The 140333-nt window shown below is 45.0% G+C and overlaps 1 protein-coding gene across 1 annotated transcript; it reads right to left on the bottom strand.

The window, feature by feature from the left end:
• Positions 1–82205: 82205 nt before the first annotated feature.
• UPP1 (uridine phosphorylase 1) lies at positions 82206–117699 on the bottom strand. Its single transcript, XM_044295323.1, has 8 exons — positions 117547–117699; positions 115648–115708; positions 95718–95844; positions 94807–94965; positions 91012–91126; positions 87250–87459; positions 85191–85337; positions 82206–82729 (listed from the first exon to the last, which is right to left on the bottom strand). The coding sequence occupies exons 2-8, from the start codon at positions 115698–115700 to the stop codon at positions 82590–82592; spliced, it is 951 nt and encodes a 316-aa protein (XP_044151258.1). The 5' UTR covers positions 115701–115708; positions 117547–117699; the 3' UTR covers positions 82206–82589.
• Positions 117700–140333: the final 22634 nt, after the last annotated feature.

Raw genomic sequence — 140333 nt, 5'->3', positions numbered from 1 at the left:
CCAAACCCGCAGTTTTTGAAATTGGCAGCTTGGATCCTGAGTCCCAAACCCTGAAACTTCAGGGCCTGTCAGAAAGCCTCCAGAAAGAATATAACGTCAGGAATCTACCTTAAGATTTGGAAACATTTCTGTTCCTGGAGTGGGGACGAATCTCCACATTTGCATAAACCCAACATCCAAAGAATTCTTGATTTCCTACAGCAAGGTCTAGACCTGGGACTTAGACCCTCTACCCTGAAGGTCCAGATCTCAGCCTAAGTTGTTTATTTGACCAAGATATAGCCAGCCATCGTTGGATCAAAAGATTCATTAGGGCAGCGACGAGGCTCCGCCCAACGATCACCGCCCGTGTCCCTTCCTGGGATTTGAACATTGTTCTTACAGGCCTTACTCTACCACCCGACTGTCCAATAAAATTATTGTCCCTGAAGATGGCCTTCCTAATTGCAATAACTTCGGCCCGCAGAGTAGGAGAGTTGCAAGCTCTATCGATCAGGGAACCCTACCTCCGTATTCTAGATGATAGAATTATTCTCCATCTGGACCCTGGTTTTCTCCCCAAAGTTGTATCCAATTTTCTTCGGAGTCAGGAAGTTACCCTACCTTCTTTTTGTCAACACCCCTCTAATGACAAAGAATCCGCATTTCACTCTCTGAACGTTAGACGGGCAATCCTAAACTATATCGCTGTGACGGAAAAGTTTAGAAAATCCGACAACTTACTAGTTATTTTTGGAGGAAGATTTAAGGGCCAAAAAGCCTCCCGGTCCTCTATAGCTAGATGGCTCAAAGAAACCATTAGTCTGTGTTACCAAATACAAAATCTTACATGTCCAGTCAACATTAGGGCCCATTCCACTAGGGCCATGTCTTTCTCTCAGGCAGAGAGAGCTGGGGCTTCTCTGGAGGAAATCTGTCGTGCTGCCACTTGGTCCAGCATCCATACGTTTATAAAGCACTATCGCCTGGATCTTTCCAGATCATCTGATCTGTCCTTCGGGCGGAAAGTCCTCCAGGCTGTAGCCCCCCCTTAACTGATATATTTTTTTATATCTCCTTGTATGCCGTTGTGATGATGCTATGGAAAAAACGGAATTAGTCTTACCGGTAATTCTGTTTCCATGAGATCATCACGATGGCACGTTATTCCCTCCCTATGATTTAACATTTTTGACCTAGAGGGTCTCTAGAAGGTATGAAGTAATACCTTTTTTCACTGTTTGCCACCACCGGGTTACTCTGTGTGATTTTGGAAGCACTGGTGTTGGGAAGAGGGTATTTAACCTTTCTCTGTTCCTGCCCCTACAGAGGTCAGGGGTCAATCTCCTTGTATGCCGTCGTGATGATCTCATGGAAACAGAATTACTGGTAAGACTAATTGATTTTTTTGCACTTATCTATATACAAAGGATAAAGAACATAATACACAATTACATGAACACTTCACCTGGAGTCCTGACTACATCTAGGATTAAGGTACATACATCACTGATGGGGTTGTTTTATCATAGTCAATAGGATATGCCCCCATTGTCTTATAGGTGTGGATCCCACCGCTGGGACCCGCACCTACAGTGAGGAACAGAAGTATTTGAACACCCTGTAATTTTCTCCCACTTAGAAACCATGGAGGGGTCTGAAATTCACATTGTACAGTCGTGGCCAAAAGTTTTGAGAATGATACAAATATTAGTTTTCACAAAGTTTGCTGCTAAACTGCTTTTAGATCTTTGTTTCAGTTGTTTCTATGATGTAGTGAAATATAATTACACGCACGTCATACGTTTCAAAGGCTTTTATCAACAATTACATGACATTAATGCAAAGAGTCAGTATTTGCAGTGTTGGCCCTTCTTTTTCAGGACCTCTGCAATTGGACTGGGCATGCTCTCAATCAACTTCTGGGCCAATTCCTGACTGATAGCAACCCATTCTTTCATAATCACTTCTTGGAGTTTGTCAGAATTAGTGTGTTTTTGTTTGTCCACCTGCCTCTGGAGGATTCACCACAAGTTCTCAATGGGATTAAGATCTGGGGAGTTTCCAGGCCATGAACCCAAAATGTCAACGTTTTGGTCCCCGAGCCACTTTTGCCTTATGGCACGGTGCTCCGCCGTGCTGGAAAATGCATTGTTCTTCACCAAACTGTTGTTGGATTGTTGGAAGAAGTTGCTGTTGGAGGGTGTTTTGGTACCATTCTTTATTCATGGCTGTGTTTTTGGGCAAAATTGTGAGTGAGCCCACTCCCTTGGATAAGAAGCCATCCCACACATGAATGGTCTCAGGATGCTTTACTGTTGGCATGACACAGGACTAATGGTAGCGCTCGCCTTTTCTTCTCTGGACAAGCCTTTTTCCTGATGCCCCAAACAATCGGAAAGAGGCTTCATCGGAGAATATGACTTTTCCCCAGTCCTCAGCAGTCCATTCACCATATTTTCTGCAGAAGATCAATCTGTCCATGATGTTTTTTTTGGAGAGAAGTGGCTTCTTTGCTGCCCTTCTTGACACCAGGCCATCTTCCAAAAGTCTTCGCCTCACTGTGCGTGCAGATGCGCTCACACCTGCCTGCTGCCATTCCTGAGCAAGCTCTGCACTGGTGGCACTCCGATCCCGCAGCTTAATTCTCTTTAGGAGACGATCCTGGAGCTTGCTGGACTTTCTTGAACGCCCTGAAGCCTTCTTAACAAGAATTGAACCTCTTTTCTTGAAGTTCTTGATGATCCCATAATTTGTTGATTGAGGTGCAATCTTAGTAGCCACAATATGCTTGCCTGTGAAGCCATTTTTATGCAACGCAATGATGGCTGCATGGTTAACAATGGAAGAACAATGATTTCAAGCATCACCCTCCTTTTAACAGGTCAAGTCTGCCATTTTAACCCAATCAGCCTGACATAATGATCTCCAGCCTTGTGCTCGTCAACATTCTCACCTGAGTTAACAAGATGATTACTGAAATGATCTCAGCAGGTCCTTTAATTACAGCAATAAAATGCAGTGGAAAGTTTTTTGGGGGATTAAGTAAATTTTCATGGCAAAGAAGGACTATGCAATTCATCTGATCACTCTTCATAACATTCTGGAGAATAGGAGAATATGCAAATTGCTATTATAAAAACTTAAGCAGCAACTTTGCCAATTTCCAATATTTATGTAATTCTCAAAACTTTTGGCCACGACTGTAGGTGCATTCCCACTCTGAGAGACAGAATAAAAATAAAATCTCAGGAAATCACATTGTATGATTTTTAAAGAATTTTTGTCTTGCACTGCTGAACATAAGTATTTGAACACCTGAGAAAGTCACTCTTAATACTTCGTACAGAAGCCTTTGTTTGCGACAGGGATTTTGGCCCATTTCTCCACACAGATCTCCTCTAGATCTGTCAGGTTTCGGGGCTGTCGCTGAGCAACACAGAGTTTCAGCTCCCTCCAAAGATGTTCTATTGGATTTTGGTCTGGAGACTGGCTAGGCCATTCCAGAACCTTCTTAAGGAGCCACTCCTTGGTTATCCTGGCTATGTGCTTCGGGTCGTTGTCATGTTGGAAGACCCAGCCACGACCCATCTTTAATGCTCTGAGGGAAGGTGATTGTTGCTCAAAATCTCACAATAAATGGCCCCATTCATCATATATGGTGGTCTTGTGATTTGATTAAGCCTTGGTGGTCTAACATTGTCAAACTCAGCAATCAGATTTGCCAGACCTCCTTCCCTTGCACTCCTGAGATTTCATTACTCAGCCTTTGTATTGGAGCAACTAATTCTCGCAAATCATTACTTTTCTCTTTTATGATAGCAGCAGCCAGATTACTAATTCCTAAACTCTGGCTGTCACCTGATATCCCTAGTCTAGAACAATGGATTAACAGGCTTGATCAAATATATAGACTAGAAGAAATTTCCCATTGGGAACAACGTTCCAGACATATCTTCCTCCAGATTTGGACCCCTTGGAGGGAATATAGAAAATTTTCTTAGAAGGTTTGAGTTAACCCTTAATTTATAATCTCCAACCAAGTACTAGTTCATTTGCATACTTATAGAAATCTGATTCATGATTGATTGCATATCAGTACCCTTTAACACATATGTATCCTTCAGTATATATATATTCTTGTCATAATCGAAATGCATTTATGTAGACGTATCTTGAGCGTTGCTCTACCTATCTTTTTCGGACCATATTGGTCCCTTCATTGTTAATTTTATTTTATTTTCTGTATTTTGTTGTTTTATTATTATGAAGATTGAAATGTCTGGAAATCTGGCCCAGTATTATTGATTGCTTATGATTATTTGTGCAATTTATCTGGCCAATGATATATATATATATATATATGCAACAAGAAAAACAAGAAAAATTGTCAATATAAAAAAAAAAATGGCCCCATTCATCCTCTTCTTAATAATACAGTGGAGATGTCCTGTCCCCTTCGCAGAAAAGCACCATCTTTTTCCTCCAAACACGACAAGTGACGTTTAGACCAAAAAGTTCTACTTTGGTCTCATCTGATCACATGACTTTCTCCCATGCCTCCTCTGGATCATCCAGATGGTCATTGGCAAACTTTAGACGGGCCTGGACATGTGCATGGGAATCTTCAGTGCAATGCATAATTTGAGACCATGACAGCGTAATGTTCTACCCACAGTGACCTTTGAAACTGTGGTGCCAGCTCTCTTCATGTCATTGACCAGCTCCTCCCTTGTAGTTGTGGGCTGATTCCTCACCTTTCTTATCATCAGTGATACTCCACGAGGTGAGATCTTGCATGGAGCCCCAGTCCGAGGGAGATAGACAGTCATCTTTAGACTCTTCCATTTTCTAACAATTGCTCCAAAAGTCGATCTATTTTCACCAAGCTCCAGTTGCTCCACAGTATCACCTGAAACATACATAAAGATACAGGGACGGACCCAATCAGGAAACCGATCTTGCACAGCGTGCACTAGATAACAAGGGAGAAAAGGTACTTACAGTACTCCTGGAAGGGTGTATGGTGAATGTCCAGGGAAGTGGGCACGGGACATGGCCGTGTCCCACTATCAGGCACTAGTCTGACTGCGCTAATTACATTTAAAGGAAGGGGAAGGAGGCCGGCCCATGCGCGTGCGCACAGAGCGCCTCCGACCCACGTGACCACACTGCATCACGTGGTAAGGTCAATGAAGGTGTAGCGCAGGCACGCATAGCGCAAGTTCATAAGGCCGGGGGAGCGCCAGGACTGCCATCACTAGGCGCAGCCTCAGTGACGTACAGGTGTATCGGCGTCACTGGGGCATGCGCACTATCACCGGTCGGCAGTATCCAGATGGTGCACTGCAAGTAGAGGGGGTGGAGCTGATGGCCAATAAGGCCAATGCATTCAGCTGCTACACCTCCACTCTAGAACACACTGGGGGGATCAGTAAATAAACACCCACCAGTTCATGACAAAGAGGGGGGCATTAGAGGCAGGAATCAAAACCCACCTAGGGAGCACCCTAGAAAACAACCCACTAACAATGGCAGCGAGGGGACAGGCCATTGGGGTGGGAGGTGTTAAGTTTAAAAATCCACCAGCATTCTCTTTGGAGAATACGTTTATCCCAGCCCCCACCCCCAACCCCCTCGCTGCGATTTTTTGACACACTCAATGCCCATGAAGGTGATGGCTGAAATCCGGCCCCCATGTGCAATTTGAACGTGTCTCACTACTGTTGTGTCCGTGTCATTACATATGTTGCCGATGTGTTCGCCCATACTTGTACGTAGTTCCCTACGGGTTTTCCCCACATATCGCTTACTAGACTCACAGGTGAGGAGATAAATTACACCCTCGGTGCGGCAGTTAATAAAATTGCGTATAAAGTGAGTGTTACCCGTGGAATCTTGCGCAAAGGATTTACCGTGGACTAAACATCTACAAAAACTGCAATGGCCACATTTGTAGCAGCCTATGACCAGTCTGTCTAGCCACATCCGTTGTCTCTCAGGGGGGCTGAAGTGACTATGTACAAGTTGGTCTCTGAGGTTGGTACCTCTCCTAAAAGTCACTGAGGGTTGGGGACTAAGTACCTCGGCCAAATCTGGGTCCATCAAATTCCCAATTGCGGCCTAAAATGCCCCTTACTTTGGTTGCTGCCAAATCAAAGGTACCTATGACTCATATGATTTTCTGTGAGTCATTCTCAGGACCCGTCGTCGGGTGTAAAAGCGTAGTGCGTGTCTGTCCCACGACCCTCTGGTAGGGCTGACTCAGTGTCTTATCAGGATAGCTGTTCATGAAAACGTCTTTTCATTTCATCTGCCTGGGATGACAACTGCCCCACCTGAGCAGGGAGTTTGTAATTGTCAATTTCCGGTAGATGGTGGTCTGTATGCCACCGCTACCATCTCTGGAAATAGAGATATCCAAGAGAGAAAGATGGTTCCTCACAATCTAAAACCTGAGATTAAGGGTGTTGTGGTTGAGCTCATGAACCCACCTATTAAAATCCCCCTTAGACCCTCTCCACACAATGAAAATATTGATTGCCCTGATCAGGTATCCAGTTTAGCCTCTATAAAAATTCCCTGTAGTGCCTCATAGGGACCCTAGATCAGGGTGAGGTTCTGGACGGGGGCCACCCCTTGCGGGGCATGGACCCCGTATTAGGAGGTTACCAGGGCTTTATAGGTCAAGTAGGGTGCAACAGGCACAGATTTCTCTCCCTGAGGCTTCCCTACTGCCAAGACTGATGACCTGAGGGCTTGATGCCTGTACTATCCTCTTCCACTTGGACATCTGGTATCTAAAGCTCGCAAGCCCAAAGTGACTACTTTCTCTACTGACACTCCGTGCTTTGTGAATAGTGAGGTTTCTGTACCGAAACTGGTAAGACCATTACTTGTTTTGAAAAAGCGTACTGCTAGACCCAGTATTAGTTTACGGGATTCGGACGTAGGGACCTAACCTAGTGTGTGAACCTGCTTTACCACTGCAGAACACATTTCTGGATTATTGCATCTTGTCAGACCCAGCACTAGTTTTTGAGTCTCTTATGTTAGAACCTAATCTAATGTGTCGCTGCTTGACTGTCGCAGAGCACAATTTTTAGGTCCTGCACTTGTTCATCTGTCTATGTTTGTAAGGGGTTCCTTTCTCTTGGTTTATGGGATTTCTTACCTAGTGGAGGTAAGGTTTTAGTGGAGGTAAAAAACCTGAGATTAAGGGTGTTGTGGTTGAGCTTGTGAACCCACCTATTAAAATCCCCCTCAGACCCACTCCACAAAATGAAAATATTGATGTAGTGGGACCAGAGGGCGATGTATTCAGAGTACCAGCTGGGCGCATCCCCGAACACAACTGTCTCCTCCCACCAGCCCAGGAGCAAATTCGTATAGGACGGCGCACACGAGCTGCCCCTAGTGGTGCCCCTGAGCTGGTGGTATATCCGGCCATCAACTAATAAAAAATTGCTGGTCAGGACAAAATGCAGTAAATCGAGGACCAGGTTGTTATGTGCGGAGAACTGTTGGCCCCTATCTCTCAGAAAGTGTGCAGTCGCTTCAAGACCCTTATCATGGGGAATTGAAGAATAAAGTGCCTCAACATCGATTGAGGCTAAGAACTAATCTGGTTTGATACATAAATTCTCGAGTTTGGTCAATAAGTCCCCCGTGTCCCTAACATAAGAGGGCAGAGATTGTGCAAATGGATGAAGAATATGGTCCACATAGATACCACTGTTCTGTTAAAGGCTACCCACCCCTGAGATGATAGGACGTCCCTTGATGGGTAATGTGTCCCCCGGCCACATGTACTTGCGCTATGCGTGCCTGCGCTACACCGTCGTTGACCTTACCACGTAATGCAGTGCGGTCACGTGGGTCGGCGGTGCTCTGCGCGCATGTGCATGGGCCAGCCTCCTTCCCCTTCCTTTAAATGTAATTAGCGCGCCAAACAGGCAGACTAGTGCCTCATAGTGGGACACGGCCATGTCCCGTGCCCACTTCCCTGGACATTCGCCATACGCCCTTCCAGGAGTACTGTAAGTACCATTTCTCCCTTGTTATCTAGTGCACGCTGTGCAGGATTGGTTTCCTGATTGGGTCCGTCATTGTATCTTTATGTATGTTTCAGGTGATACTGCGGAGCAACGCCATACGCCTCGCTACAGTTAGAACCAGATCAGCTTTAATCTGCGGAGTTGTGCCATATGCCTCCCTCCAGCAGTCAGTAGCCAGTTCAATATTAAGCCCTGTGTCCCCTGGCAATTCATGAGGCTTTTCAGTGTAAGGATATTGTTCTCTTGATATGTTCAATTGATGAAATGCGTTGAGCTACGTGAATATATTGCGGCCAACATATTATTATTATTTACCATTGCCCTGATCAGGTATCCAGTTTAGCCTCTAGAAAAATTCCCTGTAGGGCCTCATAGGGAGCCTAGATCAGGGTGAGGTCCTGGACGGGGCCACCCCTTGTGGGGCATGGACCCTGTATTAGGAGGTTACTAGGGCTTGATAGGTCAAGTAGGGTGCAACAGGGACAGATTTCTCTCCCTGAGACTTCCTTACTGCCAAGACTGATGACCTGAGGGCTTGATGCCTGTACTATCCTCTTCCACCTGGACATCTGGTATCTCGGAAGCCTGAAGTGACCACTTTCTCTACTGCAGACACTGGCGCTTTGTGAATAGTGAGGTTTCTGTACCGTTCCTTGTTTTGAAAAAGTGTACTGCTAGACCCAGTATTAGTTTACGGGATTCGGACGTAGGGACCTAACCTAGTGTGTGACCCCTGCAGAACACATCTCTGGAGTATTGCATCTTGTCAGACCCAGCACTAGTTTTTGAGTCTCTTATGTTGGAACCTAATCTAATGTTTCGCTGCTTGACAATTTTTAGGTCCTGCACTTGTTTGTCTGTCTATGTTTGTAAGGGGTTCCTTTCTCTTGGTTTATGGGATTTCTTACCTAGTGGAGGTAAAAGGTTTTAGCGGAGGTAAAAAATTAATAGTTACGTTTTATTATGTTACTGCCCCCCTTTTTTGATCTTTTGTAAATTACACTTTTGAGCAGCACCCAGGGAGAGGTGTGAACGCACTATTCTCTCCTGGAGAGACAGCCCTTCCCCCTTTTTTCTATTATATAAGCCCCACAAAGTGACTTCAGACCTGAACTGGTCCTTAAAAATTGGGTTTTGGAAATTTTCTTAAAAATCTTAACATTTGCTTCTAAACTTCTAAGCCTTCTAACGTCCCAAAACATGAAGTAGACATATGGTAAATGTAAAGTAATAACTATTTTAGGAGGTATCACTATCTGTTTTAAAAGCAGAATATTTTTCAAAAGTTTTGGTAAATTTTGTATTTTTTTTATAAATAGAAATGAAATATTTTGACTCAAATTTACCACTGTCATGAAGTACAATATGTGACAAGAAAACAATCTCAGAATGGTTTGGATAAGTAAAGGCGTTTTAAAGGTATCACCACATAATGTGACACTGGTCAGATTTACAAAAAATGGCCTGGTCCTTAAGGTGAAATATGGCAGGGTCTTGAAGGGGTTAAAGACATATTTTGAAGGTTTGTTTGCCTTTTTCCATTTTGTTGCAGTTTTTATGGGTTTATTCAGTTACATCAACTCTTTTATTATAGCGGCTATCACAGCCTCCAGCACCTCTAACCATAGATCCCAGTCACTCCCCAGTCATACACACTATTTTATTTCCAACTACACCCTCATACATCTATTGCATCTGCTCGACTCGTTTCTATGCCTCTAAGATTATTACTGGCATGTCATCAGGAGCAGAGTTGCAAAGAGTCGAGATTTGTAAGCACTACACACCCATGTATTTAGCGTGTAATGGCGCTCAGGAACAACGCTGCAGTAAGGCAACTGCTTTAAGATGATTAGGCCTTGTGTATGGATGAACACTTGAGTCTCATGCACAAGATCGTATTTTTCAGCCATATATTTTGCAGATAGCCCACTCACCCAATAATTTCTATGGGGCCATGCACATATTCAAATTTTTTTGTGAATCCATGTTGCGTTCTGCAAATTATAGAACATGTCCTATTCTTGTCCATATTGCAGATGAGCATAATTATTTCTAATGATGGGACTGAGAAGAATGCAGAATACACAAGGAAGGTATCCTTATTTTGCAGATCCATGGTCTGAAGACCGAAATACAGATACAGTTGTGCAAAAAAAAGTCAGTGTTAACCACAGAAATGCATTTCTTCTTAAAACTATTTTGTGTTGCAATATGATCTTTCACCACAAGAGGATGGTATTGTATCAGCTTGCACTCTTTATCGACTGCTTTTTATTTCATTCATGTGTCTAGTTGTCAGTTTAGCTGTCTAGAACTAATTCTTCAAACACCCATCACCAGGCACCTTGTTAGAAATGTCCTGATTATATGACTGATGGTTAAATGGTCATTGATTTGAACCTTTTCTTTTATTTTGCTACATTTTCATTAATTCCAATTGAAAACAATGATGTATTTGTCTCCTGGACAAGAAACCCTAACTGGACTCAACATATTATACAATGAACCTGAATTAGTTACATTACCTGCACACCAAATCTTGGGACAATGTACAAACTGCATTCCCCCAACAGACCTATCTGTCACAGTCAACAGCTCCACTCTCACCTCTGTCCCACAAGTCTGCTGCCTTGAGGTATCCTTCAGTACTACCATGTCCTTCAAACCACACATCTAAGCCCTTTCTGCCTCATGCCACCTTCAGTTCAAAAATATCTCTTGGATCCTCAGATTCCTCAATCATGAGTCAAAAAAGGCTTCTTCATGCCCTCATCATCTCCTGCCTAGAATATGGCAATATACTCCTCTGTGGCCTTTCATCTGTTTTCCCCTCCAATCCATCCTCGGCTCTGCTGCTTGGCTAATTCATCTCCCCATAAACTCCTCTGCCTCTCCTCTCTGCCAATCCCTTCACTGGCTCCCCGTTGTCCAGAGAATCCAGTACAAAACATTAACTATCCTATGCAAGGGTGTCCACAATCTGTCCCGTCCATGCATCTGTGGTTTGATCTCCTGAAACTTTCCCACGCAAAATCACTGATCCTAAGATTTCCTTCTCTACTTATATGATGCAGTGAGAAGCTGGACAATATTTTCAAATAGGAATAATTGGAAAAAATTTGAGTCCATCACAGTTTTATGGTTTTTGTTTTTATGGTATTATCTACGCAGATAATATCTGATTGAGACTATTGGTGGAAACAGTCCCACTGATATTTCAAGGTTAACAAAGCTCTGAGTGGCCCACAATATAAGAATTGTGGGGAAATATCCTTATTTAAAAATTAGCTTTTATACGATATGCATTAAAATATACACCTAAGGATGTATCACAAAACAAAACATGTAATCAAGGGGTTCTATGGTGTCGACCCCACTGCTGGCAGAAAAGAAAAGGTACTCGTTTACACTGATGCACCTGTAAGTGCACTAAAGTGTTACCCAGCTAACACACACAAACGACAATGTATTGAGGTTCAATGGTAGGTACCCCACTTCTGGTTGAACAAGGATAAATGTTACTGCTGCGCCACTGTGGACGCAAGCAGTCTTACCTTACCCACCAGGTAACTAGGATCAGCGCAGCAAGGGACCAGGCCTGATGGAAGGGAGTGTAGACAGGAGATGTAGTCATGAAATTATCAATGCTGTGCCCTATAACACCCTATATTCTTGGTAGGAGTAGGGGCCTATTTTCATGCTACCTGTCTATACAGAGCACTCGCCCTAAGAAGGGCGACCCCGTCCGGATGCCTGTCCCTAGTTCGGACCTGAACCCTATAATACAAAACAAAACAAAAATAGATACTGTAGTGACTACAAGCCTCCCGACGTGGCACGTTTCTGTCGTGTCGACTCCTCAGGGGGATTTAGAACATGTAGAGACAAAAAAGCAAAGAACCGGGCTATGACCACAGGTAACAGGTGAGTATACACTGCGGTTATGCGGTTATATGAAATACTAGACTAACACAATATTGATAGAGGTAAAAGTCTAGGGGCAGGCATCCGTGGTGCTGGATCGCCATGCTGCAGAGGAATAGATGCTTCTCCGCTTCTTAGTGTGAGAGGATATGGTGGTCCTCAGTACGGTGGTGTCCCTGTCATTAAGGGGGTTCCTCAACCTATACCAGCCACCCTGACACATACCTTAGTGGGATTTAAATACATCCCCAGCGCGCCTCTTCTTGTGAGACCGCCCTGTCAGCACCTGCGTCGGCGTGTGACGTCACGCGCATGCGCCACGACGCACAGCACGCCGCTGCCTATGCCACATGATTGCGGCGGCCAATCAGATCCGGAGGCGGAGAGGGATGGCGGTTACCTTGGAGAGTATGTCAACAGGAAGTAACCTCACAGTACGTCCCCTGATGGAGGCGTCCGTGACAACGCTACGATATAAAGTCGCAGCAGAGTAAGACCGATATTTCTTGCACAATACCAGCGACATGAATACAATAAAGAGAACTGGACACGAAACCAAGCATTTTATAAGTATTTTGGAGTAGAAAGATGTCTCATATATTAACATATTATCCTAGAGGAGAGAATGCCATCAATAATGTAGGCACAGACTCCAGTAGAGGAGAATATAGATTGCCATCACCACTGTGGGCATAATCACTATTGTTGGAGAGATTACCCCACATATTTATATAAAGCACCCAAAATTCAGCCTTTCATCCAGCCTAAATAAAAGGCTGGATTTTGGGTGCTTTATATAAATATGTGGGGTAATCTCTCCAACAATAGTGATTATGCCCACAGTGGTGATGGCAATCTATATTCTCCTCTACTGGAGTCTGTGCCTACATTATTGATGGCATTCTCTCCTCTAGGATAATATGTTAATATATGAGACATCTTTCTACTCCAAAATACTTATAAAATGCTTGGTTTCGTGCCTCCATCAGGGGACGTACTGTGAGGTTACTTCCTGTTGACATACTCTCCTAGGTAACCGCCATCCCGTCTCCGCCTCCGGATCTGATTGGCCGCCGTAATCATGTGGCATAGGCAGCGGCGTGCTGTGCGTCGTGGCGCATGCGCGTGACGTCACACGCCGACGCAGGTGCTGACAGGGCGGTCTCACAAGAAGAGGCGCGCTGGGGATGTATTTAAATCCCACTAAGGTATGTGTCAGGGTGGCTGGTATAGGTTGAGGAACCCCCTTAATGACAGGGACACCACCGTACTGAGGACCACCATATCCTCTCACACTAAGAAGCGGAGAAGCATCTATTCCTCTGCAGCATGGCGATCCAGCACCACGGATGCCTGCCCTAGACTTTACCTCTATCATATTGTGTTAGTCTAGTATTTCATATAACCGCATAACCGCAGTGTATACTCACCTGTTACCTGTGGTCATAGCCCGGGTTCTTTGCTTTTTTGTCTCTACATGTTCTAAATCCCCTGAGGAGTCGACACGACAGAAACGTGCCACGTCGGGAGGCTTGTAGTCACTACAGTATCTATTTTTGTTTTGTTTTGTATTATAGGGTTCAGGTCCGAACTAGGGACAGGCATCCGGACGGGGTCGCCCTTCTTAGGGCGAGTGCTCTGTATAGACAGGTAGCATGAAAATAGGCCCCCTACTCCTACCAAGAATATAGGGTGTTATAGGGCACAGCATTGATATTTCATGACTACATCTCCTGTCTACACTCCCTTCCATCAGGCCTGGTCCATTGCTGCGCTGATCCTAGTTACCTGGTGGGTAAGGTAAGACTGCTTGCGTCCACTAGTGGCGCAGCAGTAACATTTATCCTTGTTCAACCAGAAGTGGGGTACCTACCATTGAACCTCAATACATTGTCGTTTGTGTGTGTTAGCTGGGTAACACTTTAGTGCACTTACAGGTGCATCAGTGTAAACGAGTACCTTTTCTTTTCTGCCAGCAGTGGGGTCGACACCATAGAACCCCTTGATTACATGTTTTGTTTTGTGATACATCCTTAGGTGTATATTTTAATGCATATCGTATAAAAGCTAATTTTTAAATAAGGATATTTCCCCACAATTCTTATATTGTGGGCCACTCAGAGCTTTGTTAACCTTGAAATATCAGTGGGACTGTTTCCACCAATAGTCTCAATCAGATATTATCTTTTCCTACTGATATGGCAGGATTCCTGGCGACGGGATTTGATGCAGAGAGCTGGTTGCACGAGGCCAAGGATATATTTTCAGATAAACAATTTACCCAAAAAAAGTATTTACCTTCTTTCCAAACCGCCTTTGCAGACCTTACTCAGGTCTACAAAGAACAGATTACGTCCTGGTGGGAAGTGCAAAGTTTAGACAACTATATTAAAAATAACATTGTCCCAAGGGGGCTGCGTATCTCTCTCCTCCCAGCGGCACGCTTACGACAACACCCTGGCTTTCTAACCAAATGGGAGCAAGAAGCCACTAGCAGTTCCCTTAGGTTGATGAGGCTTCTGTTGGATGAGGAGAGAGCTAACCTAGCCACCCTTAGTCAGAAACTCACAGAACACACAGAGGTAGTGCAGACTTTTTCACAAGAAGCGGAATTTCAGAACAAAGAAAAGCAGCTCCATCTCATTTTAGAAAAATACCAATACCACCTTAAAGAAAGGAAACATCGACAGTTTATTAGAGATCTCTCAGACTTCAAAGAAAACCGTATATATTCCTCTCTTGGTAACACCGGAAGAGACACTGTACCAAGTAATTCTGAGAGATCTTCTACTGAAACTGACTTATCCGACTCTGAGAGAGAAACTGCCCCTAAAACGAGTCAACACCCCAACAGGGGTAGGTATAGGAGGGGTAGAGGTCGGGGCGCCTATAGAGGCCAGGATAATCGTTTTTTAGGCCAGTTCAACCAGAACGTGGAATATCCGCTACGCAATCGCATACAGAAACCTCCGAATTAGTCTTGGGACCACAAATCCTAAATCTTTCCTCACGTGTCCTCAACACTGATGAGATTAAAGCCCTTGAATTAGGTCTGAGCTTCGTGCCCACCCCAAAATTCGATAGATTTTCGTCTGTCAAAGACGTCAATCTATTTATTCGCAAATTAAGGTGGCACAAACACTTTAGACTGATGGACCGTCGCCAATGCCTTGAGTTAGGGATCCCGATTGAATTACTTAGGGATGTAGAACTTCTGCAGTCCCTAGATTCCAATAGGGACAACCCTCAGGGTAACGGTCCCTTTACAAACTTAAAAGTAAAGAGTACAAAGATGCCACCCACTGCGAATGAACTTTCATGCTTAGATGTATTCCTTAATATGGTCACTAAGGACCTGGAGGATCTCCAGGTGTCCACACATCATTCCAACTGCGCCGAGTCTGTGACCACTGCTATTTCATCACTAGCCGACGACCACCAAATCGTCATCAAACCCGCTGATAAGGGGGGGAATGTCGTGGTCATGGACTCGGCACAGTATGTGAATATGTGTAGGAATATACTATCTGACTCAGGAACGTATGAAGTACTATATAGTGACCCCACTGAGGGTTATAGGCGTGAACTTAAAAATATTTTGGAAGAAGCGAAAGCCAATAATATCATTTCCGCTGAGGAATTTGCCTTTCTTTTCCCTCTGCATCCTCGGAAATCTACCTTCTATAGTCTCCCCAAGGTGCATAAGGGGGTTAGTCCCCTAAAGGGGAGACCCATTGTATCGGGGGTGGACAACCTTAACCAGAATCTGGGAATCTATATTGACCGGGTATTGGCACCGTTTGTCACGGCTCTCCCCTCCCATGTCAGAGATACCACTGATCTCCTCAAGCGTATTGAGGGGCTGACATTGGAGGAGACATGTCTTCTGTCCAGTATTGACGTTGAGGCCCTTTATTCATCTATACCACACAATTTGGGTCTCAACGCAGTTGAACACTTTCTCCGATCACGGGGCTGTCAGTATCGCGCCCACAGCCAATTTGTCCTGCGTCTACTTGAGTTCACGCTCACACGTAATTTTTTCACCTTCGATGGGAGGACCTACCACCAGCTCAGGGGTACAGCGATGGGGAGCCCTTGTGCCCCATCGTATGCTAACCTATTCCTGGGCTGGTGGGAGGAGACCATCGTATTTAAGGAGGATGAAGCTCTGGACACCTACGAGATTGGTCTGTGGGCGCGATACATCGACGATATTTTCATTCTCTGGAATGGTGATCGGGGGACTTTTGAAGCCTTTGTCCAGCATCTCAATCGTAACAATATCGGTATGTGCTTCACTAGTGAGTCCCACCCCACCACTCTACCATTCCTTGATATAAAAATCTCTAAGAACGGGAGGGGGGAGCTAGACACCTCTATTTACAGGAAGGCCACCTCTACGAATTCCCTCCTGAGATGGGAGAGCAACCACCCTCTCCCACTCAGGACAGGAATTCCTAGAGGCCAATACCTGCGTCTTAGACGAAATTGCTCTGACAAACGTGATTTTGTCATTCAAGCAGCGGATATGAGGAGTAGATTCTTGTCCAGGGGATACCCTGACCATGTTTTGAGATCGGCATATCAGACAGCCCTGTCCCGACCAAGAGGCCCATTGCTCACTCCTAATCGAACCTCTGTTCCACCAACTAGGGTCATGAGAATGATTGCCAATTTCGATAGGGGGTCCAAACAAGTGAGACAGATTTTAGGACGCCATTGGCAAATTCTCAAAATGGATCCTGACCTACAAGACGTCCTGGGTGACCAACCACAAATCACTTACCGTAGAGGATCGAACATACGCGATAAGTTAGTACATAGTCACTACGCACCGGGTCGCACCAAAACCACCTGGTTGCGATCTAGGAGTGTGGGATGCTATAGATGTGGAAACTGTATTGCATGCAAACGTATAGACGTCACCAAGTCGTTTGTGAGCAATGTCACCAACAAAACATATTCAATCCCACATTTCATTAATTGCAAATCCAGAGGGGTCATTTATCGGATCCGGTGTGAATGTGGGATTGAATATGTTGGTAAAACAATACGTGAATTCAGGAGGCGGATAGGGGAGCATTTGGGGGATATCTCTCATAAACGAGATACCCCAATCTCGAAACATGTACACACTGTACACAATGGTAAAGCCTCCTTGAAATTTCTGGGTTTTGACCTGGTCAAACCGCCTGTGAGAGGGGGCAATTGGGACAGGTGCCTGCTGCAACAAGAATCTCGATGGATTTTCCAACTCAAAACATCTGCACCCTTAGGCCTAAATGAAAGGCTGGATTTTGGGTGCTTTATATAAATGTGTGGAATAATCTCTCCAACAATAGTGATTATGCCCACAGTGGTGATGGCAATCTATATTCTCCTCTACTGGAGTCTGTGCCTACATTATTGATGGCATTTTCTCCCCTTGGATAATATGTTAATATATGAGACATCTTTCTACTCCAAAATACTTATAAAATGCTTGGTTTCGTGTCCAGTTCTCTGTATTGTATTCATGTCGCTGGTATTGTGCAAGAAATATCGGTCTTACTTTGTTGCGACTTTATATCGCAGCGCTGTCACGGACGCCTCCATCAGGGGACGTACTGTGAGGTTACTTCCTGTTGACATACTCTCCAAGGTAACCGCCATCCCTTTCCGCCTCCGGATCTGATTGGCCGCCGCAATCATGTGGCACAGGCAGCGGCGTGTTGTGCGGCGTGGCGCATGCGCGTGACGTCACACGCCGACGCAGGTGCTGACAGGGCGGTCTCACAAGAAGAGGCGCGCTGGGGATGTATTTAAATCCCACTAAGGTATGTGTCAGGGTGGCTGGTATAGGTTGAGGAACCCCCTTAATGACAGGGACACCACCGTACTGAGGACCACCATATCCTCTCACACTAAGAAGCGGAGAAGCATCTATTCCTCTGCAGCATGGCGATCCAGCACCACGGATGCCTGCCCCTAGACTTTGACCTCTATCAATATTGTGTTAGTCTAGTATTTCATATAACCGCATAACCGCAGTGTATACTCACCTGTTACCTGTGGTCATAGCCCGGTTCTTTGCTTTTTTGTCTCTACATGTTCTAAATCCCCCTGAGGAGTCGACACGACAGAAACGTGCCACGTCGGGAGGCTTGTAGTCACTACAGTATCTATTTTTTGTTTTGTTTTGTATTATAGGGTTCAGGTCCGAACTAGGGACAGGCATCCGGACGGGGTCGCCCTTCTTAGGGCGAGTGCTCTGTATAGACAGGTAGCATGAAAATAGGCCCCCACTCCTACCAAGAATATAGGGTGTTATAGGGCACAGAATTGATATTTTCATGACTACATCTCCTGTCTACACTCCCTTCCATCAGGCCTGGTCCATTGCTGCGCTGATCCTTGTTACCTGGTGGGTAAGGTAAGACTGCTTGCGTCCATAGTGGCGCAGCAGTAACATTTATCCTTGTTCAACCAGAAGTGGGGTACCTACCATTGAACCTCAATACATTGTCGTTTGTGTGTGTTAGCTGGGTAACACTTTAGTGCACTTACAGGTGCATCAGTGTAAACGAGTACCTTTTCTTTTCTGCCAGCAGTGGGGTCGACACCATAGAACCCCTTGATTACATTATCTACGCAGCAAAACTCACCAGTTCCTTTCATTCTCTGGTTTAGTACGATTACAGTAATACCATATGTATATAGTTTTTCTTGTGTTTAATACAGAATACAAATAAAAACATTAGAAAATTATTTTTTTCTTTGCATCACCATATATTCTGATCCAAATAGTTTTTTTTCCCATATTTATGTCTATGGAGCTGTGTGAGGACACATTTTTTGTGGGATAATCTGTGGTTTTCCGTAATACCATTTGTAGTGTGTGAGCCTTTTTGATCACTTTTTATGCAATTTATTTATTGGGAGGTGAAGTGGCATAAAAATGGCAAATTAGCCATTTTTATTTTTTTTATTTCCATTATGGTGTTTACTGTATATGATAAATACATTATTAAAATTTTAATAAAATTAAAATTATATTTTAATAGTTTGGGATGCAGCGGTGCAAATTATCTTTATTTATTTATTTATTATTTATTTGTATTATGAGGAAAAGGAGTGATTTGTCTTCTGTTATATTTTTAAAAATGTTTTTGTTGTTTTGGTTTGTTTACATATTTTAAGTCTCCTTAGAGGACAACAAATGATTGTTAGATTGCTTGCCCTGAAAGGTTGTCATACACGTACATGGACGAGCAAAAGCGTAATAATGTTTTGAACTTTTGACTTTCAGGCTTCAAACATGAGACTACCGTCATTTTATAGACAATCATCTTGGCTTTCTCATACATAAATTGGACTTGCAACTATTTAGTATACGATTAGTTATGCAGATTCTTGTGATGTAACTGCATTTTTTTTACTGTTTTGCTCTTAAAAATCTAAATTTAAATTTGTATTATTTTTTTAATCCACCTTTGGCTTTCAACACTGAATCCTTCTGGGCATGCTTTTGGTCGAATTCAAGCATGTCTTGTTCCCAGGTCTCTTCTACATGTTCCAAATGTTGATGCATACTGGTCGACTCAGTTACGAATACAGCTTTTTTTTCAACTGTACCCACAAGTGTTCAATTGGGTTGAGGTATGTCAATCCAGCACCTTTACTTCAGTGTCATTGAAACATTTATTTATCAATCCCGATGTATGCTTTGACTGTGAAAAAAAAAACATATCATCAGGCTTCCTCGACCAAACTTGAGAGTTCCTTCAATTTCTCAATCCACTAGACCCCTTTTCCCTTGTTTCTTCCAGACCCATTTGCACCCATCAGAGCCCAGTCTATTAACTTTTGTCTCATCGCTCCAAATCACCCAGTTTCCAATCTTTTACTGTCCATATAAACTCGAGCTGATGCTTCTTATGACTATATTGAAGTCGAGGCTTCTTCACCTTTTTTCGAGCCACCATTCTAGACTTGTGTAATGCTGTTGTTGATGCTGTTTTTCTTTTTTGGGGAAATATTCTTCATGGCTGCTCCTGGATTTGAACCAGTGACCTTTCGCTTGAGAATTAACTGTCACCACCAGACATCTGAGAAGCTCTGACAGACGTCCTTCAGAACCTCCTCCTTGAGGTTCCTTTTGTTTTGCTTTCATTTTCTCATCTCGTTAGCCTCTTTCAGCTGTCATGTAGTTGCACTGATTGCATCCCTTTAAATCCCTTCCCATACTGCATCACTTTGCGGTTTATACAACTTCCTGGAGTGTGTGCATGCTGATGCTACTACTGAGTCTTCTACAGAATACAGATAAGTTTTGTTCATTCATTTGTGTTTTCCTGTTTGCTGGATCCCAGGTGACCCTGACTCCCTCCGTATCAAGTGTAGGGAGCCGGTGGTCGTGTCCCCTCACTATTATAGGATGTTCAGGTGTTATACAGTCGAGGTACAAGGATATGCGATCATCTACCATTGAGATTTTTGCATAGGCTGAGCAGTTAGGGAGAGAGCCAGGTCTGTTGTCCCCTAAGGAGACTTAAACTTAAAATATGTGAAAAAAACTAAACAATTGTTACCCAGTTCAAAACATTGTTACCCTTTTGCTCATCACTGTAAGATTTTGGCAATTCTGACAGTTTGAGAAACTAACGTGAACAAGTGATTGCAGTCGCAAAATGTAATCTACCGCGCGCGAAAACTTCAGCTGTTCATCGACCGAAATTGCATGTTGATGGCATGATTGGCTGAATTCAGCCAATCACTCGCCATTGTGCTCAAGCACCAGGGAGTCTGTTTTTATTAAAAACTGACTCCCTAGTCAAGCAGATTAGTTGGTGGGATTGTTCATTATCTCAGCTGTAGGGCCCTTGCACACGACCGTATGCCCTCTGAGACATAAGGTCCGTGAGTGGGCCATATGTCCCGGAATGGCATTGATCATGTGCACGGGAGAACACATCATCATAGATTATAATGATGCCGTGCACGTCGGATCACCCGTGGGACTATTGTCCTGCACTCATAAGATCATATGAGTGCGGAACAATAGTCCCGCGAGCGGCCCAACGTGCACATAATCATTGTAATCTATGATGCTGTGTGCTCCCGTGCACACAATCAATTCCACTCTGGGACATATGGCCTGCTCACGGACCGTATGTCTCGAAGGGCATGCGGTCGTGTGCATGGGCCCTTAGACTGCAACGAATTACAATTGCTGCCTATGAGAGTTGCGCTATGTTCCTATAGAGACCTTGCACTTGCAGGCCTCCATAGGAACTACTGCTGTAATAGCCTCAGATCATTCAAATTGGCTAAAGCTACTACAGGGAACTAACAACTCCCCTGATCTCTGCGCAGGGGAGCCATTTAGGCCCAGGTGTCTATGTCATTCGGTCCGCTTTGGAGCGGGTGCTATCTTAAAAAGCCCAACATCCGCTTTACAGCAGATGTCAGGAATGGGTTAAAGTGTAACTGTCATTTTATTTTCTGATGTGTAGGGATTTTATTATGGAAATATGGTAATTTTTATTAGAAAACTGAATGAAAAGTCTCCCCTTAGCAACCTCAGAACTGAGGCTTGCAAAGAAGAATCCCTCTTCTGCATTCTACTGAACGCTAAAGGTGCAGGATAACTGTATGATACAGAAGCAGGCTTCTCAGTCTGACTCTGGTCTCCCTATCCCAGCCTCTGCTTCCTTACCCCAGCTCTGACTGCCTAAATGTGTAATAGAGCTGATGCTGAGTACTCCCCCCTACCTTTCCAGAACTTCTCTGGTTAGTGCTGGGAAGATTGGGAAAGGAATAAGACTGCTGCACCCTGCGCTGACAGTAAGAATACAGAAACATAGTTATTTACTGTCACCGCTGCACTCTGTAGCTCCAGTCCTCTTCCTATCTTCCCAGTCCTAACCAAGACACACTGACTCATAGACACACTCTAATCCTCAGTTAGAGGGATGGTAAGGGGACACTTTACATACAGTTTTCTAATAAAAAAATATATATTTCCTTAATGAAGAGACAACTCCTTGAAATGAATGGGGGCAGTGCTGCAGTTACAAACTCCTTCCACTACACTGGATTGAGCTGTGCAGTTCTGGCGCCAACTTCCAGCGTAGGAGCTACTGCAGAACAGCTGAGTGGGGATGCAGGGTTTCAGACCACCGCCGATCTTAAGGATAGGCCATCACTTGTATAATATCCCAGAGTTGGGGGTATTAATATTCTGTACTCTGTTTACTGTATTTTGCATATTTCTTATGCAATGTAATTGTAATGACATGTTGTGCACTTGGTTCACCAGCACATGGAGTATGGTTGGCAAAGTTTGGTAGTAAGAATAGAACTTACCATTCCATTTCTCACTCTCTTGGTAGGAGTGGGCTGATCCGACTTCCTGCCAAGTGTGGGGCTGAGCTATGGAGAGTCGGTCTAAGTATGTAAAGTGAAGAGTGAGGGGGAATGTGATCCATCTCCTGCTACTCTGGGCTATGAAGCTCCCAGAGGCAGCACATCTGACGGTGAGGACCATTACTCCATAGCGCCTGCAGGGCAAGAAGATTGGCAAGCTACAGTGTATTAGGCAGCAGAGTGATCAAGCATCTGAGCTATATCAAGACTCCGCTGCAAGGGGGGCGTGGCCGGAAGCTGACATGAGAGGACGCGGTTAGCAGGAGCTCCAGACCTCATACCCTAACTTTTCGTTAATCCTGAACCTAACAAACGCCAACATTTCCACACCGAGGGGCAAAAGGTCGGGTAGATCCCGTGTGCCAAAAATGTCACGAAACAGAGCTCTTACCGCCGCAGAAAAACTTAAAGAGTTCGCCCGCCTAGATGACCAAGATGGCAGCTGAGCGGGAGAGCAGTCACGCGCATCGTCGGCCTCTGGGGAATCGCTAATGGAAGCGGAGGAAGCGACCCAGAGTGAGCATTCACTCAAACAGGTGACGGAGCAATTATTACTAGCTATCACTACCTGCCGGTCTTCCTTATCCGGAAAGATGGAAGAAGTGAAGGTGGATATAGGCCTTCTACGGGCTGACATGCAGAACATGCGTGAGCGCATAAAAGAATCGGAGCGGAGGATCTCTGATGTGGAGGATAGAGTGCACCCAATACCTGCGCAAATATCCGAATTGGAAAAGAATGTTGAATATTGGCAGCAGAAATGCGATGATTACGAGAATCGCACACGGCGCAATAATTTGCGAATTGTGGGACTTCCAGAAAGAGCGGAAGGTACTGATCCTGGGACTTTTGTTACCACATGGCTGAAGTCTACCTTCCCTGATGCTACCTTTTCTAATGCATTCATCGTGGAGAGAGCTCATAGAGTTCCCGCCAAAGCACCACCACCAGGAGCCCCTCCGCGCCCGTTGCTGGCGCGACTGCTGAATTCCAATGATAGGGATCGCATCCTTCAATTGGCGAGGCGTAAGCAGAATATCTGTTTTGAAAACGCCACAGTCATGCTCTTCCCGGATTTCTCTGCAGAGCTACAAAAGCGCAGAGCTACAAAAGCGCAGAGCTACGTTCGTGGCGGTAAAAAAAACGGCTTCGAGAACTGGACATACCTTACTCTATGGCGTATCCAGCCCGTTTGAGGATTACTGCTGGAGAGAGGAGCAGATTTTTCAACTCGCCGGCGGAAGCTGTCGTCTGGTTGGAGAGCAGACCCTGTCCCGCCAGAGACCAAAGATAACTTTATTCTTGGGACATGTGCGGTAGATTTTTGTGCTAAGAAGGGGATGCGATAGGGCGTATGGTCTTAATACTGGGAATGCAAGTTATCTTCACCTATGCCTTGAGTTCGCAAGTATTAACCTATCAGAGGGAAATCTGTTCTTAAAAGTTAATGTTATATCTTATGCCATTCCTTGATGTGCTGTAGTGAAGTCTTGAGCTCTTGATCATTTTAGGATGTGAGAGGCGGGTGGGGAGGCATCTTTCCTCTAGATACGAATATGCATTGCTTTACTGCCCTGATTTATAATGGGATAAGTAGCCAGACATCGATGTGAATGCAATGGAGGGGAGATGCCTCACCGGAACCACGGCACTTTTATTGATGACACTATCGTATAAAGAAATATTCCAAGTTGCGCGTATATACATTCTTAATTTGAAAGTTAGGGTATGCGTTTATCCCTCATGTTATAGCTAATAACATCAGTGCGATTGGTAAAAATATACCATTAGTACTCCCCGTTTAAGCGTAGCCACGGGGGCCTTGACATTGTTTGGTTATTGCAGGACTGAAAAGTGTTTACATGGAATGAGTTTACATGGAATCTTGTTTATGATTAGTACAATTGTCTGTGTTATGTATGTGCACCGCTTATCATATGTACAGCGCTATGGAATGAATGGCGCTTAAATAATAAATAATAATAATAATAATAATAATGAGTCGTATTCCGAGTCTTGCTTCTATATTTTGTTCTATGGTTTATGTCTGTCTGTTCAATGATTTGTACTATGTCAGTATTGCGATATTAAGCTTGCCAAATCACGTGATTGCTAGGATGGCAGATGTGGGAGATGGGAGATACTGGTGTGGGCGACAGATCCGAATGATTTGAGTCTGATACAACAAAATATTCCACGACATGAGAGTAATGTTGTGGAATATTCCGAGTCTAGGGAGCGTTAAGAAAAGGGCCATTGTATTCTCTGAGATAAAGAAATTTAATCCACACATATTGTGTTTGCAGGAGACACATTTAACCGCAGAAACGGTTAGACGGCTGAGGAAGCCGTGGCAACAATGGGCACAGCATTCCTGCTATACAAATATGTCCCGAGGGGTATCCTTAATGATACATAAATTGTTGCGGTGGGAACTTGAGCAAATACAGATTGATCCTGCGGGTCGGTACATATTTGTAGCGGCGTACATTCAAGGCATCCTGTATGTCTTGATAGGGGTATATATACCTCCCCTGTCCTCTTTGCAAATACTCCATCGAGCTATTAGCTTTGCAGTTTCCTACCCATCAGCTAGGGTGTTGTGCATGGGCGACTATAACATGACTATGTCTAACACCTTAGATAGGTTCCATCCGAGGGGGACATTGGAGAGTGCTGACGAGTATGGTTCCTCCCTAGCTAAATTGATGACAGAGGTCCATTGGGCGGATATGTGGCGGCTTAAACATCCTAGCGATAGGACCTACTCTTGTCATTCTACTAGTCACAATAGTTTGTCCAGATTAGATTATGTTATGGGGAACTCTGATGTGTGCTCCGCTAATTATAGGATTGAGTATGGGGTGAGAGGGGTCTCCGACCATTCTTCGGTACTTCTAAAAGTTAATGTTATATCTTATGCCATTCCTTGATGTGCTGTAGTGAAGTCTTGAGCTCTCGATCATGTTAGGATGTGAGAGGTGGGTGGGGAGGCATCTTTCCTCTAGATACGAATATGCATTGCTTTACTGCCCTATGATTTATAATGGGATAAGTAGCCAGACATCGATGTGAATGCAATGTAGGGGAGATGCCTCACCGGAACCACGGCACTTTTATTGATGACACTATCGTATAAAGAAATATTCCAAGTTGCGCGTATATGCATTCTTAATTTGAAAGTTAGGGTATGCGTTTATCCCTCATGTTATAGCTAATAACATCAGTGCGATTGGTAAAAATATACCATTAGTACTCCCCGTTTAAGCGTAGCCACGGGGGCCTTGACATTGTTTGGTTATTGCAGGACTGAAAAGTGTTTACATGGAATGAGTCGTATTCCGAGTCTTGCTTCTATATTTTGTTCTATGGTTTATGTCTATCTGTTCAATGATTTGTACTATGTCAGTATTGCGATATTAAGCTTGCCAAATCACGTGATTGCTAGGATGGCAGATGTGGGAGATGGGAGATACTGGTGTGGGCGACGGATCCGAATGATTGAGTCTGATACAACAAAATATTCCACGACATGAGAGTAATGTCGTGGAATATCCGGAGTCTAGGGAGCGTTAAGAAAAGGGCCATGGTATTCTCTGAGATAAAGAAATTTAATCCACACATATTGTGTTTGCAGGAGACACATTTAACCGCAGAAACGGTTAGACGGCTGAGGAAGCCGTGGCAACAATGGGCACAGCATTCCTGCTATACAAATATGTCCCGAGGGGTATCCTTAATAATACATAAATTGTTGCGGTGGGAACTTGAGCAAACACAGATTGATCCTGCGGGTCGGTACATATTTGTAGCGGCGTACATTCAAGGCACCCTGTATGTCTTGATAGGGGTATATATACCTCCCCTGTCCTCTTTGCAAATACTCCATCGGGCTATTAGCTTTGCAGTTTCCTACCCATCAGCTAGGGTGTTGTGCATGGGCGACTATAACATGACTATGTCTAACACCTTAGATAGGTTCCATCTGAGGGGGACATTGGAGAGTGCTGACGAGTATGGTTCCTCCCTAGCTAAATTGATGACAGAGGTCCATTGGGCGGATATGTGGCGGCTTAAACATCCTAGCGATAGGACCTACTCTTGTCATTCTACTAGTCACAATAGTTTGTCCAGATTAGATTATGTTATGGGGAACTCTGATGTGTGCTCCGCTAATTATAGGATTGAGTATGGAGTGAGAGGGGTCTCCGACCATTCTCCGGTACTTCTAACCTTTTTACCAGAGCTTAGACAGGCAAGTCATTCAATGAAGATACATCCCTTCTGGCTAACCCTTTTTTCATCCAATGACCGTATACCGGATCAACTGGCAGTATTTGTGGAGGTTCACAATAACAACGTGGATCCCTTGTTGAAATGGGACACAATGAAGGCTTATTTGAGGGGTTGCCTTAAATCCTCCATATCTTTTGTGAAGAGAGCTTCAGCTAGGCTTGAGGAAGTGACAGCTTCGGAATGCTCTGTATTGGAGAGATTATATATTGATCCCACTGAACAGAACAAACAGAATTGGCTGATGAAAGGAAGTCAATATTTGAATCTCTTGAAAGAAAAGGCTCAACGCAGGCTATTCTTCACCAGACAATTCTACTTTGAAATGGGGAATCAATCAAGTAAGCTATTAGCCCATATAATCCGGCAAAATCAGGCATCCCCAGCGATACTTAGGATTAGAGATGTAAACGGTACCCTACTGACTGAGCCTGATGCCATTGTTAATAGATTTCGGGAGTATTACCAGACACTATATACTGGGAAGGCAGATTATACAACTGATGAGGTGAGAGGTTATTTGTCAGATATAGAGATCCCTAAACTATCACAGGAGTCAAGGAACATATTGGAATATTGGACATATTTGTATAGCAGGAATGCTGTGCCCATTGTTGCCACGGCTTCCTCAGATAATGTCACTACCAGAGCTTTGAGACGTTCTCACAGCTCTGTGTCTCCACCCCTGTGATGATGTCACTTAGAGTTTGGAGGTGTTCTCACTGTTCTGTTTCTCCGCCCCTGTGATGAGGTCTTTACTCCCAGCTGTTTCTCCTGCGTTTGATTTCCCTGCCTTTAAATCACCCCTCCTCCTATTGCAGGGCGTGGATTATACTTCTCTTTTCAGTTGTAGCTCTGCCTTGAGTATCTTCACCTCTTTAGCTACTAGTTCTCTGGACCTGTGTTCTGCTGCTGCAAGCACTCCGGATATTGCCAGCGGCCCTTGGATCCGTCTTCTCTGCGGCTACAGCTCCATCAGCTAAGTGTGCAGGCTTTGTTGTGTACCTGGTGATTTCCTGACTGGATCTGAGGTGGCCACGGTTCCCTCCATATTCTGAGCAGGGCATCGGTGGCCGTGCCCCTTCCACTATTGTAGGGGTTTACAGGGCTCATCAGTCTAAGGTACGCGGGCATGCCTCGTTCCACCATTTGGATCCGGGCATGTGCTTTAGCAGCATAGGGAGAGTGTTGAGGGTCTGACAGGGGTCACCCTTTCTCTTCCCTAGTTTGGGTCCGGTCAGTAGCTCTTATTACTGTGTATGCTCTGGCTACCCTTAAACAGCCGTGACAGATAACAGCTCAAGCGATTTCGGAGGCTATATCCGCACTTGCAAAAGGGAAATCCCCTGGCCCGGATGGGCTGCTTGTGGAAATCTATTCCAAATATGCTGCTTCTCTATCGCAATCTCTGCTGCATATGTACAATGAGTCGTTTAGACAGGAATGTTTGCCTCTATCCCTATATGAAGCGTCGATTTTGGTTATATTGAAGCCAGGGAAGGACCCAGAGGAATGCGGCTCTTACAGGTCGATATCCTTGCTGAATCTGGATTACAAAATTTTAACTAAGATTTTGGCATCAAGACTGGGCAAGGTGGTTAGCCCATTGATTCATCCAGATCAGTCAGGGTTTCTGCCTGGGAGATCTACATCAGATAATATCAGAAGGGTACAGGTGATTACACAAATAGGGTTAGCTAGAGAACAGAGTTGGGCTTTGGCGTCATTAGATGCGGCCAAAGCCTTCGACTCAATAGAATGGCCATATTTACTTACCTTGCTGGAGCAGTTTATGTTTGGTCCTAATTTCATTAAATGGATCTCCATATTATATAAGGAACCGAAGTCTAATATCCTGGTGAATGGAACATACTCAAATAGCTTTCAGTTGGGTAGAGGCACGCGGCAGGATTGCCCACTTTCCCCCTTGCTTTTTGCATTGGCTATTGAGCCTCTGGCTATACGTATCAGGGGGGATGAGATCTTCTGGGGAGTTTGTCTGGGACTGGGGGAGGACAGAGCAGGTTTATATTCGGATGACATGGTGTTATTCATGTCTGAGGTGGAAAGTACTCTCCCTAGAGCTGTAACACTAATTGATGGATTTAGTCGATTTTCTGGACTATTAATCAATTGGTCTAAATCGATACTCTTCCCTTTATATGACATGGACCCTATACAACTTCCTAATGGGGACTTACCTATAGCATCTAGCTTTAAATATCTGGGTATTACTATTACGATAAATGCTGATTCCTTTCACGCTTCTAATGTTAGACCTCTTTTAGATTATTGTAAGGATAAATTTAAGATCTGGGAGGCCTACCATTATCGGTAGCAGGTCGCATCAATTTGATCAAATTGGTCGTCCTACCCAAATTTCTATATATTATGGAATCCAATGTAATGAAGTACGGACGGCACTCCTCGTTCCAGAGGTCCCGGTGCTCGTGTCAGGGAGAGACAGCCCACTTGATACGTAGAAAAGACCGGCACTCGGGTGTAGTTGAAGAAACTGCTTTATTCAGCATCAAATCATTGCTGCACAAGGATCAGATTAAAGATTAATTACATTGTCATAACATAGTTGCAAGGAATTACCACATAATTAGATACTTTATAAATATAACTGCAACCCCTTTGTATGAGCATTATATATTAATGACACAATCAGATATACAGATCCATTTCAATGCTCATACAAAGGGGTTGCAGTTATATTTATAAAGTATCTAATTATGTGGTAATTCCTTCCAACTATGTTATGACAATGTAATTAATCTTTAATCTGATCCTTGTGCAGCAATGACAAGAATTCCTGCACATAATGATTTGTTTATGATGGTAGTCATGGGAATGTGACCTCACCACGTTTTTTTTGCGTCAGGTACGGCGCACTATTTAAATTCCTAGTTCACATACATGTATTATGCTTGACAAAGGCTCATACCGGAGCCGAAACACGTGTCGCTTATTTGTTCTCTGCTTGGATCCTTTGATGCTGAATAAAGCAGTTTCTTCAACTACACCCGAGTGCCGGTCTTTTCTACGTATCTATATATTATGGAGCATGCACCCTTTATTATCCCAAAGAAAATCTTCCAACAGTACAAGTCCATGCTAGCGCCTTTTCTGTGGGGACCTAACAGATATAAGCGGTGGATACCCTGTGCCGTCAGAGGGGATGTGGAGGCATGTCTTTACCAGACCTATATACTTACTACTTGGCAGGACAATTGCGCTACTTGAAAGCATGGTTAAGTATTGATGTTCAAACGCCCAGGTCTGAATACCTTCTAGCTGAGTTTCTGAACGTGAAATCGCTATGGCCTGTTTTAGAACGACCAAGCCTATTCCCTAGACGACTACTACCAATACATAGGTTGGGTATTCAAGTGTGGAAAGCATGTAAAACTTTACATGAGTACTCGGATCACATTCCAGATGTCCCTCTGTGGGATAATCCTATGTTCCCATCTTTACTATCACTACCCGGAATTCAATTCTGGAAGAGGCATAATGTACATCTGCTGGGAGACGTATACGATAGTAGTAGTTTCTGTGCATATGATACATTGTGTAGTAGATATGACCTGCCTAGGAATTCATTTCACAAGTTCCTGCAGATACGTCATGCTCTGCAGACACATTTTGGGGCGACGCAGATCCAAATGACCAGATTCCCTATTATTGGGGTGATTCGATCCCAGGGTCCCAAAGGATTTATTTCAGGGTTTTACACCCATCTATTGAATACTAAATGTAAACTGGCTCCATTAAAGGTGATATCGAAATGGCAAGCATTGATACCAGATCTTGCTAATGACGATATTGAGGATTTATTAGAGTCTCCAGTGTTGGTATCCCCAGCAATAAATAATAAGTTTATACAGTTATGTATATTACACCAGGGGTACTTATCTCCTTTACGTTTTTTTAAAATTGGTGCACTTACTCATTCTTGTTGCCATAGGTGCTCCATGGAAGGTGCTGACTTCTGGCATCTGATTTGCATGTGCCCACACATTCAGAGGTTCTGGACGAAAATTACAAATTTTTTAACCATTCTTGTGAGTCGCCCAGTATCCATGGATCCCAAATTGTGCATCTTTGGCATCTTAGATGATGAGTTATGGGATCATTATGAGAGGATATTTTTGAGGGAGACCTTGTTTATGGCACGGAAGGCAATAGCAATTAGGTGGATAGGGGAGAAAGGACCCACATTGAATCAGAGGCAAAATTTAATAAATACCATCATCCCATATGAAAATATTGTGTACAAGAACAGAGGGTGTGCCTCCAAGTCTGCTAAAGTGTGGGAAAGGTGGTGTTCTTCACAGCAGTCAATGTATACTAGACAGGATCTTTCTAATTCTTTGGCTGCTGTATCTAGACAATTGTGAATTGTTGAATTGTGTATTGCACTGAATGTAATGAGAGCAATCATAATATATATGGAAACGTGTATTTGGTAATACGAGTGATCGACATGACATGGTACATATTGTATTTGTGTTTTCGTACAGTACATACCGCTGTGTGTACTTTATATACCTGGTGTATTTTGTATGCTCAATAAAAAGAATTTAAAAAAAGACTCCGCTGCAAAAATGGCGGGAAATACATTAAGACACCATCACGAGAGTCAGGACAGGCATAGGTAGAAGCCTGCATCATACAGTGGACACTTGCAGTCACTGGTGCCAGAGTAAAGCCTTAGAGAGAGAGACAGCATCAGCTAGCAAGTTTCTGAGTGACAATCTTTGCTGCATTGCCAGCCACCATACCATACCATCTGGGAGGAGAGATTGCACATTGTACAAACGGCTGCTGGATGTGCTTAAATCCGTTTTTGCACAAAGTAAAAGCAGATGTTATTTGTTCAACCATCTCTGCCTGGTTCCTTTCATCATCATCTCTTTGACTGCATAGAACCCCAGGGAGCGATGACATGAGGTAATGAGGTAGGACACCTTACACAACTACACTACATCAGGGCCACCACCACTCCCATCCTCTACACCGGCTCACACAGGAGCTCGCTGCATAATTTGGCATCACAAACAGGATCGGGCCTCCATGTCTTACTACTATTGCCCTGAATTGGTGTGAAAAAAAACCTAAAAGTAAATGTATTGCAGTATCTAAGGTTTATTTACTGCTAAAAAGTGTGAATCTGCACCAATTGCAAGACTTTGGCAAAATAGGGGTTAATCGGCCATCTTGGATTTTCTCTTCATGTAGTGAGGACCTGCCCTAGAGAGGGAAAAGACTGTTCCACTCTGCAGAAGGCAGCGATTAAGCGGCCCACCTCCACAGAAGAACCATCTTTTCAGCAGGAGGAACTAAAAATCTTCATTCAAGTTCCCAGGGGGACAAATAAACTAACCACACCCCGCCAGAAGTAAAGGCTGCAGCCATCTTAGAAAAGCCAGTGGGAGCACCAATACAGTTCCAGCTTTACCAGACCCTGAGATTCAAGTGAGTGCTGCTTGGAGCTGTTACTACTATCTGGATACCCTACAGCTGCACTTGCTGTGTCGCTGCAATACCATTGAGACTAATCCCGCAGCTCGCAGCCCCGTCTGATGTCGAGCCCATAAGATATGGTTTTGTCACTGGTTTCCAAGACTTGACGTTATGCCCTCCCTGGGAGCACGTAAGGTCAGCTTGGTACAATTTACACAGACACCTCCTGTCCATGCAGGCACAGGGAGGCACGGGAAGTGAGAGAGGGCGGTCCACGCGACCTCCAACGTGACTCCACACTCGCTGACAACCCTGACAAGCTAAGCCTTTTCACTGCCCCAGTGAAACAGAGCTTTCCCAGCCCGATAGACTGCCACCAGTTCCTCGTTTGATATAAGCCCGGTCTGCTAATGGAATTATATAGGGTGAGAAACCAACCTGCAGTGGCGTATAACTATGGCGAAACACGGACGTGGGTATTCGTGGACTGAGATACAAGGACAGCACAAGATTAAATTATATATTTAATTGCCTTAAGGGTGCACTAGACAATACACAATATACACAGATAATATATACACTGGTCGAATGTGCAAATACAGGTGGTATGATACAACAGAGTTAAACAGAGCAGGAGTCAGTTACCAGGTGGATGAGTAATCCTTTGGGTTATGATGAATTCTGGGTTGCTGTAATCCTTGACTGTGGTCACATGGGGGCAGTGATGTCAGCAGTTTGTCCACGGTCCCTCGAAACACATTACACAATGTGGCCCCCTACAGAAAAAGACCCTTTTCACCTGTAGTCGGTCACTGCCCTTCCTCCCGCTGGGACGAGTCCACCCTCCCTTCCTTGTCCTAATAGCAAAAGACCAACAAAACCCATTATAGCCCATAACTCCATACCACAGGGAGATGGTTCTGGGACCAACAGATCTGCCTGGATTCTGGCTACAGGTGGAGACCAAACATGGTGACGTTATTAGGTTCCTGCTGGGAGATCTCTGTATCTCCCCTTCGTGGCACCCCACCCCCGAATTACAACCATGTGCATGTCTGTCTTGGCCCCAGGGTCGCAGATATGTAACTGATTTACGCCTGTGGAGGATAGGCAATTCATAATTTCTTATGAACCCCCAGTTCCATGATGTCTGATGGATTCCTTTGTTCTGATGACTGAGTTGCCATTGTGGCTGAGTGAAGTGTAAACTGCAAACATGTGGTTTGCTTTGAAGCCAGGCACGCACCGTCTGCTAGCTGACAGCAAATGGCTGGAATTAGATCATGGCCGGAATTAGATCATAACTCCACATTCCACACAACCATTTAAAGGGGCCCAGCACTATTTATGCTGTTTTTGTTTCTGCCTATTTCTGCTAGACCAGGTCAGATGTCCCCATTAATGAGCAAACCCATCTTTTGTCCTGGATTAGGTGTACAGCTGTTTTTAATATGGGCGTCAGCAGGTATTCCTAGATTGGGTGATTTACTTGAACCTGATACCTTACCCTCTTTTGAATCTCTACATTCTAGGGTTCCAAACACACAATCCCGGCTAGAATATGAACAATTGCACTCATTCTTACACACCATGTTTAAATGTTGAGATGGGGTTCCATTGCTTTCTACATCTGATGACCCTTTTCTCCTATCGTCTGGGGTGCCAAGATGTCTCTCATGCATGTATCAACTACTTCTCGATTTAAGTAATTCAGATCACGCACCATACTTCCAAAAGTGGGACAGAGACTTAGAAATTACCTTCTCTGGACCTGAAGTGTTGAAGATGTGTACATTTGAGCATGGCATTTTATTGGCATCACAAGCGAAGGACTTCAAAATACTGTTGCATTGGTACTACTGCTGCTACTTGTACATCGTATGTATCCGTCTGTTCCTGAGACTTGTTGGCAGTGTGGATCAAACCGTTGCACCATGCTACACATTTGCTGGGCTTGCCCTAGCATCAAAACATTCTGGTAACTTCCGGTTCCGGCGCCAACATGGTAAGCAGTGAGTGAGCGCTGCTCTGTCTCCTACCGCTCAAAAATCTCTCATATCCCCAAGATACTGTTAGGCTTACCGGCCAGAAACTCCTCCATTAACGGAGACATTGCATGGATCGATATTTAAAGACGATGGGGAGCAAATCCAGAGCGAAAGCACAATTAAAGGGCGCCAAGTCAGACGCTGATGTGCCAAAGATGGCGGAGCCTGCTTTAATCTTACCTGAAGAGGATGACTCTCCTCAACTCGTCAGCAGCCAAGATGCTGGGGCAGAAGGAGCAGATGAGCAGACGCCTCGGGTTGACTACAAAAGACTGGCCCTGGAAGTAGCCAATCGCATATTACCTGATCTGCAGGAATCGTTATCCACAACGGTGGCGACATCCTTCGCAGCATTGCAGGGAGAAGTGGTCCGAAATGCAGAGCGCCTTGAGGTGGTTGAAAACGGAGTCTAGTCACTACAAATGGAGGTACAAACCTTACAGCACCAGTTTCAAAAAGTGACTGTAGATAATAAGAGGCTATGGGAGAAAATCGATGACCTAGAAAATCGGTCTAGGAGAAACAATCTCTGTATAATAGGACTCCCTGAATCCGTCTCTGGTAAGGAACTGCATCTCGTTTGCGAACGAGATTTACCTGCTGCACTAGGCCTCCAGACGACCTGCAAGGCAGAGAGAGCACATAGGGTGGGACCAGCGAGAGAATCGTCGGACACCCGAAGGGCAGAGGATAGCAGACCCCTGAGGCCAAGATAGGTCATAGTGAGATATTTGGACTATTTCGAAAAAGCTGAAATAATACGTCTCTACAAGAGCAGGTCCAAAGATTAAAGGGCTACCGCATATGGATTTTCGGTGATTTTTCAGCCGAGGTCACGAGACGTCGCAGAGCTTTTTCACAGATCTGTTCAACATTATATCAGCAGAAAAGAAAATTTGCGCTAATGTACCCAGCAACCTTGAAGGTTTTCCATGCAGATGGTCAAGTGGATATTTATACCAGCCCGGAGGAGGTCAAAGACCTGCATGAGGAGCCAAATGGTAGCAACAAGGCGAGTCAATTCGACAACTCTATGCGCAGAAAGCTACCAACACCATGGAACTCTCCCCTGGCTGACAGGTGGAATAAGTCACTCCCGAAAGATCAACGTCAAAGATCGCAATCTAGAAAAGAGACCTGACCCGTTTTTTGGGTCGTTCCTTCATTGCTGTAGATGACCTAAATGTGCAGAATTTTTTTTTTCTTTAGTTGATTATTTGAACTTCCTGTTACTTTATCACTGTCATTCTATTGAGAATAATTAGCTGAGTGATGGGAGTCAGGGCTATATCTGTTATAGATTACTGAGTGAGCTAATATTAGCAGAGCTATGAGGGCTAGGGCTATGGCTGATGCAGATTACTAAGTGAGATATGACCATGTTCATACCGCACGTGACAAGGCAGTTTATGCACAATATTGTTGCATTAACCTCTAATGGCTGTAAGGCTTAGCACATGCGACTCATTTACAACTTCAAGTGCATTCTCGCCGTTCTAAGAGAAAGCTAATGACAGACAACAACAGTTTAGATTATCACCAATGTTAGCTCTTAGCCTGTTGTGTTCACATGAGCGTAGGGCGCAAGATGGAAATGCATATAATGATATGTACTTGTTTTTGTATACTACATACTTATCTTACTATGTTGGGAAGAAGAGAAGTCAGGAGATATGAAAATTTAGATAATGAAGAATATCTAGGGATGTTCATGTTAGATGTGTGTGATGTTCTACATGTTAAGGGTAGGGAGGGAGGGGGGAGTTTTTTTTTGTTACTATATAGCTTCAATATGGATCGTTCATGTGCTGGGCTTGAATTTTCCCCTAGGGAGACTGTGCTGTCAAACTTCACACCTTTAGATAATGGTTAAGATTATTTCCTGGAACATGAAGGGACTTAGGTCCCCTCAGAAACGTCTAATGGTGTTGCGACACCTCAATAGACTGGGAGCGGATATCGCCCTTCTCCAGGAAACTCACCTGGGGGAAGATGACTTCCTGAGGATGAGGAAACTTTGGGTCAGGGAAGTTTATGGATCAAAAGCATGCAAGCAAAGGGCTGGAGTACTGATATTGGTTAGAAAAAATCTCAGCTATCTGGTATCCTCTAAACTCTTGCGATGACGAAGGCAGAATTATCCAGCTCACTATGCAATCCACGTGTAAGACTATGAGTATATATAACATCTATGGTCCCAATGACTCTAGTGAAAAATTCTATAGAGCAGTCTCAGAGAGGTTGTTAGGAGACCAGATAACAGACAAGATAGTTGGGGGAGATTTGAATGTAGTGGCAGATTGGGGGGAAGATAGAAGAACAGACAGAGGAACTCCACCAGTGAAACGTAATGTCCATATACTACAGGACCTCATGTCAACTTTAAATTTGGTGGATATTTGGAGGACACTACATCCAGAGGGGCATGACTATACACATTACTCACTAGTACACAAATCTTGGTCTCGCATAGATTACTTACTAATGTCAAGAAGTTTATTTGGGAGATGCAGATCCTCCACTATAGAGGATCTAATTGATCTTGGATCATGCACCGATACATCATGCATACAATAGGGGTACAAGATCATACGCCAAGAGGACCAGATTATATATGGCGGTTCCCTTCGGATCTGTATGAGAATGCAGATTTCCACAAACTACTGATGGGGTGGTGGGATGATTACATTAGTCCTAACGATCTGCCTGATAACGCCCAGCTAACTTGGGACGCTGGAAAAGCGGTGCTGAGGGGGAGAATGATTTCTTATGTGGCGGGCCTCAAAAAGAAAACAACAACTGAAATTGAATCACATGGATCAAACCTTAGAAGGGCTTACCTGACATTTACAACAAGCCTGTCAAATGAGATGGAGAAAGTATGGAAGAAAGAGAAGCAGGAATATGAATTTTGGTTACAGAGGAAGGAGCTAATATATAGATCTAGAGCAGACGCACAACTGTACAAATTCGGGAATAAAGCCGGGAAATTATTGGCTAATTTAGCGAAGGGCTTCCATCATTCCTCCCCGATCCTGGCCTTAAAAGATAAGAAGGGACAATTAAAGCATGACCCTAAAGATATAAATGGGATAATCAGATAATTTTAAAGTGACCTATATAAATATGAGAAGGAGAACGTGGAAAGTGGGAATAATTGGCTGAACTCCATTAATCTTCCGCATATCTCCCCAGAAGACTTAACTTCCCTCAACGCCCCCATCACAGCTCAGGAAGTCCAGACAGTAATATCAGGCCTAAAGCTAGGGAAGGCCCCGGGTCCGGACAGTTACACGGGGGAATTTTTTTAAATCCTAGGGGAAAGAACATCGGCACTCTTAACAAAAGTTTTAAATTCCCATATGTCTGGGCTTCCGTTCCCTGAGGTTTCTAACACAGCCCACATAAAATTAATCCCCAAACCAGAAAAAGACCCCTTACAGGCTGCTTCATACCGGCCAATATCGTTAATAAATACAGATATCAAGATCCTTTCCAAAATCTTAGCAAAAAGGCTTGCGAACATACTCCCCAAGATCATTTCAGATTCTCAGGTGTGCTTTGTGAAAGGCTGCTCCGCAGTCACAAACATCCGAAAGGTCTTGACAGTGTTGGATGAGATAAAGATGAGGCCGGAGTTACATCCATCCCCGGCCCTGCTGACAATAGACGCTGAGAAAGCGTTTGATAATGTGAGCTGGGGATGGATGGATAGAGTCTTAGATAAGATAGTGCTAACAGGAAACTTTAGATCTTACCTGCAGGTATTATATGCTAACCCTTCGGCCAGGATCCATACCCCAGGATATCTTTCACCTGCCTTTTCTATAGGCAAGGGAACGAGACAAGGGTGTGCCCTTTCACCATTACTGCTCAACATTGCTTTAGAACCAGTGTCCCGTTACCTAAGCAGCACCAGGGAAGTAGAAGGGATTAAAGTAGGCTCTAAAGAGATAAAACATGCTTTATATGCAGATTATTTATTAGTTTTTTTAGCAAAACCACATAGGGACTTACTCCCCCTGCTGAACAAACTAACAGATTTTGGAAATGCGTCCGGTTTCAAAATTAATGCAGATAAAAGTGAACTCCTGCTTCTCTCTCAGGCGCATCGGATTAGAGAAAATGATTTTCGAAGTCTTCCGGTGAGGATAGCTAGACATACCATCCGTTACCTGGGCATTGATATAGGGAGAACCCCAGAATCCATATATTCGTTACCCCCCTTTGATTCAGAAAATCCAGGGAGACATAGAAAGATGGCTACAGCTTCCCCTTTCTCTGTTGGGTAGATGTCATTTATTAAAAATGATCAGCTTCGCACGCTTGCTATACCTTATGCAGACAATACCGTTATTAATTAGACATGCAGATGTCCAAACTTTAGAAACAGCGTTTCGTTACTTTCTTTGGAAAGGCAAACGTTCGAGAATCTCAATGAGGAAACTGCAACTTCCCAAAGAAAAAGGAGGGGTGAACTTCCCAGATATCAGGAGATATAATCTTGCCAGTAATCTTAGACATGCCCTGGACTGGTTGAAAGGTAAAAGCATTTACTCAAACTATAAATTGGAATCGCATTTAGCCTCTCCCTCGTCTCTAGCCGCACTGCCCCATACTAAATATGTATATCTGGCATATCTACAAGTGTACAACTTTTTTAAATCCCAAATAATTGACCTTGGGAAGGAGTTCCCCACAAATAAATTGGATCTACTGTGTCGTACAGATTTCATCCCATTATCCTTGTCAGACTTACATGGTAGACTACAGGAAGTTCAGCTGGAGACCTTCCCTTTTCAACCATTCAGGGCACGGGATAAAGAACTGAATGAGCAGGGAGTACAAGATAACATTTTGAAGGGCTGGTTGTGTCTGAGAAAGATAACTCCCAATGAAAGTTGGCGGGAAACTCAATTTAAAATAGCACATAGAGCTATATATGGGTTCTACAATACACGGTCAACTGTGCAAGCAAATAAGATAACACATTGCCCAAAATGTAGGGTGGAAAACACCAACTTACTTCACGGGTTGTGGAAATGTCCACAAACAGTAGAATTTTGGAAGACCTTCATACAATGGCTAAAATAAGTAATGCATATTACGATCCCATTAACTCCAGAATTAATTCTGTTCCACTATTTCCCCGAGGGTGCGCAGTTAACGCAGATTACTCATGTATGTGTTATGGCAGCAAAACGCTGTTTACTTAAGAATTGGCTACTCCAGTCAACCCCCTCAATCAGGGAGATTATCACCCAAGTGAAATGGTGCCTAAGTAGGGAATTCTTTGCGGCAGAGCAGGAAACAGAAAAGCTAATAAAAAAACTTATGACCAGATGGAGGGGTTTTATCATTAATGTGTTGGAGCTTCCTGAAATTAAAGAGCTCATGGATCCATTAAAACATACAACTTGGTATTTGATGGAGCAGCTGAAGGGTACTTTGGGTAAATTAGAACAGTAAGATTCTACTCGGCCTTACTATTGAGCCGACTGCCAGGGGATCTCAGGGAATTTGGAGAGTTTTGGCACTTGATCTTATTAGATTTCTTTAAGCTGGGGAAGGGGGGGGAGGGTATGTTTAGTTAATGTGGCAGTTATGTAAAATATTACGATAGTCCCTGTGATGTGACAGGATTTAAATGATGCTTTATTGTAACATTTGTCAATGTAACTACAAACCGGATTCCAAAAAAGTTGGGACACTAAACAAATTGTGAATAAAAACTGAATGCAATGATGTGGAGATAGCAAATGTCAATATTTTATTTGTAATAGAACATAGATGACAGATCAAACGTTTAATCCGAGTAAATGTATCATTTTAAAGGAAAAATACGTTGATTCAAATTTTTACGGTTTCAACAAATCCCCAAAAAGTTGGGACAAGTAGCAATAAGAGGCTGGAAAAAGTAAATTTGAGCATAACGAAGAGCTCGAAGACCAATTTACACTAATTAGGTCAATTGGCAACATGATTGGGTATAAAAAGAGATTCTCAGAGTGGCAGTGTCTCTCAGAAGCCAAGATGGGTAGAGGATCACCAATTCCCACAATGTTGCGCAGAAAGATAGTGGAGCAATATCAGAAAGGTGTTACCCAGCGAAAAAATTGCAAAGACTTTGCATCTATCATCATCAACTGTGCATAACATCATCCGAAGATTCAGAGAATCTGGAACAATCTCTGTGCGTAAGGGTCAAGGCCGTAAAACCATACCGGATGCCCGTGATCTCCGGGCCCTTAAATGACACTGCACCACAAACAGGAATGCTACTGTAAAGGAAATCACAGAATGGGCTCAGGAATACTTCCAGAAACCATTGTCAGTGAACACAATCCACCGTGCAATCCGCCATTGCCAGCTGAAACTCTACAGTGCAAAGAAGAAGCCATTTCTAAGCAAGATTCACAAGCTCAGGCGTTTTCACTGGGCCAGGGATCATTTAAAATGGAGTGTGGCAAAATGGAAGACTGTTCTGTGGTCAGACGAGTCACGATTCAAAGTTCTTTTTGGAAATCTGGGACGCCATGTCATCCGGACCAAAGAGGACAAGGACAACCCAAGTTGTTATCAACGCTCAGTTCAGAAGCCTGCATCTCTGATGGTATGGGGTTGCATGAGTGCGTGTGGCATGGGCAGCTTGCATGTCTGGAAAGGCACCATCAATGCAGAAAAATATATTCAGGTTCTAGAACAATATATGCTCCCATCCAGATGTCATCTCTTTCAGGGAAGACCCTGCATTTTTCAACAAGATAATGCCAGACCACATTCTGCATCAATCACAACATCATGGCTGCGTAGGAGAAGGATCCGGGTACTGAAATGGCCAGTCTGCAGTCCAGATCTTTCACCTATAGAGAACATTTGGCGCATCATAAAGAGGAAGGTGCAACAAAGAAGGCCCAAGACGATTGAACAGTTAGAGGCCTGTATTAGACAACAATGGGAGAGCATTCCTATTTTTAAACTTGAGAAACTGGTCTCCTTGGTCCCCAGATGTCTGTTGAGTGTTGTAAGAAGAAGGGGAGATGCCACACAGTGGTGAAAATGGCCTTGTCCCAACTTTTTGGGGATTTGTTGACACCATGAAATTCTGATTCAACATATTTTTCCCTTAAAATTGTACATTTTCTCAGTTTAAACTTTTGTTCCGTGATTTATGTTCTATTCTGAATAAAATATTAGAAGTTAGCACCTTCACATCATTGCATTCAGTTTTTATTCACGATTTGTATAGTGTCCCAACTTTTTGGGAATCCGGTTTGTACAAAATGCGCTGTTGTGATTATTGGATAAATGTCTTTTGTATAATTTCCTGCCGAGAGACAAACTAATAAAATTTGGTTTATAAAAAAAAAAAAACATTCTGGTATTGTTAATTCTACAGTTGTTATGTCCACTTGATTTTAATAGTCTTTTGATGAATAAACAGTTTTTGTTATTCCAGTCCACAAAATGTACCGTCAAAAGAATTTATTGTTAATAATTCATAGCATTGACCATGGTTGACACAATATTATAACTAGCCAGTATGCTAGTGTGAACTGCAAAGAAATATTGTGCTATTCATAACAGATGAATGCATTCCACAGTCGGATCATATTATGCTGGCATTTATTTTGACTCCCCTTGCAGATGTACTTATTGTTAGCTGTAACATAGATTCTGCGCTTTAATTATAATAAATACAATGAGGTATATTATTTATTCACTGTAGCACATGCTTTTGGTGTCTCTTTGGTTTCATAGCTCATAAGCACTCGTGAGAGTATTTTGTAACTCACCCAATGGCCTGCACGAGTGTTTTGATGTCCTTAAAGAGGACCTTTCACTTGTATAAACTATGTGAACTGAGTATGCTGCCATATAGAGCGGCGCCCGGGGATCTCACTGCACTTACTATTATCCCCGGGCGCCGCTCCGTTCTCCCGTTACAACCTCCCAGGCTGTGAGCTGTGCGCTGCGATTGGCCAGCGCTGTAGCCTAGGAGAAGGAGACGCCCACAGGACAAGGGAAGACCCGCCTACTATAACTTAAGGAGCAAAGGTACTGGAGCCTATAACGGGAGAACGGAGCGGCGCCCGGGGATAATAGTAAGTGCAGTGAGATCCCCGGGCGCCGCTCTATATGGCAGCATACTCAGTTCACATAGTTTATACAAGTGAAAGGTCCTCTTTAAGAGGAGAGATGCTGGCTTATTGTTGCTAAAGCTTGCTGAGAACCTTAGTTCTACAGCAAAAAAAATTGAAATAGTCAGAGTCTTCTTTTACATTACCTAGATCCCAAAATAACTTCAGCTACTAAAAAAAAGGGACAGGCGCCCTAAAACGTGTCTAGCTAATCTAATATACAGTCATGTGAAAAAATTAGGACACCCTTTGAAAGCATGTGGTTTTTTGTAACATTTTTAATAAAAGGTTATTTCATCTCCGTTTCAACAATACAGAGAGATTAAAGTAATCCAACTAAACAAAGAAAACTGAAGAAAAGTCTTTTCAAGATCTTCTGTAAATGTCATTCTACAAAAATGCCTATTCTAACTGAGGAAAAAGATAGGACACCCTCACATGTATTCCCTCTTAAATTGGCTCAGATCTCACACAGGTATATCACACCAGGTGCACATAATTAGTAGATCGTTACTCTGCATGTTGAATGAGGCTTGCCCTATTTAAACCTCAGACATTTAGTTTGGTGTGCTCCTGACTGTTGAAGTGAGAGTGAGCACCATGGTGAGAGCAAAAGAGCTGTCAGAGGACTTCAGAAAAAAGATTGTAGCAGCCTATGAGTCTGGGAAGGGATTTAAAAAGATCTCAAAAGATTTTGAAATCAGCCATTCCACTGTCCGGAAGATAGTCTACAAGTGGAGGGCTTTCAAAACAACTGCCAACATGCCCAGGACTGGTCGCCCCAGCAAGTTCACCCCAAGAGCAGACCGCAAGATGCTAAAAGAGGTCTCCAAAAACCCTAAAGTGTCATCTCGAGAACTACAGCAGGCTCTGGCTACTGTTGATGTAGAAGTACATGCCTCTACAATCAGAAAGAGACTGTACAAGTTTAACTTGCATGGGAGGTGTGCAAGGAGGAAACCTTTGCTTTCCAAGAGAAACATCGAGGCCAGACTGACATTTGCCAGAGATAAAGTTGACAAAGACCAGGACTTCTGGAATAATGTTCTTTGGACAGATGAGTCCAAAATTGAATTATTTGGACACAACAGCAGAGGACATGTTTGGCGTAAACCAAACACAGCATTCCAAGAAAAGAACCTCATACCAACTGTGAAGCATGGAGGTGGAAGTGTCATGGTTTGGGGCTGCTTTGCTGCAGCAGGACCTGGTCAGCTCACCATCATAGAATCCACGATGAATTCTACTGTGTATCAGAAGGTGCTTGAAGAACATGTGAGACCATCAGTTAGAAAATTAAAGCTGAAGCGGAACTGGACCATGCAACATGACAATGACCCAAAACATACTAGTAAATCAACCAAAGATTGGCTGAAAAAGAAGAAATGGAGAGTCCTGGAATGGCCAAGTCAAAGTCCAGATTTGAATCCCATTGAGATGCTGTGGGGTGACTTGAAAAGGGCTGTACGTGCAAGAAACCCCTCAAACATCTCACAGCTGAAAAAGTTCTGCATTGAGGAGAGGGGTAAAATTTCCTCAGACCGATGTCGAAGACTGGTAGATGGCTACAAGAACCGTCTCACTGCAGTTATTTCAGCCAAAGGAGGTAACACTCGCTATTAGGGGCAAGGGTGTCCTATCTTTTTCCTCAGTTAGAATAGGCATTTTTGTAGAATGACATTTACAGAAGATCTTGAAAAGACTTTTCTTCAGTCTTCTTTGTTTAGTTGGATTACTTTAATCTCTCTGTATTGTTGAAACGGAGATGAAATAACCTTTTATTAAAAATGTTACAAAAAACCACATGCTTTCAAAGGGTGTCCTAATTTTTTCACATGACTGTATGTATACTAGTGTTGAGCGAAGCGAGCTTCGGATGTTACATCCGAAGTTGCTTGGTTCATAACATTGGATTAATACTGTACAAGGATCCGTCTCCGTACAGTATTATAATTTATGGGCTCCGATGAGCCGAAGTTAGTTATTCGCTAACTCGCGCGTGACTTAATTGAATAACTTCGGTAATTGATTTTTAAAGTGGAAAACCACTTTAAAACTTGAAGCTGAACTGGTGCCTCTGAACCGAAGCCGAATTCTGTTTCAAGTTTTAAAGTGATTTTCCACATCAATTACCAAAGTTATTCATTGAAGTCAGGAGCGACTTTGCAAATAACTAACTTGGGATAATCGGAGCCCATACATTCTAATACTGAATGGAGACGGATCTCTGTACAATATTAATTCGAAGTAATGAACGAAGCGACTTCAGATGTAACATCAGAAGCTTGCTTTGCTCATCTCTAATGTATACCGTAGTGTTGTCCTGTGTCAATTTGTTAGAGAAATACTGCCACCATGTGGTTGGATGACCACATTCCACACTAAGGCATTTTTCTACTTGACTGCTTTCTTACTGATCTGGTAGATGGTGGGGGAGAAGTGGGTGGTAAGTTTGTGGCAGTCCATGATGGTGTGGGGGAAGTCTGCAAATAAGAATTTTCAGGCCTTGCAGACATGAATGGCGGGTGGTGATTGAGAAGAATGAATGGTACATTATATTTCTTTGTTAGTGAAAAGGGACATTCAGGGAGAAGCCTGACAGGTAGTGAGAGAGCCTAGGTGTGGGTAGTGGGAGGGGCCAAGGAATGGGGCCCAATTCAGAGTCTTGTTATAGGGCCCAGTGATTTCTATGTACGCCCCTGCGCACAATGATGTCACAGCATTAAGGTTCATGTATTGACATAACCATAGTGTCACGGCTGTTTAAGGGTAACCAGAGCATACACAGTAAGAAGAGCTACTAACCGGACCCCAAACTAGGGAAGAGAAAGGGTGACCCCTGTCAGACCCTCAACACTCTCCCTATGCTGCTAAAGCACATGCCCGGATCCAAATGGTGGAACGAGGCATGCCCGCGTACCTTAGACTGATGAGCCCTGTAACCCCTACAATAGTGGAAGGGGCACGGCCACCGATGCCCTGCTCAGAATATGGAGGGAACCGGGGCCACCTCAGATCCAGTCAGGAAATCACCAGGTACACAACAAAGTCTGCACACTTAGCTGATGAAGCTGCAACCGCAGAGAAGACGGATCCAAGGGCCGCTGGCAATATCCGGAGTGCTTGCAGCAGCAGAACACAGGTCCAGGGAACTAGTAGCTAAAGAAGTGAAGATACTCAAGGCAGAGCTACAACTGAAAAGAGAAATATAATCCACGCCCTGCAATAGGAGGAGGGGTGATTTAAAGGCAGGGAAATCAGGAGAGACAGCTGGGAGTAAAGACCTCACAACAGGGGCGGAGAAACAGAACAGTGAGAACACCTCCAAACTCTAAGTGACATCATCACAGGGGTGGAGACACAGAGCTGTGAGAACGTCTCAAAGCTCTGGTAGTGACAGTACCCCCCCCTCTACAGGTGGACTCCGGACACCCAGGACCCACCTTCCCAGGATGAGCCCTATGAAATGCCCTGATAAGGCGAGTGGCTTTAATGTCCGACATCGGAACCCACATCCTCTCCTCAGGACCATAACCCTTCCAATGAACGAGGTACTGAAGAGAACCGCGGACAATGCGAGAGTCCACAATTCTGGAAACCTCAAACTCCAGATTGCCATCAACCAAAATCGGAGGAGGAGGCAAAGAGGAGGGTACCGTGGGCTGGACATATGGTTTTAAGAGAGATCTGTGAAATACATTATGTATCTTCCAAACCCGTGGAAGATCAAGGCGGAAGGCAACAGGATTGATGACTGACAAAATTTTATAAGGCCCAATAAACTTGGGACCCAATTTCCAGGAGGGAACCTTCAGTTTAATATTTCTTGTAGACAACCACACCAGATCACCCACATTCAGGTCTGGACCAGGCACACGTCTCTTATCAGCCACACGCTTATACTTCTCACTCATCTTTCTGAGATTACTCTGAATCTTTTGCCAAATGGTAGACAAAGACGAGGAAAATCTCTCCTCCTCAGGTAAACCAGAAAGAGCCCCTCCCGAGAATGTCCCAAACTGCGGATGGAACCCATATGCACCAAAAAATGGTGACTTATCAGAAGATTCCTGACGACGGTTGTTCAAAGCAAACTCAGCAAGAGGGAGAAATGAACACCAATCCTCCTGGTTCTCTGCCACAAAACAGCGCAAATATGTCTCCAGATTCTGATTGAGGCGCTCAGTCTGACCATTCGACTGCGGGTGAAAAGCAGAAGAGAAGGACAGCCGAACCCCCAGGCGAGAACAGAAAGCCTTCCAGAACCTGGACACAAACTGCGTGCCTCTATCGGAAACAATCTCAGAGGGAATGCCGTGCAATTTAACAATATGATCGACAAAAGCTTGCGCCAACGTTTTAGCATTGGGTAAACCAGGGAAAGGAACGAAATGAGCCATCTTGCTAAAACGGTCCACGACCACCAGGATCACCGACTTCCCCGAGGAACGAGGAAGATCCGTGATAAAGTCAATGGACAGGTGTGTCCAAGGCCGGGAAGGTATGGGTAACGGGAGAAGGGAACCTGAAGGTCGTGAACGAGGGACCTTAGCGCGAGCGCACGTCTCACAAGCCGCCACAAAACCCTCCACAGACTTACGAAGAGCCGGCCACCAAAATCTCCGAGCAATGAGATCTACCGTGGCTCTACTCCCGGGGTGACCAGCAAGAACCGTATCATGATGTTCCTTAAAGAGTTTGTGACGTAGCTCAGGAGGCACGAACAACTTCCCGGAGGGACAACGGGCAGGTGCCTCAGACTGGGCAGCCTGGACCTCGGCCTCCAAATCAGAATATAGAGCAGAAACAACTACCCCCTCCGCCAAAATGGGACCCGGGTCCTCGGAGTTTCCTCCTCCCGGAAAACAGCGAGAGAGAGCATCAGCCTTCACATTCTTGATCCCAGGGCGGAAAGTAACAACAAAATTGAATCTGGAGAAGAACAGAGACCATCTGGCCTGTCTCGGATTCATACGCCTGGCCGACTCCAAATACGCCAGATTCTTATGGTCGGTAAAAACGGTGATAGGGTGCCTGGCCCCCTCCAACCAATGGCGCCATTCCTCGAAAGCCAACTTGATGTCCAACAACTCCCTATCTCCCACATCATAGTTTCTCTCTGCCGGGGAGAGTTTTCTAGAGAAAAAGGCACAAGGTCGCCATTTGGCAGGAGAGGGGCCCTGGGACAAAACTGCACCCACACCCACCTCGGAAGCATCCACCTCAACAATAAAAGGTAAGGAAACATCGGGATGCACCAAGATGGGAGCAGACGCAAAACTCTCTTTAATCTTAGAAAAGGCTGCAAGCGCCTCCTCCGACCAAGAGGAAAAATCCGTCCCCTTTTTTGTCATGTCAGTAAGGGGTTTGACAATAGAGGAATAATTCAAAATGAACTTTCTGTAGTAGTTAGCAAAACCCAGAAAGCGCATCAATGCCTTCTGATTTTCAGGAAGCTCCCACTCCAGCACAGCACGGACCTTCTCCGGATCCATGCGAAAACCAGAAGCAGAGAGGAGAAAACCCAGAAATTGAATCTCCGATACCATAAAAAGACATTTCTCCAGCTTGGCATACAGTTTATTTTCCCGCAGTATCTGCAGGACCTGAAAAAGATGATCCTGATGGGTCTGAACATCAGGGGAAAAAATCAAAATATCATCAAGATACACCAATACAAATTTCCCCATTAAATGATAGAAAATACTATTAACAAAATGCTGAAAGACGGCCGGAGCATTCATCAGGCCGAAAGGCATAACGAGATTCTCAAAATGCCCATTAGGGGTATTAAAGGCCGTTTTCCATTCATCCCCCTCTCTGACCCTGACCAGGTTGTACGCGCCTCTCAGATCCAATTTGGAAAACACCTTGGCCCCAACAATTTGGTTGAAGAGGTCCGGGATTAGAGGAAGGGGATAGGGATCGCGAATCGTGATACGGTTCAGCTCCCTAAAATCTAAGCAAGGTCTCAGAAAGCCATCTTTTTTTTTAACAAAAAAAAAACCCGCAGCAACAGGCGACTTTGAGGGACGAATATGCCCCTTCTCGAGACTCTCGGAGATATAGGTTCGCATTGCGAGTCTTTCCGGTTGTGAGAGATTGTAGAGGCGTGCCTTTGGCAGCTTGGCGCCGGGAATGAGGTTAATGGGACAGTCAAACTCCCGGTGAGGAGGTAGCTCCCGAACACCGCTCTCGGAAAACACATCCGAGAAATCAGAGAGAAATGATGGCAGAGTTTTAGTAGACATCTCTGCAAGAGTGGCTGTGAGACAATTCTCTCTACAAAAGTCACTCCACTCATTTATTTGCCTTCCTTGCCAATCAATAGTGGGGTTATGTCTAGTGAGCCAGGGTAGCCCCAAAACTAGAGGAGAAGGCAATCCGTTAAGGACAAAACAAGATATCTCCTCCACATGAGTGTCACCTACAGCTAGCCGGATATTGTGAACAATGCCTTTCAGAGATCTCTGCGAGAGTGGGGCAGAGTCAATAGCAAAAACAGGTATATCCTTTTCTAATGTACAAACCTGAAAACCATGCAAGGCTACAAATTGAGTGTCAATAAGATTGACGGCCGCTCCACTATCAACAAAAATCTCACAAGGAATGACTTTGCTCTCTAGCGCCACCCTGGCAGACAGGAGAAAACGGGAACTGCAGGTCAAAGGAAAAGCATCAATTCCCACATCAACTTTGCCCAAAGTAGCAGATGAAGCAGAACTTGATGATCTACCTCTTGAGGTTTTTCTCTTATTATCGCTCTTAGAACAGGTCAGGAATCTCCTAGACGGACAAACATTTGCCAAATGACCTATGCCCCCACAACAAAAACACACCATATTCTGAGGACTAAATCCTCTTTTATCAGGAGCAAGTCGGCCTAGCTGCATGGGCTCCTCCTCAGAAGGGAGCGAGACAGGATGAGACCCCTGCATACTGAATGAGTCCGCACCATTGCCCCTAGACTGACAATGGCTGGACGGAGAGGTCTTGTTTCTTTCCCTTAGACGCCTGTCAAGGCGTACCGCCAATGACATGGCAGACTCTAAGGATGTTGGTCTCTCATGGAAAGCAAAGGCATCTTTCAAATCCTCTGAGAGACCATGACAGAACTGACTTCGGAGTGCAGCATCATTCCGGCCTGAATCAGCTGCCCATCTCCGAAATTCAGAACAATAAAGCTCCGCAGACAGTTTGTTCTGGCATAGAACACGTAAGTTCGATTCTGCCAGAGCAACACGATCCGGGTCATCATATATCTGCCCCAGGGCCACAAAAAATCTTTCCACGGATCGAAGGGAAGGATCCCCTGATGGCAGCGAAAAAGCCCAAGTCTGAGCATTACCTCTGAGCAGGGAGATGACAATCCTCACCCTCTGTTCCTCATTACCAGAGGAGTGGGGACACAAACAAAAATGGAGTTTACATGCCTCTCTGAAGCGAACAAAATTCTCACTGCCCCCGGAGAACGTTTCCGGAAGTGAGACCTTTGGCTCGCAACAGACTCCATGAGCCGGAGCAGAGCCCAATGCTTGTAGCTGAGTCAGAGATTGACGGAGATCCGCTACTTCCAAAGAAAGACCCTGCATGCGGTCAACCAGGTCAGAAAGCGGATCCATGTCAACAAGGACGGTTTTGGTGGATTATAATGTCACGGCTGTTTAAGGGTAACCAGAGCATACACAGTAAGAAGAGCTACTGACCGGACCCCAAACTGACCGGAAGAGAAAGGATGACCCCTGTCAGACCCTCAACACTCTCCCTATGCTGCTAAAGCACATGCCCGGATCCAAATGGTGGAACGAGGCATGCCCGCGTACCTTAGACTGATGAGCCCTGTAACCCCTACAATAGTGGAAGGGGCACGGCCACCGATGCCCTGCTCAGAATATGGAGGGAACCGGGGCCACCTCAGATCCAGTCAGGAAATCACCAGGTACACAACAAAGTCTGCACACTTAGCTGATGAAGCTGCAACCGCAGAGAAGACGGATCCAAGGGCCGCTGGCAATATCCGGAGTGCTTGCAGCAGCAGAACACAGGTCCAGGGAACTAGTAGCTAAAGAAGTGAAGATACTCAAGGCAGAGCTACAACTGAAAAGAGAAATATAATCCACGCCCTGCAATAGGAGGAGGGGTGATTTAAAGGCAGGGAAATCAGGAGAGACAGCTGGGAGTAAAGACCTCACAACAGGGGCGGAGAAACAGAACAGTGAGAACACCTCCAAACTCTAAGTGACATCATCACAGGGGTGGAGACACAGAGCTGTGAGAACGTCTCAAAGCTCTGGTAGTGACACATAGTATGATATGCATAGTGATGTTTAGAAATAATGCAAATAATGCCCATAGATATCACTAACTGCACATCTGAGGTCCTTAGATATTGGACCCTATAGCAGCAGCTATGCCTGCTAATCTGGTAGTTATTTCTAACCATAGTTTATGGTTGGAGCATGCTGCTTATTGAAAACAATTGCATGTGACAATAAAACGGCATGTATAAAAAAACTGCAGCAGAAAAAAATACCAAATGATGCAGATTTCATTGCAGAAAAGCTGCTGATTTGACACAGATTTCAGTCTGCATTAGGAAGGGTGAAATTCTCAATGAAAATCTGCAGCAAGGCTGGGACTACAAGACGATATGTGTCATGCGAAATGATAATAACGCAACATTGGACCTAATGATTATCATCTGTGAACTGCAGAATTAGGTTAATAAATATTGAGGTTTGTTAACACTTGCTGTGGATTAAAATGGAGAATCTGCCCAAAAAAAAATTTGAATACTTTGACAGCTATAGTTTCTAACATATTATTTATGGGTGGTTTCTGTAATGTAAGCTCCTTAAAGATACTGCACGGGTCTATACTCTGATGGTACTGGCTGCTTGAACTCCTTGCTCCTACACCTGAGTTCAGAGGTATCTCAGAGTCTTACCGATGTACCCTCTCGGGTGTCCAGCCTCTATAGACCATGTGCAGAGTCAAGAAGTGCCCATCCCCAGCAAAGCTGACCAATTTTTTTCTGCAAAATGGCAACTCCAAATTTTGGCCTACAACATACCCCTCGCCTACCTAATCTTAAAGTGCATGCTGCGAAGCAGTGGATGAGGAACCGATCCCCTCACTCCCCAAGCTTATCACTGAAAGAACTTTCAGATTTCTATTAGAATTCCTGAGAGTGCCCCTGAAAGCGGGCTTGTTGGACATGTTAAAGGAGTTTAAAAGAGGCCCCCAACAACTAGGTGAGCGCATGCCGCACGTGGAGCACAAAATGGCTGCGTTTGCTGCATGGAGTTACGGAATTGGTGGGAGTTGCTGATCTAGAGCAGCTACTAAAAGATCTAATTAAAGTTATTGTTCCCACTGTTACCGATCTGGTTGTTACCATTGATCGCATATGCACAATCATCCGACCTGGATCTCTTGATTTGTTCAGCTGCTATACACTTTTTCCACACCAAAGAGGCATTTCTGCATGACTCGTGTCAAATCCAGTACCTACTGAGTTATTCAAGGGCATCTCTGGGTTCCCGGATCTCTGCACAGTGACACTGGCTAAAATTAAGAGGTTTGCTGAAACCACCCAGCTATTAAGAGACCAACAGATCCAGTACAGCTGGGGATTTCTAGTAAGAGTAATAATTTAGTAGCGGAGCACAACACATTTGCTGCAGTTGGACTTTCAGAAGTTGCAAGCCTGGGGCATCCTGCCTGCATCCCCTTGGTTGAACGTCGGATCACTTCATAAGCCCAACAAGGTTTCATCTGATTGGGAACCGGCCTGACTACATTCTGCTGCAGTTGAATGTCTAACCTACGGCTTAGCAATATAGAGCTGTTGTTGGGGACCTACTTATGGTTCCCTTTTATTGCCTCCTTTTGATTCCAAGTGAATGTCACAGATGTTCCCGCGACAGGTGGCAGGAGATCGGTGAGACTGGCAACACGTGGTTTGATCTGACAGGTTTTCCTTGTGGATCAATAGGCGTCTCTGTTGTTTCATGTAATGGCCACACCCCTTGCCTCAGGTGTTGCTAATGTGGTAATTTAACCTTCCTTATTTACTGTTGCTTCTCCCACAGTGCTGTGCGGTTTATAGCTTCAATTTCAGTTGTGGATTGCTAGTGTGTGGATCTCGGCAGAGTTCCTGGTGCTTCCATAGTCCCTTTGAAGTTGAGTCTTTCCTTTCCCTTTTGTATTTTGTTTGGGTTCTGTGCATTTCCCTATTGTTTGTATTCCTTTTGAAGGAACAGGTAGTCTCGTCCCTGCCATTAGTACCTGGGTCCTATAGGGCTAGATAGGACTCTAGGTATTCCTGCGTATGAACACACCTACCTCTGGGGTCTGTTCATACTGGTAGTCAGTCAGGATTTGGGTTAGGGTTTTACTATGAGGTGCCCATCTTCCTTCCCTAGTTCTCAGGCTTGATTCCCTGTCCGTCCCCCTTCCCTCTTATGTTCAGTGTGGTGTTTCCCTCCCACATCAATGTGTCACAGTGAACTGTTGTGTGGTCGCGAAGCTCTAGACATATGACTTTGATTATTCCTTGGCTAAGTATCATTACTGTATTTGTGCTTCCTTGTTTTTTCTGTGCCATTAATTTTTTTTATGTGTGGGCATTTAAAGTTACTATATAGTAGGTCTCTACAGCCTTTTGTCATACAGTATCTGTATCTCTACACAGGGGTTACTTGTATAATTTTCCAGTCTTGATTATGGGGTTAAAAGTCCTCTTGTTAAACTCTCCTTTTAGATGGGCACAGTTGTGGCAGGATACAATTATTGTTTTATTATTATTGTTATATTACTATTGCTATATTATTATATTACAAATATTGTTTTATTAGTGCAAGAGGCACAACTGTTATCTGCAGATACTTTTAGATGTAGTCATCGCCTTTTTTTCTCATATTTCATTCACCAACTCCCAACAAAAAAGGGTGGATGTTTTTATAGATATTAGAAGCCGGGCAACAGCTATGTGCATGAGGCCTTAGATAGTAATAGATGCTCCTTAAGTCCCAGGAAGGGTCTCAAAACAACTTAGAGGAAAACCCAATTCCATGAAATATGGTGATATCAACATGCTAGGGAACAAGGTTATTATACCTTTACATCTTAAGTATCTGTCACAGTCCCGAACTGATTACTTTTTTATCTCAACTAATCTCCTCCACAAGGTGACCCAGACAGATATTGGGAGTGCCACGTGGTCGGATAACTTCCCTGTAAGCTTAATAATTGATCATAATCTGCTCAACCCCCCACAATGGGGATTTAATCCTTATCTTATACAGTGTGAGGGCTCATTCAGATGGCCATATGCTGTACACAAAAACAGGACAGTTCAGTATGTCCGCAAAAAAAAATCGATTGCATTCAGCATTTTTGTGGACCCATAGACTTCAATGGGGCCACATCCTTTTAAAAAAAAAATCTGCTGCACACCTTAAAAAGCTTGTGACAGAGATATTCGGGCACACTTCTATACAATCTACTGAAGCTAGTTATAAGGCAGCCCAGTCTCATTCCATACAATAGCAGATCACTTCCTTGCGGTTAAGCTAAGATCACTATTAAAAACACAAAATGCAATCGCACTCTGCAACCAGCACTCTGCCCTGCCTTTATGCTGGATGTTGAATAAGGCATTGGTGTACATTTTGGCCAAAGCGTAATAAGCCACTCACCACGTCAAGGTCGCCTTAATGAGTGGTCCCTAACACTAGTTCCTACCTTTTATGGGCCATGACAGCCACACAAAGTCCAGGGAGCGCAGGTACAGCATGCACGCCAAGCACACTCTGCTTTTAACCCCGTCCGGTGCCATTACAGCTTTCATCGGATCCAGGGATGCAAGTACCAACCTGCATGCTGAGCCCACTATATACTTCTCCTGGAGCCTAATGGCTACTGGTAGGTGCTATATAAGCAGACTCAGTTTTATACTGACTTTAAACCAGCCTCCAGGGCATACTAACTGGTCAGGTGTGCATGACTGCTTGGAGATCGCCACGCCTCCAATATATACTACAAAGAAAAATTATGGGGGATTCAGCCCGCACAACCCCTAGCAGGTGCAGATTGCTATGGCGAAATAAGATCACTATTACTGTACAGGAATGAACATATCGAACATAGCTGTATTAAAGCTAGATTTTATCATATGGGCGACAGAACAGGGGCCTTGTTGGCTGAACAACTGCACTGTACAGCAGCGTCCACCAGAATAGTCTCTACGCTTAGCAGATGCCTTTGCTAGTTTTTACTCTTCTTTATATAACCTCAATAGAGATATCAATACTCCGCAACCTACTATGTCAACATGGTCTCTTTCTTAGATAACATTTCACTGTCTAAACTTACTCGAGGCCCATTCTACTGTTAAACGCTCCTATAACCGAGGTAGAACTCAGATGGGTACTTAGAATAAGGAAATCAGATAAAGCCCCTGAACCGGATGATTATTTAGCTGAATATTTTATTTTATTTGACCACAGGGGATATGCCTAAAGATATGCTAATGTGAACAGCAGTAACTCTACCCAAACCAGGGAAACTGGCTTGGTTCTAATTGCAACAGATCAGGTAGGGTTTGTGCACAATTGTCATTGCAGAGATAGTGTAGAGGAAAGTACCAGATATACAGTACAGACCAAAAGTTTGGACACACCTTCTCATTCAAAGAGTTTTCTTTATTTTCATGACTATGAAAATTGTAGATTCACACTGAAGGCATCAAAACTATGAATTAACACATGTGGAATTATATACATAACAAAAAAGTGTGAAACAACTGAAAATATGTCATATTCTAGGTTCTTCAAAGTAGCCACCTTTTGCTTTGATTACTGCTTTGCACACTCTTGGCATTCTGTTGATGAGCTTCAAGAGGTAGTCACCTGAAATGGTCTTCCAACAGTCTTGAAGGAGTTCCCAGAGATGCTTAGCACTTGTTGGCCCTTTTGCCTTCACTCTGCGGCACAGCTCACCCCAAACCATCTTGATTGGGTTCAGGTCCGGTGACTGTGGAGGCGAGGTCATCTGGCGCAGCACCCCATCACTCTCCTTCATGGTCAAATAGGCCTTACACAGCCTGGAGGTGTGTTTGGGGTCATTGTCCTGTTGAAAAATAAATGATGGTCCAACTAAACACAAACCGGATGGAATAGCATGCCGCTGCAAGATGCTGTGGTAGCCATGCTGGTTCAGTATGCCTTAAATTTTGAATAAATCCCCAACAGTGTCACCAGCAAAGCACCCCCACACCATCACACCTCCTCCTCCATGCTTCACGGTGGGAACCAGGCATGTAGAGTCCATCCGTTCACCTTTTCTGCGTCGCACAAAGACGCGGTGGTTGGAACCAAAGATCTCAGATTTGGACTCATCAGACCAAAGCACAGATTTCCACTGGTCTAATGTCCATTCCTTGTGTTCTTTAGCCCAAACAAGTCTCTTCTGCTTGTTGCCTGTCCTTAGCAGTGGTTTCCTAGCAGATATTCTATCATGAGAGCCTGATTCACACAGTCTCCTCTTAACAGTTGTTCTAGAGATGTGTCTGCTGCTAGAACTCTGCGTGGCATTGACCTGGTCTCTAAACTGAGCTGCTGTTAGCCTGCGATTTCTGAGGCTGGTGACTCGGATGAACTTATCCTCCGCAGCAGAGGTGACTTTTGGTTTTCCTTTCCTGGGGCGGTCCGCATGTGAGCCAGTTTCTTTGTAGCGCTTGATGGTTTATGTGACTGCACTTGGGGACACTTTCAAAGTTTTCCCAATTTTTCGGACTGACTGACCTTTATTTCTTAAAGTAATGATGGCCACTCATTTTTCTTTACTTAGCTGCTTTTTTCTTGCCATAATACAAATTCTAATAGTCTATTCAGTAGGACTATCAGCTGTGTATCCACCTGACTTCTCCACAATGCAACTGATAGTCCCAACCCCATTTATAAGGCAAGAAATCCCACTTATTAAACCTGACAGGGCACACCTGTGAAGTGAAAACCATTTCAGGTGACTACCTCTTGAAGCTCATCAAGAGAATGCCAATAGTGTGCAAAGCAGTAATCAAAGCAAAAGGTGGCTACTTTGAAGAACCTAGAATATGACATTTTTTCAGTTGTTTCACTTTTTTATTATGTATATAATTCCACGTGTTAATTCATAGTTTTGATGCCTTCAGTGTGAATCTACAATTTTCATAGTCATGAAAATAAAGAAAACTCTTTGAATGAGAAGGTGTGTCCAAACTTTTGGTCTGTACTGTATATATACACTTATATGCTGCCAGTATATGTCCCCAATCGTGGGTACTGGATGGGATAACTGGACAAATGTGTCTAGTTTCAGGCATATCAAAAGATAGAGGCAGGGCTGGAGTTGTTTTGCATAAAAAGGGGAACAAAGAGATCCTCTGTCCTTGTGTGCCGAGTACCTCCAGCGCTGTAATTACAGCACTGGAGGTACATGATCACTTCAAAGCCAGCAGGATCAAAACGATCCTCCGCCGGGAAGTGCTGGGGTGCGCGGAGCACTGCATTGCCAGATTTAAATAGTCCCTCAGCGGAGCACTCGGCAGTTGAGCCAAGCAGCCCCCTTGAGAAGCTAGAATCAACCCCAGGACAACGAGTAAGCGAGGATCATCCCCTAGGAACAAGCATTAACCCCTGGAGCGGAGTATTACCCCAGAGTAACTTTTTACCTACCACCCTAGACCAACAAGCATTATTATTAACCCTTTATATCCCCATAACCCCTGCATTGCCATAACCTATCCCACTGCCACCATATAACCCTGCATCAAAGGGGTTGCTGAACCCGGACATCCCTCCATTTTCACCCCGGCAGCCCCCCTGACATGAGCATCGGAGCAGTTCATGCTCCGATGCTCTCCTTTGTCCTGTGCTAAATTGCACAAAGGCATTTTTAGGAGTTCCGGTGACGTACCGGGGCTCTCCATGGGGCTCACAGGAACCCCGGTGATGTCACCGGCACTGATGGGCGGGATTTAGCTCTGCCCTAGCCAGTAAAATGGCTAGGGCAGAGCTAAAGCCCGCCCCTCAGAGCCGGTGACATCACCGAACACACTGCCAGGCGGTGTTATTGAAAACAAAAGAGCCCATACCCTGCGTGATTCATGAGATGCTCCGATTCTAGGCTCAGGGATGCTGCCGGGGTGAAAATAAGGGTATGTCCGGGTATGGCCTTTTTGCAGACATTATAGTCTTATTACACACTAATCCTATAGATTCCCTTGCAGTTACCTGCCAGCTATTGGATCAAAATGTATAGCTTCATAGTACAAATTAAATATGACTAAATTGTGTATTTTACAATACCTATACATTTCCCAGAGGAATCAGACACAGAATTCAAAATATTTTTCGCCCTATAAAACACACTTTTTTCCCCCCAAATTGAGAAAATGTCAGTGCATCTAATGGGGCGAATACTAATGAGCACTTCCATGTAAAGCAGGATTGGGTAACAGTAAATGCAGTGTACCCTGTGCTGGCTCTGTACGCACCTCTTCCTGGTCTTCTCCTGCAGGCTCCACATGCTGTGCTATGGCGTGTGCATAGCATGATGACATCAGTACGCTCTGTGACCTCATGCTGTGCCACGTCAGAGTCAGGTAGGAAAAGCACTGGATCTCAGAAGTGGCAATGGCGCCCCAAAAACGGAGAGGCGATTATTATTTTTTTGTCTGATTAACATGGGGGTTTGATTGAGGGTCTTATAAACTGGGGGTCTGATCTGAGGTCTGATTGGGGGTCTTATAAACATTGGAGATCTGAGTTTATTAACATTGGGGGTCTGAGCTGAGGTCAGATTGAGAATCTTATTAACATTGGGGGTCTGAACTGAGGTCAGATTGAGAATCTTAGTAACATTGGGGGTCTGAGCTGGGGTCAGAATGAGGATCTCAGTAACATTGGGGGTCTGAGCTGAGGTCAGATTGAGGATCTTAGTAACATTGGGGGTCTGTGCTGAGGTCAGATTGAGGATATTAGTAACATTGGGGTCTAATCTGAGGTCTGATTACCACTGGTGGTCCGATTGGGGCTCCGAGCTGAGGTCTGATTACCATTGGGGGTGTGATCTGAGGTCTAATGAAAAATATTTTTTTTTCTTATCTTCTTCCTCTAAATCCTAGGTGCATCTTATGGGCAGGTACAGGTATTAACCCCTTGGTGACCATTAATACACCTTTTTACTGACGTGAACAAAGGGGGTTTTAGCTAAACAGCTGGCTTTAATCAATCATTACATGTACTTAAAATAGTGCATTTAAAACTATAACTTGTCCTGTAAAAAATAAGACCTCATACAAGTACATTGATGAAAAACAAAAAAAAGTTATAGCTCTTGTTATGCAATAAAAAAAAAAATGTGCGTGGTCACTAAGGGATTAAAAGGCAATAAATATGGTACTTATCAGTACCAATGGGCTATGGATTAAACAATTTACCTAAGTATCTTAACCACTTAAGGACCACAGGTTTATACCCCCCTAGTGACCAGGCCCTTTTTTACAAATCGGCACTCCACAAATTTAGCGGTTTATTGCTCGGTCATGCAACTTACCACCCAAATGAATTTTACCTCCTTTTCTTCTCACTAATAGAGCTTTCATTTGGTGGTATTTCATTGCTGCTGACATTTTTACTTTTTTTGTTATTAATCGAAATTTAACGATTTTTTTTGCAAAAAAATGACATTTTTCACTTTCAGTTGTAAAATTTTGCAAAAAAAACAACATCCATATATCCATTTTTCACTAAATTTATTGTTCTACATGTCTTTGATAAAAAAAAAATGTTTGGGTAAAAAAAAAATGGTTTGGGTCAAAGTTATAGCGTTTACAAACTATGGTACAAAAATGTGAATTTCCGCTTTTTGAAGCAGCTCTGACTTTCTGAGCACCTGTCATGTTTCCTGAGGTTCTACAATGCCCAAACAGTAGAAAAACCCCACAAATGACCCCATTTCGGAAAGTAGACACCCTAAGTTATTCGCTGATGGGCATAGTGAGTTCATAGAACTTTTTATTTTTTGTCACAAGTTAGCAGAAAATGATGAATTTTTTTTGAATTTTTTTTTTTCTTACTATGTCTCATATTCCACTAACTTGCGACAAAAAATAAAAAATTCTAGGAACTCACCATGCCCCTCACGGAATACCTTGGGGTGTCTTCTTTCCAAAATGGGGTCACTTGTGGCGTAGTTATACTGCCCTGGCAATTTAGGGGCCCAAATGTGTGAGAAGTACTTTGCAATCAAAATGTGTAAAAAATGGCCTGCGAAATCCGAAAGGTGCACTTTGGAATATGTGCCCCTTTGCCCACCTTGGCTGCAAAAAAGTGTCACACATCTGGTATCACCGTACTCAGGAGAAGTTGGGGAATGTGTTTTGGGGTGTCATTTTACATATAACCATGCTGGGTGAGAGAAATATCTTGGCAAAAGACAACTTTTCAATTTTTTTTATACAAAGTTGGCATTTGACCAAGATATTTCTCTCACCCAGCATGGGTATATGTAAAATGACACCCCAAAACACATTCCCCAACTTCCCCTGAGTACGGCAATACCAGATGTGTGACACTTTTTTGCAGCCAAGTTGGGCAAAGGGGCCCACATTCCAAAGTGCACCTTTCGGATTTCGCAGGCCATTTTTTACACATTTTTATTGCAAAGTACTTCTCACACATTTGGGCCCCTAAATTGCCAGGGCAGCATAACTACGCCACAAGTGACCCCATTTTGGAAAGAAGACACCCCAAGGTATTCCGTGAGGGGCACGGCGAGTTCCTAGAATTTTTTATTTTTTGTCACAAGTTAGCGGAAAATGATGATTTTTTTCTTTTTTTTTTTCTTTCAAAGTCTCATATTCCACTAACTTGTGACAAAAAATAAAAAATTCTAGGAACTCGCCATGCCCCTCACAGAATACCTTGGGGTGTCTTCTTTCCAAAATGGGGTCACTTGTGGCGTAGTTATACTGCCCTGGCAATTTAGGGGCCCATATGTGTGAGAAGTACTTTGCAATCAAAATCTGTAAAAAATGACCGGTGAAATCCGAAAGGTGCACTTTGGAATATGCGCCCCTTTGCCCACCTTGGCATCAAAAAAGTGTCACACATCTGGTATCGCCGTACTCAGGAGAAGTTGGGGAATGTGTTTTGGGGTGTCATTTTACATATACCCATGCTGGGTGAGAGAAATATCTTGGCAAAAGACAACTTTTCCCATTTGTTTTATACAAAGTTGGCATTTGACCAAGATATTTATCTCACCCAGCATGGGTATATGTAAAATGACACCCCAAAACACATTCCCCAACTTCTCCTGAGTACGGCGATACCACATGTGTGACACTTTTTTGCAGCCTAGATGCGCAAAGCGGCCCAAATTCCTTTTAGGAGGGCATTTTTAGACATTTGGATCCCAGACTTCTTCTGGCTCTTTAGGGCCCCTAAAAAGCCAGGGCAGTATAAATACCCCACATGTGACCCCACTTTGGAAAGAAGACACCCCAAGGTATTCAATGAGGGGCCTGGCGAGTTCATCGAAATTTTTATTTTTTTTTTTCTCACAAAGTGTCACTTTCCGCTAACTTAGGACAAAAATTTAAATCTTTCATGGACTCAATATGCCCCTCAGCAAATACCTTGGGGTGTCTTCTTTCCAAAATGGGGTCATTTGTGGGGTGTTTGTACTGCCCTGGCATTTGAGGGTCTCCGCAATCATTACATGTATGGCCAGCATTAGGAGTTTCTGCTACTCTCCTTATATTGAGCATACAGGTAATGAGATTTTTTTTTCCGTTCAGCCTCTGGGTTGAAAGAAAAAAATGAACGGCACAGATTTCTTCATTCGCATCGATCAATGTGGATGAAAAAATCTCTGCCCAAAAAAAAAAAAGGAGGGGAAAGGCGTCTGCCAGGACATAGGAGCTCCGCCCTACATCCATACCCACTTAGCTCGTATGCCCTGGCAAACCAGATTTCTCCATTCGCATCAATCGATGTGGATGAATAAATCATTGCCGGGATTATTTTTTTTTTACATACAAAGTGTTTGCCAAAGCATAGGAACGCCGCCTCCTCCTCAGCTCGTATGCTTCGGCAAACGTATCTGTTACTGCAGAGTAGAAATCTCGTCTTGCAGCGCCGCATACACCGACTTGCGTGTAATCTGACAGCAGCGCAATGCTTCTGTCAGAATGCACATCAGTGCTGCAGCTGCTTGATCGCTTGGTCCACCTGGAAGGTAAAAAAACAAAAAAGAAAAAACCAGGCCGCAACGCAATAATTTTATTAACATTAACTTTTCTAAACTTTTGAAACAGAACAATAACTTTTTTGCTTACCGGTGATTTTTTCCTTTTTTTTTTTTTTACCTTTATTGGACAAACCTCTCCTTCCCCATGGGACAATGTGCAAAGTGCAAATCGCCCAAACATGTGGCGAAGTGCATTATGCACTTTGTCCCAGGTGAAAGGAGAGGTTTGTGGCAGCTCTGTGTGAAAGGGCCCTAAAACCCCTGTGTGCCTGTCCTGTGTACGCAATCCCTATGCTAATAGTGTACCTGAGTGTGGAACTTGCGGAAACACTCCCCTATGCATAGGGCAGGCTGGTCAGGACAGTCAGGACAAAAAAAGGTGGTGTCACGCCTTATTCCACCCCTGCTACAGACACGACATCTTTTTCTTGTGGAACGTTGAGTTGGGGTACCAGGATAGACAGACGGGAAGTGTCTGCCATGTAGCCGGCTCACTACATCAGGGCCTTGGGGCACGGACCCTCCTGGATACAGGATTTCCGAAATGATCTCTTCCTGGAATTTTAGGAAGGATCCTGTTCTCCCAGCCTTACTGTAGAGAACAAAACTATTGTACATCGCCAATTGGATCAAATAAACAGACACCTTCTTATACCAGCGTCTGGTTCTGCGGGAAACTAAATAGGGAGCCAACATCTGGTCATTGAAGTCCACCCCTCCCATGTGAAGGTTATAGTCGTGGACAGAGAGGGGTTTCACAATGACTCCAGTTGCCCGTTCAATTTGGACAGTCGTGTCTGCGTGAATGGTGGACAGAAGGTAAACGTCCCTCTTGTCCCTCCACTTCACCGCGAGCAGTTCTTGGTCACACAAGGCAGCCCTCTCCCCCCGTGCAAGTCGGGTACTAACGAGCCGTTGGGGGAAGCCCCGGCGACTAGGCCGCGCGGTACCACAGCATTGAATTCCGACTATATGTAAGTGCCGAAAGAGGGCCACGCTTGAGTAAAAATTGTCCACGTATAAGTGGTACCCCTTGTGGAATAAGGGTGACACCAAGTCCCAGACAATCTTGCCACTGCTCCCCAGGTAGTCAGGACATCCGACCGGCTCCAGTTTTGAGTCTTTTCCCTCATAGACCCTAAAACGATATGTATAGCCTGTGGCCCTTTCACAGAGCTTATACAGTTTGACCCCATACCGGGCGCGCTTGCTGGGGATGTACTGTTTTATGCCAAGGCGCCCGGTAAAATGTACTAGGGACTCGTCTATGCAGATGTTTTGATTAGGGGTATACGCATCTGCAAATCTGGATGACAAATGGTCTATGAGGGGCCGAATTTTGTGGAGCCGGTCATAAGCAGGGTGGCCTCTTGGATGACAGGTGCTATTGTCCGCGAAATGCATAAAGCACATGATGACCTCAAAACGTGCCCTAGACATTGCAGCAGAGAACATGGGCATGAAATGTATTGGGTCTTTAGACCAATATGACCGCAATACATTTTTTTTTGTTAGACCCATGCTGAGGATAAGGCCCAAAAAAAATTTAAACTCGGAAACAGTGACTGGTTTCCACCGGAAAGGCTGGGCATAGTAGCTTTCCGGATTGGCGGTAATAAACTGTGTGGCGTAGCGGTTGGTTTCAGCCACAACTAGGTCATAGAGATCCGCGGTGAAGAACAGCTCAAAAAACTGAAGGGCCGATCCTAAACTAGCCGTCTCCACACGAACTCCAGACTGGGCGGTGAAAGGGGGCAATACGGGTGCGGCGGAATCAGGGGATTGCCAATTAGGATTTGCCAGCACCTCTGGGAGACTAAGGGTTCTACGGACCTGTGAACGCGGTGGCTGTGACGGGGGAGTTATTGCACGTGCCACCGTACCAGCTGGAACTGCCCTTCTGGTGCTCGCCACTTCACCAGGGACTACGGCAGTGCTGGTAGAAGGTCCAGGCTGTGCTGCGCTGCTGGTGTATGCCGCACCATAAACAAGATCAGCGCTAGCACCACTCTGCTGCAAATGAGGATCATCATGCAGGGTAGGCAGAACTCTTACATGGGATCGGGTACGTCTGGCCGTAGCAGGGACCTCTACCTCGTCATCCTCACTAGCCGTTAGAGTGCCACTGCTGTCTACAGGTTCATATTCTGAACCACTGGATTCAGCGGATAAGGCGTCCCCATCGCTTTCATCCATCACGGTCAGAATCCTGTAGGCCTCTTCAGCGGAATACCCCTTGTTTGACATTTTGGGTTCACTAAATTTAGGGGGTATTCCTCTGAGACTACCCAGGAAAAAGAGCAAACCTGCTTAGTAAAAAGGAGTGCTTGCGAAGTAAAGCTGCGATCGCTAATAAAGATCCAAAAAGCTCAAAAGTGATCTTTTATAGCGGCGCAGCGATTTTACGGTTTTTGCAGTGATCAGAAAAAAAAATATTCTGTCACTGCGGTGGGGCGGACTGAACGCAAGTGTGCGCACAAGATCAGGTCTGATCGGGCGAACACTGCGTTTTTTGTAGAACCTAAGGTGACCCTAATGTACTTATATAGATCTGATTGCGATCAGTATTGATCACTTACAGATACTATATAGTACTAGTGCTGATTAGCGACAGCGATGACGCTAATCAGCGACTAATCGGTGACTGCGGTGCGGTGCGGAGGGCGCTAACTACCTAACAAGTAGCTAACTACCTGGCGGTGATAAGGGACCCTAACAGGGGGGGTGATCAATGACAGGGGGGTGGATAAGGGGGTGATCAGGGTGTCTAATATGGGTGATCAGGAGCTAAATAAGGGGTTAAATAAATGACAGGGTAATATCTAATGTGTAGTGTGGTGTTTGGTGCTACTTACTGAGCTGCCTGTATCCTCTGGTGGTCGATCCAAGCAAAAGGGACCACCAGAGGACCAGGCAGGAGTTATATCAGACGCTATTTTCAAAATAGCGTCTGACATAACCATTTCATTGGACGATTCAAAAATCTACAGCCTGCCAGCCAATGATCGCGGCCGGCAGGCTGCAGATGAACTTGTGAACTGCGCAATCCTGTGAACGCGCGCTCAAAATAGCGTCTGACATAACCATTTCATTGGACGATTCAAAAATCTACAGCCTGCCAGCCAATGATCGCGGCCGGCAGGCTGCAGATGAACTTGTGAACTGCGCAATCCTGTGAACGCGCGCTCCTGTGAGCGCGCGTTCACAGGAAATCTCGGCTCACGCGAGATGACGCCAATCGGCGTTAGTGTGACCTGGGAGCGCTGCAGCATTGACGCCTTTCGGCGTTAGTGTGACGGGAGGAGGTTAATATCTCCATCCGTGCAACATTTGGTTTCTCTCAATTACCAGATTATAGTAAATTGAGTGATGGGAAACCTTAAAACATACTTTTATTAGTAAAGTTTAAAATAATAGGCCCAAATTTTGTGTATAACATGAACCTCACTAGGAGGTAATACTAAACTGCCAACCAAAGTGAACTGGTAGGGAGTTATATAGGCAGCCAGGAGGTGTGTTCACTGGCTCACTCAGAGGGTAAGTTAGGAATAAAAGGGATAGAATATAAGAGGGAGACAGATGCTCGGTCTCTTCCCCTAGAAATGTCCCTGTGTCCTAACTGTTACAAAATAACCCCTCTCTGACTGTCCCTAGATGGCCCTCAGGACTGTACAGTGACTACAAACACAAGAAAACAAACAGTATGTGCCTGTTTTAGCCTAAAATATCGGCTGTAGCAAGTAAAAGACAATCCTGTGAGTATATCAGAGTTTACTTAGCTTGCCAAGTTGTTGTGTCCTGGGTCTGCGATCTCCTCTCCTCCTAGTGAGGTTCATGTTATACACAAAAAACTTTTTGGGCCTATTATTTTAAACTTTACTAATAAAAGTATGTTTTAAGGTTTCCCATTACTCAATTTACTATAATTTACATATTGGGTACCATATATATATATATATATATATATATATATATATAACTTGTGTGACCAGCTTTTAACCTAGGTTAAGTTTAAACACATCTCTCAATTACCAAACCTTGATCTTGGACTTGAAATATGATAATTATTATTAGTATCAGTATTTTTTGGTGTGTTTGTCCTGCAAGATTTTAATTCTCCCAAAAATACTGTATAGGTTTTGTTGCCTAATCACATTGTTGCTCAGCTCAAGTTGGAAAATATGAAGTTTATATGGGGCTCTTCTCCCCAAGAATTCTCAAATGTTCCCTGCAGCCTTCTATAAAAAAAAAGAGGGGGGGGGGGGGGGGGGCAGATTTGCAAAGATATTACATAGCCAGCTCAGCTGATATCAGAATAAGGCGTGCTGGCAACCCTATGACCCTCAAAAATGGTTGCACATATAGGAAACATTTACTACATGAGAGTCTCTACTGTACTACCTAGCAACCTCTGTTCTACATAAATATATACCATTTTCCTTTATATACCAGGATGTCCCTGGTATATACCTGGATGTCCCTCTGGAGGTACTGAAATACCATATTCCCAATCTGTTGCTTAGCCCATGGAATATTAGAGAGGTGGCCAACTATTATGCAAAGTTGTGTGAAAACTTGAGACCATTTTAATAATTATGTATTTAGTTAATTAATAGAGAATTATAATATGGATATAATATATATATATATATATATATATATCCATATTGTAATACTTTTTGTCGATTTTGAGACCCTGCATAAAAGATTCTCTCTTCCTGATTCAGTTTTTTACCAATTTTTACCAGTACCTATAAATTCTGAGTGTACACCTACACATACAGTAGTGTTCAGCGAATCGATCCGAATTTCAGGGAAAATTCGATTCACTGCGAAATCAAATTTCCTCGTGCTTTGTGTTAGCAAATCGATTTTCCCTGAAATGGTGTAAAAAAACTTTAAAAAAAATCATACTTACCATCCATTTACTCGTGCCGGGCCACCCGCTGCCATCTTGATTTAAGATCTCACATGAAATCCGGTGCATAGTGACTAAGACGTCACCATGCCGGCCGACGTGATGATGTCATCAGGGGCTGTGCAAGATTTTGTGCCGGATCTTTAATCAAGAAGCCAGTGGCCAGCCTGTCGCGAGCAAATGCATGAGGTATGATTTAATTCATGTATTTTTCTAATTTAACACTGTTATTACTGTCAGATGCCGCGATCAGCTATCAATGCAGTATCTGAGGGGTACAATGACGGGGAGCTGCGCAATTGCAGCTTCTTGTCATTGCACCCACTACTTACAGAGAAATGCGCTTTGTGACAAAGGAATTCGTCACAAAGCAAATTTTTTTGTAAGATTCTGAGAAGCAGCCGAATTGAATTTTTGAATAATTAGCTCATTTGTACATATGTCCTTGAAGAACCAGTCCCATGTTTTTTTTATCTCAGACTTCAGTTACTGCATCATGAGATAGGACTAACCATTCTATCCTTATACTTATGTCAGTAAGGAAGCCAGGGACCCCCGACGATCAGCTGTTTGAGAAGACACCGGCACTCCTGTGAGCTCCTCAGCCTTCTCACAGCTTTTCCTAGGGCAGTGACAACATGTTCATTGGTCATGTGGCCTAGAAGCAGTCCCGTAGAAGTGAATGGGTTTGAGCTGCATTACCAAGCACAGCCACTATACAATGTACGGCCGAGAAGGCTGCAGCACTCACAGTAACACCAGTGCCTTCTCAAAACAGCTGATCAGTGTTTTTTTTTTTTACCTACTTAGAATCCAGTATGGATCAAATTGCTGCTCTGTCCAAGCAATTTTGTGACCTGTCTTTGGAGGTGGTAGGATTGAAGGCGTCGGTCCTCCAGCAACAGCAGCAATTACAACTGACCGCAAGCCCAGCGGTTGCTACTGGTAACCAGGTTGTTGCGGAACCCAAGGTCCCTCTCCCTGACAGATTTTCTGGGGGAAGGGACAAGTTTTTGACGTTCCGTGAGGCCTGTAAGTTATACTTTAAACTGCGCCCTTACTCCTCTGGTAATGAAGATCAGCGGGTGGGGGTTGTTATTTCCCTGCTGCAGGGTGACCCGCAGTCCTGGGCGTTCTCTTTACCTACTGATTCCCAGGCTCTTCGGTCAGTGGATGAGTTTTTCGGGGCCTTGGGTCTCATATATGACGACCCTGAGCGAGTAGCACTGGCTGAATCAAGATTACGGAGACTCTTACAAGGAGAGCGGCCGGTAGAGGATTATTGCTCTGAATTCCGTAGGTGGGCTACGGATACCCAATGGAACGACCCGGCTCTCAGGAGTCAGTTCTGCTCTGGGTTATCCGAAAGGGTTAAGGATGCGCTTGCATTATATGAGACCCCCGTTTCCCTTGATGCGGTTATGTCCCTTTCTATCCGTATAGAGAGACGCCTTAGGGACAGGTTGAAAGAACCGGAGAAATTGGTAACCCCTCCCAAGCAGCAGTTAGTCTGTACGGACTTAGACGAGCCTATGCAGCTAGGAGGAACTACTCGTCAGGTCCGTCCTCCTGAAGCCCGCCGTAGGCGTGGGGTTTGTTTTTTTTGTGGGGAGAGGGGTCATTTCATTAATGTCTGTCCTTCTTTCCTCAGAAACAAAAGACCGTCGGAAAAACTACTAACCCCAGGCTGTGTGGAGGATGTCAGCCGGGGGGTATACGTCTCCTCCATACGTACATCGCAATTTGTGTTGCCAGCGGTCATTATTTTTGGTGATAAGACGGAGACTATTTCTTTCTTTCTAGACAGTGGAGCAGGGGTAAATTTGATAGATGCCAATTTTGCCCGCTCTTTGGGTTTGTCTCTCTGTACGTTACAGAGACCCATTCCCATATTCGCTATTGATTCTGCTCCCCTGTCTCAGAGAAACCTCACCCACATCGTTCATAATTTACACCTTCGGGTAGGGGACCACCATAACGAGATGCTTTCAGGTTATGTTCTGGAGGGGCTTCCCACTCCGGTGGTGCTGGGCCTTCCCTGGTTGGTAGCGCACAATCCAGTGGTGGATTGGCAGGCCAGGGAGATATTGGAGTGGAGTGAGCAGTGCAGAGAAAATTGCTTAAATAGCAATTGCTTAGTCGCCTCCATAACTACCCTACCTACATTTATTTCGGATTTTGAGGATGTTTTTTCTGAAAAAGGTTGTCAGAAGTTACCACCTCATCGTCCTTATGATTGCCCGGTTAACCTTATTCCTGGCGCAAAATTACCCAAGACCAGGTCATATAATCTTTCGGGTCCAGAGAGACAAGCCATGAAAGATTATATCTCCGAGAGCTTGGCTAAAGGACACATCAGACCCTCTTCTTCACCCGTGGCTGCAGGGTTTTTCTTAGTTAAAAAGAAAGATGGGAGCCCGCGTCTTTGCTTAGATTTTCGCGAATTAAATCAGATAACCATCCGAGACCCATACCCTCTTCCTCTTATTCCTGACCTGTTTAATCAGATTGCGGGTGCTAGGTGGTTCTCCAAACTTGATCTTAGGGGGGCCTACAATCTGATTCGTATTAAGGAGGGGGATGAGTGGAAGACAGCGTTTAACACCCCTGAGGGGCATTATGAAAATCTAGTTATGCCTTTCGGTCTGACCAATGCTCCTGCCGTCTTTCAACATTTCGTTAATGACATTTTTAGTCATCTAATCGGCAGGTTTGTGGTAATATACCTAGATGATATTTTAATTTATTCGTCTTGTTCCGCCTATTTTGCATTATAATGTGCTGTAAAGATTGTACTGAAATATTATGTTTGACGTTGCTGCCATCTAGTGGTCAAAGTTAGTTTCTACTTCGCCAGAACTTTACAGGAAGTGTATTGTTCTCTGAGTCAGAGGAAGTAACCTTTAACCTGGAACTGTATTTCCTCCATTTCATCACTGCTCCTGGATCTTGCAGGCTGCATGCAGAGGAGCTCTTGATTTATTCCTGGACTAATGGTGGAATTGTCTGTGAGTACTCTCACTGATGAAGTGAGCCTACTGTATTATGTGTAATGTACTGATACATATGTTTTGTTTATGTTTATATTGTAGTTTTACAAAGTTATTCAGAAAAGAGAATACAAACAGATCTGATGTCTCACGTTTCTTGACTTCTGAATTATTGTTAAGCTGTCTGACTAGTGTTATACAACAGTCAATAACGCGAAGCAGAACAGTAAAAAGACAACCCACGTGCCGGTCTGGAATAAACTGAGACGCCATTACTGCAGCATGAGTCTAAGATCAGGAACAAAGTACCAGGCTGATGCCACGTTACCGCCGACACAGCAAGGCAGGGAGAACATTCCCAGTGCCCAGCAAGACGATGCAAAGTCTCATGTGTCCAGAACTTCACAGGCTAGCAAGATGTCCTCAGCAAGTTCCTCAGCAGTTAGAGCTCGTGCCAAGGCAGAAGCTGCCCGCGTCCAGCTACAGTATGCAGAAAAAGAAGCCATGATGATGCAGGAGTTAGGAGCAAAGAAAGCTGCCATAGCACAAGAGAGAGCTAAAGAGGCAGCTATGGAAGCGGCCATAGCACAAGAAGAAGCGGTTTTAGAATCAAAATTGCTCATCCTGCAGCGACAGACTGCAGCTGCTGCTGCTGAAGCAGAGGCCGCTGCCTACATGGGAACAAGTCGGTTAGGAAGTGAAAGATCATATAAAGACTCAGAGGTTCCAGAAAAACCTCTATTCTCTGCAGATCGTACAAATGAGTACCTCCAGAACCTTACTGATGCGCATACAAAGGAACAGTCTCTTAAACCTGAAGCAAAGGAATTCAGGCCGAGATCAACATACCCCCTGAGCAGGCCCAATCAACCTCATGAGGTCAGCGACTGCCAGCAAACCAAGAAGGAAGCACCAGAAACCCCTAAGAACAAAAAACAAGTGTTCCCATCACCTCAACCTACAGATTACATGCGCGAACAACAATGTGCAGCGGATGTCACCAAATATCTCATCCGCAAACAAATGGTTAGCTCAGGCTTTCTCCAATTTGATGACTGTCCTGAAAACTATTGGGCATGGAAATCTTCCTTTCTGAATGCCACTGAAGGTCTGAACTTATCACCAGCAGAAATGATTAATTTAATGATAAAATGGCTTGGCACCGAGTCAGCAGAGCACGCTAAGAGGATGAGAAGAGCAAACCTGTTTAACCCTGCAGCAGGACTCAACATGACCTGGAGAAGACTAGAAGAAACGTATGGATCCCCAGAGGTAATAGAAGGAGCACTGTTGAATAAACTTGAAGTCTTTCCCAAGGTGGGCTACAGAGACAACGTGCGGCTACAAGAACTAAGTGATCTCCTACTAGAGATAGAATATGCCAAAGAGGATGGCTACTTGCAAGGACTTTCGTATCTAGATACAGCTAGAGGCACTAATCCCATAGTAGAGAAGCTACCTTCAAATCTGCAAGACAAGTGGATGTCTGTGGGAGGTAAATTCAAAGAAGATTATGGAGTCTCTTTTCCCCCTTTCTCTGTGTTTTCTAGGTTTGTCCGACAGCAAGCGAAAATCCGAAGTGATCCCAGTTTCGCCTTCACCACCAGCGGCAATCAATCACACAGACCAGAGAGACCTCACAGACCTCACGGTAGGACCTATGTATCCACACACAAAACAGCTGTACCTTCAGAAGTCACAGACTACCAAAGCACCCACAAGGTACACACCATAGAAAACCCTGATAGACATTGTCCAATACACAAAAAACCACATCCACTAAAGAAATGCAAAGGCTTTAGAAGCAAACCCATCGCAGAGCGGATGTCCTTCCTTAAACAAAACGGCATCTGTTTCAAGTGCTGCGGATCTACTTATCACATTGCCAAAGACTGCAAAATACCAGTAGAATGTACAGAATGTGGCAGTGAGAGACATATTGCAGCTTTGCACCCCGGCCCTGCTCCTGCCCCACTAGAGACTGTAGAACCCAGGAAAGATCAGGGCAGGGAGCAACAAGAGACCTCACTCTCCTCTGTAATGTCCAATTGCACCGAAGTATGTGGACAAGGCAAGAGTGCACGATCATGCTCTAAAATCTGTCTAGTGACTGTGTATCCCACTGGCAAGAGAGAAAGGGCGGTGAAAATGTATGCAGTGCTAGATGAACAGAGTAACAGATCCCTTGCAAAGTCAGATTTCTTTGATATCTTTAACCTTAAGGCAAGTGCAGTTCCATACACTCTAAGGACATGTGCAGGGACAATTGAAACCACAGGGAGAAGAGCTACTGACTTTACCATTGAATCCTTCAATAAGAAAGTGCAGTTCCCACTTCCTACACTAATAGAGTGTGGCATGATACCTGACGACAAAACTGAGATTCCATCTCCAGAAGTAGCTCATCACCACCCCCACCTCCGCTCAATTGCTCACCTAATCCCAGCTGTTGAGCCAGATGTTTCTATCCTTCTACTTCTTGGAAGAGATATCCTTCAGGTACACAAGGTACGCCAGCAAATCAATGGACCTTATAATGCCCCTTATGCACAGAGACTGGACCTGGGGTGGGTCATTGTGGGAGAAGTTTGCCTGGGGACAGTGCACCAGCCTGACAACGTGAGCACTTTGAAGACGTCTGTGTTAACAAATGGACGCACATCCCTTCTCAGTCCCTGTCACAACAACTTCATTGTCAAGGAAAGCTTTGGCAGGTCAACACAACACTGTGACTTTTCTACACTATATGGTAAAGAAGAAGTCAACTCCAACGTTGAGACAGACAATCTAGGGATAACAGTATTTCAGAAAACTAAAGATGATGATAAACAGGCCCTCTCTATAGAAGATCAGATCTTCTTGCAGATTATGGATAAAGAAGCTTACCAAGATGACAATCACAGTTGGGTGGCTCCTCTCCCCTTTCGCACACCCAGACGTGTTTTGCCTAGTAACAGGGAGCAAGCCATGAAGCGTTTGCATTCACTCAGCAAAACACTGCAGAGAAAGCCAGAAGTGAAAAGAGATTTCACTGAATTCATTAAGGGGATGCTAGACAATAATCACGCTGAAGTTGCAGGACCACTTGAGACAGACAGGGAACACTGGTATCTACCAATGTTTGGTGTTTACCATCCTCACAAACCTAACCAAATCAGAATAGTTTTTGATTCCAGCGCAGAGTATAAAGGAGTGTCTTTAAATGACGTACTGTTGAGTGGCCCTGACCTAAACAATACTTTGATAGGTGTCCTCATGCGCTTCAGGAAAGAGCCCGTTGCTTTCACAGCAGATGTGCAACAAATGTTTTATTGCTTTCTTGTCAGAGAAGACCACAGAGACTTTCTACGTTTTCTCTGGTACAAAGACAATGACATAGACAAAGAAATTGTCGAGTACAGAATGAAAGTGCATGTATTTGGCAATAGCCCCTCTCCTGCCGTCGCTATATACTGCATGCAAAAGGCTGCCCAGAAAAATGCAGAGTGCTATGGACAAGAAGCCAAACACTTTGTATTGAGACATTTCTATGTAGATGATGGACTCGCTTCTGCTAGCACACCTGAAGATGCAATATCCATCCTTATCAAAGCAAAACAAATGCTGGCAGAATCCAATCTGCGTCTTCATAAAATCGCTTCCAACAGCCAAAAAGTAATGGAAGCCTTCCCTGTAGCAGACAGAGCTAAGGACCTTAAAGATCTTTGCCTAGGTACAGACGCCCTTCCCTTGCAGAAAAGCCTAGGCCTAAGTTGGGATCTAGAAAATGATAGTTTTGTTTTCAGAGTTTCTTCAGAGGAAAAGCCTTTTACACGTAGAGGCATTCTATCCACCGTAAATAGCCTCTATGATCCCCTAGGGTTTGTATCACCTGTGACAATAAGAGGTAAGGCCTTAGTTCGTGAACTGTCATCTGGGAAAAATGAATGGGATGCATTGCTTCCACAAGAGAGACTAAGTGAGTGGGTTCAATGGACAGAATCCTTGCAAGCGTTAGAGAACCTAAAGATAGACAGGTGCTATGTGCCCATATCTCTATCATCAGCTTGCAGGAAAGAACTATGTATCTTCTCAGACGCATCCACTACAGCTATAGGTGCAGTAGCTTACTTGAAAGTAATTGATGCAGAAAATGTGTGTCGTGTTGGATTTGTCATGGGAAAGTCCAAATTAAGCCCAAAACCAGCCCACACTATTCCTCGTTTAGAGTTGTGTGCTGCTGTACTTGCAGTCGAAATGTCTGAGCTAATCACAGATCAACTAGACACTGATTTTGATGCTGTGAAATTCTTCACTGATAGCAAGACTGTCCTAGGGTACATTTGCAACACCACTAGGAGGTTCTATCTGTATGTCTCCAACAGAGTGAATAGAATCAGGCAGTCTACACATCCAGATCAGTGGTCCTATGTATCTACAGATCAAAACCCTGCAGATTATGCCACTAGGCCTACTCAAGCAGCATGCCTTCAGAACTCTATTTGGTTCTCAGGCCCAACCTTTCTGTACCAACCACACTGTGAGGATATAGACACTGCTAATGCTTTTCCACTCATAGGGCCTGAAGCTGACCCTGAAATCAGATTTGAGATTACAAGCTTCAGTACCAGAGCTTCTGAAGCCACACTTCACTCACATTGCTTTGATAGATTTTCTTGCTGGAAGATATTAGTTAAGACCCTAGCCAGACTCATCCATGTCGCTAAAACCTTCCAGAGGGAAACCAGCAGCAATCAGGTCAGAAGGTGGGAAAGTTTCCATGAACAAATCAATCTAGAAGAACTTGCTCAGGCAAAGTCTGTTATAATCTCTTCTGTTCAAAGCAAACATTTCCAGAAGGAAATTGACTGCATCAAAAAACAAAAGACATTCCCGAAACAAAGCCGTCTTAGGAAGCTTAGCCCCTTTTTAGACAAAAATGGGTTGTTGAGAGTAGGTGGACGTTTGTCTCTTGCAGAACTTTCAGAGGAAGAGAAACAGCCTGTCATTATACCTTATAATCACCACATTGCAACACTGCTTGTTAGGTACTATCATGAACAAGTAGTTCACCAAGGGCGACACATCACAGAGGGTGCAATTAGAACCGCAGGTTTCTGGATTCTTGGTGGCAAACGCTTGGTATCAGCTGTTATACACAAATGTGTCATCTGCCGCAAGCTGCGAGGAAGATTACAAAGTCAAAAGATGGCAGAGCTACCAGAGGACAGAGTAATTGCTCAACCACCTTTCACCAATGTGGGCTTAGATGTATTTGGTCCGTGGTCTGTCTTAACCCGCCGCACTAGAGGAGGCAGCGCAGACAGTAAACGATGGGCAGTCCTTTTCACTTGTTTGTCCACCCGAGCTGTACACATAGAGCTACTTGAAACCATGTCAACATCAAGCTTTATTAATGCTTTGAGGAGATTCTTCTCAATTCGTGGCCCAGCAAAACTGCTCCGTTCTGACAGAGGAACAAACTTTGTAGGAGCCTGCAAGGAACTTAACATTTGTGCCAGCGAATCACAATTGCAAGACTTTCTCCAAGACAGAGGATGTACATGGGTCTTTAATCCTCCACACTCTTCACACATGGGTGGTGTCTGGGAGAGACTTATAGGTATTGCCAGGCGAATCTTGGACGCTATGTTGCTACAAACTAAAACTGCTCACTTGACCCATGAGACTTTAAGCACCTTTATGGCAGAGGTTACAGCTATTATGAATGCCAGGCCTATAGTTCCTGTGTCCTCAGACCCTGATACACCTATGGTCCTTACCCCAGCAATGTTGTTGACTCAAAAGGTGAACTCTTTGTCTGCTCCATCCGGAACCATAAGTACAACACAAGTTCATGCTAAACAATGGAAGCAAGTACAATGCTTGGCAGACACCTTTTGGAAAAGATGGAAGAGGGAGTATCTGTCAAATCTGCAACGCCGTAGGAAATGGACTGAGGATCGCCCAAATGTAAAAGTGGGTGATGTTGTTCTGTTGAAGGACAGCCAAGAGAGCAGGAACGAGTGGCCTGTAGGACTTATTGTCAATGCTCTACCAAGCAGGGATGGCAAAGTTAGGAAGGTGGAGGTCAAGATTGCAAAGAATGGGACTTCCAAAATGTATCTTAGACCTATAACTGACGTCATAGTTTTAGTTTCAGATTAGCTAGGATTCCATTTCCTGTTTATATGTTTTTTCTGCATAGCAGTAGTTATTTAGGTAGTGACATAATTATGCCAGACAGGGAGTGTTCCGCCTATTTTGCATTATAATGTGCTGTAAAGATTGTACTGAAATATTATGTTTGACGTTGCTGCCATCTAGTGGTCAAAGTTAGTTTCTACTTCGCCAGAACTTTACAGGAAGTGTATTGTTCTCTGAGTCAGAGGAAGTAACCTTTAACCTGGAACTGTATTTCCTCCATTTCATCACTGCTCCTGGATCTTGCAGGCTGCATGCAGAGGAGCTCTTGATTTATTCCTGGACTAATGGTGGAATTGTCTGTGAGTACTCTCACTGATGAAGTGAGCCTACTGTATTATGTGTAATGTACTGATACATATGTTTTGTTTATGTTTATATTGTAGTTTTACAAAGTTATTCAGAAAAGAGAATACAAACAGATCTGATGTCTCACGTTTCTTGACTTCTGAATTATTGTTAAGCTGTCTGACTAGTGTTATACAACAGTCAATAACGCGAAGCAGAACACGTCTGATCTGAAGACACATGAGGTGCATGTCAGACAAGTACTCAGGTCCTACGGACGAATGAATTATATGCTAAGATTGAAAAATGTGTCTTCGCCGTTCAGGAGATACAATTCCTGGGTTATTTTTTATCTGCGTCAGGTTTCCGTATGGATCCTAGGAAGGTCCAGGCAATTTTAGATTGGGATCTTCCTGAGAACCTCAAAGCACTACAACGGTTCTTGGGCTTCGCGAATTTCTATAGGAAATTCATTAAAGATTATTCACTTATTGTAAAACCGCTTACTGATATGACTAGGAAGGGGACTGATTTTTCTAAATGGTCTGACGCCGCTAAAGTTGCTTTTTCCTCTCTAAAAGAGAGGTTTACCTCAGCACCTGTACTAGTCCAACCTGATGTCTCTCAGCCTTTTATTGTTGAAGTCGATGCGTCAGAGGTGGGAGTGGGGGCTGTGCTGTCTCAGGGTCCGTCTCCTGGCAAATGGCGTCCTTGTGCTTTCTTTTCTAAAAAACTATCTGCAGCAGAAAAGAACTACGATATTGGCAATAGGGAACTATTAGCTATTAAACTTGCGTTTGAGGAGTGGCGTCACTTCTTAGAGGGGGCAGTCCACCCCGTCACTGTGATTACGGACCACAAAAATCTCCTGTACCTCGAATCAGCTAAGCGTCTCACCCCTAGACAGGCTAGGTGGTCGCTATTTTTTACCAGGTTTAACTTTGTGATTACCTATCGTCCTGGGGCAAAGAACACCAAGGCTGATGCATTATCTCGTTGTTTCCCTGGAGGGGGTACTGTGAGTGATCCGGTGCCCATTCTACAAAGAGGAGTGGTTGTCTCTGCGGTACACTCTGTTTGGGAAGGTGCTAGAGGCCCAGGGGGACGCCCCGGTCTCTTGCCCCTCAGAGAAATTGTTTGTACCGTTGAACCTACGTTTCGAATTATTAAAGGAACATCATAATTCGGCACTTGCTGGGCACCCGGGTAGTAAAGCAACCTTGGAGCTATTGTCTCGTTGTTTTTGGTGGCCAAGGTTGCGTCAGGATGTATTAGATTTTGTGTCTTCTTGTTCTACCTGTGCGCGCGCAAAAGTTTCACATACACGTCCTGCAGGGTCTCTATTACCACTCGTCATTCCCAATAGACCGTGGACACATCTGTCAATGGATTTTATCACTGACTTACCTTTCTGCGGGTAAAACAGTTATTTTGGTAGTAGTGGACAGGTTTAGCAAAATGGTACACTTCATTGCGTTACCCGCACTACCTAATGCTAAGACTCTTGCTCAGGTATTCGTCAGTGAAATCGTGAAACTTCACAGGGTCCCCTCCGATGTTGTTTCGGATCGGGGTACCTAGTTTATTTCTAAATTTTGGAAAGCTTTTTGTTCCCGTTTGGGGGTACACTTGTCCTTTTCCTCAGCTTTCCATCCTCAGTCGAATGGACAGACTGAGCGTACCAGCCAAAACCTTGAGACATATCTAAGATGTTTTGTGTCTGAAAACCAAGAGTTGTGGTCATCATATTTACCGTTAGCTGAGTTTGCCATAAATAATCGTCGTCAGGAATCCACTGGCAAGTCACCATTTCTTGGTGCATATGGTTTTCATCCCCAATTCTGTACTTTCAAAGAGGGGGGGTCTTCTGGGGTTCCCGAAGAGGAACGTTTTTCGTCATCTCTTTCATCGGTATGGCAGAAGGTGCAAGCTAACTTGAAAAATATGGGAAGTAAATACAAATGCATGGCTGATAAGAGACGGTCGCCAGGTCCGGACCAAGGAGTGAATGACTATGTGTGGTTGTCTACTAGGAATATTAAATTGAAGGTTCCCTCTTGGAAACTGGGTCCTAGGTTTATTGGCCCTTACAAAATTGTAGCCATCATCAACCCCGTGGCTTTTCGCCTGGAGTTACCTCAGACTTTTAAAATTCATAATGTTTTTCATAAGTCGTTACTCAAAAAATATGTTCCACCTCTAGAACCATCACCGCTGCCACCCCCTCCTGTTGTCGTGGATGGTAATCTAGAATTTCAGATATCCAAAATTGTTAATTCTCGTCGGGTCCGCCGCTCTCTTCAATATCTGGTGCATTGGAGAGGTTACGGTCCCGAGGAAAGAATGTGGGTTCCTGCATCTGAGGTAAACGCCGACAGGTTAGTTCGGGTTTTTCATGCCTCTCATCCTGAGAGACCTGGTCCTGAGTGTCCGGAGGCCCCTCGTAGAGAGGGGGGTACTGTCACGAGGGTATCGAGAACCACGCCTGACTCCGTTATACCCGGGGTCAGGAAGTCGCAGCGGTTGGCTGCACGCTCTATTTAAGATAGGGCTGTTTTCCTTATGGTAGCTTTCTGGGTTTGCTTTGCAAACCATTTTGGCTCACTCAGGGATCCGTAGCTCCTTCTCCTCATTTGTTCCTTGTCCAGCACTCCCAAACCTCCTTATATTCCTCTCTCACACTTCTCTGGTTGCCAGAGATAGAGCTTCCTGCCTGGACATCTATTCTGACCCACTGGAGCTGTGTTGCTGCGTTCTCGGATGGTTGTTTCAGAACGCTACCCTCCGGATCCCTGTTGGACCTTTGTGGACTGCTGTGGTCGCCCACCTGGGTGTTTGTGTTCGTTTGTATTTGTCTGTCCTCTCCCTGGTGTTTCCCTCTTAGTGCAGTGGTGCGGACTAGCGATCCCACCGGCCCGTTCACTATCTAGGGCTCATTTCAGGGAAAGCCAGGGTTTAGGCACGTGATCGCCGCACGGGTGAGGAACCCGTCTAGGGACGTCAGGGCAGTCAGGTGCCAGCCGCAAGGTGAGTTAGGGGTCACCACCTTTCCCTCTCCCTTGGGCAGGGCTTTCCCTGTTTTCCTCCCTGTGTGTGACGCCGGTCATTACAAAACCAAAATGTTTTTTTTCTGAAAAGAACAGAAGGATTGCTTTTTTTTTTACTTTTCATAAGGAATTGTCACAATTCCTTTTTATTTGAAGCGTAATAATCAACAAAAATGATTCTGTTTGCAAAAAATGATGTATTTCAGAGTATTTTTTTTATATGCATAGTATAATTTAGAGCTAACTTAGATAATAACAATAAATATATATATAAAATAAAAGCCTTTTTATTAGAACATATGATATATTAGTTTGTGGTCTCTTTAGATAGAATATAAATTATACATCAAATATACAGAAATAATGGAAACAAAGGAATAGCAAAGAAATTGATTCACAAACAAAATAGCAATAAATATAGTGGAAATTATTGTAGCTGGTAGATGTACAGTGCAGTCATAATTCCAATGTATGCAAAGAGAATCTGTCACCTCGATTCTGGCCTGTTATCTGCAGTTAAACATAAGTAGCACTACAGATAAAAAGTCCTACTGCTGCTTCCCTGCTGACAACACTGAAAAGCTGCACTGAAATACACACCCTGTACTGTTGGAGAGGAATAACATACGCATGCATACCTGACAAGGTATTTCAGTGCAGCGTTACACCTTCTTGACATCCGCTGTATATGAACAGCAGTTGTCACGTCTTTAAAGATGACGCATGCTCCAGAGTGGAGCCACTGGCTGTTTCACACAACAGACACCCAGGGCTAATGTCTGCGATCAGCGATAAAGCTGATCACAAACATTTAACTCACATTTGACCATGGCATCGGAGCTAGAAAAAACGGGAGCACAGGCTCCCTGGAACACCTTCCCCTTGCTGAGATCGGGTAAGGTGTTCCTTAGTAGAAATAGGCTTCAGCCTGTACAAGGCTTCCAGGCCTATTACTGCTATGCTCCAATCCTGGCCTGCAGGTGCAGCACTGCACTGGAATATACATCATTTTCTATTCAATAACGGATTAAATTCCATTATTCAAGACAAATGGCAATCTAATGATTGCGTATTCGGGTCCTCTTGGGTGCCTACAAAAAGGAAAATAGAAAGTAAATTAAATGATTTTAAAAATAGCAAAAAATAAAATCACCTTTTTCCTCAAAATAAAAATAACATCACGTCAGGAAATGCCCCTACTATTAAAAAAATATGCATCCCATATGGCAAATGGTGTAAGGTAAAAAATAAAAAAAAGCCAAAGTTGTCATACACACTCCAAAATGTTATCAATAAGATCGTCCTGCAAAGAATAAGACCTCATATAGCTCCATAACTATAAAAAATAATGGGGGTCAGAATATGGTAATGAAAAGAAGAAGAAAAAAAAAGTCCAGTTTTTATTTTTTTCAGTATTAAAACACTATATAAAGAAAGAAAACTATATAAATGTGGTGTTTTTGTAATCATACTGACTCAGTTATCGTATACTGCATAGAGAATGCCATGAAAACAAAACCCATAAAACTTTTCCTAATTAGACCTCATTTGGATTTTTTCCAGCTTCCCGCTACATAGTATGCAATAAAAGGCAAAAACTGAAAACTGCCATGTCAGGAGAAGGTTAACAGTGACAGTGGGGAACGGGGGACAGCGGGAAAAATAAAAAGTAGCGATGTGGACTCATGTAATACTGCAGATAATAGTCCAAGATCGTCATGACAGATTCCCTTTAAGACATAAACAACCATAAGCTGGATGAAGCCATAGGGGATGTCCAACCTGCAATATAAATGTGTGACTGCCAGAAAACTGCACGAAGCAAAGAAAAAAACACCTTCTGAAATCCCCTCTGTTTCAGCGACAAGATTCCTGTCGCCAATGTTTCTGGTTCTCAAGGGACCAGAAGTGATGATATTCTGTTTGTGGTCATGTAAACTCAGCAGAGGTGCTGGAACTGAGGGGCTTTCAAGAGGTGAGTTTTTTTTGCTGTTTTATGTAGTTTCCTGACACTTTCAAATTTTTTGGAGGTTGAGCAACCCCTTCAATTGGTATGTACAGTTTTGATGCAGTCTTCTTATTTCTCCAAATAATCTAAAAACTTCCTTTTTGTGTATACAGCTCCAATGCACAACTATGTGTTTTCACCAATACATTCAAGCCCTATGTTTAGTCAGATCCTCTAGTCATGTGTTCTCTAATCTTTATATTAATAGGAAGGCAAGTTCAGATGGAAAGCAGTAACACGCGAGCTGTAGACAAAAAACAATACATTTTATCAAAGGGATTATCCAAGTTTTAATATTGATTACGTATCCTTAGGAAAGATCATCAGTACGTGATCGGTGGGGCCCAACACCGGCACCACCGCTGATCGGCTGACTGAAAAGGCCACAATGCTCTGGTGAGTGCTGTGACCTCCTCACAGCTTACTAACACAATGCCGTCAATTGTATAGTGGCTTTGCTAGGTACTGCAGCTCAGGCCCATTCACTTGAAATGATATAGGCTGTGTCCAGGCCACATGGCCGATGAATGTGACATCACTGGCCTAGGAAGAAGCTGCAGCCCTCATGAAGCACAGCGGTCTCAACAAACAGCTGATCATCGGGTGATCCGGGAGTCAGACCACCACCAATAAAATACTGATGACCTACCCCAAGGATAGGTCATCATTATTAAACTCTCGGACAACCCCTTTCATCAATTATATTTGCAGAACTGTTTTGTGATTTCTTGCATTACATGCATTAGTGCAATTAAAATGGTTGTAATAGTGTACAATGCATTTAAAGGGGTTTTCTAATGAAGACCAATGCATGTCCTGGGAATCATAGAGGCAGATCGCCCGCACAGGACTCCCTTCTATGAGCGAGTTCAGAGAGCTGCTCTCTCAGAAAAGCTCCCCTTTTGACTGATTTGAGCTGTCCCTGGATTACACGGACAAATGTTCATGGGAATGGCCACTAGGGATGAGCGAATCGACTTCGGATGACACATTCAACGTAGATTTGGATAAAACTTTGTTCCAATACTGTACAGAGAAGAAGCTCCGTACAGTGTTAGAATGTATTGGCTCCGATGAGCTGAAGTTATTGCTTTGCGAAGTCTCACGAGGCTTCGTGTAATAACTTCATCAACTAATTTGTACTGTAAAAAAACATATCCCGAGTGGTACCTTTCAAGTGGTACCTTGGAACCGAACCCGAGTTCTTGAAATGTTATTTTACAGTACAAATTAATTCATCTGAAGTCGATTCGCTCATCCCTAATGGCCACCATGTAACACTAAATTTTCCCTACAGTAAAGTCTTGTTGGCTGCGGCTCCCCTAGCAGAATCAGCTGTTTGTCAGAGGTATCGAAGAGCAAGACTCCGTCGATCAGCATGGTGGCCACATTTAAAAATGGTCTGTCTCTTGAGACTACCCCTAAGCAATGTTATATAACAGTGTGTGCACAATGTACATGGCTATCTCTACAAAACACCCTGGACATGACAATCTAACACATTATGTGACAAGCATAGTCCAGACTTAAACCTGAGACAAACGTTTCTTTATAAAGTATCCAACCAGCTTCTGAGGTCTTTGTTGATACTCTACCAGGACATCATGAGAACTGCTGATCTGGTCTCCATTCAAGCGATTCAAAAGTGTAACACAAACCACCGCAGCTGAAATGACATCATTGGTGTTTAGTAACGCACCACAGGCGATGCATACAGAATTATATCAATCTGCTTCATTGGGTAATCACGCTGATCAAAAAAGGTGCCACCCTACAGAGCTGTGAAAGCATGGCCTTTAGGACAGTCACATTCTAATCATTGCTTACTGATAACTTTTCAGTTTTATAATTTAGGAACAAACTTGCATTTATACAGCAGGACGTAAGGCACAATCACCAATGCATACACGGACATGGCTATAGACTTGGCTAGGTGTGTACGTAGCCAAAGTCTGCAGAAAATAACAAAATAAGTTGCTAAATATATAGATAGTGCCCGGTACAGAGATGCCAGATTAGATCATGCTTATATTATACCAGAAACATATAGCTGAAACTGGTGACAGACCGTCTAAGGGTATAATACATAAGCCAACTATAGGGGGTTTCGGGTGTCGGATTTTACCGTGCCTGATCCTTTGTTGAATACCAACTGCTGTCAGGGGAGATTCTGAAATTAGCACGCATGTTTAAGGGAGAGGAGGATGACAGAGCTATTAAATGAACAATCATTTGAACAACTACATCATGCTTTTTCTAAACTGGTTTTATGGCACTGTTATGTTTATGTCAGGTCATGCTGGGACCTGTTGTCCTGCAGCCTGAGGCCTCTGTTTTAATGCGTGTGTTTATAGTACCCTGGAATAACAACATGTGTCAGAACAATTTCTGAGCTTTCTATGGACACATTATAATTCTATGGACACATTATAATTCATCAGTTTGCTGTAAGTCAGCAATTTGTATGATATTAAAAGAGTTGTCTCATCTCGCCGTTACTAAGGGGAGATGAGAAACAGTCTGTCACGACCATGGTCATGGTCGTGACTCCTGAACCGCAAGCTGTTGCCTGCGGTTTGGTTTGGTTGTTCAACCACAGGTGAGGGCCGCTAGTTTGTTCCCTCACTTGTGGTTGCCGCGGGCAACAATTTGTTATTTTGTGTGTTGCAGTATAGCAGCCTGAGCTGGTGCTAGGCAGCTTGCGGCAACGTGCATGCGGTTGCACCTGGCAACCTGTCTTTGTTAGGTGTGTCTTTTGTATGTCTGGTGTGCACAGGGTTTTAGTTATGTGCGCACTTTCCCCTTTATGTGGCTGTCTTCCCTTCCCTGGTGTGAGAAGGGTTAATTGGGTGAGCACTGGGTGTGTCTGTGTGGGTGTGGCTACATGGGCTATTTAGCCTCAGTTGAGAGCAGAGGTCTGAGGGGTACTCCAGGCATGTTGCTGGAGTCATCCTCCTGGTTTATATACCATCTGCCAGTGAGGGCCACCCTTGTGGTCATAAATGTTATATGTGATGCTTAGTTGTTGTTTTCCTTTTCTTATTTTATGCACCTATGGATCTGGGTTCCTGTGTGTTTGTGTGTGTGCTGTGTCCTTTTATGTTTGGGTGTGGACACTAGCTTGTATAGCACGGGATCCAGTCAGTGTGTCTGTGGCAGGTAGGTGTGGAAGTGCTTTTCATCCTCCTGCCATATCCATAGGCTATTTATCTTCTTATCCCCTTGCAGGTTGGCCAGTGAGACTCCTGTTCCTCCGTGCCTAGGAGGAACAGGAGTCTTACCCTGCTCCTTGTTCCATGGCAATCCTGAGGGCTAGCAGGGACCCCAAGGTTTCCGGTGTATGAGCCCTCCCACCATCAGGGTTTGCTCATATGGTTAGGAGTCAGGGTCAGATTAGGGAAGCGATAGGAGGTGACCTGCTCCCTAATTCTGTCGTCCTGGCCGAGCCGCCTCTAACATCTTCTGCCATCGCACGGCTGAGGGTTTTCCCCATCCTCAGCCGTGACACAGTCCCGACCACCAGCCGGCTGGGAAACAGTAGAGTGCAATGGTGCTTGCTGTTTCAGTGGCTCCCATTGCGTTACATGAGAGCTACAGAAACAGAGCAAAATAGCAAGTTATGTTGTGTCCCTAAGGGCCCATTCAGAGGGCCGTAGTGCTTTGCAGATCCGCAAAATACTGATACCGGCCATGTGCGTTTTGCAATTTACAGACCGCATATGGCCGCAACCATAATAGAAAATGCCTATTCTTGTCCGAGATTGCGGACAAAAATAGGACATGTTCTATCTTTTCCGCGGAACGGAATCACGGAGGCGGACAGCACATGGTGCACTGTCTGCATCTTTTGCAGCCTCACTGAAATGAATGGCTCTGCACCCGTTCAGCAAAATAGCCTAACGGATGTGGACTCATTCATACTCATTAGTTAGAGCATAGCTTGCTGTGCTGTACTGTTTCTGTAGCTCTCATGCACCACAATGGGAGCTATGGAAACATCGAGAGCCAAAGTGCTCTGCTGCATCCCGGCCGGGTGGTGTTGGGACTGTGTCTCATCTTGCCTTAGTAACGACAAGATGAGACAACCCCTTTAACTGGATAATTAAGATCAAATACACTGACTGTACCTCGCAGACCACTGATATTACACATTGCTGCAAACACGGAGGACTCCATCTCAATGTTTCTTATCCCAGCCTCATACGCTGCTTTCAAGTACTGCATCTTCTCCTCTTCCGTGTAGGAACAGATTGCTCCATCAAGACGTGCTTGACCTATTGGTGTAAAATATTGCAAAAACAAAGCTCAGAAGCGCTCCTCTCCTAGTAACATGGGCATTCATAATATAATAATATAAATTATTATAATGTGGTGAGTTTGTGTCACAGGAGCAGTGTTCAGCCCAGAAAATACTGCTCTCATACAGAGAGTGTTTCCGGGAATGAACACGATTGTGTGAAACTGGCCTTATACTGACTTTCCACCTGATGTCTGCTGCATACGGACAAATCCTGTTCACCTCCAGCGATAATGGACTCACAATTTTGAGGGCAATAACCCACAAATCTGTGCGGCTGCTGCAGTGGGTGAGGATTCGTCTGCATACGACAGCTGCATTGTGACTACCTCATGGAAAACGACCCTTAACATCACAGAAATGTATCTAGGCCTATCTACAGTATTTGGACTCTTTCATACATGCATATTTACCTTAATATTCTGCATTCGAATTTGCAAGCCAAAATCAAGAGACGGTGCAAAACACAGAGAGGCACAAATCTCTCCATAATAGTTTTTCTCGTTTAGGCTCCATTTCTGTTTGTTACAAATGCTGATGCAAAATACCACCCTAATATATGTGCCCAGGATTATGAAATCGAGGCTATCCTCAGGATAGGACATCAATATCAAATTGGTGGGAATCTGACTTCCTGCACCACCCCAATCAGCAGGTACTGCCCCGGCACTGGCACTACACAGCCTCTTGTGTTGTGTGGTAGATGGAGCTTCTCCCATGCACTTCAATGGAAGCCGGCACCAGAGCTACAAGGTGACAGCTGATATTGATGGCCTATCCCGATAATAGACCATCAATATCAAAACCTATTTAATGGTGGTATCACACACAGTAGTTTTTAATACAATTCGTTAAACCAATGCAAGAACTGGGTCCAGAATGAAGCAGAAGTCCTTCCTTAATATTTCCCAATCCTTGGGAATTCACTTGACTGGTGGTGTTTTTCAAAAAATGTAGTGTGTAATACCAGCCCAAGGGCTAATAAAACATTAGGTTGGTATCTGACCGCAGATCTACTGTGCTGTATCACCCGCAGTTCGTCAGGAGATGACAGCATCATAATTCACTATAATGCTGTGATTTTGGGTCAGATGTCCTCCGGGAGAAGCATAAGGTCCATTCTTGTCAGACCACGCAAAACCATCTGATACCGACCTTAAGGAATTACTACAAATTCTCAACAATGATGGCACAGCTTTCATTTCTTACAGTGAGCCTAAAATATGAGAGTTGCTTGACTGGTTTCAACAGACTCGTTTTTCTTTAGACAGATTTCATAACTCTTCTTCTATGTCCTCTGATATATGAAGCAGAAAGAATTATTTGAAAGGGGTTTTCTAGGAGTACAATATTGGTGACCTATCCTCAGGATAAGTCATCAATATCTGATCAGTGGGGGTCTCCTGGCAACCTCACTGATCGGCTCTGGTGAGTGCTGTGCCCTCCTCATAACATGCCAATCACAAAACTATGCATTGTATAGTGGCTGTGCTTGGCATTGCAGTGAAGGCCCATTCACATTCATAGGCCATGTAACTGATGAATGGGACCTCACTGGCCCAGGAAGAGGTTGCAGCATTCAATGAATTGCTGTGGTTTCCTCATGCAGTTGATTGGCGGGGGGTACTGGGAGCCGGCCCCCCACTGATCAGATATTGATGAGCTATTCTGAGGATTGCACGCCTTGAAATCCCTTTAATGATAACTGAACAGAGCTATGCTGTAACTCTGTAAAGTTCTGCTCTTTTTACATTTCTAACTGATGCAAGCAAAAGATTTCCCAGAAAATGAGATCCGTGTAAAGTATGCTAAGGACGCTGACTGTATTTTATGATAGGTTCACATAATATTACCAATAGATCAATAATAACTAAAAATATTACACAAACCTTCATAGAAATCCAGTGTGCACATGGTGCTTCCAATGACTGTATTGAACTCATTGATCTCCTCACTGCACTGAGCCAGCTCTTGTGCCAAGTCCTTGTTGAGTTCTGTACTACGGATCACTGTCTTCCCAAGGACTATCTGCTCAAACTCTGGCTTAAAACAAGGACTCACAGACTGGCTTGTAATCACCACAGATCCTGGATCAATACCTAAAGAAAAAAACAATACATCTTACACAAACTGGAGACAGTAAGATTGAAATCCTGGATGGTGGAACTGAAAGATGTTGTGCAGGAATGGGTGACCACTTTACCGGACCTGTATAGAAAACATTACTTTCCAGCGCTGGCTCCCCGATCCTTTTTCTCCCGGCCTGTGATGTTCTGCTGGGCTACCTTCAGGTAAACATCCGGTTTGACATCACCACAGGCAATCACTGGCCGGATCCGCTTGCGTCATGTGACTATTTTTCATGGAGTAAAGGGAGCCGGTCATTGCCACAGCCAGGAAATGGCCGAGGCAATGTCATACTGGATGTTAACATCAAAGCGGAGCATCACCAGTTGGGAGAAGAGGGAGTGGGGAGCTAGCACCGTGAAGAAGGTAAGTAATCTTCTCTCCTCACCCCCCATTCTTGCATAACCCTTTAAAGAGTTTATTCCACTTTGTAGTTTCTAAGGCGAGATGGGACTATATGCCGTCCACATACATGATTGTTGCTTGCTGTCCTCAATGGGGCTCACAATGTAAGTTCCCTATCAGTATGTCTTTGGAGTGTGGGAGGAAACCCATGCAAACAAGGGGAGAACATACAGACTCTATGCAGATGTTGTACATGGTCAGATTCAGAACCCTGGACCCCAGTGCCAAGGTGCTGCCCTTTTATATGTTACTTCTGCTAGTTCTTTTTTAGTTATACTTTAAGAAAACTAACTGAAATAAAGTGGCCTAAATGGGAGGAAATGTTCAAAAACCCCAAACACTGTGGAGTGTTTATAACCAAGGGAGCAATTTTCTACATGTGATCCTTTGCTAACGGCAATCCCCAGAAAAAATGCACACAATGGAGGATGTCGGCAGCGGGACCACATGCACCACAAAGGCATCCTACACAAGATGGGATAATGTGTGGATGGAAATATATAAATACATAAATCACTGCGAAAGGTGCACCACAATGATATGCAACTGACAACTCTGGCTACTCCCTCAAGCTGAAGGTTAGGGAACTGAGACTTTAGCCAATGTATTCCTGTCAGGAACACATCGGAGCCCTTTTGCACCACCGTCAAGGTATCTCAGTGTGGCATGGGTTCCTACCACTTGACTACCTATAGTGTGTGAACACGGTCTGAGAGGTGCTAAGATACAACTTACAGCCAAGCTCCCACATACCTCCATAGTGAAATCACTCAGGTAGTGGGCTTACAGCCTTATCATCTCTTCCACGTACATGAGTGATCTCACTAGGGAGGTATGTGGGAGCTTGGCTGTAAGTTGTATCTTAGCACCTTTCAGACTGTGTTCACACACTATAGGTAGTCTAGTGGTAGGAACCCATGCCACTCTGAGATACCTTGACGGTGGTGCAAAAGAGATGTGTTCCTGACAGGAATACATTGGCTAAAGTCTCAGTTCTTAACATCAGCTTGAGGGATTAGCCAGAGTTGTCAGTTGCATATCATTATGGTGCACCTTTCGCAGTGATTTATGTATTTTTATATTTGCATCCACACATTATCCCATCTAGTGTAGGATGCCATTGTGGTGCATGTGGTCTGCTGCCCACATCCTCCATTGTATGAATGTTTGCTGGGGATTGCCGTTAGCAACGGATCACATGCAGAGGAATTGCTTTTCCGGTTATAAACACGCCACAGTGTTTGGGGTTTTTGAGCATTTACTCCCATTTAGGCCACTTTATTTCTGTTATTTTTCTTGATATGTTTAGAATGTGCCATTGCGTACTGCTGGTAGCATTCTGTTGCACCTGGTAGCCTGTGTCACATGGCCTTGCAGCATTATCATCTCTCCCACTACCTGAGTGATTTCACTATGGAGGTATGTGGGAGCTTGGCTGTAAGTTGTATCTTAGCACCTCTCAGACCGTGTTCACACACTATAGGTAGTCAAGTGGTAGGAACCCATGCCACACTGAGATACCTTGACGGTGGTGCAAAAGGGATAAGGGATATCTATTAGACTGGTGGGGGTCCTACTGCTAGGATCCCGACTGATCACAAAATGGAGTACCATGTACCCCTTCGGAGTGCCCCAAAATAAACAGGGAGTCAGGTTGAGCAAGTGCTCTGAAGCTCCATTCATCTCTATGGGAGTTCTGGAGACAGCCAAGTACAGGGCTCAGCTATTCCCAGAACTCCCTTAGAGATGAATAGAGCAGCAGTTCACATGTCTGACCAGTGGAGGTCCTAGCAATAAGGACCCCAGACGATCTAACTTTTAACAACCAGAATACCCCTGCAATGGGACAGCACCAATTCACAACACACCCAAGGAAGCTGCATCTCCTAAGCAGTTATAAATATGGGGATTTGCTCCACGTGCTATGGATCACAATTACTATTCTTTTTATCTATTTGTCTATTAAAGGGAACCTGTCATCAACTTTATGCTGCTCATACTAACGGCAGAATAAAGTAGAGACAGGTAAGTTGATTTCAGCGGTCTGTCATTTAAAAGTTAAAAGTAAGTGGTTGCAGAGAACCAACATCACAATCATTGCAGACTGGGCCTGGAAAAGAGTCATGGCCACCTGAGAAGAGTCCTGGTTATTCATAATCTCCTTCTCTCCCTGCCGATGATTGACAGTCTTCTACCTAGTTTTATCCCTTCCTCTCTATGAGAGAACTGCCAATCATCTGTAGATGGGCGAGAGAGCAGGAGATTATGAATAACCATGAGTCTTCTCAGGTAGATTTGACTCTTTTCCAGGCCCAGTCTGCAATGATTGTGATGCTGGTTCTCAGCAACCACTTACTTTTCGCTCATGAGTGACTCACCGCTGAAATCAACTCAATTGTCTCTACTTTATTGTACCGTTGGTATGGGCAGCATAAAGTTGATGACAGGTTCCCTTTAAACATGTATGTCCTCAATCTTTAGCTTTTGGTTTATTCCTGTATGTAGGTGTTTTATTCTCATATGTATTAAAGGGGCTGTCCCACTACAACAGCTTACCCTCTATCCACGGCAGAGTCTGATCAGTGGGGATCCAACTGCTGAGGTCTCCACCAATCACTAGAACGGAGTACTGTGTTTCCACATTTGAATGGAGCAGTGGAAACGTATGCGCTCTGTCACTCCATTCAACTCTATAGAAACTGCTGTAAATAGCTGAATACAAGTGTTTGGCTATCTCTTGCAGCCCCATTAAGCTCACTGTGCTATTCTGTTTCTGTAACTCTCATTCACTTCCATGTGAGTGACAAAAAGAGTGAAGCGCAGTGAGCTTGGCTGTAGTGTAAACCGGACCTCCTCTCACAGCCTGGATGCTGGGGCCTGAAGGATGGATTTACACTGATCAGCACTCCCCATTCTAGAGGTAGGTGCGGGTCTCAAGAAGATCTTTCAGATATGTATGACACATGCTTGGATATGACATAAATGTCTGAGATGAAAATACCCCTTTAAGTAGGTGTATTTATCAGTTCACGTTATACACTGACTTTACATTAATATTCACTCCTCGTCACATCCATTTTCTATATTATCAAAAGTAATTAATAAAAATTTCATTTTACCTATACCTCCCGATGTACCAATACGAATAACGGTGACATCCGTACATTTGGAATGATATAGTAATTTGATCAGTTCATGGAGCATTATAGAAATAGACGGAATACCCATGCCATGCTGAAAAAAGAAGCAAGAACGAAGTTAAAATAAAGTTTGTTTACCCTGTAGATGTATTAGTACAATACACAAGTCATGTAAAAGTATTATTTTCCACTTAACATAATTTTTACTTTAGACAAAACTCTACCATAGTCCCTATTAGGGCTACCACATTTTTTGACTATAAGATGCACCTAGGAGTTGGAGTAGAAAAATAAGAAAAAAATATTTTTCATCAGACCTCAGATCAGAACCTCATAAGACCCAAGCTCCTTAAGCCTCATTTCAGACACTCAGACCATCAAGCTCCCTCAGCCTCAGATCAGACACAGACCTTCAAGCTCCCTCAGCCTCAGATCAGACAGACCTCCAAGCTCCCTCAGCCTCAGATCAGACACAGACCTTCAAGCTCCCTCAGCCTCAGATCAGACAGACCTCCAAGCTCCCTCAGCCTCAGATCAGATGCCAGACCCTCAAGCTCCATCAGCCTTAGCTCATACCCACCAACCTCCATCAGCCTCAGATCATCCACCCATCAGACCACCCCAGCCCCCATCATCCTCAGATCAGACCCCCATCAGACTCATATCAGACCCCCATCAGACTCAGATCAGACCCCCATTAGACTCAGATCAGACCCCCATTAGACTTCAACCATCCTCTGGGTACTTTCACATTAGCGGCAGGGGAATCTGGCAGTCTGTTCCGGCAGGTGAGCAGCCTGTCGAATCCGTCCTGCCGCTAGTTCACGTGTGCCGCCGCACTGCTGCTCCTTCCCCATTGACTATAATGGGGGCGGGGGCAGAGTTCTGGCGGCGGCACGGCGAGAGGCAGCCGGACTAAAAGTACTGCATGTGGTAGTTTTAGTCTGGCTGCCTCTCGCCGTGCGCTGCTGCCAGAACTCTGCCCCCGCCCCCATTATAGTCAATGGGGACGGAGCTGCAGTCCGGGGGCACACTTGAACTAGCAGCAGGACGAATCCGACAGGCTGTTCACCCGCAGGCTGTTCACATCATACTCAGCTCAGACCCCCATCGGACTCAGCTCAGACCCCCATCGGACTCAGCTCAGAACCCCATCGGACTCAGCTCAGAACCCCATCGGACTCAGCTCAGAACCCCATCGGACTCAGCTCAGAACCCCATCGGACTCAGATCAGACCCTGATCAGACTCAGATCAGACCCTGATCAGACTCAGATCAGATCCTGATCAGACTCAGATCAGACCCAGATTAGACGTCAGCCTTAGATCAGACGTTAAAAAAATTAAAATAAACTGACCTTGCTTGCTCCAGACGGCACTGCCACTCACTGCTCCCTGTTCTTCTTCCAGCCCGCATTGCACTGTGACCTGATGTTGGACAGCTGTATGCAGTCAGGACACACTCCAGAGCGGGGCCCAGAAGAAGATCAGGGAGGTGGTCATTACCAGCAAAAATAACCTTTTTTCAACCACTAATCTGCTACTGGTTTTTAAGCTGTGTATTTTACTGTGTGAACATAACATAATAAATAAAAATGCCCCCGAACTGTTATAATATGGACAATGCAAGTATATACTACAATTTACAGTCCCCCTTAAAGGGACAATAAACCTCTAAACACTAAACACATAAAAAAAAAAAAAAAAAATAAAGTATAAAAATGTTCACCAGAATGGGATCACAGAAGGGGATAGGCCTTAGTCCCCACTGACTGTAACGGAGTCCATAGCCTGTAAAGTGCATTGAAACTGCTGAGAAAATGCAACTCTTAGTATTACCTATAGTTTGTACAAATTACCCAGCTTTCCCGAGACCCTAAAAGGTCATATAACTAGCACATATAACTAGCTAAGGCACAATTTGCCAGCTAGAAGGGGGATTTATTTCAGTACATTTAGTATTCAGCAGTCCCTATTACATGTCCACATGCTATGGTTACCCAGCTTTCCCAGGATCCTGACAGGAAAGGCAAATATCACATAATTTGGGAGCAAGAATGGGGATTTATTTAGGTACATTAAGTATCCAGCAGTCCCTATTACAGCGCCACATGCCATTTTACTCAGCTTTCCTGGGATCCTGAAAGCCACACAACTTTGGAGTAAGAGTGGGGTTTTTTGGTAGATTTTATATTTAGTAGTCCTCATTACTGCTTCACATGGTATGTTACTTAGCTTTCCCAAGACCTTGGAAGGCAGAGGTGGGAAAATATGGCACAAAACTTTAGGCCTCATGCACACAACCGTATCAGCTTTTGCGGTCCGCAAATTGCAGATCCGCAAATTGCAGATCCGCAAAACACGCATTCCGGCAGTGCGCATACTGTATTTTGCATATCCTCACATCCCCCTTTGTCAAATTCTTGACTGCAAAACGGACAAGAATAGAACATGTTCTTTTTTTTTGTGCGACCACAGAACGGACATATGGATGCGGACAGCACACGGGATGCTATCCGCATCTTCTGTGGCCCCAATGAAATGAATGTGTCCGCATCTGACCCATAAAAAATGCGGATAAGATGCGGACCAAAAGTACTGTTGCATGAGCCCTTAGAGTTATTCAGGTAGATTTTGTATGTAGTCCCTATTACAGCACAGCAATATAGGAAGTGGGAATTTATAGCAAAATAAGGCAGACTTTGCTATCTGGAGCTTTGCGAATCTGTAGAACTGTATTTGGCTGTGTAAACATTGCCGTCCTGACACTATATGTGTACAATGGTATACATTACGTATACTGCTTCTATCACTGTATAAGCAATCAGTAAGATTACTTCTTCCACAAAAATGTCTTGTACTGTTGCCACTGAGTCAGTGAAGTACAGCTGGCTAGTGTTACTGTGTGCACTACTATTGGTACTACTGGTTCTACTGGCACTGTGGCTGGCACTGTATGGATTTCATATTACTGGAAACTAAGAGATTCAATACATCAAACAAAATGGCCACTCTCACTGTGCAAACAAAGTGTGCAAATGGGCTGCCATCTTGACTCACAAGTCCGGCGATGCACAGCTAAGCCCTAAATGCGGTCACTGGGAGCAGGCAGTTCCGAGAACAGCCCGATGAAGGCCCCCGGCGGCTGTTCTTGGAACTGCCTGCTCCCGGTGACCGCATTTTTTTCAGACCGGCTCCCGGCACAGGTAAGGGCTTACCTGTGCATCGCCGGACTTGTGAGTCAAGATGGCAGCCCGCATGTGTTCGCGGGTGAACACTGCGAACTGGCCATCACTGCTCAGGACTACCTTCTATTAGCCAAAGCTGGGAGCAGTTATAAAAAGTGCCTTTCGCCATGGAAGAAGTGGAATGCCTATGATTTCAACAGACATCCTCTAATAATACCAGAGAAATCACGAATTATTTTGTAATAATAGAAACTATACCCAAACAGCAGAATTTAGGATCTAGACATTAACGTGAATACAGCTTCAAACAGGTGACAGAGCACAGGATTTAGCTTTTTATTTTTCTCACTTTTTAAAACATCTTTAAGGTTCTATGAAGAGCTTCTGGAACCCGTAAGAGTTCTCCTTTAAATCTAATCCTGCCACAAATGCTGTGTTACAATAGCAAGATTAATGTTCCAAAAAAAGGTTTAATCTTCTGTCCAATCAGAGAATGCAGATCCTTTGCTAGAACCATATGTACCTAGGGATTGTTGGAGATAAGCAATTTCTATCAGGTCATGATTAGCGTGATACAAGTAACTTACACTGATTGCTAATACTGGTCCTACTTTGTACATGGCATAACGGTCAGTTCCTGCACATATATTGGCAATATCATCTTTAGGGTCTCCCAGATTCAATTCTCCAGCAATGTACTGAGTGAAAGCTTTCATCCTCCACGGGCTCCCTCCAACACATACAAACTGAAAAGAGAATGGCAAAGTAGAGTTAGGCTACTTTCACACTAGCGTTCGGCTGTCCGCTCGTGAGCTCCGTTTGAAGGGGCTCACAAGCGGACCCGAACGCCTCCGTCCAGCCCTAATGCATTCTGAGTGGATGCGGATTTGCTCAGAATGCATCAGTCTGGCGGCGTTCAGCCTCCGCTCAGCAGGCGGACACCGGGTGTCCGCCTGGCCGTGCGGAGGCAAGCGGATCCGTCCAGACTTACAATGTAAGTCAATGGGGACGGATCCATTTGAAGATGACACAATATGGCTCAATCTTCAAACGGATCCGTCCCCCATTGACTTTCAATGTAAAAGTCTGGACGGATCCGTTCAGGCTAATTTCACACTTAGACATTTTTTGACAATATAATGCAGACGGATCCCCTCTGAACGCTAGTGTGAAAGTAACCTTAATAATTTTTTATATTTTGTACTCTAGCGTATGCTCAAAGTTTACATTTTACTGTCATTTTTACACCCTTTCTTGGAAGAGGAAATACCGCACTGCTTTTTTCTTGCAGTATCATGACCATAATTTAGAATAGCTTTAGGATTTTATCATATTAACATCAATTTGCAACTCAATTTAAACAATTTACTAATTATGTTACAGGAAATAGAAATAAAAACTAGACAGGAAACAAGATAACAAAAAAATAAAAGGGAGGGTTGATATAAGCCTTCAATTAGACTTTTGATCATTCATGATTGCTTTAGCCATCTCTCACCTTCACATCACCAAAAAGGGCAGGCAAATCATGTGTATTTGTTCCAAGATCAAAGTGGTATAATATGTCTTCTTTCATTTTCTCCAGGTGAGGATTAGAAAGGTGAATGCACCCTGGTGAATGCACCCTGAAAAAAGCAGAAATAATAACTCTTATTAAAGTATTGAAGGGGTTTTCCTTGCTGCATACAAATAACCACTTACTTTATACTGAACTGTCATACAGCACTGTAAGTTAAAGGGGTTGCCAGCTGAACCCGGACACATCCCCTTCCCCCCACTACTCCTCACTGACAGGAGTATGATGCTCTCATTTGCCCTGTGCTGAATCGCAAGGGCTTTTTCTGAAGATCCATTGTTGTACCGGGCTCTTCATGGGTAAGCTAGGCTGAGGCTTCCACCTAGCAATGAGCCCAGTGACATCACCGGCACTAATGGGTAGGCTTTAGCGCTGCTGTAGCCTGTAAAACGGCCTAGGGCAGCGCTACAGCCTGCCCATCAGTGCCGGTGATGTCACCGGGAACACAGCAAGGCAGAAGCCTCCGACCTAGCAGTGTAAAATGTAAACAAAAAACCCCTTGCCCTGTGTGATCCAGCACTGGGCAAGGGAGAGCATTGGAACATGAAATGTTCCAATGCTCATAACAGGGGGGCTCAGTGGGGGAAGAAGGGGATATGTTTCAGCTCTGAACCCAGAGAACCCCTCTAATTTGTCTATCAATTCCTCATCATATTCAATCTCTTTACTTGCTGTAGAATGGAAACATTCTTGTTACTGTCCAAATGACCTACTGTAACAGATTGTCTTCTAGAAAGAGAACAGTTCTTACTCTAACAATATAAGAAAAGTTTCAGTACAGTCATGAGGACATCCAGGAACAGAAAATAGCAAAACCTTGACCTCTGACTTGTACTACTTGGAAACAGTCTTACAGGAAAAGCAAGTTCTGAAAATTCCCAGTCAAGAAGTTTACTGAAAGCTGCAGACTTCACTGGCGTAGCCTGTTTCCTGTAGACAAGTCTGGCACAAGACGACCAGCAACTTAGTTTCCACTTAAGGATATGACAAATGAAAGTTTTGTTGATTACTATTAAAGGGAACCTGTCACCATTAAATGCAGTACAATGTGCAGGCAGCATGCTAACGCACAGAAGGAGCTGAGCAGGCTGATGTCCACTATTATGGGAAAAGATCCTGACAGACATCCCCAATGCACAACTGAAGTCAGAAAAAGCTGAGATTTGTATAAATTACAAATGCTGATTCTTTTCCAGACTCCTGGTCTATAACATGCTGCCTGCAGACTGCACTGCACTTCATGTCTGTATATCTGTAAGGTATACAGATGTAGCACAACTTAAGCTGGCCATACACTTTATTCTTTTGTTGGCCGAACCCGCCAAGAACAGCATGTTCAGCTGACGATGTGTGTGGGGAGCTTCCAACTCTACCCCGACACATGATGTCGGCGGAGACAAGAACTGGCGAAAAGAAATATCCACTGGACCGTAATGTTCTCCGGAGTGATAAGCCGCCACCAGAAATTTCTGGCAGCAGTTTTCTCCGCTCTTCCTATAGCATATGCAGAATGTAAAAGTGTATGGGGAAGATGGCGGAGATAGGTGTCAGCCGAATAATTGAAGAATGTATGTGGCCAGCTTAAAAGGAACTGTGAGAACACTTGTCACAGTGTAATTTCATGACACAAGCCAATGAAAACCACAGAAAAAGTTAATTAAAGCGTTCATGCCATTGTTTACTTAATGAATTAACCCAGGGCCGGCGTCATAACCGGCAAACACGGGCAAGTGCCAGGGCCCAATGCTCCTGGGGGGCCCACTGAGCTGCTATGAGCACTTACATTAATACAGATGGAAGCTCTCATTGCTGTCACTTCACTTACGCAGTACCCCTTTAGTGGGCCCTCTGAGTCACATGAGGCCGGCTGCTGCAGAGACTCAGACACGCCCTTTCTACACAGGACATGCTGCCGTAGGAGAGAGACCGGCAGGGCTGGAGCAGAAGCTCCAATCCCTGCTCAAATCCTGTGCCTGCGCCGTACCGGTCCTCATTCGGCACAGGCACTCTGAGAGAAGGACGCTCGCTTGGCTGCTCCTTCCTCAGTGCGCCTGTGCCGATGACGTCAGCCCTACACCCGGAAGAGAAGACGCCGGCATCGCTGGTAAGGAGGCGGAGAGTCTGGTGACGTCGCTGGATGCTTGATTTAGGTAAGTATTTGCCTGATAAGCATGCAGCCACTACAACCACCAACGAAATGGGGTGCAATTATTTTACAAAAAGGATATTTAGAGACACTATACCACCAACGCTTATAAATAATATACTCATAATTAATAAATATATATAGAGAGAGAGCACATATAAATAAATAAATGATATATATATATATATATATATGTATATATAAAAAAAAATTAAAAATCCGCAGCACTTTGTAGAAAAGTAGAAAAAGGCTTTATTCACCAGACATGCGACGTTTCAACCCTCTCAATGGGATTTTTCTCAAGCAGTGACAGTGGGCAGTGCAGTGTGCATATTTAAGCAACTTCACATCATTACACAATCAACAAATTAAGTACATTCATTAAAGACAATATATAAAAAAATATTGATACAAACAGTATTATCAGTGTGCTGGTACAATCACAACCTGTTCCAAATCTCAATAAAGTGATGTGATGTCAATCCTTCTCATGACAGTTTCAGCCTAATCATGTATAATACAAAATAATCTAATTGTGACAATTATTAACACAGGTGTGGGTCTTCTTCAAAACCAAAAGTGTACAGGTGTACCTTCAGTGGAGGTGATGAGCTGGGTCGCAGGAGCGCACGATGGGGTCAATCCACATGGGTCCCGGCGTCTCTAGCATTACATTGCGCATGTCGAAGGACCTTCCTGATTACTCCGATCACGTGATCATCCATTCAGGCCGATCATCAGGATGCGCATGTCCAAGGACCTTAGAGCATGTGATCATATCATGTGATCGCACACCCGATCATGTGGCTGGACACATCACATCGTCAGGAGGACAACATAAGCTTCCAAATGCTCCACAGTCTCGCGGTCACATCAGATAATATGGTCACATGTTCGATATTCTCATATGTATAAATATCATGCCTAAAGTATTGTGGTTTTACTAAGGTACCTCACACACATAAAAATATAAAATCATCAAAAATAAAAACTGTGGATGTACGCATGAAACTTGACATAATACACAGATTTGCAACGGCTCTACGTAGAGTCCCATTGTAATCCGCACGCTACCAGTTCACATGTGTAAAACAAGGCGAATGGGTCAACGATCAATCTAAGAGATAAAGATGACTGTATACCGCATATGATATTATATATATCTTTTACCCTCTTTATAGTAACGGTACTTCCGTCTATACAGTCATCTTTATCGCTTAGATTGATCGTTGACCCATTCACCTTGTTTTACACATGGTCTGCATGACCCTGTAATGTGCCCCTCACCCCGTACTGTGCCCCTTTATACCCTGCATTGTGCCCTCTTACCACACCCTGTACAGTGCCCCTAGTCATTCCCTGTACTGTGCCCTCTTATACCCCTTTATCCAGTCACTGTATGGTGGTTTTATCAATGTATGGCGGTGGTATCCAATAACTGTATGGCCGTAACTGTATCCCCTTCCCTGCCCACGCCACTTTTTTTAGACCTGGCATGAGCGGGAAAAGATACAGATTGCGGTGCTAAGGACCTTTGCGCCACATCTGAGACAGAAATACACTTAATATAGACATATTTCTATATAATAAATGACACCCTAATTGTATTATTATTCGGGGGTAGGGCTAATATCTTTATAGTATATAGATTCTAGTTTATTATACTGTGCACTGTATTTCCCAGTAGATAAATGATCCTTGGGAAGCACAGTCCTCACCCCTGACCACCGGGACCAGGTAGCGCTCTGTCAGTACATGGCAGCCTCCCCTCTCTGCCACGCTGCTCCGCTGTGTACTGGTGCTTATTCTGACACTAGGGCATCCTATTTTTGCCATCCATTTAATGTATACCAAAAATGTAGGCGTTAACAGATGCCTTAGATTGATGTCGCACAGTGCCGTCCGTTCACCATACAGTTGCATTGTAAAAAAACATATACGTTAACGTATGCATTTTTTACTGGACTCTGCAGGATACAAAAACGTGGAGTGCTGCACATTTGTATACATCAAAAAACGTGATGTGACCCACTGGGGAGGGGTGTACTAAAATTTGCTGGGGGGCCCAGTCAGTTCTAGCTGCATCACTGCACATCTCCTTCTCTCCTCCAGGCCTGGCCCAGGGGTGACATCATGACGTGTGTCTCACTGCTGCAGCGGGCCAGAGGAGAGGAGGAGCGCAGGTTGCTGCGGTTAGTGAATGACAGGACCGCCGGGTCCCCTGCGCTCCAGCAATGATATATATGAGGTATGTGAGGGGGCCACTGGGGGGTCATTACACTGTGAGGGCCCCTTACACAATATAATGACCCCCAGTGCCCCCCATTTAGTATCATGATTCCCATTGACCCTCCATTTAGTATAATGACCACCAGAGCCCCCATTCAATATAATGACCCCCAGTGCCCCCTCCATACAGTATTCTCCCAGTGTGGGGGCTACTGGGGGTCATTATTCTGAATGGGGGGGTGACTGGGGGTTATTATTCTGAATGGAGGGCCGCTGTGGGGTCATTATACTGTGTGTGGGGCCACTAGTGGTCATTATACTGTATAGGGGCCACTGGGGGTCATTATACCGTGTGGAAGCCACAGAGGGACATGTAAATGTAAAAAAATGCCTCAAGGGGGCCCACTGGGATTTATCGCCCAAGGGCCCACATGAGCCTGGAGCCAGCCCTGCATTAACCCTTGCTTTTAGCTATGCTACATCTGTACAATGATAAAGAACACCTTAGATCTCTTAGATTAGATTTACATTTGTACTACACCCCTGTGAAACATAACTACAAAGCAATTACTGAAGCAAAGCTATTTGCCAAGTTTCTAACCACGGGTTCCCGCAAATTTTCAGAATGTACGCCTCTAACCTTGGTCACTGGAGTTCAGCAGGGTAGCTGGCTGATGAATAACCACTTAATAGATTTTGCCACTTAAAAATTGCCACTTATCTTTTTTTTCGGGGCCACAGAACAGAAGTGCAGGTGAGGACAGCACACAGTGTGCTGTCTGCATCTTTTGCGGCCCCATGGAAATGAACAGGTCTGCATCCGATGCGGATGCGGCCAGAAATGTACAGTTAAATGGACTCTAAGTCATGTGACTGCTGTGATCTTGATTGCCGTTGATGAGGTGGCCACTAGCATCCACTGTTTACAGAAGAAATACACGGGCGGATGGGGGACCCTGGACCACGGTGCTGTGTAAGAATTGAGGAGGCTTGGGGGGTTCCTCACAGAATTTACAGTGTTACCAGTCATCTAAACACAATATCCCGTATTTTTCACCCCATATGGGGGAAAAATGCCCCTGCATCTTATGGGTCAAATACTATGGAAGCGTTTCATTAGTACAGAAGGTTTCGGGAAGCGCTGAAGGCTCTGTACTGACCGCTTCCTGGTCCTCGGCTGTCAGCTGTGAAGGCTGCGCACAGTGTGAGGGCGCACTGTGACCACATGCTGTGCGTGCCAGTTCACAGCACAGCAGACGGAGGAGGATGAAAACAGAGCGTGGGCGGTGAGGAGCGATGGCGTCCAGAGCAGGAGAGGTAAGTGATTTTTTTTATTTTATTCCATATGTGGATGATGGGGCTGAAATATCACTTCTGGGGGCTGGTGACAAAAAATGAGGGATAAAATATCACTTCTGGAGGCAGGTGACAAAAAATGGGGACTGAAATATCACTGATTTTAGGCTGCTGGGGGCTGGTGAGAGGCAATGAGGGCTTATATAACACTGCTGGGGGCTGGTGAGAGGCACTGGGGGCTGAAGAGAGGCTGCTGGGGGCTGATATGAGGCTACTGGGGGCTGATGAGAGGCACTGGGCTCTTATCTGAGGTCTGATTGGGGGTCATTCACATTGGGGTCTGATCTGAGGTCTTATTGAGGGTCTGATCTGAGGTTTTATTGGGGTCTTATTAACATTGGGGGTCTGAGGTGTAATGAAAAATATTTTTTTCTTATTGTTCTCCTTTAAAATCTGCGTCTTATATGGCGAAAAATACGGTAATTGTACAAAGAAATGTAAAGACAAAAGGGGACATTTATCAATCCAGATAGAAATTAGTTGAATTGCAGCATTTCTTGCAACACTTGGTTGAATTTTACAACATTTAGTGGACCTCGGGATAAAAATGAGATTAGACCTGCATTATGGCACATTTACTATATGTGACTTTTGCAAAAGCGTCATCTCCACACCAGGCAACCCTCCCTTTTAACATTTACGTGTAAACCACATTGCAAGCACGTCACATATATTATTAAGGTGCGTCATTTCGTAAATTTGTAGAAGAAAATTCGGGTCATCAGCTGCACAATCAGCTTTTATTTATTTATTCATTCATAGTTTCCACAGATTACCTGTAATCTGTAGAACATGGAAGAATGGAAAAGACTCATGCCCCGTCAGCAGAGAGACAGAATGTGGGTGGCTGTAGCAAAATAACAACCATCTGGTCAGTAGTAGTAATAGTAGTAGTAACTGCAGGCCACAGTAATCTCTCGTTTCTGGTAGATGCCAGATTATTATTAAGGACAAAGAGGATGATATTGTGGAATGAATGGCTTATCCTCTCAGTCACTGCAGGATGATATTGATGTCACCGCTGAGTCTGATACCATGCCTTTGAGTCTGGGGTCAGTGAGTTCCTCCCGATCCTCTACCTTGCAGCCTTAGAGAAGCCTTTCACTTGCATCACCTCTGTCTTCACTGCCCCCTCTTATTGGGGTACCTTCTTTTTCCTAATAAGAGGCAACAACCCACATGCTATTGAAGATACTCAAGATAGTCCTTCTCTTAATGACTTGTGTGAGGAGCATCAGTGTTTTGACAACTATGAGAGGGTTCAGGCAGAAACAGGGGACCACTGCCATGTGCAAGATATGCAGGATGAAAATAAGTTGTGGGCGTTCAAACAAAAACATAGGTACCAGAGCTCTATTTCAGTGGTATCATTGGAGCCTGTGGTAAAACAGAACTGGCCAGCATTTAGAACAAGAATATCCACCTTCTCCCGCTCTTCTTTGTGGCAGCCAGACTGCATCCTGAAGCAATAAAATGTCCTTGTCATCATCAGTTAAGAAACAACACCACCCCATCTCCTATAGAAGATACTAGATAATATTTCTGTTGATGACTTGTGTCAGAAGTGTCAGTGTTTGGACTGCCATGAGGAGGATGTTCGGGCCGAGATGTGGTCAACATGCATAGCTGTGTTTTTGGTAGTGGTAGTGGTAGAAGTAGTGGCATTTGTAGCCATGGTAATGGTGGAACGGGCAGTGGTAGCCTTGGCTACAGTGGCACTCAGGGCAAATACCCCTGCTCAGACTCCTCTTCCTCATTGTCCTCCTCTCCACCATGAGTTATCCATAATGGAATGTGTGGCCAGGACAAAACTATTTGCAACCAGCAATTAGCTTGTATGGGGAAGCTGAATCCCACTGTCACGACCCTTGGTGATGGTTGTGACTCCTTGGGAGCCGCATGCAGTTGCCCGCGGTTTGGTGTTGTGTCAACCGCAGCTGGGGGCACTTAGTGGTTTGCCTCAGGTGCGGTTGCCGCGGACAACAGGCATGCATGCGGTTGCCCTTGGCAACATGTGTTTGTGTTCACTTCCTTTGTCTGTTTGTTGTGCACGAGGTTATGTTTTGTATGCACTTAGACACCTCCCTTCACTTGCGGTTGTCCGCGGCAACGTCTGGTGTTGTGTGCATGTGGTGGCAGTGTCTCGGCCTGCTGGCTGTTCTTCAAGACACGGTTGCCACGCATGTCGTTGCCGGCGGTAACAGGTGAGTGTGTTTGTGTGCTTTTCCCTTTGTGTGGCTTCACTACCTTCCCTGGTGTTGGAAGGGTTAATTCCCTTCTGTGTGTGTGAACACTGGGTGTGTCTGTGTGGGTGTGACTACTTAGGCCTATAAAGCCTCAGTGTTTGGCATGTGTCAGTGGGTTGCTTCAGCCATGCTTAGCTGTGTATATTACCTGCCAGTGGGGGCCACCCTTGTGGTCATAGGTTTATCTGTGAAGTTTATGTCTTGATGTTCAGTTGATGTTTTCCTTTGTCTCTGTTTATTTGCAACTATGGATGTCCTGGTTACCTGTGTGTTATGTGTGCGGTGTCCTCTAGTTGTTCTGTGGACATTAGTTGTGCATGCATGGGTTCCAGTCAGCGTGGCTGTGACAGGTACGTGTGGAACTAGTAGTTCGCCTGTCATTTCTGTATGTTGTATGAGTTTCCCCATTCCTTGTAGCTTGGCCAGTGAGACCCCTGTTCCTCCGTGTTCAGAAGGAACAGGCCGTCTTACCTTGACTCCTAGTTCAGGGACCGGTCAGAGGGTGAGTTAGGGATCCAAGGTTCCTGAGTATGGGCCCTCCTACCTTCAAGGTCGGCCCATGCAGCTAGGAGTTAGGGTCAGGTTAGGGACGCTTTAGGAGGTGACCTGCTCCCTAATCCTGTCGTCCTGGCCGAGCAGCCTAACATCTTCTGGCATCGCACGGCTGAGGGTTTTCCCCATCCTCAGCCGTGACACCCACCTGGCCAAGTTCCTGGCGGTGCAGTTGCTGCTGTACCAATTACCGCTGGTTGTGGTAATTGTGGGGTAGTTTCTTGCCTTCACCCAAATAGTTTTCTTCTGTATGGCACTTGTACTTCTGGTCAGCTGTCCATAAAATGTATCTCATGATACCCTTAATGTGACACACTTCAGCACCTTCATCAAAATTTCATCAGCAGGCATTGTTACCTCTAGCCACCTGTCCATAAATATTGTCTTGTTGTTCTCTTAATCAGGCACACTTCCTTGTCTTCACCAAAATTTCATTCAGCAGGCACTGCTACCTCTGGCCAGCTGTCTGTAAAATAGTTTTTTTGTTCTGCCAATGTGGCAAACTTTTGAGCCTTCTGTGCTGCCACGCAGCTTTTACTGTCTAGCAGTTGTTATTACATGTTATGTTACTATATTATTTGGTATGATCCTTAGACCCCTGCTGTTGCTGGCTAGATGGTTGTTCCCATCCTCCATTTCCTGCTGTAACTCCATTTTGTATAGTTGTTGTGAAGAGACTGCAGAGTGAGGGAGCTGTGTAACGTCATTAGAAATGTACCTATGAAAAAGCCTCTATGTTCATATCCTTGCTACCTTGAAGCATAAAGAAGAATTTAAATTAACCTTTGGAGTCTTTATTCATTGAGTAAGCTATCTGTTAAAGTGATCATTCAACCTGCCGCATACATCCTTACAGACTGGGTCTACAATAAGCTTGTCGCAGGTACAACCGATGCTGAGACAGAATACCTTCAACTAAGTTTCATTAGGCAAGTATTACTACCTCTGGCTAGCTGTCTGTAAAATTGTCTCATCGTTCTCCAAATGTGGCAAAGTTTCCGCCTTCATCCAAATTTTATTCTTCCGTATGTGACCAGTATAAGAGAGTGTGAAAGCAATAACATCAAATTTAAAACACAAGTCACATGCCACCGGGGAGGGAAAATGGCTAATTGGGCACAATCTGGCTATTCTCACTTAGGGGTGTACTTTGTTCCCAGTGGTTTAGACATTAATGGCTGTGTGAGTTAGTTTGAGGACACACCAAATTTACACTGTTATACAAGCTGTACACTGACTACTTTACATTGTATCAAAGTGTCATATATAATAAAATATTTACAAAAATGTGAGGGGTGTACTCACTTTTGTTAGATACTGTATGTATGTCCGCTAAAGGAATCCGCACCGTCACATTTACAATCACGAAATTTGGCACACAGGTACCGGTACATCAGGTGTCCGGGAAGGCTTTAGACCAGGTCTCAGCTCTCTAGGACGTACCATTCCTGAGATATTTCCAAAAAATAGAAGCTTGGTCACATGACCCTTATCAGAAGCTCGCAGGCCGTTAGCCTCCACATACACAGTTTTACTCCAGGTTTCCATAACAACCCAGCCATTTTTCTTCACTGTTTTAGGTGAGCTTTAAAGGAAAAATCTGTCACCAGGATAATCGCTATTTAAGTAAAGCCTTAGCCTAATAGCACTTAATACCTTATTTCAAGATGTGCCTTTGTTCCAGCAATAGATGTTTTTATCCTCTGAAAATCTAGTTTATTTGGTATGCAAATGAGTCAGTAAGGTGCCCAGAGGGGCGTCACTCTGGCAGGAAGGAGCTCAGACACACACCCTGCCACAATGTGTCCACCCTCAAAAGATGAACTTAAAACCACAATCTGGTTAGGCCACGCCCCTCCCACTCCTCAGCCGACAGAGATTGAAAAAATTAAGTGAAAAATCAACTCTGCCAGCTGCAGGGGTGGGAGGGATGGTGGACTTTCTCCCTGCAGCTCACACTCAAACAGCACATTGCTGCTGGTTAGGCCACACCCCCACCATCCTCCTCAGCTGACAGGGATTGAAAAAATGAAGTTAAAGGGGTTCTGCACTTTCATTTAACTGATGATCTATGATCGGCCGACAACCGGGACCCCCGCCGATCAGCTGTTTGAGAAGGCAGCGGCGCTCCAGCAGCGCCGCGGCCTTCTCACTGTTTACCGCCGGCCCACTGACGTCACGACTAGTATCAACTAGCATGGGCGGGGATAAGCTCTGTTCACTTGAATGGAGCTTAGCCCTGCCCACGCTAGTTGATACTAGTCTTGACGTCAGTGGGCCGGCGGCCCGGCGGTAAACAGTGAGAAGGCCGCGGCGCTACTGGAGCGCCGCTTGTAGTGTCCCACTAGGTAAAGGTGGGCACTACACAAGGGTCAATTGGGCCACGTTGTCCTCCTACTCCTGAGGGACAGTGGCAGTCTATTTAACCGTCCATTTTAAGAGAAGGATTGATCATGTTGAAGAGCGAGGACTGCTCCGATTTAATGACCGCACCAAATGTCCAGATGATGGACCCTACCATGTTGGAGAATCTGGAGAAATCCGGTGCAGCACTTGATGCCCTAAGAAAAGAGGAAAGTTCCGATCCGGCGCCAGAGCCCACAGCAAACGTACCAGAGAATCCAGATCTCGTACCCGAGCCTGCTGCAACCGTGCCAGATGTCTACAACGACGCAACACCCAACAGTCTGGAGGAGCAGATTGCCAAATTAGAGGTACGCCTAAATGACCTGCGCCAACTTGCGGCATCCCGAGCAGTAGCTGCGCCGCTAAATAAAGTGGACTTACCCAAGGACTCAGATGCCCCTGAGCCTATCGTCCGGGTCCCTGTCCCGGCCAGCTGGTCTACTCCTACCACTATACCTGCCGCTGCGGCATCGGAGAGACTTACCTATACCAGGAGTCGTCGCTTAAAACCAGCGCCACCTAGACACATGGAGCCTCCTGCCGTGATGTTACCTGGACCTATGGAGCCTTCTGCCGTACATGCATCCAGGTACAGCGATCCGCTTGAAGCGTTAAGGCCTCCCGCGGCATTCACCCCTAGACCTATGGGGCCCATACCTGTGAGGGGTCCATTTATGCTACAGTTGCCGCCTAACACTATTTTGTGGGCCCAGCCTTACATAGATCCTAGAATCAGGCCCAATTCACAGGCAGAGCCAGGATGTGCCGCTGATATTCAAAGTGGAACTGATACGCACCTGTGAGTAGGCCTGCCAGGCCATTGCCCTGATCTCTTTTGCTGAGGGACCCTTATTTCAAAGTGGATTTAACCCTTCCAGGACAGAAGTCCTTTGTTTTTGCACCACTGAGCTGCTGCCAGTTCCCCACGGCCCAGTGACAGTTACAAGGCCACTGAGAATAATACTTGCTCTGCTGCCATGTTGTTTACAGGACCTCCTGCCTGCTTCAAGGAACTAAAGCCAAGTTTTGCCTATTTTGATTTGCACCTTTACCCTTTAACCCCCTTTTCAGGTTGATTAAGGGACATTGCAGCACTATTTTATATGCCATTTTAAAAATGTGGACTTTTATGTGCTGTTACTTTTATATGCGTGCAACATTTAACTTAAAAGTGATATGCCCAGAGTTTACCCTAATTCATGTGGGCCTCTTAAATGAAAAGTGCAGAACCCCTTTAAAAATCACCTTCTAGGTCTCCCTAAGCCATGCCCCAATCTGGCTAGGCCACACCCCATCCCACTCCTCAGACGACAGATATTGAAACAATGAAGTTCAAAATCAACCTCTAGGTCCCCCTAAGCCACGCCCCAATCTGGCTAGGCCACACCCCATCCCACTCCTCAGACGACAGGGATTGAAAATGAAGTTAAAAATCAACTTCTGTCAGTTGCAGAGGTGGGAGGGACGGTGACCTCCTTCCTGCAACTCTCTCTCAGACAGCACAGTGCTGCTGTCTGAGAGCGAGCTGCTCAAAAAGACATCCTTGTGTCCGTCCAGGCCCTGTGCCAGACAGAGGACAGGGAGTCTGAAAGCCGGACTGTCCGGCCTAAAATTGGACCTCTAGCCACCCTACGGGCAGCTTAATAAGCGATTTTTTTGGTGACAGGTTCCTTTTAAGGGGCAGGCCCCTGTGAAGGTCATTGTCAAGGGGGTGGTGTGCTGTGAAACTCACTGTTAAAGGGGAAGGCTGCTGTAAAGGACAAAGTTAAGGGGGTGAACTGCTGTGGAGGTCCAATTTTAGGGGACGGGGCACTGTGGGGGGGTCAGTGTAAGTCACTGTTAAGGGGGAAGGGTGGCACTTCTGCTTTGGGTAGAATGAATTTTGACCTGAATCTAATTTTTTGACTGATAGTGATGTTGACACAAAACTAATTTCAAGAAATATGGACCACTTGAGATCAGCTCTATTATTAGATCTCCTTATGAAAGACCATTGCTGTGAATGGACAACCCCTTTAAAGCCAGAACCTCACAATACATATTGTACACATGAATCATGCCCAGTCATTCATAGTTGTCAACTTTCTCTGAAGAGATTTATTAAGGTAACCCTTTTTTTGCCCACAAAGAGCATTTGGTATATTTTTCCCAAAAGCTAGAATCAACTGCAGCTTTGTTCAAGATAACAGTGAAAATGATGGGGTATAGCTTACAGAGCGGTCACAGGGGCTTAACAAATTCTGGACCACGCCACGACTTTAAGGCTCCATTCAGACGTTCGTGTGTGTTTTGCAAAACACGGACATCGGCAATGTGTGTTCTGCATTTTTCGGACCGCACATCGCCGGCACTTAATAGAAAATGCCTATTCTTGTCCGCAATTGCAGACCCGGAACCGTGCGGCCCCATAGAAATTAATGGGTCCGCAATTCCGTTCCGCAAAATGTGGGACGGAATTGCGGACGTGTGAATGGAGCTTAAAGGGTTGTTCCAAGTTTAGAAGTCATTCTCTGACCGAATGCACACGGCCGTGGAACACAGACGTGAGCGGTCCGTGGTATTCCGGCCTGGCATTCTGCTGACAGCAGGAGCGCACGGCGTCATTGGTTGCTATGACGCTGTGCGCTTCATGCCGTCGCTGCACTACAGTATTACACTCGTATAGATCATACATACCACTGTATTACTGTAGTGGAGCGGCGGCATGAAGCGCACGGTGTCATAGCAACCAATGACGCCGTGCGCTCCTGCTGTCAGCAGGATGCCAGGATACCATGGACCGCTCACGTCCGTGTTTCACGGCCGTGTGCATTCAGCCTCTATCTGCAGGAGAGGGAATAAGTAACGGATCGCTGGGGTTCTGACTGCTGGGACTCCCACCAATGCTGAGAATGTGGATCCTATTCCACTATCTGATGGAGTGGCAGGTCCAGTATGCGCCCTGCCGCTCCATTCTTTCTCTAGGGAACCACCAGAATTAGCTGGGTGCTGTACTCAACTAACAATTAGTTATCAGGTGAATAGGGGATAAGTTCTAATCTTGATACAACCCCTTTAAACGTCTGGGTGGTCTGCTTTTATCTCTGCAAACATATTTCTGAACATCTTTTCAGAATCTGCAGCTCCACACAGCTCTATACAGCTGCAGGAGCGGGGAGCTGGTTGTCAATAATAGCCAGGATGCATATAGAGAAAGCATGGCTTATTGCTGTCCCTACCTTCCCCATCGCTGTATACACAGCATTCAATGAGCGCTGTGTATACAGATCAGGAAGCTGCTTCCTGCTCCCTTCCTGGCAAGTGGGGTCTCAATATCTGCACAAGCTCCTGGGTCTAAAAGAATAGGTACTCACCCTCACAAATCCCCCCTTCAGCCTGAAGCAGTCAAGGTCCCTGTTGCTCTGCAATACTAGCTACCATGCATGCCCCAAACTGCCCTCTCTGTCAATCCCCAGCCACAGCGTTTCTAAATAACTGGCTTGTGTAACTGTGCCACCAATAAAATGGTTCATTCCAGATCACTGCCCTGTGTATCGGCCCATGTTATCGGGTCTTTAAACAGGCTGAGGCAAAATATCGAGAACTAATACTGGTGAGCTGGAAACTCTTTTAGAAAATATAAAACTTATTTTATCTGTTTAACAAAGTAAAAGCTAAGTTGAAAAAGGTGCTCAAAGAAGTATAATATATAATGGCGGTCAGATCAGATACCATTTGGTGAGGCTAAAGGGGTCAAATGAAGCTCACAAGTCTGAGTGGTGGTGTGAACTCCACAATGCAGCAACATAGCAAAGTGCCTAGGTACACTATCCCTCATAGACCCTAGTCTGTTGATGGGAAATACCTAAATTGTTGCAATCGGAGCACCCACCCTGAAAATAACAACCCCCAGCCTCTGGAACCTCGGACCTATGTAATCCACCCTAACATAAACTAAACCCTAATGGCTCCAGCGCGTTTCGCCGGTCATGTGGCTCATCAGGGAGCAGTGTTGTGGGTCAGTGCATTACTGAGCGGCAGTGGCAAGCGAACGCTGCCTGCCACTTCCTTTTGCACACCTAACTCCGCCCACAAAAGGGGCTCATCGATGCAACCAATGGCAGGTGAAGGGAGAAGACCAGCCAGGTCAGCTCCATCAGGCTCTCTCTCCGCCCGCTCTGATGAGGCCAAGGTGTCAAGGGGGCGGGGAGGTAACCATGGGGATCAGAATTCGCTTCCCCTGCAAGTTCGTCCACACCACAACTCGGGAGAGGCATGGCTTAACAAAAGGGAATTGGGTAATCTGTCATTATGATAGTTATACACATTGCTCTTCAGGATCCATGTGTTATGGCTTGGAGGTAGTTTGCTGCACATGCTGGTTGCCATTGGCAACATGTTGTTCTATTGCATGCGTGTGTGCTTTCCCTTTAAGGCTGTTGCCCTTCATTTCTGGTGTGCACAGGGTTAAAGGGCTGCTGTCACCCCACTAAACTCTTTTTTTTGGGGGGGGGGGGGGGGCTTCTTATAATCCCTATACAGCGATATATGAATACATAAGGTTATTAGTCCTTTTGGTTCAGTAGATCATGAATAAAACGTACTTTTATAATATGTAAATCACCTGTCTACCAGCAAGTAGGGCGGCTACTTGCTAGTAGCAGCCGCATCCTCCTATCATATAGACGCCCCCTCCGCATGTTGATTGACAGGGCCAGCAAATGCGAACGTCCTCTGGCTGGCCCTGTCTGCTATCAAGATCTCGCGCCTGCGCCGTAACGGTATTCTGTCGGCGCAGGCGCACTGAGAGGAGGACGCTCGCTCGGCCGCTCCATCCTCAGTGCGCCTGCGCTGATGATGTCACATCTACACTCGGCGCAGGCGCACTGAGGATGGAGCGCCCGAGCGAGCGTCCCCCTCTCAGTGCGCCTGCGCCGACTGAATACCGTTACGGCGCAGGCGCGAGATCTTGATAGCAGACAGGGACAGCCAGAGGACGTTCACATTCGCTGGCCCTGTCAATCAACATGCGGAGGGGGCGTCTATATGATAGGAGGATGCGGCTGCTACCAGGTGTGAGCAAGGTGGAGCTGGGTGTGGTCTCAGGTCTCTTCATATGCTGCTGTGAGACTGAGATCATTGTTATGTCTGCTTTGTATGAGAAGGAGCTTGTTCCTTTCTTGGATGCTATCTGAGGGCCATCCTAGTTTGACATTAATGTCATACCTTTGTTTCTATTCCTTTACCTATACTCACTTGTTTGAGTATGGTGTGTGATGTACAGGGTGTTTGTTGTATGTCATTTGATGTTCCATGTCTTGTCTATTTGGTGCTTGTAGTCCAGCATGGTTGTTTGACATTTCCCCTGTTTGTCTGTACCGACGGAAGGGGGTCCCTGGGGTTCCCCAGAGGGGGAACTACAATTCAGTTAAGCAGCGCTGTCTGGGTCCGCCATGCATCTTGCCGCATTGTGGTCCAGGCAGTTACTACTGCTCCTGTGTTTGGTGTTGGTACTGAGTCCAGATTTGGGCCTCACTGCCTTTCACAGAATCCAGTGGTTAGGGTGTGGATAACTTGTTCCTTTTAGTTGTTGCGGGCAGGTAAGTGACATTGTGGTCCTGTAGTCTGTTGTCATTCTGCCACAGGACACTTATCTGTAGAGCTTGTCCTATGCTTACTGTCTTACTGTCTGCTCCTCTCCTTGCGGTTAGGCCTGCAAAGACTCCTGCTCTTTTGTGTCTTAGAAGAACAGGTCGTCTCTGGCCCTGACCTTACTACCAGGGATCATCAGGGTTAGTAGGGCTCTAGCTTCCCTGAGCATAAGCTGCCCTACCTTTTAGGTCTGCTCATGCAGTTAGGAGTCAGGGCAAGTATTAGGGATGTGCTAGGAGGTGTCCCGCTCTCTTATCCTTGGTTTCAGGCCTGGTGGCCTTTGTTTCTTCCCTGACATTGTACGGTGGGCGTTTCCCCCACTTCCCATCGTGACACCATGGGGCTGAAAGTTATAAACGCCCAAATCAAATGCAGCAGGAGCTTGTATAGAAAGATGGGACGATATTTTATTAGATCAAACTCACAAGACAGGCAGCTCAGTGCCTGGAGATATTTACAAGGGGCTAAAAGAGAAACAGTAGTCGCCCATTTGAAGTCAAATGTCTCCCTCCAATCATAAAAATGACTTATATGACAAAATCTTGTTAAGACCACTGGGGGTGACACTTTTCATTTTAAAGATCCACTTTGATTCAGTTTTCAGGATTGAATTGTCCCAATCACCTCCTCGGAGACCCTGCGGTACATGATAGATCCCCATTAAGTGAATAGATGCTATATTGCTGTTATGGACTTCATTAATGTGTCTCGCCACAGACGCATCTTTTTTATTTAGGATATCATTGACATGATCTCCAATCCTGTGTCTAAGGTCTTGGTCTTCCCTATATAATCCAATGGGCATGAGCACTTGGCGAGGTACACTACACTACTAGTCTGACAATTGCTGAAGTCTAGAAGGATGCCATCCATGTTTCACGGATAATTAGGAAGAGATTCTTTGGAAATTCTTTTTCAGCTGCACAGTGTCCGTGAAAAAATGGAAGACACGCGGACAGCAAAAAATGGACATACGGACCACACATGGATCCTTCACGGATATTCTTAATGGAGGCATCATGGATTTTAGCACGGACATGACTTTCTCTGGTAAGGGACTGAAAAATTAGGTGTAGGGCTGTCTGTACACATTGCAGCTCTGCAGCAAAATCTGCATGCGAATCGCCACAAATTGCGGGGCGATACTTGCTGTCTGGCACCTGTATATCTGTGCTCTCTGCATCAAATAGCATTTACATGAGTGGGCAGGCAAGTGCAAGCAGCAGTGAGCAGAGTGTGGATCCTGCCGCCGGGCCACCCTGTGCAATACATCAGATCCAATCAATCTCAGCTCATGATTTCTCTGCTATGTAGGCCTTCAAGCTATGGCTGACCTCCAGAGATTCGGCTGCTTTGCCTGCCTCGTCAGATACCCTTTCTGCAGCACCTTGCACCTTTCACAGCACTTCTCCCCAAAACGTTCAATATAACGCAGCCCAGTTATACAGAATAATGCCTGCTGAGGTACCCAGTCAAGGTTTTTAATCGCCCCAGAGTGAGGGCTCATGCACACGACTGTGTGCCCCCCGTGGCCGTATTGCGCCCCGCATATGTAGGGTCCACAATACACGGGCACTGGCCGTGTGCATTCCGTATCACGGATCGCGGAACGGAGCCACGGATCGAAACACCACGGAAACACTACAGAGTGCTTCTGTGGGGTTTCTGGCCCCAAAAAAGTAGCACATGCACTATTCACTACCATTCAAGTGAATGGGTCCGCAAACCGCATGTGGCTGCCCCACGGTCTGTGCCCGTGCATTGCGGACTGCAGCACGGACAGGGAGCCTTTACGTTTGTGGGCATGAGCCCTGAAGCACATTTATTAGCACAGTTTCTCCCTATTAGTTAGAAAGGCAAAGGTAGCAGTACACCAGACTAAATCTGAATTCCATCAGCGGGACCTTGTCTTCATCAGGTCTCATGCACACAAACGTATTTTGTATCTGCGTCCAATCCACATTTTTTTTTCATATCGCACATGGACCCATTCATTTCTATAGGGGCTCAAGCACATGAGCAGGCTAAGGCCTCTTGCACACAAACGTATTTTCATTCAGTTTCCGTTCTTTTTGCAGACCGTATACGGAATCATTCTTTTCAATGGGTCCTCAAAAGAAACAGAAGTTACTCTGTATGCATTCCATTTCGTATTTCCGTTTAGCAAAAAAATAGAACATGTCCGATTATTGTCTGCATTACAGACAAGGACAGTACAGCTCTATGAAGGGCCAGCTGTTCCGTTCTGCAAAATACGGAATGCACACAGATGTCATCTGTATTTTTTGCGGACCGCAAAATACATGCAGTCGGATGCAAGAGACCTAAGGCTAAGGTGCAATCTGTAAAAAAATGCAGATTGGACACAGATACAAAATACATTTGTGTGCATGAGACATAATGAAGACAAGCTCTCGCTGATGGACATGAGATTCATCCAATCCGGTATACTGCTATAGCTCATTGTGTGCTGTCCGAATCGGCTAGCAGGTTGGATGTGGACCCATGCACATCCAACCTGCTAGCCGCTTCCATATTTCCTTTCCTCTAATTCTAGAACATGTTCTAGTGTCATCCATATAGTGGACTAGAATAGTCATTTCTAGTGACGGGAGTGAGAAAAATGTGAATAGCACAGGACAGTATCTGTATTTTGTGAATCCATGGTTTGTGGATCACAATATAGACAGCTGTGTGCAGGAGGGCTAAGGCCTCATGCACACGACTGTTGTTGTGGTCCGCATCCGAGCCGCAGTTTTTGAGGCTCGGGTGCGGACCCATTCACTTCAATGGGGCCGCAAAAGATGCGGACAGCACTCCATGTGCTATCCGCATCTGTTGTTCTGTTCCATGGCCCCGAAAAAAATATATAGCATGTCCTATTCTTGTCCGTTTTGCGGACAAGAATAGGCATTTCTACAATAGGCCGCCCATTCCGTTTCGCAAATTGCGGCAGGCACATGGGCGGCTTCTGTTTTTTGTGGATCCGCGGTTTGCGGACTGCAAAAAACTGAACGGTCGTGTGCACGAGGCCTAAGTCTGGGGGGTGACAATAGACCCAGTACACCCCAATTAGTCTATATATACAAATATGGTTATATTCCTAAAAATGGATACAGCATTATTTCAGTATGCTGCACTGAGCACATTGATGTACAGGGCTAAGGTGATCTGCAGCACATATACTGCACCATTGATCACCATATTGATTTTCCCATAATGCTCCACTGTAGCTGTGAAGCCGAGCAGAAAATTGTGACTATACGCTACCTTACGCTGCACTTACCCCGAGTCTGGCGCTTCATGTTGTCCCTCTTTCTTTACTGTACCAGGTGCCATATTAAGACCTCGAAGGAGAAGAAAAGAACTGTTCACTGAATGCAATGTTACCTATCGATGACAGACAGCACTGCCATGTGTGAATGTGGGCAGGGCCGAGTACATATTCAGATGATTTCACACAGGACATTTTTCACATATATTTTTTACAATATCACTGCATCACATTTAAAATGGTTTTCTGAGATTTATTTTACTGATGACCTATCCTCAGGATAGGTTGTCAGTATCTGATGGGTGCGGGTCAGCTGTCTGAGAAGGTACCAGCTCTCCTGTGAGCGCCGTGGCCTTCTCTCTGCTTACCCTAGGTCAGTGAGGACACATTCATCAATCACGTGGGCAGCACGGTGGCTCAGTGGTTAGCACTGGTGCCTTGCAGCATGGGGTCCTAGGTTCGAATCCGACCAAGGGCAACATCTGCATGGAGTTTGTATGTTCTCCCCGTGTTTGCGTGGGTTTCCTCTGGGTACTCCGGTTTCCTCCCACACTCCAAAGACATACCGATAGGGACCTTAGATTGTGAGCCCCATTGGGGACAGTTGGATGATAATGTCTGTAAAGCGCTGCGGAATTAGTAGCGCTATATAAGTGTGTATAATATAATATATATAATATATCACGTGGCCTAGGGGCAGCTCAAGTGAATGGGCCAGAGCTGCAATACCAAGCACCGCCACTATACAATGTGCAGCGCTGTGCTTAGTAAGCTACGAGAAGACCGGGGCACTCACAGGAACGCTGCGGCCTTCTCAAAAGTAGGTAGTGGTCCTGTGTGGTGGACCCCTATGATCAGATACTGCATCAGTATTAAAATCTCAGAAATCCCCTTTAAGAATAAAGATGCTACTCCATCTACTCGCTGCACTCCTGAATAGAAGGGCATGTTCAGATGTGCAGGATTTTCTGTTGCAGAAAGTGAATGGGATCTATGTATTTATTATCTATACAAACACCTCCGCCCTGGAAAACAGGATAATACATGTAATACATGACTCACTTCCTCTATGATCGTGGCTGGCCATACACATTAGACGAATGAGCTGTCGGAGTTCCCCATATACTTGTATGCTCGGCTTGACCAAGGATGCGTGTCCTGAATAGGCCTATTCCTGAGGACAAAAGTCCTGGGCGCTCTGAAATCCCCCTGTTTGATCCAGTCCTTCTGAAAGGGGCAGGTTCTGCGGGTATTTATCTTAGGCCCCATGCACATTACCATGTTTTTCATACGTGTGCCATCCACATTTTTTGCAGATAGTCCTTTATATTTATGGGACAGAGGAAAATGCAGAATGCACCCGGTAGGGATCCACTGTGTGCAGACGGAAATAGGGACACGGCTGTCATGTATATGACCAGTTGTGGGGTGCACTTCAGATGTAATCTGCACATAGACTTTAGTGGCCAAGTGTGCCTTCTTTTGGTAGATGACTGTCCAGCATCCCGCAGCCCCATAGCGGACCACTCATCTTCCATACTAATACCGCACAGTCCACGGCAGGACAATGCAGGGTGACCTTCTCCTGATTACTTCTAGAACATGGTATGAGGGAACTGCTATTCTCTCCAGTATACAGGGACTCAAGGCCAAAGAAGATGGGGCATCCACCAACACACCATAGATGCTCATTATTCCTGGAGATATGAGCGGTTATCCTTGGAATAATGTCAGGGTCATGTCATACAGCGGGCGACAGGGCAATATGTGTGCCAGGTGCATGTCTTACTGACATAATGCCACCATTTGCCCCCTGCTCTCCCCGGCTGTGAGGGAAACATACATGACATACACATCGCATATAATGAGCCCTCACTGACAGTGATAGTAGTGCAGTTGTGGAGCACTTACCTCTCGGTGCCTGTGACCTTGCGTTCACCTCAGCGCCCACTGCCAGGAGTCCTGACCCAGCAGAGCTGTACTGTATACTGTCCGGGTACAGCAGCGGAGTAGCAGTCACTCACTGCCACGCCCCCAGTTACAGGAAGCCCTACACCCGTATACAGCACCGTGCGGTGGAGCCCCGCCCTGCTGCCGGCTCTCCAGTGGGCGCGCACGGCACGGAGCACACGTCTCGCTCCCCTCCAGCATGTTCATCTTCCCGATGAGCTCGCTTGGCCTCACCTTGTTCTGCCAGAGACAAAGGATCCTCAAATAGGGGACCTGGAGTATTATGGTAGCTAGGGTTGCCACCTATCCCAAACAAAAATGTCGGGGCGTGGCTTGACACCAGGTGTTAAAGGGAAGCTGTCACCTAGATTTTGGGTATAGAGCTGAGGACATGGGCTGCTTAGTGCCCCCCAGAATTGATAATGCCCCCAATTAGTGTGCCCAGTAATAGTAATGCCTCCATTAGTGCCCCTCAGTAATATTAATGCCCCAATTAGTGCCGCCCTCCAGTAATATTAATACCTCCATTAGTGCCCTCCCAGAATTGATAATGCCCCCCATTAGTGCCCCACTAACAGTAATGCCTCCATAAGTGCCCCCCAAAATTAATAATGCCCCCATTAGTGCCCTCAGTAATAGTAATGACTCCATTAGTGCCCCTCACTAATATTAATGCCTCCATTAGTGCCCCCCCAGAATTGATAATGCCTTCCATTAGTGCCCCCAGTAACAGTAATGCCTCAATTAGTTCCCCCCAGAAGTAATAATGCCCCCAGCTATATTAATGCTCCCATTAGCACCCCACCAGATTTAAGAATGCCCCCATTAGTGCCCCCAGAATTAATAATGTCCTCATTAGTGCCCCTCAGTAATAATATTAATGCTCCAATTAGTGCTCTACAAAATGAATAATGACCCCAGAATTAATAGTGCCCCCTTTTGTGCCCTTAGTAATATTAATGCCCCAATTAGTGCCCCCCAAATTAATAATACCCCCATTAGTGCCCCCAGTAATAGTAATGCATCCATTAGTGCCCCTCACACACACAGAATTAATAGTGCCTCCATTAGTGTCATTAGTAATATTAATGCACCATTTGGGCCCCCCAGTAATATTAATGCCCCCATTTGTGCCCCCCCCCCCCCCCCCCCCCGCAGGGCTGCTTTTAGATAAAATGTGGCCCTGGACAAAATTACAAGTGGGGCCCCATATTCTTAACTATTGTATCAGCAGGCACATTTATTCACTTCTGTAAATTAAAACAAATATAGTAATGTAAAACATTGGGGGTCATTTATTAAGACCAGCTTTAGACGTTGATCTTAATAATGTCCCTGCACTGGCAGTGGATCGCCGGAGTTAAGTAGAGGCGCCGGCCTCCACATAACTGTGGCACATCCAGCGCCACTTCTAAATGTAAGCCAGATTCCTAATGGGGAAAAGTCGCAAATTGCGGCACAACGGTTAGAAATCTGTGCCTGAAATACGCCTTGCAGCATTTTGGTGTCCGCCTGGCCGTGCGGAGCCAAACGGATCCGTCCTGACTTACAGTGCAAGTCAATAGGGACGGATCCGTTTCACGTTGATACAATATGGTGCAATTGCAAACGGATCCATCCCCTATTGACTTTCAATGTAAAGTCAGGAGTCCCTATTAATATACCATCAGATCAGAGTTTTCTCCAATCCGATGGTATATTTTAACTTGAAGCGTCCCCATCACCATGGCAACGCCTCTATGTTAGAATATACCATCAGATTTGAGTTAGATCATGAAAACTCAGATCCAACAGTATATTCTAACACAGAGGTGTTCCCATAGTGATGGGGACGCTTCAAGTTAGAATATACTAAGAACTGTGTACATAACTGCTGCCTGGCAGCACCCGACCTCTTACAGGGGGCTGTGATCCGCACAATTAACCCTTCAGGTGCCGCACCTGAGGGGTTAATTGTGCGGATCTCAGCCCCCTGATCGGGTGCTGCCAGGCAGCAGGGGCCAGACCCCCCTCCCTCCCCAGTATTAAAAGCATTGGTGGCAGTGGCCACAGGCTAACAAACCCCCTCCTACCCCATCATTGGTGGCAGCGGAGCGGCATTTCCGATCAGAGTCCCAGTTTAATCGCTGGGGCTCCGATTTGTTATCATGGCAGCCAGAACGCTACTGCAGTCCTGGCTGCCATGGTTACTTAGCTTACACAGACCTGTCACTTACCAGTAGGAGGAGCGCCGGCCGGCCACAGACAGTGCAGGTAAGTAACCATGGATAGATAATATTAGATATAGAGATAGATAATATTAGAGATAAGCTTGACAAAGGCTCCATTGAGAGAGCTGAAAATGCTGCATTGCTGTTGAGTGTAATGAAGTATCCACTTTTTCACTGGAAGACCGGAGTGCTGCCTTATCTTTCTACCTTACATCGTTCCAGGTCCTAGAAACAATTGGGAATTGCACCCGGCAAGATAGGAGTGCTGCTGTATATTTTTTCTTCGTTAATATTAGAGATAGATAGATGATATTAGATAGATAGTGTGGGGATTTGCTCTGGTAGACAGGACAAGCAGACACAGTATAGAGGCAAAGACCAGTTTGTAACTCAAAAACTTCAGTGTTTTATTCACACTTATGGCAACAAAACAGTACCACAGTCCATTTGCAGTTTTGGTGTTCATTTACATCTAGACAGTTCATATAGCACAGTCACCTGTTATCCTAGGTGTTAGCTTACACCTGATCGGCATTGCTCAGGACAAAGCAGACCTCCCAAACTCAGGCCTCCAGCCTAGCACATGGTTAAGATACCAATCCAGCGATTGCCAGAGCTCCTCTGTCAGAGAGGGAGGTAATTACTCCCAGCTGACACTGCCGACAGTTTTTTTTAAATATAGGCCAGTCAAGACCCGGCCTGGAACATGGGGAGTAGTCACCCACCCAGCACGTTGACTACTCCCAGTAAGAGCCATCCGGATCAGCTATACAGCTATACTAAATAGAAAGGTGTCAAACAGCAACTGCTGCTGACACATGAAAACTGTCTCTCACTCCACCGAGGCCAGGAACCTCAGTGACACATACCTTCCGTCAACGACAGTCCCTGGTGCCATGCTAAAATAGTTAGATAGATAATATTAGATAGATAGATAGGATATAGATAGATACCGGTAGATATGAGAAATACAGATGATAAAGGTATATCGATAGATAGGGGGTGCAGAAAAAAAGATATTTGTGAGCTAGACAAGCATTAGATACATTATAAATATTACATTTTAACAGGCAGCAAATAGTTAAAAAAGCAGGAGGGGGGGGGGGGGGGGTGTGTGTGCAAAGGACAGGTCCTGTATATTTTATGCAGGCTGCCTCCCCTCCTGTTAGTCCTGGGGCTGGACTGTCTAGCTGCACATATCAGGTTATGTCTGTCCCTTGTCATTTACTGCAAAACATAGAGGAGAGAGGAACCAGCAGCAAATATGTCAGGTCATAAGAGGGTGACATTCTGAACTCACCAGGGACCCAGTGAACCTCGGGAGCTGGCTAGAGGAGGCCATCACAGCGCAGGGCCTCTGGTGAGAGAGGGGAATGGGGCTGGTGTTATGGATGCATCAGCGTCCTCACTACAGTATAAGGACTGTGCCTGCTACAGTGGGCAGTAGACCAGGGACCTGCGCTTCTTGCTCTGCTGTCTGTGCTCCTCTCAGCTGCGGCCGCGCACTCTCTTCCACAGATGACATCTGGCTGGGCAGCTCAACAGGGGGCCCCATTTAGGGATTAGTGTCCCCCAAAATTAGTAATGCCCCTGTTTGGTTACATTTCCCTATCTCGTGAGATTTTCCTACCCTCGTCACTTCCAGTCGCACCGGATATGATGTGAGGAGGTGTGCCGCGCAGGTGCACAACGAGGGGGTAGGGAAATTTCACAGCAGAGTGCGCATGCGCCGGGAGCCTCGCGAGCGGTTAGGGTAGGGAAAAATTATGGGCCAGTGCGCAGGTGTGGTGATAGGATGGATGTTCTCAGCTGGACACCGGCCGACACTGCGCATGCGCCGGGAGCCTCACCAGCGGTTAGGGTAGGGAAAAAGCACTGGCCTGTAGTTTTTCCCTTCCCTAACTGCTGGTGAGGCTCCCGGCGCATGCGCAGTGTCGGCCGGTGTCCAGCTGAGAACATCCATCCGATCAAAGAACCTGCGCACTGGCTGTAATTTTTCCCTACCCTAATCATTGGCGAGGCTCCCAGCGCGGCACACCTCCTCACGTCATGTCCGGTGCGACCGGAAGTGACGAGGGTAGGAAAATCACACGAGGTAGGGAAATGTAACGGAACACCCCTTCTCTGCTTGTGCTATAAAAAAAAAAACTCCATTTGATTGCACCGCAGTGAACACTCGCTGCTCACTGGAAGCTCAGGACAGGACCTGCACTCCAGCGGGATGACATTTAGCAGGTCCTGTCCTGAGCTTCCAGTCAGCAGCGAGTGTTCACTGCGGTGCAATCAAATGGATGACTGTACTAATGAGCGTTCCACAATGGTAGCGCTCTTAAGTAACAGTCCATAGCAGAAAAATCCACTGAGGAAATTGACTCCATGTTCACATGGTAATTATTATTTTTCCCTATAAGGATCTTGGTGCGTTTCCAGTGTCCATTCAGAAGTCCCGATTTTTAGCAGAGGCAAGACTTTTCTCTCCACTGTTTTTGATGGACTCTATGACGGAGTTGTTGTGGATGGTGGATTGCAGGCAGAAGTCCATACTGCACAGATTTTACCATGCATGGATCCAAAAGTACCTATTTCCTGTGGCAGATTAGCCCCATTGAATCGGGTGGATCCGTGGCAGAAATCCGATGGTCACCCTCAGATGTCTGTCATGGATTTCATGGCAAATAAACATAGAGAATATTTGCATGGTGTTAACTTCTAATGGATTTAGGTGCCGAGGTTTGCGTCTCATGGAGCGCAGTGGCAATCGGTGTTGCTGTTCATGCGGCCATGTTTTTTTCTGCATAGATTTGAAATCGGCATTATGAAGAGTCATGTCACCTCTTCATGTTTTTACCATGGGCTGATCACTGTGGATTAGCTGCAGGGGCGAATCTATGTGCGGACCCGTGAGATTTTTCCAATGTGTATGTCCACCAAGTGAACAAAAGCAACACATATGTGGGGTCCTATAGATGGCGGAGGCTTAGACAGGCTGCCTAGACCTGCACCAGATTTATCACAAGGCTGAGGCTGGATGATAGATGTGGTGCACAGCTAGGCACGGTTGTCTTGCTCTATACTACCTATTGGTTGGCTAGTGTGTGTGCTTGTATCCATATTGTGGACCTCAAACAGTGGCCGCAATGCATAGGCACTGTCCGTGTGCACGCCTTTTGCGGATGCGGACCCACTGACTTTAATGAGAACGAGATCCGCAAGAGCACCGCAAAAAAATAGAACATGTTCCATAGTGCATCCGTGGGCTTCCAATCCGTGCCTCCGCTCTGCTCCGTATCTTGAGGATTGTCGACCCATTCAAGACAATGGGTTGCTGTCTGCAATACAGGATGGGTTGCTGGCGTTTGTGGTTCACAATACGGGCATGGGGCAAACACGCTCGTGTTGCCTTAGAGTTCATGCACAAAACCGTATGTATTTTGCAGTCCGCAAAAAACACGGAAGACATCCATGTGCATTCTGTAGTTTGCAGAACGGAACAGCTGGCCCCTAATAGAACAGTACTATCCTTGTCCATAATGCGGACTATAATAGGACATGTTCTATTTTTTTGTGGAACGGAAATACGGACATACAGAAATCGGAGTACCATCCGTTTTTTTGCGGACCCATTGAAATTAATGGTTCCGCACACGGAATGAAAATATGTTTGTGTGCATGAGCCCTCAGAGATAGAATTTTACACTAGAATTGTGGTGCAATTAGGACACACCTCTTTTCCTAGTAACCCCTCCCTAATAAGCCCCTCCCCCTTCTTTAAGCAAGATAGAAACAAAGTTGGAGCAACCCTAGTTACATCAAATTATGCCAATTTGCACCACTTTTCAGACATATTCTAGGCGCAGTGACATTAGTAAATCAGGGCCATGGTCTACATTTCCACATGGAGATGGTACAATATAACAAGCAACTACCAGTGTTAAATCCCCCAATATACAGGTCCGCAATATACAGGCACCGGCCCTCTGCACTTCGTATCACGGATGCAGACACATTGACTTGGGATTTCGGTCCGTGCCTCCGCACCACAAAAAAAATAGAACATGTTCCCATCATTCCACTGGTCTCCGACACTGCGGTACCAACACCTGACCGCAACAGCCAATTTCTGCCGCAAGTTTTAGGTACTTTGAAAGATGGAAAACACATTTTAGGCCCCATTTAGATTACCATATTTTTACTCCGCATATTATCCCCAATTTTTATGGATTGGATGTGGACCCATTCATTTCAATGGAGCCGCAAAAAATGCGGACAACACACCGTGTGCTGTCCACATCCGTATATCCGTTCAACATTCCCACAAAAAGATAGTACATGTCCTATTTCTGTCAATTTTACAGACAAGAATAGTCATTTTTACAATAGGTCTGCAAAAAAAAAAAAACGGATGCAACACAGCCGTCACATTGAGGGCCACAAAATAAGGTTGTGTGAATGCACCCTTAGGTTATATTCAGACATGGCAGCTTTGCAGTATTCAATACAGTATGCTGAGGTTTTTCGAATTCCCAGCATGCATTAAATGTCACAGTATTATGTAGGATTTTAAAGGGGTTTTCCAGGATTTTAATATTGATGACCTATCCTCAGGATAGGTCATCAATATCAGAGCGGTGCCGGTCTGACATCCGGCACCTCCGCCGTTCAGCTGTATGAGGAGATGGCGCATGCAAAGACCATAGACAGCAACAGCGCACAGGAAGAGAGATCTGACATTGATGACCTATGCTGAGGATAGGTCATCCATTTTAAAAGCCTGGAGAACCCCTTTAACCCCAGTTTTCAGACATTTCTGCATGTAAAGAAAATGTTAGAAATAGACCTGTAAAGGGCCAGTATGTACAGGCTACTCCCAGTATGTTGACAGATAACCTGAGGCTCCACTCACATTACAATGAACCCTATTGATTTCTCTGCACACATTTGTCATCTTCTATTGCAGTGACAAATGTCATTTACAACTGTCTAGAGACATCTCCAGTGAGATCTGTCAGCTGGTCACATCCACTCACGAACATTGCTTGTCTTTACATACAGTTTTCATTTTAACTCTTTTATCATCTGTGCCTCCGCACCTCAAGAAAATAGAACACATCCTATTATTTTGCTGTGTAAAACGTATCTTGCAGATCGTGGACTTATCGAGGGAATGGGTCTGCAACCGCAAACAGTGTGCACATGGACCGTGCCCATACATTGCCGACCGCTATTCGTGGTCCACAGCATTGGCACTGGGCATATACACGGCCTGTCCAAAAGAAGTCGCCACAAAAAAAAGCCTTTAGCTTTGATTACGGCATGCATTCGCTGTGGCATTGTTTCGATAAGCTTCTGCAATGTCACAAAATGTATTTCCATCCAGTGTTGCATTCATTTTTCACCAAGATCTTGCATTGATGATGGTAGAGTCTGACTGCTGCACAAAGCCTTCTCCAGCACATCCCAAAGATTCTCAATGGGGTTAAGGTCTGGACTCTGTGGTGGCCAATCCATGTGTGACAATGATGTCTCATGCTCCTTGAACCACTCTTTCACAATTTTAGCCCGATGAATCCTGGCATTGTCATCTTGGAATATGCCCGTGCCATCAGGGAAGAAAAAATCCATTGATGGAATAACCTGGTCATTCAGTATGTTCAGTTAGTCAGCTGACCTCATTCTTGGTGCACATACTGTTGCTGAACCTAGACCTGACCAACTGCAGCAACCCCAGATCATAGCACTGCCCCCACAGGCTTGTACAGTAGGCACTAGACATGATGGGTGCATCACTTCATCTGCCTCTCTTCTTACCCTGATGTGCCCATCACTCTGGAACAGGGTAAATCTGGACTCATCAGACCACATGACCTTCTTCCATTGCTCCAGAGTCAAATATTTATGCTCCCTAGAAAATTGAAGCCTTTTTTCTGGTTTGCCTCACTGATTAGTGGTTTTCTTATGGCTACACAGCTGTTCAGTCACAATCCCTTGAGTTCCCTTCGCACTGTGCGTGTGGAAATGCTCTTACTTTCACTATTAAACATAGCCTTGAGTTCTACTGTTGTTTTTCATTGATTTGATTTCACCAAAGGTTTAAGTGATCGCCGATCACGATCATTTAGGATTTTTTCCCGCCACATTTCTTCCTCGAATACGATGGGCCCCCACTATCATTCGAGTTTTTAATAATGCGTTGGACAGTTCTTAACCCAATTTTAGTAGTTTCTGCAATTTCCTTAGATGTTTTCTCTGCTTGCAATGATTTGACCCTTCTCAAACAGACTAACATCTTTTTAACGACCATGAGATGTGTCTTTCGACATGGTTGTTTAAGAAATGAGAAGTAACTCATTGCACCAGTTGGGGTTAAATAACTTGTTGCCGGGTGAAAGATAATCGCCCAAGCAGTAATTATCCAATAGGAGGCTCACAACTATTTGCTTAGTTAAATCCAGGACAGGCAGTGTATATTCGTGTGCATGAGACCTAAGTTGTACTTTATAATAGTAGCATTGAATATTGCATACAATATAGTGGGAATCTGGAAAAAATAAAAAATCTAATGGGGTGAAATTGAAAAAAATGCAATTTTTATGGCTTTCATTCATTTTTGGAGTGTTTCCTATGCAGTAAAACTGACTTGTTACTTTAATTCTCCAGGTCAGTACGATTACAGCGATACAACTGTTATTTAGTTTTTCTCATGTTTTAATACTATAAAACAAAAACTTTTTTCCCTTTGAATCACCATATTTATATTTCCATATATGGAGTTGTATGGGGGCTAATTTTTTGTGGGGCAATCTGTAGTTTTTATTGATACTGTATATATTACAAATACATGTATATTTTAATAGTATGGGCATTTGTGACACGGCAGAGTTAATGATGTGTATGATGATTTATTTTTAATTTAGGGAAAGTAGGGTGATTTGAAATTTAACATATATTTTAATTTTTAATTTTTTTACTTTTTTAAGTCTCTCAAGGGAACTTAAACATGCAATCCATGACACTGGGTATGATTAAAGGACTTCTGTCACCCCACTAAACGCATTTTTTATTTTTTTTTGTCTACTCTATAATCTCTATCCTGCCATATTGCCTTACATTATGTTATTAATAATTTTCGTTCAGTAGATTTAGCCAAAAACGTACTTTTATGATATGCTAATTACCTTTCTACCAGCAAGTAGGGCATCTACTTGCTGGTAGCAGCCGCAGAAAACCACCCCCTCCTTGTGTTGATTGACAGGACCAGCCACGATCTCCTCCTCCGGCCGGCCCTGTCAGCATTTCAAAAATCGCACGCCTGTGTTGATTCGGCGCAGGCACTCTGAGATAAGGAGGCTCGCCTCCTCAGCACTCCCTCAGTGCACCTGCGCCGATGACGTCACCGAAAGAGACAATGCTCGCCAGTTTTCTGAAAGTGGGCGTGTTTTCTTATGTAAATGAATCTCTAGACAGATTTACTATTGGGACTATTTAAAAAGTCGCCAAAAAGTTTTCACTCCAGTGAGGACCATGCTTATCTTATGAGACTTTTTAATAGAACATGCGACTTTTTCATAAACACTTGCGACTTTTGTAAAGCTGCTTACTGACGGATAAACTGCTACCGTCAACCACATTTATTACAGTCTTAAAGGGCCGATCATAAATCTGACTTGGCTAAAACTGACTTTATGGAAAATTTCAGCCCGCACAACCCCTAGCAGGTGCAGATTGCTATGGCGAAATAGAGATATAAATGTAAAAACACAAAATGCAATCACACACTGCAACCAGCACTCTGCCCTGCCTTTATGCTGGATGTTGAATAAGGCATTGGTGTACATTTTGGCCAAAGCATAATAAGCCACTCACCGCGTCAAGGTTGCCTTCATGAGTGGTCCCTAACACTAGTTCCTACCTTTTATGGGCCATGACAGCCACATAAAGTCCAGGAAGCGCAGGTACAGCATGCATGCCAAGCACACTCTGCTTTTAACCCCGTCCGGTGCCATTACAGCTTTCATCGGATCCAGGGATGCAAGTACTCACATGCATGCTGAGCCCACTTTATACTTCTCCTGGAGCCTAATGGCTACTGGTAGGTGCTGTATAAGCAGACTCAGTTTTATACTGACTTTAAAACCAGCCTCCAGGGGGCAGATTAACTGGACAGGTGTGCTTGACTGCTTGGAGATCGCCACGCCTCCAATACGTACTACAAAGAGAAAAATATGGAAAATTTCAGCCCGCACAACCCCTAGCAGGTGCAGATTGCTATGGCGAAATAGAGATATAAATGTAAAAACACAAAATGCAATCGCACACTGCAACCAGCACTCTGCCCTGCCTTTATGCTGGATGTTGAATAAGGCATTGGTGTACATTTTGGCCAAAGCATAATAAGCCACTCACCGCGTCAAGGTTGCCTTCATGAGTGGTCCCTAACACTAGTTCCTACCTTTTATGGGCCATGACAGCCACATAAAGTCCAGGACTTTAAAACTGACTTTAGCCATATGTGAAAGTGGAGTGAGCTGTCAGAGTAATGATAAATCTGGCCCGATGTATGGAGCTGTGAAGTTCTGACACAGAAGCTACTGTAGAACAGCTGACTGGCAGGCTGAGTGTTGTCGGAGCCCCTCCAATCAGACCTCGATGACCTATCCTGAGGATATAGTGAATAATGATGGAGTGGACAACCGCTTTAATAATGTGTAAAAATAAAATAGACTTATACCAAAGTTGGACTAAAATATAATACAGTATCTGTTCATGAGGATTTCCAAAGATCCCAGTCACCAAGGAGTTAATGTTATTGAATGCAGTCCAAACAGGAAATTGCACATTACTGTAATAATCTGATTGCACCTATGTGCGTGTGATGTTCTGTATGTGACGAGGCTTGAGAGAAGTGTCATTAGAAATCCTCCTGCTCGGTGTTGAAATGGTTTCCTCAGTGAAGCATACAGTAGCCTAGTCATGTATGTAGATAACAATGGTAAGGTGTTATTTACTGCTGGGCCCATACCCTGATGCAGGGGCAGACTGGGAACTTAAAGTTGCCCTGGAAAAAATACTAAGGCCTCTTTCACACGGGCGAGATTTCCCCCGCATTGCACGCATTGAACGCATTGCACCCGCACTGAATCCGGGCCCAGTTATTTCTATGGGGCTGTGCACATGAGCCTTGTTTTTCACGCATCACTTGTGCGTTGCGCGAAAATCGCAGCATGTTCTATTTTCTGCGTTTTTCACGCAACGCAGGCTCTATAGAAATGAATGGGGCTGCGTGAAAATCGCATTGCATCCGAATGGCATGTGTTGCGTTTTTAACGCAAGTAACTTAGCAACGCAGAATGGATTTAAGACAGGAAGTTGAGTTGCTCAGTGTCTGGCTCCAGGCAGCACATAAGGCAGGAGTTGGTTTGCAGCACACTTTTCCAGCCCTTGCGGACCATTGAATTATCAAAAAAGCCATGCCATGGACACCACGGCCTATGGCTGTAGAGAGGCTGATAGTCCTCGTCCAAGAGAGGCCCTGCATCCGGGATACACGGAGTGGCGACTACCACGATTGTTACAAAAAAGATGAGGCCTGGGTGGAAGTAACCAAGGAGCTTTTTTCAACCATCTGGGATAAAACACATGGCTAAAGTCATCAGAATTTTGGTAAGTAGCCAATGTATACATGTGTGATCCTTGCTGTCCTCCCTAGCATAGCACATGTCATATGTTATCTTCCCTAGCATAGCACATGTCATATGTTATCTTCCCTAGCATAGCGCATGTCATACTGTCAGGACTGGAATAGTGGATCAGGTATGGAATCCTTTGGCAGGGACGAAATAAACCCCAAAAATTAGCGTGGTACAAAAAAGGTCAATCCAATCGGGTAGTCGGTTCCAGTTCCGGGTCGTGGCAGGCAGCAGAAATCGTAATCGAGGAAACAGGCAAGGAGTCGGTAGCTGGGAAGTCAGATTAAACAACAGGTTCACAGGAGGGAGCTGGGTGTTCACCATAAGGTTGAATAACTCAGCAATGAGTCAAGGCTCTGACTGGCTTTAAGTACACAGCGAACCCAGGACCGCCCCCCCTGGTTGCCGGGCAACCAGGAGGCTTCCTTAGTCAGAAGCCAATCATAAGGCTGAGGGCGGTGACGGAGGCTGGAGCCCTCCCCCAGCCTGAATAGCACCTGTGGTCTGGAATGGAGCATGTGCACTACGCTCGTATCCCCGCGCACGCGGCTTGTGTACCGTGCACCCGGCTTTCGACTCGCGCAGGCGCACTGGCCACATCGACGTCAGGTGTCAGGAGGAGCTATCTGCGCCCGCCACCCGCGCCTGCGAACCTGATGCGAAACGGCCCCCCTGGTTCGCTGACACATACGTTATCCTCCCTAGCATAGCACATGTCATATGTTATCCTCCCTAGCATAGCACATGTCATACGTTATCTTCCCTAGCATAGCACATGTCATAAGTTATCTTCCCTAGCATAGCACATGTCATATGTTATCTTCCCTAGCATAGCACATGTCATAAGTTATCTTCCCTAGCATAGCACATGTCATATGTTATCTTCCCTAGCATAGCACATGTCATAAGTTATCTTCCCTAGCATAGCACATGTTATACGTTATCTTCCCTAGCATAGCACATGTCATACGTTATCTTCCCTAGCATAGCACATGTCATACGTTATCCTCCCTAGCATAGCACATGTCATACGTTATCTTCCCTAACATAGCACATGTCATAAGTTATCTTCCCTAGCATAGCACATGTTATATGTTATCATTTATGGGATTGTATATTTTGGTTAATTTTCCTTTCTTGTCTTTTTATTACAAGTGGATGAGGTAAAGAATCGTTGGCGGAGCTACAGGGACCAGTTCCGCAAGGAAATGCAACACCAGGCGAAGAGTGGTTCCGGATGCACCCGTTATGCAGCACTACACACGCCTTGATCACCACATTGACATTTTGTGGGGCCAGCTAGATGGGCGACAGGAGAACACACCATTTATGAGAAAAAATACCAATGGCGCACTCCACAAACCTTCTGGCTCTACTTAAGCAATAATTAAAATTGGACCTCTTGACATCCAAACCTTGTCGAGGAAAGGGCCGCATGAGGTGGCTTGAAAGGGCAAAACCCTCATCCCCTACAACCACATAAGGTATTGGTGGGCCAGTTGAGCCAGGAAGCTTTACTGGCTGTGGTACTGTACATCCAGTTGGTTGGACTGAAGCCAGCGACCCATTCTGGAAGCCCTGAGGATGTGAGCATCTGCAGTACTTCCATATGACCCAATATCTACAATTATAAGCCTGTAGTTTGTGTCAGCCAAGTTCAACAAAACTACAGAGAAAAACTGCTTATAATTATAGTATTGGGACCCTGAGTTTGGTGGCTTCTTAACCCATATGTGCTTCCCATCAAGGGCACCAATACAATTTGGGAATTGAGCCCTCACCAGGAAGCCCTGGGCTATATCAAGCCACTGCTGCCTGGTTGGATGTGGCATCACTGAAGCCTTCAGTCTCAACCAAATGGCGGCACATTTAACCGGGACCACGCCAGCAATTGTGGAGGTCCCCATTCTAAAATCAAAATGTAACAACGAAAAATAATTTCCTGTCGCCGGATGTCAGAAATGAAACAAAAAAATAATAATACACTACTTAGCACAAGTTTAAAAATATAGTACATTACTTTAAATTATTTAATGGCAATGTGTCTGGCAAGTTGAAATTAAATTAGCCCATACTCCAAGATTGGAACTCAATATTTCCCATATCATCACCATGAAGGCCACAAGGAGATTGACCCATGACCTCTGTGGGGGCAGGAAACAGAGAAGAGTCTCCCTGCGGCCGGCAGGGAGATGAAGATAGGAATTTGTTTCTTTTTTTTTTAATTTTTCTTCGTCTCCAGGGGCCTCCTGGTTACCTGAGGCTCGTCGGAGCTCCCCCAGTCTGCCGGCGGCCGTGTGCTCATGCTGGGCTGGGGGGTATCGGGAGGACTTGCTCCGGCTGGTCTGGAGCCTGCTCCCGGGCCGCAATCTTCCTCCTCCTCCTCCCCTGTGGGTCGGGCTGGTGGCGGCCGGCGTGTGTGCACGCCGACGTCGGTGACGTCACTTCCGGGTTCGGACGCAACCCGGAAGTAAAGCGCAGGAGCAGAGCAGTTTGAATAAAAGGCGGGAGCGGCCATAGGACGCTGATCTGAGGTCTGTGAGTACTGCAACTGCATTTTTCTTCACAAAATGTCAGGTCCTGAGGTACAAACTTTTATGGAGCTTGATGCTCCCTCTCTGCCTCCTGTAAGTATCCCTCTGGGGGTCCGCTTTTCTTATGGCACAGTATTTTTGCTAGCCTTATTTCTGATACCGCTATTCCATATCTGTTTCAGGCTAAAGAGACGCAAAAAAAGTTTAAAAAATCTCCTCGCTGCATCTCTTGTGCTAGGAAACTGCCTGACGAATATGGAAAGAAGCTTTGTAAAGCATGTATTTCTGATGTGATCCAGCAGGAACAATCGTCCCTTATGGAAAATATCAGATCGGTGGTTCAGGAAGAAATCCGGGCCGCTAGAGTTGCTCCGTCTGATCCGACGAGCCTTCTCGCAAGCGTCCGCGTTCCAGGATTATTTCCTCCGGATCCGAGGATGCTGCCGATAAAGCTTCTACTTCCACGCATCTCTCTCTGAAGGGGAAATATACGAAAATAATAGGACAGTTTTATTTTTCCTCAGAGGAGATGAGTGACTTGCTAAAGGCAGTCAGAGCGACAATGGGGATTGAAGAGACCCCTAGGTCCGTATCCATTCAGGACGAAATGTTTGGGGGACTCAAGGTGAAAAAAATCCAAGGTCTTCCCCATAAACGAACACATTAGACAAATGATTCTGGAGGAATGGTCGGAACCAGAAAAACGATTGGGGATTTCCAAAGAATTTAAAAATCGACTATTATTCGACCCCTCTCAGTCTAAGTTGTTTGACCGGACCCCTAAAGTTGACGTGCAGGTGGCGAAGGTTAACAAAAAAACTGCCCTGCTGTTTGAGGATGCTGCCCAATTGAAGGATGCTATGGAGCGGAAGGCAGATGCCCTTTTAAGGAAAGCTTGGGAGGCCTCCATGTTTAACATCAAGACCAACATTGCGGCAACGTCTGTAGCCAGGTCTATGTACCTATGGTTAGGAGAACTTGAGAACCACCTAAGCAGTAAGACCTCCAGGGAAGAAATCCTGCAATCCATCCCGCTACTTAAATCGGCTACGGGGTTCCTGGCAGATGCATCGGCTGAATCTATTAGATTCTGTGCTAGGGAGGCAGGGCTTTCCAATGCGGCTCGTCGGACTTTGTGGATGAAGTCCTGGTTGGGCGATAGAATCTCTAAACTAAAGTTAATATCTATCCCCTTTTCAGGAGAATATGTATTTGGGCCGGTCCTAGACGAGATACTTGAGAAGGCGGCCGACAAGAAAAAGGGATTCCCTGAGGAAAGGTCCTTTAGGAAGAACCAGTCCTTTCGGTCCTACGGCGGACAAAACAAGTCTGTTAGAGGGAAAGGCAAGTCAGGCCGCTGGTCTTATCCCAAAGGGGGTAGAGGAAGAGGCTTCCTTCTCAAGCCCCAATCCAAATCCGAGGACAAACAATGACGCCATTGTAGGGGGGAGACTGAAGGATTTCCTGGGTCCATGGTCACTAACATCAAGAAATCCTTGGGCCTTGGACATCATTCGGCAAGGTTACAGGATCGAGTTCACCTCTCTCCCCCCTACAAGATTTGTCGTCACAAAAATGCCTACCAGATTCTCCAGCCTAAATATCTTTCAGGGAGTCCAGGACTTGGTGAAGAAGGGTACTGTAATCCCAGTCCCCGCATCTCAAAGGGGTCAAGGGTACTATTCAACCCTATTTTTAGTAAGGAAAAAGGAAGGAGACTTCCGGACCATCATAAACTTGAAACAACTGAACAAGTTTATTCTTTACAGGAAGTTCAAGATGGAGTCTCTCAAATCCTTAGTACCGTTAATAAAGCTAGGGGCATTTATGTGCTTGGTCGACCTGAAGGACGCCTATCTGCACATCCCCATTCACCCAGATCACCAGAGGTTTCTAAGATTTGCTATCCTAGACCCTTCCAATCGGATTCGTCATTTCCAGTTTATAGCACTACCCTTCGGGATTTCAGCCACTCCAAGGCTCTTCACCAAACTTGTGATAGAGATGATAGCCCCACTCAGGCAGGAGGGGTTAAATATAGTGCCATATCTGGACGATTTCCTAGTTATAGCAGACTCAAAAGATCTCCTGCTGTCGGACCTGGAAGTATTTCTGTCCCGCCTATCTCAACTAGGTTGGATAGTGAACGAATCCAAGTCAATGCTGGTTCCATCCCAGAAGGTGAGATTCCTGGGAGTTACTCTAGACTCCGTAACTCAGTCAACTTTTCTTCCACAGAGCAAAATCCAGTTCCTGATAAACAAGGTGAGGCACTTCCAACGCCGGAAAAGATGCTCAGTGAGGGAAGCAATGAGCCTACTCGGCCTCCTAACCTCCTGTATACCCTCTGTCGAGTGGGCACAGGCTCACTGCCGTGTGATTCAGACCTGGCTATTGTCCCACTGGAACAAGAAGAAGGGTTCTCTGGACTCCAAGCTCCCAATCCCAGGATTAGTAAAGAGGTCCCTCTCATGGTGGACGAAGGAGAAGAATCTGTCCCAGGGAGTCCCATGGATCAGATCACCGTCAATTACCATCTTCACGGACGCCAGCCAATCCGGTTGGGGAGCAAAAATCGACAGAGCCTATTTCCAAGGAACGTGGAAGCGTCTGATATCTGCCCAGTCTTCAAATTTCAGGGAGCTGTATGCGGTAAGAGAAGCCCTTCTCGCCGCCAGGCAATTGATAAGAAATCAGCATGTGAAAGTCCTATCAGACAACGTGACTGTGGTCTCCTACTTGAAACACCAGGGGGGTACTCGATCAAGGAGACTCCAGAGTATCTCAGAGGAAATCTTCTCCTTTGCAGAAAAGGAACTAAAGTCCATCTCAGCAATGTACCTGAAGGGATCCCAGAATCTAGAAGCGGACTTTTTGAGCAGACAGGTGGTAGATCATACAGAGTGGGCACTGAATCCAGAGGTCTTCAATATGCTAACCCAAAGATGGGGGCTTCCTAGAATAGACCTGTTCGCATCAAGGAGAAATACAAAAGTACAAACATTCAGCTCCCTAAATGCCGGGGATCATCCCTGGAGAGTAGACGCCTTCTCCCTAAAATGGTGCTGGGATCTAGGGTACGCATTCCCTCCATTGCCGCTCATCCCGAGGGTCATTCAGAAGATTCAGGAGGGGAGAACCACGGTAATATTGATCGCTCCGTTCTGGCCAAAGAGAAGTTGGTTCGCTCCTCTATTAAAGCCAGCAATAGACGAACCAGTGAGACTCCCACTCAGAGGGGACATCCTATACCAGGGTCCTTTGCTACATCCTCATCCGGAGTTCCTGAAGCTCACGGCTTGGATCCTGAGGTCTCCCTCTTAAAGTCTCAGGGCCTGTCAGACCAGGTTATAGCCACCCTGAGATGTTCTAGGAAAAAAGTAACTTCCGCGATATACCTGAAGGTCTGGAAGAGATTCTGCTCATGGTCGGGCGAGGAGAATCCAAATTTTGTGGGGCCTAATATCCAGAAAATTCTGGAATTTCTACAAAGGGGCCTGGACATGGGCCTCTCTCCACCCACCTTAAAGGTTCAAATTTCGGCATTAAGCGCCTTCTTTGACTCCAACCTGGCAGACCATAGATGGATCAAACGATTCATTAGAGCTGCCCGTAGACTGAGACCCACGCTTAGGTCCCGCAGCCCAACCTGGGACTTAAATTTAGTTCTCAACAATCTTATGTGTTCCCCATTTGAGCCATTGGAGGATTGTTCAATTAAGTTGCTTTCATTCAAAACTGCCTTTCTTATAGCAATTACCTCTGCCAAGAGACTAGGAGAGATTCAAGCTCTCTCCATTAGGGAACCATACCTTACCATCACTGAGGATAAGATTGTGCTTAAACTAGACCCAGGTTTCCTGCCAAAGGTGCCCTCAGACCGCAACAGAGGCCAGGAGATCCTACTTCCATCCTCCTTCAACAATCCCAAGGATCAGGAGGAAGAGAAATTTCATTTCCTTGATGTTAGGCGTACAGTCATTAGTTACTTGGAGGCCACTAGGGACTTCAGGAAGTCTGACAGTCTGCTTGTCCAATTTGCTGGAAGGAATAAGGGATCCAGGGTCTCAAAATCCTCCATTGCAAGATGGATTAAGGACACTATTACCATATGTTATAAGAATCAGAATCTGGATCCTCCTTCCAATATTAGAGCTCACTCTACCAGAGCTGTATCCACTACCTTTGCTGAAAGAGCAGGGGCCTCCCTGGATGATATATGCAGGGCCGACTCCTGGTCTAGTATTCACACATTTGTGAAACATTACCGTTTGGACTTGTCTGGAACCTCTGGCCTCTCCTTTGGTCAGAAGGTTCTCCAAGCGGTTGCCCCCACCCATAATAATTTTATAACTCTCCTTGTGGCCGTCATGGTGATGATATGGGAAAACCGGAATTAGACTTACCGGTAATTCAGTTTCCATGAAATCACCTGACGGCCCATATATTCCCCCCCCTTCCTTTTGTTTGAGGTTCTTTTTCACCGGTATTTTTCTGGTATGGTGTAATACTGGGAAATACTAGGACACTTCTTACACTTGATATCTTTGGAACACTGAGGTGCGGTGGTGGGAGGGGACAATTTACCTCTTCTCTGTTTCCTGCCCCCACAGAGGTCATGGGTCAATCTCCTTGTGGCCGTCATGGTGATTTCATGGAAACTGAATTACCGGTAAGTCTAATTCCGGTTTTTATATTCATAGATACTTTAAAGAAAGTAAGAGCATTTTGCTAAATCAAGTTCCAGTCCAGAACATTGCCAGATACACACAGGTGTATCAAGGTGTAGGCTGTTCCCAGAGTGCTGTATCAAGGCACCTCAGTGGGAAGTCCGTGGGAAGGAAAAAGTGTGGCAGAAAACGCTGCACAACGAGAAGAGGTGACCGGACCCTGAGGAAGATTGTGCAGAAGGACCGATTCCAGACCTTGGGGGACCTGCGGAAGCAGTGGACTGAGTCTGGAGTAGAAACATCCAGAGCCGCCGTGTACAGGTGTGTGCAGGAAATGGGCTACAGGTGCCGCATTCCCCAGGTCAAGCCACTTTTGAACCAGAAACAGCGGCAGAAGCGCCTGACCTGGGCTACAGAGAAGCAGCACTGGACAGTTGCTCAGTGGCCCAAAGTACTTTTTTCGGATAAAAGCAAATTTTGCATGTTATTCGGAAATCAAGGTGCCAGAGTCCGGAGGAAGACTGAGGAGAGGGAAATGCCAAAATGCCTGAAGTCCAGTGTCAAGTACACACAGTCAGTGATGGTCTGGGGTGCCATGTCAGCTGCTGGTGTTGGTCCACTGTGTTTTATCAAGGGCAGGGTCAATGCAGCTAGCTATCAGGAGATTTTGGAGCACTTCATGCTTCCATCTGCTGAAAAGCTTTATGGAGATGAAGATTTCATTTTTCAGCACGACCTGGCACCTGCTCACAGTGCCAAAACCACTGGTAAATGGTTTACTGACCATGGTATTACTGTGCTCAATTGGCCTGCCAACTCTCCTGACCTGAACCCCATAGAGAATCTGTGGGATATTGGGAAGAGAAAGTTGAGAGACGCAAGACCCAACACTCTGGATGAGCTTAAGGCCGCTATCGAAGCATCCTGGGCCTCCATAACACCTCAGCAGTGCCACAGGCTGATTGCCTCCATGCCACGCCGCATTGAAGCAGTCATATCTGCAAAAGGATTCCCGACCAAGTATTGAGTGCATAACTGAACATAATTATTTGAAGGTTGACTTTTTTGTATTAAAAACACTTTTCTTTTATTGGTCGGATGAAATATGTTAATTTTTTAGATAGGAATTTTGGGTTTTCATGAGCTGTATGCCAAAATCATCAATATTAAAATATTAAATATTAAAACAATAAAAGGCTTGAACTACTTCAGTTGTGTGTAATGAATTTAAAATATATGAAAGTCTAATGTTTATCAGTACAGAAAATATGCTAATTTTTTTTAGAAGGACCTGTATATACAATACATGTTTAATACTATTAAGTACAGAACAGTACATAATATATAGAACAGGTAAAGTTCAGAAGACATAGGCCATAGACCGAACAGCTATGTATTGCCAAACAGTGGGCCATTCATGTATGAGTCTGATAATATATAGTCTTACCTTAAAGTAATAATGAGATTTTCTTCAGGTGACACACTCCGCCGAATGTTGCTGTCCAGGAAAGTCAAGGCAGGCCTCAACTCCCCAACAGCCGATCAAAGGTAGCCACCGACATGCAGCAAAAATTGAAGAACTTCTGAGGGTGCGCACGGAGCTCTGAGTACAAGCCAACAAAGAGACCTTTGCTGGCCCGCTGCGAAATGATAGGATGCACCCACATACGCTTCCTCCGCGGTTCCTCCTCAATCATTTCTGGCTGCTCTCCAAAACAGCGGAAGACCAGCAATGCAAGAAGACATGGTCAGTTGTTGACAGGGTGAAAGTGGACATCTTGCAAAGGAAAATCCAATGCCAGACACACACACACACCAACCAAACGACAAGCACTCCACAAAAAAATGGAGATGTCGAACATAACTATGCATGCTGGTGGTATTTATATGTGTTTGCAGTCACAGGTGAATGTAGTAGACGCATGTCACACGCGCGGGAAAAACGCAACAACGCAATCGCATAAAAAACTGAAGCACTCGCAAGCAAAATCGCGTGATTTTCCCTGAATGCATCCGGACCAAATCCGTGACGCCCGTGTGAAAGAGGCCTAAAAGTGGTTCTGTTTTGTACAGTAGTTGGGTCCAAATTGATGGAAGGCAGGGCCAGCAATACCATATCGTGGCACATTATACCACCCCAACAAATCTAAATACGAGTCCATCGCAAAATACTGCCAGCCGCAAAAAATACATCCCCAAAAACTTCCACTGGCCAGCTTTGAGGAGGGCCCAGGTGACCCCCAAGGCATCAGCCCAGCGGGAAATTTTTCTGTAAGGTCTATGGCCAATCCGCCCCTGCCCTCATGCAGATCATGATAAAAACTCTGCCATCCTCCCCCCTCCCAGGATGGTCAAGGAGTTTCCCAAGAAGGAGCAAAGTCTGGTTTAAACAGCCTATTGATGCAGGCGATAGTAGGGAAGGAGGCGTTTCGTTCGTTCATCGGGTGAGCTGCGTCACCTTTACACAGATAGATTATCAGGAATGAACGCTCATACAAATGTTCACCCCCGATAATCGAGCAATGTAAACCCGCCTTTGGACCACTGACAGAAAAGACAATATTCTCACAAATGCAGTTGTTTCAGCAGAGGTTGACTATTTGATCTGCTGAATGCTGGTCTCTTGTAATATAGCTCATCTCTAAAAGAGGATGCAAGTATCTGTTCCAATTTTTCTATCGTTTGTAAGTGAGCAAATGTTAACCCGTTCGCTATCAGCACCATAGCTGTACGGCGCTGCGAACTAGGTACAAAATACCAGTGTAGTACAACTACGGCACGGTATTCACCTGGTTCCTGAGCAAAATCATTTGGTGACCAGGTGACGATGGCTGCTCAGGACGGCAGGCAGCATTCTTCCCTAGGGGCACAGGGAGGTTTTTCCGCTCCCCTGCAACATCGATCGCTGCAATTGGCTGATTTCTGCAGATGGCCAATCGCAGCTCCGGATGATTTTTCATTCATCCAGGAAGCTGCAGGGAGGTGGAACAGGGTTTGTACAGGGGTGACTGGTGATGAACTTGTCAGCACCTTTCCCCCCTGGGTCAGGCAGGGGACACCAGTGTTTGGCATCCCCTGCCAGCGCTGCTATTGGCTGGAACAATGCTCCAGCCAATGTCAGTGCTACAGCTGCACAGGAAAGGGCTGAACTTCCCTGCATGCAGCCATTCTAGCTGGTGACTGCGTGCAGATAGCTTCTGTACTGCTGGTTGGATTGCTGGGACTTGTGGTGCACCACCACTGCGACTTCAACTGTTCCTGTAAAGAAGAAGAACATCTGGAACTGCTGCAGTGATATCCCCATTTGCAGGATTTGCAGTGATTTTCCCCATTTGCAGCAGTTCTAGATCCCTAAACCACCCTCCGTTCCTGTCCTTTCCCTAGGATAATTAGGCCCATCCTTCAACGCAAAGTTTTCAGAAGTGTACACCCTAGAAAAAAAGGTCTGTAGACGAATCCCTATTACTTTTCAAAGGGAGGATAAGATTCCGCCAGTACCTGTCCAGCAAGCGGGCAAGGTATGGCATAAAAATTTATAAAATTTGTGAGAGTAGCTCTGGGTACACTCACAAGTTCCAGGTTTACGAAGGGAGGAACCCCCGGATTGAACCCCCATAATGCCCCCCCATCCTAGGAGTTAGTGGGAAG

The sequence above is a fragment of the Bufo gargarizans genome, chromosome 5 (genome assembly GCF_014858855.1).
Source record: "Bufo gargarizans isolate SCDJY-AF-19 chromosome 5, ASM1485885v1, whole genome shotgun sequence".
In the NCBI taxonomy this organism is placed as follows: Eukaryota; Metazoa; Chordata; class Amphibia; order Anura; family Bufonidae; genus Bufo; species Bufo gargarizans.
The sequence above is the reverse complement of the archived record's forward strand: the minus strand, read 5'-3'. Positions and strand labels throughout refer to the sequence as shown.

Excerpts from the sequence above, each read along its gene's own strand:
- UPP1 (XM_044295323.1), bottom strand. The coding sequence starts at position 115,700 with ATGGCACCTGGTACAGTAAAGAAAGAGGGACAACATGAAGCGCCAGAC. Across the intron at positions 85,338-87,249 it reads CACACTGGATTTCTATGAAG|GTCAAGCACGTCTTGATGGA; the intron begins GTTTGTGTAATA and ends TTACACCAATAG. Across the intron at positions 82,730-85,190 it reads TAATATCAGTGGTCTGCGAG|CTGCGGTGGTTTGTGTTACA; the intron begins GTACAGTCAGTG and ends ATGTCATTTCAG.